Below are 144,179 nucleotides of genomic sequence, written 5' to 3'. Positions count from 1 at the left end.
GGGAGCCCATTGTGGAGGCCAGCCATTCACCTCCGTCTTGACTCTTTGCCAGTGGAATAGAGGGTGGGCTTGAATGGCAGGTTACGGTTCTTTGGAAACAAATTCATAGGAAATGAATGAACGAAGTAATGAATGAAATAGTTGTTGAACCCCGACAATAGCGGGTGGATCGAGGGTGGTGACGCTTTGAGAACGCTGGCTCCAGGGCTTCGGAGGGTGCAAAGCAACTGGAACACTGGAAAATAAGCATCAGGAAAACAATTTCTAAACTGGGGAGTGGGAACACAGCTCCCATTCAAAATCGTCTCCTAAATCTCAGTCTGAGTGGCGTGTGTTTGCGGCAATTGCTCTTTCTGGGGGTGGGGGGTGGGGGGAGGAGGAATAAATGAGGCGGGAGCCCACCCTACACAGCAGGCTGTCTCCCAGCAGCCTGTAGGACAATAAGGAGGAAACTGGTTTTCCGGGAAGCAATTTCTCCATCAGCAGAGTAGTTCTGCATTTGCATAGAGGAGACGTTAGGCAGACTCTGGGAAGGAGTCCATCTGCTACTTGGAGTCCTAATTTGGACTCCATAGTGTTAAAAGGACACGATGAAATGCACTTTTAATATGGGAAGGAGTGTTGATCCAGAGACTGGGGGCCTCCAGGCCAAAGGATCTGTCTGGGAATGGACTCACCCTGAGCCCTTGAGCCGGTTTTTTGGTCTCCTTTTCTCCTGCTAAATATAAAATGAGGTCACACAGTGCACGAGGCAAAGGTTAGGGGCAAATTGAAGATTTAATAATACATATTTATAGTGCCTAGCTCATGACAGGGCTTATGCAGATCCTTATTAAATACTTGTCAACTTGACTTGTTTCTTTGATTTACACCAGAATTTAGAAAGCCAGAGGAGTGGTTAGTTTATATCTTGTCATTTTAACATCTTGTTTATGGGAGGAAAAAACAAAGGAAACCCCAGAAAATAACATCTCCTTTCCACAGAATGCCACCCCCTGAAGGAAAAGGACTTTTAGTTTTACAGATTCCTTTCAGCCTAGCTGCCTAGGTCTGGAAGAGCTCAAGACCCCGAGCTTTATCTGGCTTCCAATGTTATTTCTCTGGTGTGTAGGGGACAGCCACACCCACTCTGGATTAAAGCAGGCACTGTGGAGTCAGATCAGTCCACTGGAGGGCAAGCCGCCTGCAACAATGGCCCCTTCTTTATTCCTCCCACCCACACCCTGTTGACTCAACCTTCAGAGTTGAGAAAACAGCAAACATTTCTGCCTACGGACCTCCGGCAAGTCACTGAGCCTCTTTGGGCTTCAGTTGCCTTCACTGTGAAATGAAGGGGATTGGACTGGATGATCTCTGAGAACCACAGCCATAAATCCCTCTTTTCTGGGGCATCACCAATTCAAATAATCCGTTCGCTGTCCCTGTAAGTACACTTGGGTTTGCCAGACTAAATGTCCTAGTTTTGGGTTCTGAAAATATGGTCCCTGTACTTCTAAGATCCCTTTCAGCACTGACATTCTATGCCACTAGGATTCTAAGTAGGTAATAGCCTTAAGTGACTGTTCTAATTACTCGATATATGACCTTGGGCAATTCGGTTAACCTCTCTGGGATTCAGGCCCTTATCTGCAAAATTAAGGATAATAAAATCTTATCTCCAGGCAGGGATCTGGGCTAGATAGAGATCCCTCCTTGCTAAAGATTTATGATTCGAGGACTGGGGCCCATCTGCTTGGGCAAAGGCATAGCTGGACTCCTAGGCTTTTAAAGGAGGCGTGCAGACCGTTCCCCAAATGGTTGAGCAAAGGGGTCAGTGGTGTCCCCGAGGACAATGTCCCTTCGCAACCTGGCGAAGAACCAGGAGCACCATCCTAGCTGCTTGCTGTGGAGAAAGGAATTCTTCTGGTGAAATATGGGTGGCCTCTTCAGCAGTTTCCTGTGCAAACTTTCTTTTGGGAACAGAGGAAAGCCTCTCAGGAATTCACTCCAAGGTCCTGGGAATGTCGAAGTATTGCCTCTCCTTCCATTATCCAAGAAGATTCTAGAGAGTGAACATCAAGGGAATTCAGGTACTCTAAATCTGGGTCCAGTACCAATCTGGGTGATGCTGGACAAATCCCATAATCTCTCTGGGTCCCGTTTCCTCCTATGAATAATTAGAATATTTGATTCCATGAGCTCCAAGGTCTCCTGTCTGGAGGTTCTATGGACTCAAATGGAGGATTTCAGGCAACAGTAGGGAGATATTTGGGGGCAGAGAAAACTCCCTTTTCCTTCAAGTCGTAAGTAGGCAACCATGTCTCCCATGGACCTGCTAGGCTATCAATAGAGCAGATTTTTTTTTTTTTTTAGTACTTTTATCCATGTCTCCACACATCCTCTCTAACTGCTGGCACTGTGCATGGCATACAGTATAGGCCTCCTGTAATTTCGGTTTCTGTTAAAAAGAAAAATAATAAGGGGACACGTTGTAAATACTCATAGTTGACTCATATTTGGTAAAGAAAAGGCTATCAGTTGCGTGCAGAATACAATTTCTTCTTTTGTGTGTGTGATATATATATATATATATATATATATATATATATATATATATATATATAATTTGTGTGTGTGTGTGTGTGTGTGTGGTACACGGGCCACTCACTGTTGCAGAGCACAGGCTCCGGACACGCAGGCTCGGCGGCCATGGCTCACGGGCCCAGCCGCTCCGCAGCATGTGGGATCTTCCCAGACCGGGGCACGAACCCGTGTCCCCTGCAACGGCAGGCAGACTCTCAACCACTGCGCCACCAGGGAAGCCCTATATATATATATATATTTTTAATTGCAGTATAGTTGACTTACAATGTGATGCCAATCTCTGCTGTACAGCAAAGTGACTCAGTTATACACATAGAGACATTCTCTTTTTAATATTCTTTTCTATTATGGTTTATCACTGGATATTAAATATAGTTCCCTGTGCTATACAGTAGGACCTTGTTGTTTGTCCATCCTGTATATAATAGTTTGCACCTGCTAATCCCAAACTTCCAGTCCTTCCCTGCCTCCACCCCTTGGCAACCACAAGTCTGTTCTCTATGCCTGTGAGTCTGTTTCTGTTTTGTAGATAGGTTCATTTGTGCTGTATTTTAGATTCCACATATAAGTGGTATCATATGGTATTTGTCTTTCTCTTTCTGACTTACTTCACTTAGTATGATAATCTCTAGTTGCAATCATGTTGCTGCAAATGGCATTATTTCATTCTTTTTTATGGCTGAGTAATATTCCATTGTATATATGTACCACATCTTCTGTATCCATTCATCTGTCCATGGACATTTAGGTTGTTTCTATGTCTTGTCTGTTGTGAATAGTGCTGCTATGAACATAAGGGTTCATGTATCTTTTTGAATTATAGTTTTGTCCAGGTATATGCCCAGGAGTGGGATAGCGGGATCATATGGTAGTTCTATTTTTAGTTTTCTGAGGAACCTCCATACTGTTCTCCATAGTGGCTGTACTAACTTACACTCCCACCAACAGTGTAGGAGGGTTCCCCCTTTTCTCCACACCCTCTCCAGCATTTGTTATTTTTAGACTTTTTGATGATGGCCATTCTGACTGGTGAGGTGATACCTCACTGTACTTTTGATTTGTATTTCTCTAATGATTAGTGATGTGGAGCATCTGTTCATGTGCCTACAGGCCATCCAGAGTAGAATTTCGGTTGAAGAACAGGGAGCCAGGCGGCCCTGCCAGGAGGCCGCTGTAGTGACCCCTGCACAAGGCAGTGAGAGCTGAGAGGCCCCCAATTTTCCAGCCTGACCACTGAGGTTGATTCTTTCTTCTCCCTCCCTTCTTCTCCTCACACCTCTTTCAACCTCAGTCCCTGTGGGGTCTCCCTCCTGGTTTGTTCTCAAATCTGTCCACTCGTCTGCATCTTCCCAGCCTCTGCCTGAGTTCAGGACCTCATGAGGGCATCCTGAGGGGTCACCTGCAGCAGCTTCTTGCAGGTTCACTGCAGCCAACCTGCCCCCTTCCTGTCCGCTTAAAAACAGTTACAGAATATTGTGAGCACGGAGAAAAGTTTAAAGAATAGTATAAAAACTGTCAGGAGAGGCAGTAAGGCTCACTTGGGAACTAGTAAGAGAGGATCTCTTTAGAAATAAACAGTTTCGGCTCAAATCCTGGTTTTAGCACTTTCTAGCTGGGTAACGTGAGGCAAGTTCCTTGACTGCTCTCTATACCTTAGTGTCTTCACTTATGAAATGGGGGCGATGAGAGCGGGCACGCATGGGGCTGAGAGAGTGATTCATTCATTTACAGGCTGTGTGTGTTAGCCTTATTCTCTAGCTTTCTCTGATTTTGTCCAACAGCCCAGTCTATTTTCTCCTCTTTCTCCGGAGCGAGCCATCCACAGTACAGATTGAACGCTGTCACACGCCTCCCTAAATCCTCTGATGGCTCCCTGGTGGCCTCAGGACTAAGTCCCAACTCCTCAACAGGGCTTAACTAGAGCCTCCAAGGTTGGACCCAGTTTCATGCATCATATGCAATGGAACGAGGCCCGGGAGAGAGGGCCCTCCAGCTGGGAAGGCTTCCTGAGAAGCAGAGACAGGCAGGTGGATGCAAAGGCAAGCAGCTCGTGGCTGTGAGCGAGCCTTGGTCCGGCAGCTGGATTGCAGAGTTTCCTACCTTGGTTCAAGAACTTCTCTGTATCTGGGTTTTCCCATTTGTCAGGCTTTAAAAGAGGTCGTGGCGGGGGCAGGGTGGGGCAGGAATTGAACGAGCCACTAGAAGTAAAGTAAGAACAGTTCTGTGCACGTAGCACTCAAGAAATGTTCGTTCTTATTTTAGGTAAGAGTAAAGGTAAATTGGTGCAGATTTTTTGGGCTCTCAAAGGCAGATGGAGGAGTTAGGCTGGGCTTGGTCAGATAAGGCGGTGGGGAGTGTACAGGATAGAATTTGGGTTGAAGAACCTGCCCCGGGCTGCCCAGCCAGGAGGCTGCTGCTGGGATCAAGGTATGGGGGTGGGGCGGCCGCGAGACAGATCTCAAGACTGAATGACAGAGCAGATACAGATACAGGGGAAGAGAACTGCTTCTGAAAGTTTCCACAGCAGCATTTTCTAGAACACTAGATCCAGAAAGCACTCCATGACATGAAAAGTACCTGTTCATCTAAATTTGAGAAATGCCACGTATTTCCCTGTTTGAAAAGTCGTGATGTACGCTAACAGGTTAAATCGGTCTAGGAACTCTGCAGTAAACAAATAGTTAAAATTTTGATAAATCCAGTACTTCTGAAATAGTTTGATCACAGGACATCCCTCCCCCTCATCCCCCAGCAATAACACAGATGAACATCTCGAAGAACAGCCTCTGTTGGGCAGGACCCCTTGGAATCCACTGCCCTGGTACATGTGTGAACCGTACAAACACTTCAGAGAGAAAAGGACACACACACACAGCCCAGAATGTTACTGTTTCCCTTCCTCTGTTCGCTGGTGGGCTCAAGCAGTGGGGAGCCCGGGAGGACAGCTTAAAATTAAATGCATATTTCCCTTTCCGTGCCTGGTGTGAAGCTGCCTTTCTCACCCTGCCTCCTACACACTTCCTTCTCCAACAGAGTTTGCTTGCCCTAGAGAGAGCCATCTGGATATTAATGTTACAATATTGACTCTTTCAAGGGTCCTCCTTTTGGCATCCATTCTAGGTCAGCCTCTCTGTGTTAGAAAATCATCTGACTTCTCTAAGTGGTTTCTTTGGGGTAGTATTATTATTACAATTTTTCCTTTTCTCCAGAATCAAGGCTATTCTCCCCGCCCAAGGACTTCTTGGCATTTCCGTGAGACGTTATTATTCTCTTGTGCTTGAAATAGGTGGCATCCTGTTTGCACCGCAAACAGTAAAATGAGATCCCCCCCTCAGGATCACTAAGGAGCCTCGGGGCTACTTCTGCCAAAAGGAATCCCATCTGTCCTGGGCCGGCATCTTGACCCAGGAGACGTGTCTGGACTGGAAAAGGAAATCGTACCAGCAGAGGCAATGCTGACTTTGCAGGTTCATGTTTGAGTTGTGATGTGAGTAGGTGCAGGTGAGAGTGATTCAGGGACGGCCAGAGGCCACGAGATTGTGTTAACCATTGAGATTCAGGAACTGAAAATGGACTGCCTAGGCCAGTTCCACTTCCCTAAGTCTGGGCAAGTCACTCTCATGCATAAAGAAAATCCACCAGGGGATTCTCCTGAAAATCTGGTTGTTAACTCACATGACAGAGCAGTGAGGAACCACCCACGGGACAAGCTCCCGGACCCAGGCTCCCGGCAGGGCTGCTATCCGCAGTTAGAGTTTGGTCCTCATCTGTTTCAGACCTTCAAACGTGGTCTGCTCTTTTCCTTCCTCAGCAGGTTGGTGTCATCAGCACATTTCTGCTTGGTTGGCCATTAAGAAGTGTTCATAAAAGGGAGGAATTTGAGGGTTAAACAGACCTTTGGCTTGGAAACCGTCTGATACACAAAGCTCACCACATTCAGATGCCTCTCTCCTGTCCACACCTCTCCCCTGTGATTCCAACATTCTTGGCCCAATTTTCTGGGCAAACCCGGTTCTTTGGGGTTGGGATTCAGGTACCAAGCCCAGTTCCAGGTGAAAACTGCATCTACTCAGCCACTAAATTCTGAAGCTCTTTTTTCCACCCTCCAATATCCTGATTGGCCTCATCCAGTAGCCTCCAATCCCACACCAGTTCCCCAGCAAGCTTCCCCCTCCAGCTGTGACTAATTCTGGAGCTTGCTCTGCAAGGATTGCCATGGTTTTCTGTTCTTAAGCCTCCTTTTCATGGTTGGCCAGATAAGAAGGCTTTATCCTAGGAGACTGAGAAATAACTGGAGAGACACTTTAAAGGAGGCTTATTTCTGGAATTTAGGTAGGTGGGGATTGGTACTGAAATAACTTTAGTATATAAAAAGTAAGTGGGGGACTTCCCTGGTGGCGCAGTGGTTGGGAATCCGCCTGCCAACACAGGGGATACAGGTTTGAGCCCTGGTCTGGGAAGATCCCACATGCCGTGGAGCAACTAAGCCCTGTGCGCCACAATTACTGAACTGGCGCTCTAGAGCCCGCAAGCCACAACTACTCAGCCCGCGTGCCACAACTACTGAAGCCCACGCACCTAGAGCCCGTGCTCCACAACAAGAGAAGCCACTGCAGTGAGAAGCCCACGCACTGCAACGAAGAGTAGCCCCCGCTCACCGCAACTAGAGAAAGCCCGCTCGCAGCAACGAAGACCCAACGCAGCCAAGAAAAGTTTATATACCTTCAAAAAAAAAAAAAAAAGAAGGTGAGTGGGCTATCTTTCTGTTCTCCAGTGGCATATGAATTACTTGTGGCACTGTTACTTGTTGATATTATTTTCCTACCCGACTGAGACCGTACCATACTCAGCTTTACATCCTCAGAAGCTAGCCCAGTGCTTGACCATAGAAAGTATTCAATGAATGGTTATTGAACACATTTCCCTCTTCAAAAATAATCCCTCAATGTGACTGGTTAACTCTGTGTGATTATCTGCAGCACAGGGCAAGTTTCTGACCTCACAGACTAGCCCGTGCTGAAACCACACAACTCAGATGGGCCTTGAATGCACCGGTCGGGACTCGAACCCAGCCAAAATTCAGATGGGACTTGAACCCACTGTCTTCTAATTGAGATCACACACCTGGGTTCAGGACTTAATGAAGCTCAGGTTCTTTATGTCTCATCTCAGAAAGAATTCAGTGAGAGACAAAGTGATAGGTAAGAAGTGGATTTACTTAGAAACACACTCCACAGACAGCGTGTGGGCCATCTCAGAAGGCGAGAGGCCCCAAGATATGGTGTGGTTAGCTTTTATGGGCTGGGTAATTTCATAGGCTAATGAGTGGGAGGATTATTCCAACTGTTTTGGGGAAGGGGCGGGATTTCCAGGAATTGGGTCACTGACCACTTTTTGGCCTTTTAGGGTTGGCCTCGGAACTGTCACGGTGTTGGTAGGTGTGTCAGTAGCTAATGCATTACAGTGAACATATAATGAGGCTCAAGGTCCACTGGAAGTTGAATCTTCCACCATCTTGGACCTAGTTGGTTCTAACCAGTTTTTGTCACGTGCTATGGCTATGTCATTCTTTTAAAGGTTGCGCCCTGCGCCCTTTCCTCCTGTTTCAATTCCACTAACAGGCACTTATTAAGTTTTTAGGAGATTTTTCTTACATGGAATTGAAATCTGCCTTTCTATTACTTTCAAATATTCTTCCTACTTCGCTCTCTGGGGTCAAAACTGCAAATCGAATACCTCTTCCCGTGTGGTATTTGGTATTCTAAGTCTCTTCTTTTCCATGTTAAACATTTCTAACTCCTTGAATTTTCTCTTACGTGACAAGCTTTCTTAGTGCTCATTGCCTGGGTGGCTCTCTTTGAATATTTGTTCATATTTATGAGCATATGTCTGAGTATTCTCCCCTGAAACCACTCCGCTTATCAATAACCCTTTTAAGGTGAGTGCCAGGAATTTCCCTCCAGGCTTTGGGGCAGGCTCACCTAGACAGAGTAACTGGGTGTAATCTCCTCCTTTGCCTTCTGCTTTCTTTTTCTATGGACTGATGGAGGCACCTGCAGAGCACTTAGAGGCCACCACAATAGAATGCAGATTCTCAGGAATGCAGCCCTGGGGAAATGCAGGACAGGGTGGCTGAGTTTTGATGAGAATAGGATGGAGAACTATCTGGGGAGTTGGAGTTTTGTGGGAGAGGCAAAGCCAAGTTGGGAGTTATCATGGGTGGAGAAATGGGGAAAGGGAAGGGATCCCGAAAAGTCAAAGACGAAATAGGAGCAGGAGTGCCTGGGGAGGTCATTCCAGCCAGGAGGCCAAGAGGAAAGGCCTGGGGTGTGGCGGGGAAGAGAGAGGTGCTGAGATAACCTTCCCCTCGCCCATAGTCCAGTGCTTAAAAAGTCTTCGAAATGGCAGCTTCTGAACTAAATCTGACGCTACAGTTATTGAGTTTAAATGTCAAAGAAAAAAGATTCCATTTTAATTTCATTTTCATAGGCTTCTGCTCTATGAATTTGCATTAAAATGTTTTACATTTGCACTTATACAAAATGTATGATTGAATTCAGAATAAAAAATGATAAATTACAGAGATACATGTTAGATCTATTCTAATGCCAGCCTATTAAGCAAATTCAGTAGTTAAGCAAATTCAGTCTTCAATTCAAATAGGCAGATATTTTCACTAGTAAAAGCTGAAATATAAATAACTGGCTTATATCTATAGTTTTTTTCCTGGTCAGTTGGTAGGATAATTTGCTGTGAATTTGGTCTCTTTTCATCAAGAGAAAGCAGTGAGGCTCTAATTCCCTATCTATCACTATCTCTTCTCCTTTGTCTCGAAAATTTCTTTCTTCAGAAAAACCTCCTTGGGATGGCTTAGCAGAATGAGGCTTCCATAGCTAGATGAGTGTCTTGGCAATCATAGAGTTCAACCATTATTTCGTTGCAGATGAAAGAACCAGAGATTGCTTACTTGCTTGCAGTTACACAGCTAGCTGCTAGCCGACTGTTAGTCACTTAAGAGAGTGTTGTAATGCCTTTTCGTAGACTTCTGGCGTTTGTTTGGGTAATTTGTCTTCTGTACCAGAATTCCCAGTCCTCCATCTCTCCTCCCGAGCTCCAGTGTTGCCTCCCCTTAATTACAACAAGTGTACACACTTGGAATGAACAGAGGCTCTGCCTTTTCTACAAGAAATGTGAAGACCACGCAGAGAGATTTAGGGACTATTTCTAACACATCATCTAAATCAAGTGGGGAATATTGGTGTGGAGGATGCCCGAGAGAAAAATACAAGATGAGTAGGCAGGTTGCAACTGGTTATGCTTTATGTCTAGCTGTTCTCTAGGTGCATCTGCCTGATGTAGACATGGGGATAGGGGAGAGCAGGGAGAGGCTGATGAGACCATTGTGTTTTTAATTTGATTCCCCTGGATGACTGGGAATGAATGGAAACTTTCTGAGTAAACATGTTAATTAACTTCTTTGTGACTCAGTTTCCTCATCTATTAAATGGGGATAATCACAATATCTTTTTCCCTCAGCCGGTAAGTGTGGGAATTGAATGAGTTATGCATAAAGCATATAGACTTCTGCTTGGCACAAAGTAAGTGCTATGTATGTGTCGGCAACAATAGTTATTATTACAGACAAGTATACCATATGGGCAAAGAGGAAAGAACAGATAATTCTGGAAGATTATAGAGGAGATGACTAAGTTGAGCCTTAATATAGTTGCTTGCTGGCAGAGATAGGGCAGGAATAGGTACAGGAGAGGTTAATCCATGCAGACAGAACATCACATGCATGAACAAGGACTCATGAATGAGGATGGGGTGACTGGAAAACTAACAGTCAACTGATTACTTGTAGGTCCTTAAATACATTTCTTTTCTTTCAAAGATGCAATAAAGGGAAAATTACCAACTTACTTGGAGAAAATATATTCTTACTGTGTTTTGTTCTGCTATTGTCCTGAAAACACTGATTGCATGTGTAAATGTGAAGGCAACCCCCATAAGTTGACGAAAGCTGTCTTTATACCTACAAGAGTATATAGAAACATCTATGTCCACACACATGCCAATTTCTATGCATGGAGACAATTGTCCTTTGTGGTTGGTTTGGAAATCATCCTGTTCCTGGTCTTGCAAAGTTCAGACTTGTATTGACTGTTGTGATCACAGACTTTTAGACCACAGAGATGACATAATCCAGTAACCTCATTTTATAGCCAAAAGCCTGAGGCCCAGAGAGTAACTTGCTCAGCGTTACTACATCACCTGGTTAGTGGGAGAGCCAGGATGAGAACTGGGGTATTGTTATTGGTTGGGTTGTGTACCCCCAAATTCATATGTTGAAGTCCTATTCCCCCAGGAGCATAGAATGTGTCTGTGTTTGGAGATAGGATCTTTAAAGAGGTGATCAATTTAAAATGAAGTCATTAGGGTGGGCCCTAATCTAATGTGAGTGGTGTCCTTATTAGAAGGAGATACTGGACACAGACACCTGCAGAGGGAAGGCCATGTGAAGATACAGGGAGAAGATGGCCATCTATAAGCCAAACAGAGAAGTCTCAAGAAATCCACCTGCTGACACCTTGATCTTGGACTTCTAGCCTCCAGAACGATGAGAAAATAAATTTCTGTTGTGTAAGTCACCCAATCTGTGGTGGGTTGTTATGGCAGCCCTGGAAAACTAATACAGATGTCCAAACTGCAGGATTCACACTCTTGTAACTGCCTCTACAGATGAGTAAGATGAGGCCAGGATGCCAGGCAGGATTTCTCTGCAAGTCATCAGCTGCTGAGGGAAGATCGGGGCCTGCACTTGGCACAGGGAGAGGCCTCTGACACTCGGCCCTTCTCCAGCCCTGGAAGACTCTTGGAACGAGTGCCTACACAATGTACAACCACACCCCATGAATCAATTTGTACCCACAAGACTCCGAAGGAGTTTCACCAAGTCAACTCAATGAAAAGCCGACACCAATGGTATTTATTAATTGATAACAACGATGGTGATTTAATTTGTGTACAGTTGATAAATATTACTGGTTTATTTGCATGCCTTTATCTTGACTGTAGTCTTGTCGTTGGCAAGGACTATAATAATGTACTCCTTTATGTATTCTTTGCTGTCAGTAAAAAAATCTTCATTACCTAATAAAAAGAAATTATCAGCAATAATTCAGACGAACAGTGCCCCTGCTTTGGCATCGGCACAAGGTCGTTTAATTGGGGCCTCATGGAAACTCTCTGACTCCCTGTTGACACACTGCCATCTGGTGGAGCAGGGCCTGTGGACCGCCTTTCACAGTCTGATGTGCCTGTGTCTTGACATATGTTTGTTCCCGTTTCCTGCTGACTTTCCTGATAGCTGTCCAAATCCAAGGGCGAGATCCATGCAGGTCTAGGTCTTTGCAAACTACTGCAGGAGGCAACAATTGTCTTTGATTTCCTCCTGCTTTGCCTTTCAATGATGCTAGCGGCCTGGTGTTCCCTGTTTGGGGATGAAAACTTGAATTCCATTCACCAAATTAACATCTCTCTCCCTCCCCCAAATCCCCTTTATTTGCATAGAACTCACAGTTTAGCAACTTCTTCTGAAAATACTCTCTCGTTTGATCCTCAAACAGTTTTTTGGAGTAGGCTGGTCTAGAACATTACCCTCCTTCAACAGAAATTTATTGACTATCGATCATTCTCGATACTGGCATCTAGGGGCACAGAGATGGAAAGACCAGGGCCAACTTAATCCACTGGGTACAGAAGGCCCAGTGCCTGGAGCCCACAATATTTTGAGGGACCTGTGAAAATGTTTTAATTCTTTTAAAATCAGAACCAAGAAAATGAACTTTTAGGTGGAATAAATATCACCTGATTACGATGTATGATCCTTTTAATGTATTATTGAATTCAGTTTGCTAGTATTTTGTTGAGAATTTTTTTTAATTTATTTATTTATTTATTTATTCATTTATTTTTGGCTGCTTTGGGTCTTCGTTGCTGTGCACGGGCCTTCTCTAGTTGCGGCGGGCAGGGGCTACTCTGTTGAGGTGCACGGGTTTCTCATCGCGGTGGCTTCTCTTGTTGCAGAGCACAGGTTCTAGGCACGCAGGCTTCAGTAGTTGTGGCACATGGGCTCTACAGCGCAGCCTCAGTAGTTGTGGCGCACGGGCTTAGTTGCTCCACGGCACGTGGGATCTTCCCAGACCAGGGCTCGAACCCATGTCCCCTGCATTGGCAGGCGGATTCTTAACCACTGTGCCACCAGGGAAGTCCCTGTTGAGAATTTTTGCATTCATATTCATCAGGGATATTGGCTGTAGTTTTCTTGTAGTGTCCTTGTCTGGTTTTGGTATCAGGGTAATACTGCCTTTGTAAAATGAGTTGGAAGTGTTCTCTCCTCTTTTATTCTATGGAAGAGTTTGAGAAGATTGCTACTAATTCTTTTCAAATGTTTGATAGAATTCAACAGTGAAGCCATCTGGTCCTGGTCCTTGTTGGGAAGTTTTTGATTACTGATTCAATCTCCTTACTACTAATTAGTATGTCTAGATTTTCCCTTTTTTCATGATTCAGTCTTGGTAGGTTGTATATTTCTAGGATTTTATCCACTTCTTCTAGATTGTTCAATTTGTTCATAGTAGTCTCTTATGATCATTTCTATTTGTGTGGTATCAGTTGTAATGACTCCTCTTTCATTTCTAAAGTGGCATCGGATAGTCAGCCCTCTGTATCTGCAGATGTAAAACCTGCAAATATGGAGAGCTAACTGTTCTCCAAAGATAACTCATTAATTTAAAAAAATATAATTTTGAACTCATATACTTAAACCTGTTTGAGGGATTCCAAACACTTGCAATTATTTTCATTTTTGAAGCTCAAATTGTATTTTCTTTGACCAGTGAAAGCGTCTTTACTTTGGTTCCTGATTCTTTTTGGCAAGATCCTAGTAGTATTTGATAGCTTCCTTGCTATCTAGAAAGACAAGATGTTCTAGGCTTATCTTATACATTTCCTTCTCTAGACCTGAAAGTCAACTGTTTTTGTCAAGAAGTACTAGCTTCTTTTAGTGGGAAACAGTGTTTCAATTTGAAATCTGATACTGGGTACTATGGTCTGAATTGTGTCTACCCACTTCCCCAAATTCATATGTTGAAGCCCTAGCCCCCAATGTGACTGTATTTGGCAATAGGGCCTTTAGGAGGTAACCAAGGTTAAAAGAGTTCATAAGAGTGGGCCCCTAGTCTGATGACCAGAGAGTTCTACTATGTGAGGACAAAGCAGGAAGGTGGCCATGTACAAGCCAGGAAGGGAAGTGAATCAGCCAGCACCTGGATCTGGGACTTCTAGCTTCCAGAACTGTGAGAAATAATTGTCTGTTGTTTAACCCACCCAGTCAGTGATTTTTTTTTTTATTTTTTATTTTTTTAATGGCAGCCTGAGCAGACTAATACACTAGGGGTGCTTATTGTTCCTGGATTGGTGATTACTTCTAGCTTCTTTAATGGACAAGGCCAAGTAAACTTTATTCCACATTATACAGTTTACAGTCCCAGGATAAAAACACTGAAACTACCAACTAGATTATATAATAGAATGTTTTTGTCACTAAACACTAATTCACTAAAAAGTGATTTAGTTATAAGCACTAAAAGGTTGAAAGCTTTTCCCTATACTTTCCCCAGATAGCTGTACTGTATTTTTATGGAGCATATTGCCATTACACAATGTTCTCTCCCTTTTAATCTTCATTTGGACTTACTTTTACAAGTAAGCATAGGCTTAAGGTTCATCACCAATCTTTTATTTTTCTATGCATCTGGTGCCCAGGATCTTTAGTTTTCCTCCAGCCTTACTGATGTATAATTGACAAGTAAAACTTGTATTTATTTATTTATTTTTAATTTAATTTTTTTTTTTTGGCTGTGCCACACGGCATGCGGGATCTTAGTTTCCCGACCAGGGATTGAACCCGTGCCCCCTGCAGTGGAAGGGCAGAGTCTTAACCACTGGACCACAAAGGAAGTCCCCAAAACTTGTATTTATTTAAAGTGTATAATATGTTAATTTAATATATATGCAATATTTATATCTATATCTATACTGTGAAATGGTTACCACAGTCAAGCTAATCAACACATGAATCACCTCACATGGTCCTCTTCTGTGTGAGTATGTTCTGAGAACACTTAAGATTTTCTTTCAACAGTCCTTGTATCATTCTTTCTCTAATCAATTTAGTTGCCTGAAACAAATTCCCTTAAAGAGTCCTCAAGGAGGGCTCATGAGAACCATACTCCCTGTGTTCTTGGCTTGATAACAGGAATATCACAAAGGTGATGCTGGGCTCTTCCCCTTGGATCATAGCCGGTAGCAGGTGGTGTTAATTTCGTCCATCTCTGGTGAAGTTACTTTGATCACTTTGTTAAACTGCTATGTACCAAGTTTCTCCACTATAAAGTTAGACTTTTCCCTTTTGTATTTATCATTTTGTGATGAGATCTTTTAAAAATATTGAGATATTCCATTATTTATCCAACTTTAATCCACTAGTTTAGGATACATTGAGATTTCTCATTTGAATTATAACTGTGATGGTTCCCTAATGGTGATTTTCTCGTTTCACCATTCCTTTTGTTTTCACCAATTAGCACTTACTATTTATCTTCTCATTTATATATTCATTTATATATTTACATCAGTGCTGGCTCATGGGTTCCTATTTTATTCAATGGAATATAATTTTTTTACCATTTAGTTTGGTTTTCAATTTGCCCCAGATTTGTCTAGCAGAAGCCCCTTCCTGCTGACTTCTGTGCACTTTTTTTTTTTTAATATTTACTTATTGATTTATTTGGCTGCACCGGGTCTTAGTTGCGGCATGTGAACTCTTAGTTCCTGCATGTGAGATCTAGTTCCCTGACCAGGGATTGAACCCAGGCCCGCTGCATTGGGAGCACAGAGTCTTAGCCATTTGACCACCAGGGAAGTCCCATCTGTGCCCTTTTGATATGCCCCCATCAGTATTTTAACTCCCTTATTTTGGTCACAATAGGCTGTTCCAGGCCCATCTTGGACTTTCTATGCCCCACCCCTAGAATTAGCCATTTCTCCTTTAAGTGGAAACAGTATTTGGAAACCAAGGTCTGGGTGTACTAAGTAGGGTCATGGCTACTGGGGTGTTGCTGCTTAAAGTAGTCTTAGTAGACAGAGCTAGAAATTATATGTATATCCACACTGCTATGGGCTGAACTGAGTCCACCCTAAATTCATGTGTTGAACTGAATTCATGTGTTGAACTAACCCCGAGTGTGATGGTATTTGGAGGTGGGGATTTTAGAAGGTAGTTAGGGTTAGATGAGGTCATGCTGGTGGGAACTTTGTGATGAGATTAGTGGCTTTAGGAAGAGGAAGAGAGAGCTATCTCTCTCCCTCCACCAAGTGAGGACACAGTGAGAAGTTGGCCATCTGCAAGCCAGGAAGAGGGATCTCACCAGGAACTGAACTGGCCAGTACCTTGATCTTGGACTTCCAGTCTCCAGAACAGTGAGAAATAAATGTCTATTGTTTAAGCCTATGGTTAGTCTACAGTATTTTGTTATAGCAGCACAAGCAGACTAATGCATGTGCACGCGTGCATGCACACACATGTATATTTGTGTATTCTCTTTATATGGAAACCTGTAAGTTCACACCAACACTGCCAATTCCAGTCCAACAGCAGAGTATTCCTTCTGCCTTTCCCTCTTTTCAAATTTAAGATTTTCTTCTCTGACAATGAAAACTATGACTTCTTCTGTCCTCAGTATTACTTATTTGCTCAATCACCCTCTGCAACCAATCTTTTCAGCCCTCTGGGTCTCTCTTGGCCACCTTCCTCATCTGTCCTCAACCTCCTGCTAAGCTACCTCTCTGCCCAATGTCCCTCTTTGCTTGGGCCTGCCAAATGGCTCTTCTATTGAATTATTGATATTTAAGGAGGAAATAAGCTTGTATTATTTATAAAATGTACTTAAATTTATTTTGAAATAGAAATCCACAGTTCTCTTTTGTGGGTAAGATTATGCCATGTTTTCTTATCTGTAGGAATGTTATTTTGCTCCTTCTTCTTTTTTTCTTTGTAAGAATTTCCACAGGATTTGACTTTGATGCTTTTCTGTTGTTGTTGTTGTTGTTTTTTAATTTACTGATTTTATTTATTTATTTTTGGCTGCGTTGGGTCTTCATTGCTGTGTGTGGGCTTTCTCTAATTGCGGTGAGCAGGGGCTACTCTTCCTTGCAGTGTACAGGCTTCTCATTGCGGTGGCTTCTCTTGTTGCGGAGCACGGGTTCTAGGCACGCGGGCTTCAGTAGTTGTGGCTCGCGGGCTCTAGAGTGCAGGCTCAGTAGTTGCAGCGCAAGGGCTTAGTTGCTCTGCGGCATGTGGTATCTTCCTGGACCAGGGCTTGAACCCGTGTCCCCTGCATTGGCAGGAGGATTCTTAACCATTGTGCCACCAGGGAAGCCCTCTGTTGCTATTTTTTATGTGAAGTTAGTTTTCCTGAATTTTTAGAATAGTTGAGAGTGGCTCTTCTAACTTCACAGGGGTGTTAACAAATATGGTGTCTTTCTTTCTGAGATTTCCTTTCTCTCTTCCTTCCCCCCAACTTTATCTGGGCCTTTTCTTCCTTTGTCTTTATTTTCTGTGTCCTGTGAAATTTTGATTTCACTTTTGGGACTTTCTCCTTAGTTTGGGCCCTGTTCTGGAAGGGAGTCTTGGAGAGTAGTTTTGAGAGTTACAGAGGCTAGGCTCTCCAGACATTTCCATTTTCACCTTGGACTCCTTGCATTCACCTACCATTGGGCTAAATTATTACCCATGCAAATAGTACTACCAGGGGGTTAAAACCGCTCAGTTTCAGGTGCTGTTCTTAAGTTAGACCATCACACTTTTCAGGGAATACCAGTTGCTATTTTGGGGTTCACCTTTTGTCATCTTGTCAGATACCCCATTGCTTCCATCTGCACACAGCCGATGCCCTACCAGTCTGTGCTGTTGGTGGGTTGTCCTCACTGCTTGCATTTTGTAGTTCATGGGGACACCTTGTCATTAGTTTCCCTGTAAGTGTGATCCATTGGTTTGGTTTTTCTGTTATTCTGTCCATTTTTATGGCGGGACTCAGAAAGAGTAAAGTGCTATGCTGTCATTACATAATCTTTCCCGTTTCTGTATCTTTTTCAAACTCTCCTGTTTAGCTTGTGTTAAGAGCCAGATGAATAGTTGAGAATGATTATAGATTAGACAAACTTAGTCAAGTCGTGATGCTAATCAGAGCTGTGTTTCTGGATATATCGTCTTTACTGGAGCAAATCAGCACATGGCTTTTGGCACCTGGTTGGCAACTACTGACCAACACCCCACCCCATCCCATGTGCCCCACCTCCACTCCTATCAGAAAAGATAAGCAGAAGCATTTTGCTCTCTCCTGGGAGGAATAAAGGATTATCTTTACAGTTCTGTCTCAGAGCCTCGCCAAGTCTCTTGCTCTCTGGCACATATAGTATAGAAGGACTTGACCATCCTGATCTCCCACAGAACGTCATGCTGGCCCTTGACATTGATGACATTTTTCTAGTTGCATCTGGAAGGTGGAATTACAAGGCACTCTGGTAAGATGCATGTGTGCTAGAGGGTGGGAGCTCAAAAGTGCTAGCTCTATTAATGAAACTTCTAGGGTCCTGTGGTCTGGGGCATATTGGAACAGCCACTGGTTTTTTGTTTTTTGTTTTTATTGCGGTATAGTTGCTTTACAATGTTGTGTTAGTTTCTGCCGTACAATGAAGTGAATCAACTGTATGTATAATTATATATCCCCTTCCTCTTGGACCTCCCTCCCACCCTCTCCCCCATCCCACCCATCTAGGTCACCACAGAGCACCAAGCTGAGCTCCCTGCGCTATACAGCAGGGTCCCACTAGCTATTTATTTTACACATGGTAGTGTATATGGCCTGATCCTAATCTCCCCTCCACCCCGCCCCCGTATCCACACATCCGTTTTCTACATCTGTGTCTCTATTCCTGCCCTGGGTCTTCTGTATCATTTTTCTAGATTCCACATATATGCATTAATATACGGTATTTGTTTTTCTCTTTCTGACTTACTTCACTCTGTATGACAGACTCTAGGTCCATCCACATCTCTACAAATGACCCAGTTTTGTTCCTTTTTATGGAACAGCCACTGTTAAGTGAGGCACATGCTGCACTTCGCACTGCTCTCCACAAAGGAAGGGCATGCTGTTTGTGGGTCTCTTTGGATTTTGGAGCTTCATATCTGATGTTTGGCCGTGCTGCTCTGACTCAAGCACTGGCTAACCCGTTAGGTCGCCAGTTTTGAGTGAAGCCCAATACAAGAAGCATTGGCAGAGGTCCAGGCTTCATTTCAAACTGTCCCACAAATTTCACTGTAAAATCCAGCAGACCTAAAATTATTGTATCTCTGGCAGACAGAGATGCAACCTCCAGCCAGCTCCCATACGAGACCCCAGGGCAAGGCCATGCCTGTTCCGTGAACAACGATTCTCTATTTGAAAATACAGCCAGCTTGCAGCTGGGCCCTAGTAGAGATGAGATGTCTGACTTATAGGATACCAAGTGAGTATGCAACCTGAACTACTGACCTTGAACTTAGTCTTAACTGCTTGACTAAACTACAACACTCATAATACAACTAAATTCAATTACAGAGCAGCATGACAGTGTAGGATGGAAACAGTATCTATGAGGTCAAGCCTGAACACGCCCAGAAGGCACGAGTGTTTCAAGTTATCTATGGCTGTGCAAGAAACTACCCAAAACTTAGTGGTTCAAGACAAGCACTTATTTATATGTCAATTCTAATCTCCCAGTTTGTCCCACCCTCCTCTTCCCACCCTGTGTCCACATGTCTGTTCTCTACATCTGCGCCTCTATTCCTGCCCTGGAAATAGGTTCATCTGTATATACACTACCATGTGTGAGATAGATGGCTAGTGGGAACCTGCTGTATAGCACAGGGAGCTCAGCTCGGTGCTCTGTGGTGACCTAGATGGGTGGAATGGGGGATGGGGGAGGGAGGGAGGTCCAAGAGGGAGGGGATATAGGTATACATAGAGCAGATTCACTTCATTGTACAGCAGAAACTAACACATTGTAAAGCAATTATACTCCAGTTAAAAACAAAAACCAAAAACCAAGGGCTTGTTATTTCTCATGATTCCGTGGGCTGGGAATTCAGGCAGGACTTGGCTGGGTAGTTCATCGTCTCCATGCTGTGAGGTCATGAACGTGCTCAGGCTGGATCATCCGAAAGGGTTTCCTTCACATGCTGGGCTCCTCGGGGCTCCTTCACACGGCTCCTTCACTCTCTTGCCACGTGGCTGATTTGGGTTTCCTCACAGCTTTGTGGTCTGTCAGGGTAGCTGGACTTCTGACTTGGTATGTGGCTTCCAAGAGATCAAGAGTGGAGCTGCCAGGCCTAGAACTGTCACTTGTGCTATAAGGACTTGTCACAATGAATCAGAAGGCCAACTCACATTCATGGGAGAAAGGAAACTAGAGTTTAGGGCCAGCAAAGAAAATGCGTCCCTTGATCTGCTTCACTATTTCAGGACAGAATAGCAACTCGTGGCACTTCTGACACAGAATTGAGCTCCAGGAGGCCCCGGAGTGGAGAAGAGGGGACCTTGGTAGCCAATGCGGGAATTCCTTAAACGTCTGCATTGAAAACCAATCGAATGGTACCTCCTGAGCACCTCGGGAGCTGGTCTGGGCCCAGGTGATGCTCTGAGCCTGCGGGCGCCTCGCTGAAGCCGGTCTTCGGCGACCGAGTTTTTTCTGCTGATGGGGGAGACGTGGCTCCACAACACAGACGCAGTTCTGGCTTTTGTCCGGGAGGGGGCAGTGCAGGCCACACCGCCGGCCGAGACACCGCGGCTCCCTGACAATCCGCTCGTGACTACGGGCAGGGTCGCTCCAAACAAAGCCAAGGAGGTTCGGCCTTAAACCTCCGTCGGGCGCCGGGCTGAACTGCTAAGAGGTGAAAAACTCAGAGAAAGCCCGCTTGACAGTCTACACTCTACATGATTATCAAATCGTTTTCCTTGCTCATGAGATTTCCGTTAACTTTTAACACGTGATTGAGACTGTCTGTACTTAGAGTAACCAAAGCTGCGGAACACATGAGATGCTTAGGGTTACTATCTGACACCTAGCTTGGGTATCTCCTGACTTTAATATGTTTTCATATCAGCCTTCTTAGTATTCAATATATCTCAGTTTTATCTAGTGCTGAGCATTTTTTAAATGTGGAGGATAAATGAAAAATAGACATTTGTATAACTGTAATCTCTCCCCCTGCTTTTGTCGTTGTTGTTGTTGAAAACTATAACTGAGATCATTGAGGAATCATTGTCCAGTGGGAGGTATGGTGCACTTGGACTCAGAAGACCTGGGGCTGGACTCGGGTCAGCAAAGTCATTAGCTGTGCATGGGGTCCTCAAGTAAACCACTTACCCTGATTCCTCATCTGTGAAACAGAAATGATGAGATATGTCCTTTTTTCATTCGCAGGACTTTGTGAGGCTCCCATGAAGCAAGGTATTTGGAAATTTTCTGTACATGGAAGTGTTCTACACGTGTAAGGTATTATTGAATTACACTTTATATTTTTGAGCTTAAATGTTTTTGAGGAAAAATGATAGATGTTAATTGTAGAACAATTCAAACAATACTCAAAACTACAGAAAGGAATGTAAGTCCCTCAAAATTTCACTATCAAGGAATTATCACTGTTAACATTTGAACATGTCTTCAGACAACTCTGCATGTACATATATACACATGTATGTAAACAATGTTTCAAAAATTGAATTGTATTATACATTCTGTTATTTAAATGCCTCCCCCAACACACTCAACATTGCATAATAGCCAATATTTATTGATCTTTAATAATGCGTCAGGCTTTGTCTGAGCCTTTTAAGTGAATCCTTATTTAATCTCAGAGCAGTGGCATTGAGGGTGTACTTTTTTGTCTGAGTATGTACTTTTATCATAAAGACAGGAAACTGAGGTTCAGAGAAGCGAAATAACAGATTTTCCGATTTCCTGCCATTTTAAGGAATCTTACAACAAACATATTTGCTTCTGCTAACAGCTTTTCCCACTTTTATTGTCTTCAGCATTCTGTTTGTTAGTAGACAAATCAAGAGGGCTGCTTGTTCAAAAATGTCAATTCTCACACCTACAAATCTCTAGGGGAAGAGACTTATGGGTTGAGAATTTTTAAACAAGCTGTCCTTGGAGGTTGTTATATGTACAATCATGTTTGAGAACCACAACCTTGGTTTAAATTCCTAGACTGGGATTGCTGGATCGATTTTGAACTTGAGACATAATGCCAAACGGCCCTCCAGAAATGTCAACCAGTTTCCCTTCCCACAAACTGTGTGTGACTAATTTAGGCTCTTTTGTTTGGACCTCTCTGTATTCCACAATATTACCTTGTACATTGCTTCCTAGTTTGTCGTCAGGACAGTAACCTACTTGTAGGCTATTTAGCGCACGTGTGTGTGCACCCACTAAAGTTTCAACTTGAGGTTGAGAACTTTTCTTCAAATGTGTTAATTATTTTGAGGTTCAGGAGGCTTTCTGCGTATTCTGTTTCATGATACCCTCTTTTTCTCTCTCATCTCTTCAACACCTTGCCTCATGTGCTACTCTCTGTCTGGTCTCTAAGCCATTGTCTTCAGGGCTGTAAAACCTGCTTTTCTAAATTTATACTGGATAAATGAAGGTATAAACTCTGCACAATTAGTACCTCCAGATGGAAAACAAATTCTCGTTCTTTCCACAAGAGGTCAACTACAGTCTACCCTCTGCCCCCTGTTTGATCCCCCTAGTTTATCCTATTCTTAATCTAGAGTCCTTCTGCTGAATTCTCCAAAGTTTTAATCCCACCAACTTCTAGTCTCCCCATGTGAGAACTAAAATCCTTCCCCTTAGCTACGTGAGCATAGTTCCTTTACTGAACTCCAGATTTTGTAAAGCAAGATTCTCCTCGTACTAAAGTTCTAAATAAAACTCTTTTTCTCCTTTTCAAAAACTATCTTCCTCCTACCTAGGAAACTAGATTTCTTTGAATTTCTTTGTCCTCAAAGTAAAGAGCTATTTCCTCTCCTAAAGGAGACAGAAAGACTTTTTTTTTTTTTTTTTTTTTTTACTAATTCATTAACAACTAAACTTTGACAATTAAGATACAGACATCTTACAAGGTATACACAGACAGCAGCCTAAGAGGTCATGTACCCTGGAATATTTAGTAGGAGGGTGAGTCATCTCAGACTTAATATAAAGTTTGTATTAGTCAGTTTATGACAATTATTATTTCTAATTGTCTGTGTCTTAAAAACAACCTTTAAATCTATGCACAGAGAATAGAGTTGTGTAAAATTAGACATAGGTAGGTTATCTGTATTTCATGTTGCCCCCCAAAATATAAAAATGTCTTTTTCTTCTAATACATTTATGCAAGTGGGAGCTTGCATTCTAATACAGCTTTCTGAACCAAATCATTTTATAAACTCTTTTGGATCAGAGGATTTTAAATCCATGAATGAGAACATGAATGTGAAAGGAAAAATGCGTTACTACAAGCAGAATGTTGGGCTGGGGACCTGAAACTTTCTCTTCCCTTCTCTGAGCGTTTGTTTCTCCCTGGGGCTGTCTCTATGTGATCCAGAAAGATAGTGAGCTGAAATTCCAAATATTCTTTGACAATTTCACATGAGACTGAAAAAAATAAAAGGATTGTATGGTTTTGATTTTATAGAGAAGCCTTCTGAGCAACAGCAATTTAAAGAAAAAGCTGTATTCGCCTATATTTGGTCATTCAAATAATGTATCAGATTTCCTGAAAATGAGGACACAGGCGAACAGGAATGCTAGTAAATTCCAGGAGAATAAACACTACTTGGTGATTTCTAGTACTGCTGCTTTTATTTTTCAACATTTAACAAACACCAGTCTGGCTTAGTTCTGGCATGGTCTCAACCTTGAGAATGTAGAATTCAAATGAACACAGAATTGTCTCAGAGACATGGCTACGCCATCTTCATACCCATGACATTTTGGACTGAAGATCTGTCAGAACACCTCCCAAACATTAACTGATAAAAATCAAAACCTCCTTCAGGAACTGATTTCAGAAGAGAAAATTAAAACCTTTTGAGCTATATCCACTTACTGTCTACCCTGAGAAAACAACCCATTGTTCTGCTGTACAAATGACTAATTTGACTAATTTTTTCCCCTGGCTTGGCAGAATCTTTTATTGAACTGATTGAAATGACCAGATGTTTCGGCAGCTTATGTAGACATAATCTAAGAGACTCAATAATTGACTTAAGTAAACGTATCAGGATGTGGACTGGCAATAGAATTTGAGGATTCTGTTCTGTGATGATTTCAAATCCCTTTTTTAAAAGGCAGGCTGCTTGTGTAATTGAAATGCGCAGAGATTGGCACCATCTCAGTCATTTACTTTAGTAATTTATATCCTATTTAGATCTGAGCATCTCTGTAACTTTTGAAAGAAAGAAAGGAAAATCTTCAGTATTAGAGACCAATAAAAATTGTCTGTGAGGCTGTCTGCTCAAAGTGAAATGAAATACTTCTCTGCAGAAAAAATCCCCAGATGAAAAGATTGCAGCAGAATTCATTTGACTCAGATTATCTAGAAAATGATACAATTGCATTTTCCTTAAGTTTTGGAGTGTTTTTTATGAGAATGTTTAATGCCAGAATTCTCCATGTTATTTTTTGATTCTCCATTTTGCTTTGAGCACAATTGCTGTGTTGTAATCTCTAGTGAAGATAAAAATATTCATTATAAAGAACTCACCGAGGTCAACTTTCTCTTAAAAGCCTATCACCAGAAGGAAGATTTCAAATTGTGGTTTATTCCTTAGAAAAGGAAACAGTCTGCACATCTTTCCATGCCTAAAAGCTTGCTAACCTAGGCTGAGCGTGGGACGGAAAGATACAACAAATGTCAAACTTTGGGCTGGACGACTCACTTAGCCTTGGTTTTCTTTTCCCTCCGCTAAGATGAAAGATTCCTCTTGAATTTGTTTAGTAAACAAGGTTTCCGAATGTCTCTTATTTCCCTTTTATTTCCACTGTCCTTTCCTACCCCCTCTTCATTCCTATATTTAAAAAAAAAGTTTATAGAACCTAGGCACAGGCAGGCGTGCACACGCCGCCCCCTACACTTAGACCTAAGTGGGTGATTAGCACCTGTGTCCAAGACTGCATACAAACTTCCTTTTCCTTAGAGCTTGGAGAGTAGAGACCCTTCCATTCTGATTGGCACTCTGCACCCAGTGTTCTTGGTAAACATTGTTCTGTATTAGCATAATAACAATCACACCAGCAGGTTAATCATTCGAGTGTTGTTTTTCCTTCATATGGTCAGAGGCAGACTGGCTCCACAAGTCTTTTCCTGCGCTGGCTGACACAGGAACCTTCTTGTCCTTGATAACAGCCCATGCCAACGACAGACCGACTGCTCATTCTCTTTGCAACCCTGTCTCGCTGGGTTCATTGCTGCTGGCTGGCTCTGTGTTAGGGCAGATTACAGAGAATTCACATGAAACCTAATCGAGGCCTGCGTGATGCGGAGAAGAGAATAAAAATATTTTATGAGATGATTTGGATGAGGTGTCACCCAGTGGGTGCAGGATCATGGTGGTTTTTTTCTGCAGACAGAAGCCATAACAACGATATATGAGCCATTCTCTTGTGAAGTGCTGGTTAGAATGATTGACGCCTGCAGATGTGCTGAGTCTGTGGCTGCAGGTGCCAGATGTTGAGTAGCACTTAGGGACGCTTGGTGGCCAGGGCCATTTCCTTCTGTTAACGATAGTCCCTCACTCTAACGCCAGCTCCTCTCACTCTCTATTTCTTGGTTGATTCTAGGGTCTAAACATTAAACATTAAACCCCAAACACATATGAAACAGCAGTGGCTCCGATGCTTTTTTTAAAAATGCAGTTTTATATTGTGATGTTTTTTTTGTTTTTGTTTTTGTTTTTTAATTTTTGGCTGTGTTGGGTCTTCGTTTCTGTGCGAGGGCTTTCTCCAGTTGTGGCAAGCGGGGGCCACTCTTCATCGCGGTGCGCGGGCCTCTCACTATCGCGGCCTCTCTTGTTGTGGAGCACAGGCTCCAGACGCGCAGGCTCAGTAGTTGTGGCTCACGGGCCTAGTTGCTCCGCGGCATGTGGGATCTTCCCAGACCAGGGCTCAAACCCGTGTCTCCTGCATTAGCAGGCAGACTCTCAACCACTGCGCCACCAGGAAAGCCCTGTGATGGTTTTTGAAAGAGAATTGCTTCCTAGGTTCTGAACATTGAACAAAAACCAACCCCAAACACATGAAACAGCAGTGGCTCTGATGCTTTTTTAAAAAGGCAGTTTTATTTTGTGATGGTTTTTGAAAGCGAATTGATTATTTTATTCAACTCAAGGTGAAGGCAGTGGGAAGATTGGCTTTTCAAGAGTTAGTGCGGTGCACACAATCCTCCATGGAATCCTCCAGTAAACCTGAGTTGGCTATCATCCCCCCCATGTTGTGGTTGAAGACCAGAGGTCAGGGAAATTACTAAGTGATTGGGCTGGGAATGGAACACAGGTTTGCCTGACTCAGAAGTTCTTTCCACTTGCCCCAGGCAGCCAGGGCACTGCTCCATGACATATTAAAAGTGATTCTCCTCTCCTGTGGCAGCTTTCTCATTAGTGAGGGGTATCATGTAAAAAAAAAAAAAAAAAAAAAAGTCAAAACCAGTGATGCTCCAAACATCAATATCCATTTCTACAATATTATGAACAAGGTAGGAGTGATTAAATTTTATTTTCCTGGCTATATCCAATGGGATAATTGAGACACATAGGCAGAAATAAGGCTGTTTCATGTCAGGATAGCACAATTTTAAAAAGGAAATAATCAGCAAAACAAATGGCTTTTTAAAAAAAAATTTTAACAAATGGTTTTAATCTGTATACCAAGCTTCTAAAAAGTTGGAAACTTTTGGATGATTTACTGCATTTTCACTCTTCACATAACTGTTAGGTGCTTTGTAGACACAGCCATCGTCTTTTTTTTTTTTTTTCCTGTAAACTTTTGCTCCAGAAAGATGTTTTGAGAAAGAAAGACCTATTCAGACATTTCCAAGCCCATTTGTCAAGTGGATTACATTTGTGCCCTCTCTTAAAAAGATGCTTTACAGTGTATGAGAGCAGTTTTTGTAAATTAATATCATCATTAAAAATAAGCTGGCTTTCTTCTCCTCTTCCTTCAACTTCTTGTTGTGCAAGTCTGTGGTGCTGGGCTCCGCAGGCAGCAGTTTTGGCATGGCCCTGGGGCCCAGGGGAATATTAACTTACAAGGCTTTCCCTATTTTGCTTTTACATGTCTGAAACCATTTTAAATCTTAGCAACTGAAATACAAGTTATTAAACACACTTTACTGGAGTGTAAGGAGGGCTTCCGCTCCACTCCCCCAACTTGTAGAAGATGATTGCGAATGAGTTCATGTATTTGGAGGACTTGTGCCCCGGCTGCTTCTGACATCTACCTCGACACAAAGCCCAGGATTATAAAAGGATAGTTACACAAAAAATGAAGCTGAGCTGATTTACCTAGGGTTAGATCCTAGATGCAATTTAAATGCCATCCTAGGATTTTTCAATACCATTTTGCTTTATTAAATTTCACGTGTTCTAGTTGAATGGAGACAATGGCTGTCAGCTGAAATGGGAAAGAGTGATTCTTTGGTTTCTAGTTGTCAGAACCTTTTAACTTTGCACAGGTGTCTTTGCTTCCTTCCTTCTGGCTGGGCTCTATCCCCAGGAATCAGGTGCCGGATGGGGGAGGGGAGCTGATCTCCCGAAGCCTCCTGGTGATGTGCATTTTTATCCCCTTCCATGCCTGCCTGAGCAAGCGTGGCTGGGTACAGACAGGTCTGTTCCTCTCCATGTGTGTTCCTCCCGGTAGAGGGGCAGACACTGCCGGGGTACAGTCACAGGAGGCTGGGAAGTGTCTTTGGGTCTCCAGCAGCTGGAAAAGGTTTGAGGCTCTTTGGCAGATGTTTGCTGTTCCAGCCACTTCATTAATGTTGGAAACTAAACCCCTGACTATTCCTGACCAAAGCCCCACTTCATGATTGACAGCTGGGGTGTGCTTCTTCCCACGAAAGCCCTTTACAGTCTGAGATCAGGAGAGAGGGAGTGAAAAGAGAGAGATGAGTGCAAAATGGGAATTGGGCTAGATGCCGTTGCAGAAAAACCAAAAATATAAAGGAAAGAGAGGCTCATTTAAGGAGAAAGACAAATGTAGTGCAACTAGTGAAGATTTGAAGTCCCATCGTGTGCTCGGGTCTTACACACATTATATAATTATCCCAGCTTTCATGCATTAACTTATTCATGACATGTACTGAGAACCTACTATGTGCCAGTGCTATGCTGGTATTGGTGATACAAGACAAATTGTCCAGGGGGTGAAAGAAATATGCAGAAGGCAATAATATAGTAAAGGAACCTCTAAGATAGAGGTAGAAACAGCAAGGACAGCCTTGGGGAGTGTGGGATCTTTCCCAAAGGAGGTGACATTTGAGATGGGCCTTGAATTAGTTTTCCAGGCAGCGAAGGAGGGAGGGGATGGGGTGCCGTGGGCATTCCCACTGAAGGGAAGAGCTGTGTAGTCATGGATTATGAAAGGCTAACCTTGTGAAGTAGGTATTATGATTATCATTTACAAATGAAAAAACTGAGGCTCAGCTTTGATTATAAGTGACAGAAAGCTGAAGGCTCTAGACTCCCAAGATCTGGAATCTCTCTTTCCAATACCTGAGGACTTGTGCTCTCAGACCCCCTATGAGATTTCTTGCCTCTGTGGTAGAAAATAGAAAAGATGGAAAATCCAATAAGCTATTATTTAATTTATTAGTTAGCTATTGAAAGGGCTGCAGATTTCCAATCAAAGGACCAGTTGTGCGAGAGTGTGAGCGAATGTTGTGCCGGTGGTCAAGGGGACGCGGGGAGCAGAGCGGGCTGGAGGGCGCGGCGGGCAGAGGCAAGGCCGGTTGCCGCCGGGCCGGGCGGCTGGGGCTTCGGCGCGGTCTCCGCCCGCGAGCCACCCGCAGCCGTCCGGGTGGCAGCGCCGCGACGCAGGGGCGCAGGGGCACAGGAGCGCGGCTCCAGATCCGGGTCTGAAGAGAGGGAAGGAAGAGAGGAAAGAAAGGAAAAGAGAAAGAGATGGAAGATGCGGAGGAGAGATGGGGGAATTCGATCCAGCAGAGGAGGCCCGAAGTGCTGGGAACAGTGGGGAAGGGGAAATGGACGGAAGCGGAGGAAAGGGGCCAGTGGCGGTGGGAGGAACCGGAAGAGCCGGCGAGGCGAGAGGACGGGACAAGAGGTGGAGGAAAGGAGTGGGCCCGAAGAGCAACGGGGCGCGCGCGTGCCGTGAGGGCCCGACAGCGGGTCCGAAGGGCTAATAACGCTCGGTCCCTCTCCAGGGTCACCGGGTGCGGTGCAGAGGCCCGGGGGTCTCCCCCGCGCCGCGCCCTCCAATCCCACCAAACACGCAGTTTCTCGGCGCTGCCGACAGCTCTGCACTTTCCAGCGGGACATATAACTCCCCACCCAACAATGTCCTCGGTGCGAACGCCGCGACCCTGGGACGGTCCCCCGCTCGTGGCGCAGCGGGTCCTTGCTCCGCCGGCGTCCAGGAGGACCCCTCGGTCGCAGCGCCGAGCGGCGCTGCCCGGGCTGAGCTGGGAGCGTTCTCGGCCCCGCGCGGGGCAGCGGACAGGCCTTGGGACCGGCCACCACAGCCGCGGACGCGCCGGGCCCAGCGCGGCGCCCTCCAGGCTCTGAGGCGAGACGCGCGCCGCCACCGGAACACCTGGCCGCAGCTCTCGCGGGCCCTCAAGCCGCCGCTCCGGGAGGAGAAGAATGAGCATAAGGCGATATCATGAGAATAAACGAAAACCGTTCTAAATGGAGAGGGGGAGGGGAGGGGAGCGAGGGCGCCGGCCAACACCTCGGGAATGAAGTTCCTCAAAGGCGCATTGCGGACCACGTCTAATGCAAGGCTCTGATTCGGTTTATTACTATTTTCTCTCAGTGCCTAATTATTAGTTCTCGAGGCTTTCCCCTTCCCTCTGAAATGAACCACTGGCCCAGGCGCGCGCGTCCACTTGCTTCTGCGGCGACTCGGGCTGCAGGGCGAGCAGCTCTGCAGCGAGCCCGCCGTTACCCGGGGCCGCGAGATGTCACCAGCCCCAAACTCGGTCTCGGAGAAGGCCATCCGCGTCTATAGTTCTCAGTCTCCTTCCCGTGCGTTTCCCTTCCGGCCCCGTGCAAACTAACTCCCAGGCATAATTGCGCGAAACCGGCAGCACCGGCAGTTTCTGCCGAACGCGGACGAGGGGGCAGGACGCGGGCAGCGGGACGGTCCGGGTGCCGAGGCTGGGTGGGGTCCCCTCGCCCCTCGCCCAACAATTCCAACTGAAAACAAAAGTTCGTTCAGATACTGATTGGAACAGACTCGGAAGTTAGGCGCCCAGGAGGTAGAAGACAAACCACCTAATGAACGCGTGTCTTCGCGGCTCCCCCAACCCTGCTCGTCGCCAGGGACCCGGGGGACGAAAGCCGTGGTGCCAGAGTATCCGGCACCAGTAGCCACGACCGGGCTGACTCGCCGCACCCGGCAGTCCCGCTGCCCTGGCCCTTCTGGAGACCAAAAAAAGTTTATAAACAGAGCTCAAAATAAAAAAGGAACACGTGCTTTTGATTACTTTTTTTTTAACAGTTTACTATAGGGATAACGGACAGGGCAAAGATCATTGATGGTTTGGGATCTCCGTGGAACGGTCAAGTTCGCGATCGCGGCGTACACTCCGGGAGTCGGAACGCGTGGGCTGGGGGCCGGCTGCGAGCGTAGGAGACGCTAGGGGCGGGCGCCGTCCTTGGGAAACGGCGCGCGGAAGTCCACGTGGGGAGGCAGGAAGGCACCCGGCTCCTCGGGGTCGCCGGTTGTGGGTCCCGCAGTCTCGGGGGCCTCGGCGAAGTCTCGACTTCTTTCTACTAACAGACCAGGGCGTGCCCGCCCGCCGGGTGCCGGCGATGGCAGCGCGGCTCGGAGCGCGGCATGCCCGGCGCGAGGGTGGCGCGCGGGGCTCCGCGTGGGCAGCGGCCCCCGGAGGCCTAGCCCGTTGGCGGGGGCGGCGCGCGCTCCCCGCACCGCGCGCACACACGGGCGCGCACAGTGCACACACACACCTGGAGCTCGTCCCAGGAGGGGGGCGGGGAGGAGAGCCGGAGCGAGTGTCTTAAAATAGGCTCGCAGACGAGCGCGAGACGCTGAGAGGCTAGAGAAGGCGATTAAGAGCGACGGGCACGAGGCGCGCAGGTCCGAGCCGGGTGGTAAAGGCGGGCTGGGCGGGGTGCGCGCCGAGCGGCCGGCCCTCAGCGCGGCTCCGCACCAGGCCCTGCGGGAAGCGCGCGCTGATTGACAGCTGCACTGTCCCCAAAAGGCTCCGCGAAGATGCTGATCCGCGGGTGGGTCTAGACGCGCAGCCCGCGCGCCCGGTGTCGGCTTCCCTCCGCGCACCTCCCGAGCCCCGCCGCCTCCCGGCCGCCTAGGAGCCGGCCGGAGGCCCCCGCCGGCGCGCCAGCCCCGCGGCCCCGGGCGGCGGGCGCTCGCTCGGGCTCACCATGCACTGCCACGCAGAGCTGAGGCTGAGCTCGCCCGGCCAGCTCAAAGCAGCCAGGAGGCGCTACAAGACTTTCATGATCGACGAGATCCTCTCCAAGGAGACCTGCGACTACTTTGAGAAACTTTCCCTCTACTCCATGTGCCCGTCGCTGGTCGTGCGACCCAAGCCCCTGCATTCCTGTACCGGTAAGACGGCCCTCGGGAGCGCAGTGGGGTGCGGCCGCTTTCGTGACGGGGTCGGGCGCTTGACTACCTCTGTCCTCCCACCCAAGGGCGAGAGGAAGGGGCCCGGGAATTGTGGGCCCCTGCAAGAGCACTAGACTTGTCCGAGGCGAGCGTTGCAGAGGCCTCTGCAACCTGGAAGGGGCCCGGCAAGGTGTCAATGGCAAGGTTAGAAAGGCAGTCAAGGCAGCGCGCCCCCGAGAGCCGCCGCCTCGCAGCGCCTGGGATCTGCTGGCAGGAGAACCTTCCTCCTTCCCAGCGCTGCTGTGGTTTTCAGGAAGAAAGTTCAAACCCTTGACCTGGTTCAGCGCTTAAATCATTGTCTCAGGAAGTGGCGTTGCTTCTCACCTTGAGTTAACTCGTCCAACCTCCTCCTGTCTCCACTGGGAATTTTACAAGTAAGTCAGTATCCTGAGGTTCCCCGCAAAATCCTGAATCCGCTGAACTTTACTTAAAAGGATCTCCCTCTGGGGAAATAGTTCTGGAATGTGTCGCGCTGTGGAGCCAGCTGAGGAGGTCAACCCTGTGAGTTTTAAGTGACTAAAAAACAATGATCACAATAAAAACACTCCTCAAATCTGGTTTGCTTTCTCCACAAGAACAAGACCCGTAGTAAAAATAAAGAACACTTAATAAATATACTTTAAAAGTCTTAGGTTTATATAGAAAATAAATCCAAAGTTATTTCTAAAATACTTGCATTAAGAGAAGCTCCAAGTTTCATAGTGCCCTGGCATTATAAGGATTTAGGCTCTCCAGACGTGGGTATAGCAAAAAAAAAAAAAAAAAAAGTAGCAATTTTTATCAAAAAAGTTATTGACTCTGCTTTCAACTGAAGGTAAAAATTTAATATTTCCAAACCGAAAGACCCTTTGAGGGTATATTTGTTGCATGGGTGGCATGAAATAAATGAATTTAATTATACTTACGTTGAAAAAGTAAAGTGAAGAGATAGTGGTGGTTTTGAAAGATCTTTTTGGAACGTTCAGGCCAAGAGCTGTTAGTACACTGTGCTTGGAATACTGCATTTTCTGTTGACTCCATTGATGGGCTCTCTAGGACAGTCAGTAAATACGTGTGTAAATACATACAGTAAAGTTCTTTTGCAACCACCTTGTTCCTACATGTATTTGGTAATGAGTATTATTCAGTTACTCCTTTGTAAAATAAATTTTGTCTGTAAGGTGGAATTAGGCCTGGTAGCCCAGAACAAGACTTGTAATACTGCATTTTAAAAGCCAAGAAATATACGAAACAAGATACGAAGAAGAAATTTTAAAAACAAGATAGATATGGTTGATGTTTTTACATTTGTATGTCTGCCATGCGTTAAACCTGGGATGAGTTGTCTACATAGATCTTGGAGCGGGGAAGGAGGCTGATTCTCGTTTTGAGCGTAAATAGTCATTTGCCATGAGAACTCAAATCCCTTAAAGGAAAAAGAGAGGATCCATTTTAATCGTAAATCTCTCGCACCCTGAAAAGACATTGCATACCTGGAGGTCCCTAGGACAAAGCAGAACAGCTTCTCCTAAGCACCTCGGCATAGCCTGATGCCTGCAAACTTTTTAGTGACTTCGTGCCATGCATTGACTTGAAGGCAGCTTTTCCTGGCTTTTAGCAGTCACAGAATTGGATCATAGAAGAAATCATGCCAGAAAAAGAATAGTAAATAGCCTCCAAAAACAATGATCCAGTCATCCGTCGAGGCTGAGTAAGTTTTGTGTTGTATTGAACCTTGTGTGGGACATAAATCGGAGGAAAATACAGTGATTCATATGTACTTTTGTGAGTGTTAAAAGTGAATCACACATATTTCACAAACTAAAAGTTTTGCTCAGTCTTGTGCTTTTGAAGTTCTTTGATGGTTTGTGGGAGAGGGTGGTTGTTGGCACTGGTGTTCTTGCCTTATTGTTCCCGTGCTTGATTTCTTTAGGTTGTTCTTTTGAAAATGTGTTGTGATTTTGCTCTAGTTGAGATTTAAAATATAGAAACTGGGATTTGCCAGTGGAATTAAACCCCTAAAAACTGGCTACAATAGTCCATCCTTTCAGATCATAAGCTTTCAGTGGGTTTACGATTACAGTTAAAGCCTTACATGTATTAGATCATGGGAATACCGTTAGCGACTTCTCAGAGGTTTTGCAAATACCATACTTTCAAAGCATTTTTGTTGCTTTTAACAGTTATGTTCAGGATCACACCTCTTAAATTGGATGAACTTAATCTTTTTTTTATTAATTAAAAAAAGCAATAAGTTGCTGGCATTCATAATGAAGCTATATATATATATTTTTTTTTTCTGGATAGAGATAAATATTTAGCACTTTTGGTGGAATCAATGCATAAAATGTTCAAATCAAGTGAAAGGCATAAATTGGAATTAAAGTTACTGAACTATCTCATCCTTTGGTTTGCTGTTTTAAGATTTATATAACTAAGAGAAGTGACCTTTGTCAGTTAAAATAATGAAAACTAAGATAATAAAGTGACCAGCCTGCACAGTAAGTACATGAAATTGTGGTGGAAAAAAAGCTACAGCGTTTAAAAAGCCTCTGCATAATTAAGCAAGCCATGTCGTTCAGATTTAGCAAAATCCTAATGTCAGTTTATGATCCTGATCTCCTCGGGCAGAAGAGCATGTATATTCAGGTAAACTGAGAAATGGAAACATTTCTCATCTGGTAGATAATCACTTGATAGTAATTTATTATTAGACACCCTAACCTTGATGGACTACTCATCTTCAAAAACAATTGTTTATTTGAACAGGCCCTTTCTTATTAAAATATAGTAATTTTAGTTTTAGGAAGCAATCTCCAGATTGATTTAAGTTTCCTAATAGATCTCCTGCATCACATAATAGATATTCAGTCAAGGAATCCTTCTCTTAAAGCCAAACTAAAGGAACATTTGTCATTAAATTGAAAATAAAATTAAAAACCCAAGCCCAAAGAGAGCCTCCATTTGAAAAAAAAAAGTTTGTTATTCAGACTGTTGAGGAGGTATGGAACATGTTTAGAATGAATTTAGTTTATGACATGTTGTTCTTATTTTTAAATCTGGTAATAGTAATCCTCACTCAGAATGGAACTGTATTGCCACTTAGAAGGCAGTGATGATCTCTCATAAACATTAGAATGTTGACAGTGATTGAAGACCAAAAATGACTTGCAGTTTATGATATCGTAAATACTGTTTAACTCTCAGGTGCATTGTTTTATTTTTCTGGTTGTGATTAATGTTTCTTGGTGGAAGAGTCCCTTGAACTGGCTTCTCAGGACAGAATCGATTGCAGAGGTAGCGGCACGGTTCCTTTTGAGGGATCTCTCTTTCAGTTTGATCTTTAGAAATAGGCGGAGTTTCTAAATTTGAGGGGTGTTTGGAAAAAATGAGTAACTTGCTTCACAAAAACAAGGATGTACCAATTTACCCTAAGAGTTTTCATAAGATGATACTGAGAAGCCTAAGTACTGTGCATAATTACTTATAACTTATTATAATTATCGATACTTATAACCTAGAATTACCCTAGGACTTGTACACGCACATTTGGGCGGAGGTGAATATGGGTATTTGTACATTTTACAACCCATGGCCCCTGCATGACTTTTAGTGATTTCACTAAAACCTATAGTTTAATTCTTTTTCTCTCCTCTGGCAGAAGGGTTCTATGGGCTCTCTCCGTGACCTCCAGCGGCCAGTCTTACAGAGCTGACTGGGAGGAATCACAGTGACCACAGACCAACCTTCCCAAGCAGAACATACATTTTTTTTTTTTTTTTGCAAACTGCTAGGGTCACATCAGGGCTTAAACGTAGTTTCAGCCCACACTGTACACCGCCGTCTTTCTTATTAGGGTACTCAGAAATCAGGAAGATTCTTCCAACTCCATTACACACCTGGGATAAAGCTGTGCAGTCACACCCAAGGGAAAGTTAACCAGCCAATTAAAAGGGGCATGTGGGGAAGGGTGTTTATCTTAGGAGTGCGCTTTGAGAACATTTTATTCTTTGGTGGGTCCGAGAGAAACAAGTTCTTTGGGGTGGTGTCTTTGGGCTCATTTTTAGCACAAAGATTGCGTGTCATCCTGGTGAAAAATGAAATGAGGTGTGGGCCTGTGTGATGGGGTCAGGGACTCTGCTGCTACGTCATTGATTCCCCCAATCCTAGCTCAGTGTTTTAGTTGGAGACCAAAACCTGTAGTATCTTGGGAACCTGGATCCTGGGCACTGGAACGTTGATAGAGAAATGTAAACTGGGGGTCTGGAAAATGATCTTTATTAACAGCATTTGTGTTTCTGCCAGAGGCAAATACGCTTTTATTAGCAATCACTCATCACTGCCTCTCCTGTTCCCATTTTAAGGGTAAATAAATTGAGGGAAGCACAGGATAGAGAACTCATCCAAGGTCAGAATATATTTGGAGCTGAGCTCTTTTGGGATCCTCAGCTGTTGTCTCCTTACTCCTTAAATTTTATGACACCTTTGTTAAATAGAGAGACTGAGGGATTCTTTAGGGGTCAGTTTTAATGAGTGAATAGTTTATTAGCAATTTATTCGCTGGTTCTCATTTTTCTAATAGCGAATGGGAAAATGATTAGAAATTTAGCAAGTTAAAAATGCCTTTCCAAATGTCTATAATCTTCAGTATCATTTAATTCAATAATTTGATTCAACAAATATTTACACTTGCTTGTTGATGGCACTGCCATTATTATTTTTTTTAATTTATTTAAATTATTTTTTATTTTTGGCTGCGTTGGGTCTTCGTTGCTGCGCGGGCTTTCTCTAGTTGTGGTGAGCAGAGGCCACTCTTTGTTGCGGTGCACGGGCTTCTCATTGCAGTGGCTTCTCTTGTTGCAGAGCACAGACTCTAGGCACGCGGGCTTCAGTAGTTGTGGCACATGGGCTCAGTAGTTGTGGCTCGCGGGCTCTAGAGCGCAGGCTCAGTAGTTGTGGCACACGGGCTTAGTTGCTCCGTGGCATGTGGGATCTTCCGGACCAGGGCTTAAACTCGTGTCCCCTGCATTGGCAGGCGGATTCTTAACCACTGCGCCACCAGGGAAGTCCACTGGCATTATTTTTAAGTTTTTTCTAAGTCTTGGCTAACAGTTGGGATATTTTAAATCTTTCTCTGAAGCACCTGTAGAGCCACTGCCAAACTCTTTTTTGTGGTCCTCTAGAGTCTATGTGGGCACTTTGGAATTGTGAAACATTATGATAATTTAATCCGTTTGCTTACCGTCTGGAATTTTCTCTTTGAACTCCACTTAAAGGGTATTATCAACACCAAAATTGTCATATTAACCTCCTTAAATACAACTCAACTGAAATTGTATATGCAGTAAATCTTTTATGAAACCAATTTCCTGCAGTGTTGGTTGTACCTCTGGCTTGAAAATAAAATTTGTGATCCCAGCATGGCTGGTATATAGCTGCTGGTTTTAACATACCTCAGGAATCTAAATGAGAAGATTGTTAGGTTTTTACATCCCAGGGATCTATTTGAAAAGCAGTAAGGACGGTAAATTGTTTAGATTGTAAAGAGAGATGAAAACAAAAAAAGGGAAGGAATAGGGAAAAAGAAAAAGGGTGGGTTTCTTGGAAATTCTTGAAGCCACTTGATTCCGCCTGGTATGTAGTTCAGTGTCAGGTGGCTTCTGAAATTCTTCTGTGCCTGCTTGGAGAGTAAATGCCCACCGTTGATTTGACTTAGACACGTGCTGGGGCGCCTTCAGGGAAGAGCCTGGGCGGGGGTGGGGGGTGGGGGTGGGGGGAGTGCCCTGCCCAGCCCAGCATTTAGCATGACTGAATCAGTGTTAACCCAGAAGCATTTTAGGTGCTGTTTGCACTTTGTTTTGAGGTCGGGAGGAAGAGGAACAGAGACGGCAGTTAGGTGGGGCACAGATCTGAGGCTCCCGCCTTAGTACGAAGCCTGGGAACCTCTATGGGGGTTGCGGAGCCTGCGGACCACGCCGGCCACTCTTCCGCCCCCAGTGAAGTCAGTTCGCGTCCCTTGGCTACACCTGCTGATGAACCCTTAGCTGGAACATGGTTAGAGGGCTGCAAGGCTTTGGATGAGATGGACAGGTGGAGGCCTCATTTTGCATTCTCTCTTGGGGAATGCCGTTTTCCATCCCTATCTCGAAGAGGTGGTGTTTTTACTGGGGCATCAGAGATGGACCCCACTGAACTGGATTAGCCGCCTTCTAACCCAGGACTTGCCAAAGCCCACAGGTGCTTGCCAGACTGTTGCGAATCACTTGGCTGCAAGTCTCTTGGGAGCAGCAAAACAGGGAGGAAAAAAGAGAAGGAGAGAGAACATTTGGGTGAAGACTTCCCACATGTGGCGACGGCCCTCCGTCCCGCCTGTCATGACTGCCTCCGGGTCAGCTGCCGTGACGGTGGAAGTGTTGTTCCTCTGTCCACAGCACGGGTGACAGGGTTAGAATTGGCCTTAGAATTTACCAGGAATGGGGTTCAGACCAGGACCATGTACCAATTTAGTGATGTTAACAAAATAAGGAATACTCTGACTCTAGGAGAAGAGGCGGTTTTTCTTCTTCTTCTTCTTCTTTGTTTTTGTTTTTATTTAACCAGAAAACCTTTGCAGATCCTCAGGATTTAATTTATTTTTATTGCAGCTTACTAACAGTTAGAAAAAGAAATGTCTTGTTAAAATGAATGCTCTAAATAAAAACACAGTTAATTTTCCATTACAGTGTCTAATTACTTATCACCACGGCATTTTTATATGGCAGTTTAACTTCTTGGAAGTGGAAACTTGGCACACGTTTAAGGAAGAAAGCAGTACACCCAGATAGATATCGGAAGATGGCTTAATTATATTTGCTCTGGAGTTGACTCTTACCCATGATTACTCTGCAAAAGGTAGGCAGAGGGTCGCTAAGGAAAGTCTCTGGTTTCTTCAGTGCCGGTGGAAATTGAACATGGAGGAAGGTCATTCTGAATGTTAGATGAGGTGCAAGTATGTGTAAAAAGGGACTCCACTAGTCACCGGTTGAAGCTGGTGTCAGGACTGCTTGATCGGCCTGGAGGTCAGCTGTATATGCTCCCTGACTCCACTGGCAGTGTTCATAAAAATGAACATGGCCTTTCTCCAAGGAGAGGCCAGGATGCAACTGAGTAGAAGCCAATCTGGAGGATCTCAGCACGAAACTAAATATCTTAAGGGTCCAAGCAGAGACGCTTATGTGATTCCTTTTTATTGCATCTCTCTAGCTCACCACCATGTCCTTAGGAACATGTGCTTCTGGATATTGGATAAATATTGGAGAAGTATTTTCACAATGTGCCTGCCACCAAAGTGATGTCAATGTACTTTTGGTCATTATTGAAAAACACACTTCTGTATGTGATAAGCAATAGGATGATTGTCCTTTCACTTTTCTTACGCGAGGATCACTTATGACGTGTGGGGACACGGAGAGGTCTTGGGCCTGGTGGCATTGCATGTAGTCATGGCTGTGTTTCCACCCCGGCAATACTGGACAGGTCCCTAATATTGATTTACCTGCCATTCTCCACCGCCCACTTCCCTCTTCCCAGAGGTCTTTTCACACAGGTACTTAACCATTGCTGAAATTCAGGATCATGGTCTCACAGACAAGATCACAGCCACTTGTAGATTGGAGGATGTGTAACTCTGATGTTTCTTTTAAGCACTATCTGAGAGAGTCAGTGGTTGTGCTTTTGTGTACTGTACAGTACTGTGTAGAGTACAGTAGTACAGTATCTTTATTTCAAGCCTAGGATGTCCGGAAGCAAGCATAAAAGCAGCGGTGATGTAGCTGGTACTACTGTACTTTTCAAGGTACTGTACTGTAAGATTAAAAATGTTTTCTTTAATTTTTGGGGTTTTTTTAATGTATTATTTGTGTGAAAAGCATTATAAACCTATTACATACAGTACTCTATAGCCAATTGTGTTAGTTGGGTACCTAGGCTAACTTTGTTGGACTTAACGAACAAATTGGACTTACAAATGTGCTCTCGGAATGGAACTCATTCGTATGTAGGGGACTTACTGTAATAGAAATAGTGACTTGTTTTGAGGCTTAGCACGTTGCAGGCACTGGACCCAGTGCTTTTCATTCAGCTTCCAATCGTTCCCAAGAGATAGTATCTCTGCTTTACTAATGGAAGCTGAGAAGTTAAGTAACTTTCTAAAGTCACTGAATGTATAAAGATCTCTTGCAAAGCAATAAGAAAAAAGGCACGTAGAAAAATTGGCAACTCATAGAAGTGAAGATCTAGGCATCCAGTGAGCACGAAAGGATGTCCCTGGTAATCAGGAAAACACAAATGAAAACAAGGTACCATTTCATACCAGTCAGACAGGTAAACATGAAAGACTCTGATGGTATCGCTCAATGACAAGGATGTGGAACAATAGATGTTCTCATTCCCCGATGGTGGGAGGGTTATTTGGCACAATTGCTTTGGAAGCAGCGTGGCAACACCTCGAAGCAGATACACACATGCCCTCAACCCAGCAGTTCCACCTCTGTTTATGCCCTGAGAAATCGCTGCATGTGTGCAATAGGACGCTGGTCGAGGAATGCTCGTTTCTATGTTGTTTATGATAGTGAAAAACCTCCAACAGTCCAACTGCCCTTCAGAGGAAAAAGGACAGAATTCTGTGTATTATGTTCAAGCAGTGAAATTCTATGCAGTGATGAAAATGAATGACCCAGATCTACTTGTATTAATACAGATAAGATTTAGAAATACAAGGCTGAGGAAAAGAAACCACAAGTTGTAGATTGATACTTACAGGTTGATACCATTTATATAATGCCAGAAAACATGCAGGCCAATACTGTATATTGTTTAGGGAGGCAAGGGCATGGGATTGGGAGGGCTATACACAGATTTTTACTTTCCTGTGTAGTAATTTATTAAGGAAAAGAAAAGGCCTAATGTAAGTACAGCCAAGCATTACGATTGGGCAAAGCTTGGTCATGGGCACAAGATGTTCCTTACATTATTCTTTGTACTTTTCTGTATGTTTGAAATTTTCTATAATATAAACATTGAAAAATGATAGTATGGGAGACCCCACATATCCATAAAACTCTTGATCTTGGGGGACTTTTGATGGTTTTCTTAATAGCTTTCTATCCTGAGACAAGCTGTTAAATACAAGCTTCTTGTATACAGTCTCACAGTGGGGAAAGAACTTTATAATTAGACACACGTGTACAACTCACCCTGAAACAATCACTGCGGCTTCTGAAATTGGCTTTTGGATCTCACTTACCTCCCCTGGCTGGGTGGGGATGTCATTTTTCACCAAGACAACTGCTTTCCCCCAGGTAATGCTTTGGCATGTGAATAAATGGGCTCTGAGCTGGGCACTAGGGCAGGAAGAAACTGCTGCTGAAGTGTGTGTTTGTTTTCTGCAAATATCCATCACTGATCATGCAAGGAAGAGTCAGTAGGTTCTTTCCCCTTCTTCTTCTTTTTTTTTGTTTTTTTTCCTGCGATACACGGGCCTCTCACTGTTGTGGCCTCTCCCGTTGCGGAGCGCAGGCTCTGGATGCGCAGGCTCAGCGGCCATGGCTCACGGGCCCAGCCGCTCCGCGGCATGTGGGATCTTCCCGGACCGGGGCACGAACCCGTGTCCCCTGCATCGGCAGGCGGACTCTCAACCACTGCGCCACCAGGGAAGCCCTCCCCTTCTTAATGATGTTTCAAATCCCAGTAAATTGCCTTTGATTGCATCTTGCTTTGATATGTAACTGCTCAAATGATATACCACCCTTGGCTTTTGACCAGTGGTCATTGCTATTGACAAGTTAACTTAAAAAATTGTCTAGGGACATCTGTGAATACCAAAGAATCAAAAATATATTAAAATGTAGCTTCTTGGCAGGGAAGAATCATGTTGGTATTGGCATGTAAGCTGGCTGAGTTTTCTTTATATTCTGTAACCATGATTTGATTTTAAAACTTTGGTGTGTGGTATCAGGGATTGTTAGGAAGGGATGAAAACTGTTACCATGGTAATCACGCAGAGAGCTGTCTGTTAGGGATGATGAACGGTCGTCCTCTGGTTTGGAGAGGGTAACCTGGACCACATTACTCTCCAGAGACAACTCTGGTGACAGGTGTTTTGTTCAGCCGATCTTAACAGCCAAGGCATTCTTCTTTTCTCTGCTAAACAGTTCCAATGTAGAAATGTTGCTTTAAGATACTGTGACAAAAACCTGGCCCTTTGGGAGCTCTTTTTGTGTCCCTTCAGAGGGAAAATAGTCCTTGGTGTGAATGAAACAGTTTGTACAGTCAGGAGTTTGCCAAAGCATTTCTCCTTCTGGGACCACCCCTCTCTGTCCTAAATCCATATGTAAACAGAGAAGCAAATAGATCAAAGCCCTCGGAGCCCACATCCCACGCCAGCCATCAACAGCCAGGGTCGCTGTGCTGTCTTTGGTGCTTGGCAGTGCAGCCGTGGTCAGCAGGAACTAATGACCGCATCTAGAGGAGGGTTGGCCAAATTGGACATGACTGAAAGGCCGGTGGATCTATCAGCATAGATCTGTCAGTGGACAGACTTTCAGGGCTGCAGGAGCGAGGCCTTCTGCATGTTGCCTTACCTGGATGGATGCACAAGACGGCTGCAGTGAAAGGAACAGATTGAAACTTCATTTGTGCCTTACGCCGTCCCCTTCCTGCGTCTCTCCGGTGAAACCTTATTCCTCGTAAAATGGACTCTCCAGGCTCGAGGCTGTGAAAGGAGTGAATGTTATCAAGGGAGATGTTCTAAAGGGCTGTGTGTGGCTGTCTGAGGAAGATAACATGCAGGTGTTGCCCCTGCTGCCCTGACAGTCCGATCACTGGCAGCAAATCTGACCGCTCCACCGTGGATCTTCTCTTTGGAACGACTTGGGAAAGTACAGGCGAGCATTTGGGATATTTATGGTTAACTTTGAACAAGTTTCACTGAGGTAGAGGGATATATTTTAATAAGGTTCCAACCCAAATCCTTTCTTTTTCATGACTGAACATTTGACTGAAATCATTGGTTGAAACATTTGATTGAAATCACCCCAGAGGAGATTTTTTGGGGAAGATGTTGTTAATTTTGTTATCCCTGGATATTAGGGCAATTCATTATTGCTCTTAGCACGTTAGACAGCTGTGTGTCTTGGAAGCATGCTTTCAATCCTCGGTTTGGAGGATGGCATAAAGCAATGTCCTGTTGGAGGGCTGACTTTTTTTAAACTGGGACATTGAGCATTGAGAGTTAGAACAATTAGCTGCGTAAACAGAATGTGTTTCACTTTTCAGGGAACTGGAAAGGAAAAATAACAACAATTATAAATGGTGAGTGTGAGCCAGATGCTGGGTGCCTGTCTTCACGAAGGAATTTAAACTGCATGGAGACCCTATAGGAAGTAGTTATTCTTATCACTGGTTTTGGGGGGAGGAAAGTGACACTCGGGGAGGTTGAGTAAATGGCAACACGGCCACATGAGGAAGTGGCAGAGTTGAGGTTGGAACTCAGGTCTCTTTCAATATCAAGTTCCATCCTAACAATATACACAATCATATGTCAATTAGAAGTCAAGTCTGCCTCCTTCCACGGAGGCCCCATGCTTTACGTAAAGAAAGGTCCAGTGAGTGTGCCGGCTCCCGAGGGATATATTTTGAACCTGTTAACTCCTTTGTGCATATTTATAATCATTTGACATGTGCCAGTCTGTCTTTCATTTCCTGTGATTATTTGGGTTTCTGAATGATTCCAGACGAATTCTAAGCAGCAGTCCTGTCTTTGGAGGAAGTGGGTGGCTGGGAGATTTGGGGCCTGCTGCCGGCCGGCTGGGCGACCCTGAACTCATCCCGTTGCTCCTGGACATCAGTGTCCGTATCTGTGTAACATTCCCGAGTCTCCTTTGGTCACAGTGCTTCCACGAACTTTGGAAGCTTCTTCGGGAAAAATAAATCTGGCCATTTGTTTGGCATGGCTTAAAACAAAAGAATAAGAGATTAATTTTTTTTTCCCCATAATCTATCCAGTCAGGCTGGTGTGGGTTCTGGGGAATCTGTATTTTTAAAAAGAGATTATAATGAAAAGTCAAGTTTGGGAATCACTGTAGTGTAGATGACGGCTTAAAGATGAGCTTGAGGTAATTTACAGCCATGACTCAAATCTATGAAGGAGTTTAGTGGAGTGGTCTTACTGGATAGGTTTTGAGTCAGATGGTCCTGAGTTGGTTTGTGTTTTATTGTCTGTGTGACCTTAGGCAAGTCATTTAGCCTTTCTGACCCTCAATTTCCCCATCTATAAATGGAAGATAGTAATAACTACCTAATAGGGTTAGTCATGTAGGTTAAATAAAATAGTGTGTATAAAGCACTTAGCATAGTTCCTGGCACATAAGTACTCAATAATTGATAGCTTCTATTACAAATAATTATCTTATAATAATAACCTCATCTTGGTTGGCTGAAGCACAGCCCTTTAGAGAAAGATTACTATTCGTGGTGAATGAAGCTCAAGAAAAATTAAATATCCTTTTAAAACCACTTCACTCTAGGGCATTCTTGTGGGTTATGTCATTACACTGGCTGCCTCCTAGGGCCTCCTCTTGCAGCCTGGGTGGGGTCCGTGAGCTGTTGAAGTTCAAGTCTTCATGAATAGGTATGTTTCATTCCCCCCATCTTTCTGTTTTATAGTGTGAATTCAGAATTTTGTAAATTCATATATGAGTAGCAAAAACTGGTCAAACACTACAGCATCACAGAATGTGCTTTGTGCCTCTATTTTTTTTTTTTTTACAAGAGTTGCTCAGGATTAATTACCCCTAGGAAGTGTTTCATCATGCGGCCATGCCTCTCAAGAACCGTTTTTAGAAAAGTGGCAGAATTTCTCAGCACGTTTAACTTTTTTTTCCTTTGAAGAGTAGAGTTAAGGATAGTCTTTTCTTTTGGAAGAGGCTATGAGTATTTTTTTTTTTTTTTTGCAGTACGCGGGCCTCTCACCGTTGTGGCCTCTCCCGCTGTGGAGCACAGGCTCCGGACGCGCAGGCCCAGCGGCCATGGCTCACGGGCCCAGCCGCTCCGCGGCATGTGGGATCTTCCCGGACCAGGGCACGAACTCGTGTCCCCTGAATCGGCAGGCGGACTCTCAACCACTGCGCCACCAGGGAAGCCTGGCTATGAGTATTTTTATTCTCTTGTGTCAGAGTACTGAGAGAAGAAAAGAAATTCAGTTGAGACCTTCTTTTCCAATTGGTGGTGTGGAAAGAGGTAGCAGGTTGGGAGATAATCCTTGTCCTCGTATAGTACTGGGTCTGTGATTCAGAGGGAGTTCCAAATCAAGCCTCTATATTATAACTTTCAGTTGCTCGGGGGGATTGTTTACAGTTGCATTCTGTGTGGAAGGGACTGAATGCACAAGGTTCTGCATGGATGTTTCCTGGAATTCTGTTTCTTAACTAGTCACTAGCGTCTTAGGAAGCCAAGTGTCTGCTGATTAAATACTTTCATTGATGGATGCCCTCCACAGGGTGAGAAAAATCCTTTTGATGAGGGTGAATGGAATTCTTCCATGGGTTGAAAGAAACCCCGGTGACCAGGGCAGCACCCCCGTCCGACCGTTTATACTGATGATTCCTTCAAGCAACCTCTAGTGAAATCCTCCAGGTTCAGGGGTGGGTGGGGGCCGGCTGGAAGCAGGTGGGCTAAGACACGTGGATGTGTCATCTGGTGCCGTGGGGTGGTATTGATTCGTGGAGAGGATGCCGACGTGGTCCCCTAAGTGCCTCAGAGCCATTGTGGAAATAGGACTGAGCTGGAGATATGGACCTTGGGCAACTTGTTGAGACTGTTCTGTTCAGTCTGTGAATTCAGAGAAGCCAAGTGTTTCTACTCTGCTAGGAGGGGGGTAGGCAGGAGCGGGTGAGGGGTGAGAAGCAATGATGGGGGTGGGGAGAGGAGAGTCGGGGGGAACGAAACGATTATCCTCCTGACACAAGGGTCCTTACGTGCTTGTTCAGCATTTGTTGTCCAGATCTGAAAATGAGAATGGAACGTTTCATTTGGGAAATTGCCCCGTGAGTACGTGCTTCTTCTCAGAGGCATAACTCAGAATTGACAGCCAGCCGATGACTTGGGGTTGGGCCAGGGCCCGCCTAGCCACACAGGTTGGCTCATCATCATATATATTATGATAATATATATTAATGATGCAATAAAGAGTTGCACCATCCCGGCTCACAGAAGATCAGTATTATCCTATTAAGATGCGGTAATTGTGTTTGTGCAGCACAGTGCAGGAGGTGTGTGCACTTGAGGTGAGCAGGCAACAGGGGCGCAGAGTTCAAGGTAGAAGAGCTGTCAGAAAGCCACCCCCAGGGCTCCGCACGGGCTCATTCTGGGCCGGCTCAGTGCCTCAGTTTCTGCCATGGATAAAACAGACCCTCCTCCCCTGTGTGTGGGGAAGAGTGGTTGATTAAGGAGTATTAATGTAATGCCTTGAGGAGATCAAGGTGCGGTGAACAAGCACAGACTCCACATGAGGGAAGCTGTCCAGTGTCAGGGTCATTCCGTATTTTTCTAGACGACTAGACCCCAGGGAGGCCAAACCTGGATGGCCAGCTGTCTTCTTGCTGCCACGAGATAAGGATGGCATTTACATCTGTGCACAGAAGAGATCGGAAGAACAATCTTCTGTGACATGTGAAAATTGTATGAAGTCCAGATATTGGTGTCCACGAAGTTTTACTGGTGACAGCCACTCCCCTTTGTGTACGTATGGAGTCATTTTGACGGAGAGAGTATGGCCCACAGGACCTGAAATATTTACTGTCTGGCCCTTCTCGGGAAAAGTTTACAGACCCTTGAACGAGAGTGTTGGAAACAGGGTTCCTCGGCTGTGAAATGAGGTTGTTACTGATCCACAACATGTGATGTCATTCTCAGCCCCCCTCCTTTGTTGTGTCACAGGTCGGTGTCTCTTGTCATCCGTGATGTGTGGAGGCCTGAAAGTCAATTTGGTGGGGGAATTTTACAAGGACTCTCTGAAATTGAGATCAGGCTCTTAGCTCTACGGAAACATTCCCAAACCTTTCTAGAAATAACACTAGATTTTTCTGCACAGAGAGGGGGGTCAAAAATATTTACAGGAAGGTGGCTGGGATTCCACTGAATTTCGGGGACTTTTCTTTGCAGCTCTAACCCTCCCTGGTTTTCCCAGAGAAAGTCTGAGAATGACAACTGATGAGAGACTGGGAGCATCAGAATTACTGACCTTTTTCCATTTGAGGTTTGGGTGACTTTTATATGCTTCTTCTTTGACTTTAATTTGTTGCCTGGCCCTTGAACATTGTGTAATCACACAGGCCCGTCTGGAAGGGTGTGCGTCACTGGATAAAGCACTTAATTGCTGGGGTGCTTTCTGCGGTGGAAATGCACATCTGTATGTGCCCATCAGAACCGTCAACTCGTGAGGGTCAGTCAGGGCTGCCAGGCCTCTCGGGAAGGACCAAGCATGATTCTCTTGGTACCTCTGTCCCATTCTCACTTTCGTTTAGGCACTTGGGAATGGGTAAGCCTTCAATATTTTCTGTGGCAGCCCCTGAGTCATGAAGCGCTAGTGAAGTGGGAGATTGAAATTAATCTGACTTGGCGATAATTTCCTATTCGTTGTTGGGTTTCTCCAGCCACTAGGCTGAGAATCCTTTAGGTTTAGCCCTTCCCACTGGGATGGAGTGGAGAGGGGTAAGGACAAGAGGAAGGTAGAGTACCTTCAGAGGAAGAAGTGATTGATGTTGCAGGTAAAATTCTACCTCAAAGAGAAGTACGTGTGGGACACGCTACATCTGACTTTCTTACACCAGATCAGAGGTGAAGTCACAAAACGACAGTAATAACGATAATAAACAAAATAAATATAAAAACAAACGTAACAGCAGACACTTACATAATACTTCCTATGTACCAGGCACAGCTCTGAATGCCTTACATGAATTAACTTATTTAATTCCTATCCCAATCATATGAGGTACTATTATTCTTCTCATTTAATAGAGAAGGAAGCAGAAAGAAGTAGGGAGATAGACCTCTTCTTGGGTGGAGAGTACAGAAAAGAAGAGGACAGGCAGTAACATTCTAAGTCATATAGAGACTGACTACATGAAAGGAGAATCTCTGATCTCCATGATGCTAACATGGAAAGACAAAAACCCTGCACAAAAGATACAGGAGGAAAAGCAGAGGAGAAGTCAAACCTTGTCACACGTAGGGAACTGTGTTGCCTCATTTAGAGCTTAGACGCTTGAAGAATTTCTTATTTTCAAAAGCATGGGATTGGGTACAGAGTAGATCTTCAGCAATATTAAAAATACTTTTTCTTATATTACAACTCATTTGACTTTCCTTACCTAGTTCTTTAATTCTAGGCTATACACCTCTAGAGTGATGAGGACATGTTTTTGTTTTTGTTGTTCTCAAGGAGCAGTAAAGTTCTTACACAGCTGGAGCCCTAGGGAATGTCTTGGTGCCTAAATTTGCCAAGTGAGTTAGTGATGGATGAGGTTCACTATTTTATCCACTATGCTTCACTGCCTTAGGTATTGTTCCAGGCTGCATATGATTTAAATAAATTTCACCTGATTGTTAATATTTAAAAAAACTAAATGTTGGGTAGATAAAGGTATTTATAAAATATATGTAGGATAAAAAGAATAACAATACAGAGGGGTTGGGGGAGGGATGGACTGGGAGTTTGGGGTTAACAGATGCAAACTATTATATATAGGATGGATAAACGACAAGGTCCTGCTGTACAGCACAGGGAACTATATTCAATATCCTGTGATAAACCATAATGGAAAAGAATATGAAAAGTATATATACACACATGTATAACTGAATCGGAACTTAACACAACATTGTAAATCAACTATACTTCAATAAAACACAAAGAATAACAATACAGCGAACACCTGTGTACCCACCACTTGGTTTAAGAAAAAGGGCATTTAGTCTGAGTCTGCCTGTGCCCTTCCCTGGCACTGTCCCCAGCCCTTTGCCCATTAGAGGGAACCCACATCTCAGTTCTGTGTGCATACCCTGCTTTTGTTTGGCATTTTACCATATGTTTGTATCTCTTAATCACATGTTGTTTAGCTCTGCTCGTTTTTGAACTTGACATAAATGTTATCATACTGCATGTATTTTTGTGACTTGCTTTTTCATGTAGCATCCAAGATTTGGAATCACATAGATTCCAAGAATCCCCTATGCTGTGTGTAGCTGCAGTTCATTCATATTCATTGCTATATAGGATCCAGTGTATAAATATTACACAATGTATTTACCCACTCCATTGATGGACTTTTGGGTTGCTTCCAGTTCTTAGTATAGATATTGCTGCTTGAACATTCTTGTTAAATTCTTTTTTAAAAACCAGTAGCCAGGAGGACTTACTTAATTAGTTTTTCAATGAAAAAGCATAGTCTTAGAGCTTAATGAAAATTATAATGTCCATTCCTTGTACAGATAAATGTAGTTTTCAGTTGGGGGCACATACTACATATTAAATGGGTTTATTTACTTATTTTAGGATTTTTTTTGATGTGGACCATTTTTAAAGTCTTTATTGAATTTGTTACAATATTGCTTCTGTTTTTTGTTTTGGTTTTTTGGCCGTGAGGAATGTGGGGTCTTGGCTCCCTGACCCGGGATCGGACCCACACCCCCTGCATTGGAAGGCAAAGACTTAACCACTGGACCGCCAGGGAAGTCCCCAGTGGGTTTATTTTTAATTGCCGTTTGGGTTAATTTTTTTCCAGAATTGACAATGATCTGTATTTTATTTTGTAAACAAATCGAAGCATTTATTGTAAAAATCACTGGCAAAAAACTCTGCCCAATTTTACAGTAAAGGCTTTGTAAATATTTTGATAAACAAATTTGAAAATGCTTAGTGTAAATTAGAACGTGAAGTACTTTCTTCTCTAAATTAAACATTAAATAATCTTTTGTCATCCAGAGCAACAAACAAACAATATTGCATTATGTAGCTCAGAGGGTCTTTGCCCACTCCTGTTTATTTGGAGACTAGAAAAGAAATTCTTAACATTTTCCAACTTAAAAAGATAGGCCTGAAAAAGCTTTTGAAATCACTTACAGAGTTGTGCAAAGGCACAGAGATTTAAAGCTGGTAAGGAACTAGAGTCCACTCTGCTTTTTTTGACTGGAAAGAAGACCAAAGCTCAGAGTAATTAAATGACTTAACCACGATCACAGCGAGGCCCGTTAGCCTTTTTTTTTTTTTTTTTTTTTTGCAGTACGCGGGCCTCTCACTGTTGTGGCCTCTCCCGTTGCGGAGCACAGGCTCCGGACGCGCAGGCTCAGCGGCCATGGCTCACGGGCCCAGCCGCTCCGCGGCATGTGGCATCCTCCCGGACCAGGGCACGAACCCGTGTCCCCTGCATCGGCAGGCGGACTCTGAACCACTGCACCACCAGGGAAGCCCCCAGGGAAGCCCCCTTCAGCCTTTTAAATACAACTGCTCTAAAACAGCAATGTGATCTGTAGTTTCACCTCTGAATTAGAAGCCACAAGCTTCTTTTCATAAAAAAAAAATATATATATATATATATATTTTTTTTGCTTCAATGTGTCTTGAATTATTTAGTATCCTTCCAAAAAGAAAACCATTAATACAATCTGTCATGACAATTTGAGGTTTGATTTTTTAAATTGCTTTTCTGCACCGTGTCCACTGCTGACCCTGGAGAGGTTTTCACTTGGTTCCCAGAGCCCGGTTTCTGGCAGTGAACAATATTCCCACTGTCTTGCACCCTGGCCGCTGAAGCTGTTGGAAGACAAACACAGACCTCGAAGGATCCTGGGTCATGTCAACAGGTAATGGCCCAGGTCTGGCTCAGCAGCTGGTCCTGGGGCTTTCCCTCTTAAGGAAGCAGCAGCTTTGCAGGAGCAATCTTTTTATTTTCTATTTATTTTTTATTTTTTTAACATCGTTATTGGAGTATAATTGCTTTACAATGGTGTGTTAGTTTCTGCTTTATAACAAAGTGAATCCGTTATACATATACATATGTTCCCATATCTCCTCCCTCTTGCGTCTCCCTCCCTCCCACCCTCCCTATCCCACCCCTCTAGGTGGTCACAAAGCACCGAGCTGATCTCCCTGTGCTATGCAGCTGCTTCCCACTAGCTATCTATTTTACGTTTCGTAGTGTATATATCAGGCCTCGATTGTGGGCAGTGAGTACCATGCATTTGGGGTGGGGTGTGAGGCTTTTTGTGCTCCTGGAATCACCCGGCCCTCCCATCCCTTCCGCCAGTGCCGCCTCCAGCCCTCGCCTGCTGCCCCATCCTGAAATAGCCATGGCTCAGCATGGAAGAAATGTGCTCCTTTAATCCTAAGGAGCTGGTGAGCCCTGCATTTGCCAAGGGGATGGGTTTTTACTTTCTTCTCCTTTCAGGAGAATTCCTGAAAGCTTAAAATCTGTTTTAAGAACCTGATAGGGGGCTTCCCTGGTGGCGCAGTGGTTGAGAGTCCGCCTGCCGATGCAGGGGACACGGGTTCGTGCCCCGGTTTGGGAGGATCCCACATGCCGCGGAGTGGCTGGGCCCGTGAGCCATGGCCGCTGAGCCTGTGCGTCCGGAGCCTGTGCTCCGCAACAGGAGAGGCCACAGCAGTGAGAGGCCCGCATACCGCAAAAAAAAAAAAAAAAAAAAAAAAAAAAGAACCTGATAGGAACCTGGAGTCCCACCGTGGAGACTGATTTTCCACCTCTGCTCCTCTCTCCGTGACTCTGGAAAGCCGTGGTCCTTTCCTGGGCCTCTCCTTTTCCACTGTGAAGTGGGTATAATAACACCGATACTCCTGGGTTTGCTGTAGGGATTGAATGAACTGAATGATCTGAATCTCCTGAATCTTATATGGACAAAGGATTTCACCTCTGAAGTACATCTAAGAAAAAGAAAAAAAAATCCTACGTGTGTTTCTTTATGTTTCTGCATCCAAGACAGGAACCCATCTGCCAGAGGCCAGAGTGGGAGTGGTGTCCGGCTTCACAGTCTGTCCAGCCCCGTCCCGCCCCAGCCGCCCCCTTCCTATGCCCCAGCAGCACGGGCTCAGTCGGGACAGTATGTTGAGGCTTTGTGTCCGACTGCCCCTCCTGTGGGGCTCTGAGCTTCCATCAGGCAAAGATTGTGCCTTATTCTTTTTTGTGCCTCAAGCATCTAGTATATCAGTGTCATATGGGAGGTGCTAAAAGCAGTGTAGTTTTGCAAGTCACTAAATTGAGAATTGTTGAGAATTTTCTGTGCCTGGTGTTTCTTTACAGAACTTTTTTACTGTAGTTAATAGGTTTCTCTCTCACTCAATCTTCCCTGCTTCCTCCATACCACTGATCTTTCTCCTCTTCTGGGGACCACCCCGATCCTACACCTGCAGTTTTCAAATGTAGCTGCTCCTACCCATATACCCACTTTTTTTTAAAAAAAAGGGATTCCCTGGTGGCGCAGTGGTTAAGAATCCACCTGCCAGTGCAGGGGACATGGGTTCGATCCCTGGTCCGGGAAGATCCCACATGCCATGGAGCAACACCCGGGAAGCCCAAGGATAATTATTTTTATCACCAGTCTTTATATAATGTTGTAGATGAAGTTGTATCAAATGTAATAGAATATTAATGACAACACTGTCTGAAATGCATCTTTAGAAGTTGTGTTTTAAAAATAAACCGGCATAAACTCAACATAATATTTGTGTAGTAGAAGGACAATGCAAACAATTAGGGTGAATTGTGTGTTTTTGAATCATGACTTATTGTTGCTTCATAAATCCATTTTGTTTGTTTTTCCCTTTTCATCATTTTTGCCTTGGAAGGTCGGGATATTATTCATATCTCTTGATGAAGTTAGGGCTTTGTGTTTTACCAGGAATGGAGGTTCATTTGCTGTGCTGAGTTTACTTTTAATTTTGTAATGAGCCCCTAGAGTGACAGGGGTAAGTTGTTTCACTTCTTTTGAACTCTATTCCTTTTGAACAGAGACAGTATACTCGTTAGTCAAGTGCTTGGAGGTCCTTAAATATCAAACAGGAAACTTAGGAGAATGCAAAATATGATTCTGTACATACAGTTGTTTTCCTCTTCCAAGCAGATGTTCAATAAATGTGTCCTGACGTAAATTTGATTGAGAATTTAACAATTCACAGTTCATTGTAAAGCATTGGAATCCTAGTTGCAGCAGGTGAAAACAATATCTCATTGCTGTTCCCATTGGACTTTCAGGTGTGTGAGTATTTTTTTTTTTTTTTTTTTGCTGTACGTGGACCTTTCACTGTTGTGGCCTCTCCCGTTGGGGAGCACAGGCTCTGGACGCGCAGGCTCAGTGGCCATGGCTCATGGGCCCAGCTGCTCTGCGGCATGTGGGATCCTCCCGGACCGGGGCACGAACCCGTGTTCCCTGCATCGGCAGGCAGACTCTCAACCACTGCGCCACCAGGGAAGCCCCAGGACCCCTAATTTTCACTGTAGACTCTCTCAATGATTCACTCTTGACAATGTGACTTCATTTTCCACATTATTAACTTAAAAACTTCATAGGAAGCAAATTGAACCTTAGCTGATATTTAACCTTATTATCAAAAGACTTAACTAGTCCTTGGGCTTCCCTGGTGGCACAGTGGTTGAGAATCCACCTGCCGATGCAGCGGATACGGGTTCATGCCCCGGTCCGGGAAGATCCCACATGCCACGGAGCAGCTGGGCTCGTGAGCCATGGCCGCTGAGCCTGCGCGTCCGGAGGCTGTGTTCCGCAACGGGAGAGGCCACAGCAGTGAGAGGCCCGAGTACTGCAATAAATAAATAAATAAATAAATAAATAAATAAATAAATAAATAAAAGACTTAACTAGTCCTTATTATGGTGACACCAGTCTCCTAAAATAAAATAGCTCTGACCTTATAAGGTTTAAATGTTTCATTGTAATATGACATTTCAGATTCCTGGGAATAATTGCTGTGCTATTTTATTTCAATTGCCATGCATAGCATACCATGGAATGGAGAATTCTTCCATCAAACTTGAACTATCAGGTACTCCTATGGTAATAAATCTTGGAATTAAAAAAAAAAGAATTAGCCAGGGGAATAAGAGTCCCGGGGTGAGTCTGGGGGCATCCTGGGAAGAGGGGGGAAATATGATCAAAGATGAGGTGGCTTGATACAGCATAGTGTGCATCTGGGAACTGCAGGCAGCTGAATAGTAACAGGCTGTGAAGTGCAGAGAGCACGTGCTGAGAGGCGGGGTCAGAAAGGAAGGGGCGCGTGCCATGGGGGTTTCGTTCTGTAGGCTCTGGAGAGTCCCTGCCTGGGTCCAAGCAAGGAAATAACAATTGGATGTGGGTTTGAGGAGAATCACTATGGGGATGACTTTGACAGGGATAAGACTGAAGGCAGGAGAACCAGTTAGGATGCTCTTGACATCATCCAGGGAAAAGATGACAAGCTAGGACAGTGGTGGGATTGGGTCAAGGATGGAGCCTTGGGGAATCCCAGTGTTTAACGGGCAGGAGAAAATTAGGAGCCTAAGCAAAACCCTGGTCAGAGAGAGAAAAGAAAAACTCAGCAAAGAGTGTCAAGAAGAGAATTTCAGAAGGAGTGAGTCTGAGGGATCCAGTTGGTTAAAGGCTGAGAAGTGTCCAGAGCGGTGGTCTGTGACCTGGACGTGCCGGCAGTATCTGGGAGCTGGTTATGAAAGCAAACTCATGACCCACACTTCAGAGACACAGTCTAAATGTGGAGATGGTTGTCGACCACCTGGACAGATCATTTTCATTGCAATGGCTGGGACAGAATCAACACTGCAGACAATTTGGGAGTTGACATAAAATGAGAAAGTGGAGATAATATCGCCTTGCAAGAAACTTGGACAAGATAGGAAAGCAAAATTGTTAGAGATGGATGTAAGTCAAGAAGACACATTTCCTAGCATTGGCCAAGACTTGAGCACCTGTTTTTCAGTTTAAAGGAAAGTAGGAAGATTGAGGTTTATGATAAGGAGGTGGATAAAGAACAAATATGTAGAAGACATAAATATCCTTCCATAGAAGTATATGAATAAATGTAAATTATTGTAGTGTGGGATGGAGTGAAATGGTTGCTGTCCTGGGGTCGTGAGGCTTGGAGTTTAGTTCTGGTTCTGTTTTTCAAGGTTTCTTTGGGAAACCTTGTGTATTCATAATACATTGTGTATTAATAATAGCCCACAGCTTTTTTTTTAACGTCTTTACTGGAGTATAATTGCTTTACAATGGTGTGTTAGTTTCTGCTGTATAACAAAGTGAATCAGCTATACATATACATATATCCCCATATCCCCTCCCTTTTGTGTCTCCCTCCCACCCTCCCTCTCCCACCCATCCAGGTGGTCACAAAGCACCGAGCTGATCTCCCTGTGCTATGCGGCTGCTTCCCACTAGCTATCTATTTTACGTTTGGTAGTGTATATATGTCCATGCCACTCTCTCACGTCGTCCCAGCTTACCCTTCCCCCTCCCCTTGTCCTCAAGTCCATTCTCTACGTCTAGCCCACAGCTTTTTAAGGCACAGACCTGGTTTGAATTCTGAGTCCCTCACCATTAAGTGTGTAAATGTGGGCAAATTATTTAGACACTCTTAATGCTTGTTTCTTCGTTTCTAGAAAAGGCACAGTAATACACACTATGGCAAGTTAACATGGCGATTAAATAATAGAGTGTGTATGAAAACTCTTGGGTGTCCCATACTAGCATAGATGGGATAAGCACTCAACAACCGTTTGAAGGAATGTCTAAGGGAGTTGATGTAAAAATCAGCACATGACCAGGCAGGCTGTTTAATATTGGAATGTTGTGATTTCCCCATCTGTGGAAAAGGGTGAATAGTAGTGCCCTTTCATTTATAGGATTTTATAAAGAGAAAACGGAGCTATTTATGAAACACTTTTATGACATTTAATGTTTCAGAAGTGAAAGGAAACATTTTGCAATACTGAGGATTAACTGGTTGGCTACCTCCTTCTGTAACGGTTTCCTCATAGATCCTTTAAAAGAGAAATCCATTAATCAGCAGTTGCTCATCGAATGTCTAACGTATGTAAGAGAACATTCTAGACACTGAGGGAGATCCAAAACAAACAACAACGAAGACCCACGGGGAGCTTAAAGTCTAACAAAAGACAGGACATTGCAGGAAGGAAGTGATTCTGGCCACGTCGGGAGCTCAACCGGTTCACAGTAAAGAACTTGTTCAGAGGAGGAGGATGGCGTTTGCAAATCACTTCTTTTTGCAATTGCACAATGTTTGGAGAAATTGGCAGCTGCTAAGACCAGTGGGTGTCCTTGGAATAACTGTGTTCCTTGAGCTGCAACGGCCTCCCTGGAAGCTCCATGGCCTCGCGGAGCTCTGAGCCCAGTGGCTTCCTCAGCCTCTTTATGTTTCGTAGTCAGCAATGAGCTGGTTTGGAATGGTGGTCACCGTGGGTCGATTACGTTGAAATTTCTTCCTTTCCACTACTTCTTAGCTACAGAATAGGTGGTGGGAGAAATAGAAGTGGATATGACAGGACAGTGTTGCAAACTTCATGTTTATCATGGTAATTGGGTGATTGCTGCCTTGTCTTCTTGGACATCCTTGAAGGCTGTGTGAATCTGCCTCGCAACTGTTATTCCCAGTTCATCCACGAGGCTGCTGCTGGTTTCTCAAGCTTCAGCCTCGCAGGTGGCAGCCTCCATTCTTGGACCACCATTTCCCAACCTATCCCCCCACCTTTGGTCACAGTGCTCACTCAGCACGAGTATTTCCCAAGCTGGTGGTGACTGGGGATGGCACAGCTCTACCGCCATCTATGAGTCCATCTTATGTTTCCCGTATAAGTGACTGGCATTTCCTTTCGTAGAACTGATATGGAACTGTGGGTGCCCGGATGTGAAAGCAGGAACTTAGCCTCCATCCCTGTTTCTTGCTGAGATCGTTCTTGATTGCTTCCACTGCAAGTGGATTTTGGATCAAATGGAAAGTTGTACTTTTCTGTAGGCAACAAAAGGTCAGTAGGGGTAAGGACAGCATCAGAACAAGGGATGGGATGCTGAACCAGGAACCCATTCTTTTTTTTTTTAATTGAAGTATAGGTGGTTTACAGTGTTGTATTAATTTCTGCCATACAGCAGAGGGACTCAGTTATACACATATATATGTCCTTTTTCATGTTCTTTTCCGTTATGGTTTATCCCAGGCTATTGAATATAGCTCCCTGTGCTATGCAGTAGGACCCTGTTGTTTACCCATCCGATACATACTAGTTGGCATCTGCAGATCCCACCCTCCCACTCCATCCCTCCCCCACCTCCCCTCCACCTCGGCAACCAAATGTCTGCAGGAACCTGTCCTAAATAACGATTTAATCAAAGCTTCCATGAAAGATTATCTAGTGTCCATTTCACCCTGCAATTTCTCTGAAGGAGAACTATTGAGACTCACAGCCATACCCGCTGACACAGCCATTTTTGTTGCAGTTCTGACTGCTCTTGCCATGTCCTGAAGGAAACCCAGATCGGAGGGGTCATCGCAGGAGGCTGTAGGCTCAGTGGGGAACAATGCCCTATTCACAGGTTACAAGGGCAGGCCTGTCTCATGAGCCAACCAAAACGGTGCTGGGAATAGATGTCAGTCTTCTAGTCTTGCTTCAGGTGATTAGAACCAATTAAGAGGGTGACACATAGCAGAGATGGGGAAGGAAAACACAGAGGGTGTCGATTTGTTTCCCTTGGCCCAAGAGAGAAAGCAAGCATTTGCCATCTGCCTGCTTCCCAAGTGCCCCTGTGAACTACTGGATACCTCCAGCTTGTCGGCTGACCTTCCCGAGCTCCTCTCCCCCTTGGTTCATAAAGCAACCGAGGTGCTACCTGCTCCGTGAGTCAACCCGGTGGGAAATGCTTTTCTGTTTGGAGAGCCTAGCTGTTATTGCACGTTTCCTTCCCAGGAGCACGCAGAGCCTGTCCATTTGGTGTGAGCCGTGGAAGGAGGAGGCCAACAGGTGCCCTCAGGAGCTTTCAGTGGGGGAGCCATTCGGAGGGCACCAGGCTTGTTTTGATCTTCGCTCAGATGGGAGGCTTTAGTGGGATCCCCTCTCAGGCTGGGAAGGGGACTCTTTGATCTCCCTTTGCCTAATAGGCAGAACCCTCTTCTCTGTTTCCTCTAAGGACAAAAATAAACAGAGAAGCTGAGTTTGTGAACAGCTGTATAAACAATGCAATTTGGAAGTATGCAAAAAATATGTGGGTTATATATACATTCGTACATATATCCTCTTGATCTGGTCTTGCATCCTTGTGACCACTGCTTGATCTGAGAGAGATTTCCATCGGATACAGTAAAATCCAGTCCCTTAATGCTTCGACGGGTTTAAGGCCTCAGAGCATTTGGGCAGAAGCATTTCTCTCCCCTGGACATGCAGCAGTTCTGAGACATTCCAACTGCAGTCATTTCAAGTATAATAAGACAGCCTTCCTTAATATGCCAAAAGACGTCTACTCACACTCTAGAGGGTAGGTAGCTTGATTGTCCAGTAGAGGTGATAAGTTTCCACTTAGATGATAGAGTCTGCAAGTCTGAAGCCAAAGTCATCTTTTCTGTGCCCCTCCCTCCCAAGGAGGTCCTTCTTTTGACACCTGTCACTTATTTAATGGGATCACCATTTGCCTGCTCCCAGGCACAAAGCTCTGGAGTGCCCTAGATTTGTCTCCTTTGTTCCCAACCTCGGAGCGGTCTCCGAAAATTCTCTCTTTAGTCTGTCTCTTCCTTGACACTAGGAGTTCAGACCATGGACCTGGCCAGGACTAATGAAACAGTTTCCTAACTGATGATATAACTTAACATTTAAACATGATACATGAAATTGTTTGGATAATAATATGATAGGATAGAAAGCTCACACATACCCTTTAGACGCTTGGGAGAATAGAGAAGAAACAATGACTTTCAAAAGATTGCAGAGGTTAAACGTTTAGAAACTGTTTCACAGGGCTTCCCTGGTGGCGCAGTGGTTGAGAGTCTGCCTGCCAATGCAGGGGACACGGGTTCGTGCCCCGGTCCGGGAAGATCCCACATGCCGCGGAGCAGCTGGGCCTGTGAGCCATGGCCGCTGAGCCTGCGCGTCTGGAGCCTGTGCTCCGCAACGGGAGAGGCCACAACAGTGAGAGGCCTGCGTACCGCAAAAAAAAAAAAAACTAAAAACAAACAAACACAAAAAACTGTTTCACAGTCTAACATTGGTCTCTGGTTATTTTCTGTGGCTTTTCCTCCCTGGCCTGTCCTGCAAGTTTTTGTCTTTATACCTGTGTCACAATGCTCCCTCTGCCTAGAATACTTGCATTCATTCCTTCCTTCTGCCCATCAAAATCCTCTCTGTTAATCAGAGTGGCTCACAGCCATGTCCTTCCAGAACACTCCAGGCAGAAGTCTTCACTCCCTTTACTGAATTTCTAGAACTTGTATATTCTTTTTTTTTTTTTTTGCGGTGTCCCCTGCATTAGCAGGCGGACTCTCAACCACTGCGCCACCAGGGAAGCCCTAGAACTTGTATATTCTTTATTCCATGTTTAATTGAATACCTTGCTTTATAAGTTCCTGTGTATATTTCTTACCTGTCTCCTTACTAAGTTATGGATTCCTGGACAAGAGGGGTTTTTATTTTATTTATTGTGTTTCTTTTAATTGAAGTATAGTTGATTTGCAATATTGTGTTAGTTTCAGGTGTGTAGCAAAGTGATTTGGTTATATATGTATATTTTTCAAATTATTTTCCATTATAGGTTACTGTAAGGTATTGAATATAGTTCCCTGTGCTATAGAGTAAGTCCTTATTGCTTATCTGTTTTATGTATAGTGGTGTGTATCTGTTAATCCCATACTCCTAATTTACCCCTCCTCTCCCTCCCTTTCCCCTTTGGTAACTATAAGTTTGTTTTCTATGTGAGTCTGTTTCTGTTTTGTATATAGGTTCATTGGTATTATTTTTTAGATTACACATATAAATGATATCATATAATATTTGTCTTTGCGTGACTTACTTCACTTAATATGATTTCTAGGTCCATGCTTGTTGCTATAAATGGCATTATTTCATTCTTTGTTTGGCTGAGTAATATCGCATTGTATCTATGTACCACATCTTAAACTAGTCGTCTGTTGATGGAAGTTTTTTTCCCTTAAACGTATTTGTTACCTACAGAGCGTAGCATGGTGCCCTGCATAAGGTAGCTCCTAAATAAATACTTTAAAAACAGATGGACGGTACCAACCATGATGACCACACATTCATCTAATATCCCTTGTGTGGGGGGCAGGTAGGGATAAATTGGAAGATTGGGATTGACATATACACACTACTATATATAAAGCAAATAACTAATAAGGATCTGCTGTATAGCACAGGGAACTCTACTCAATACTCTGTAATGGCCTATATGGGAAAAGAATCTAAAAAAGAGTGGATATATGTGTATATATAACTGATTCACTTTGCTGTACACCCGGAACTAACACAACATTGTAAATCAACTGTACTCCAATAAAAACTAATTAAAAATACAATTAAAAAATAATATTATTTTCATGCCCATCATTTTGTGCCCTTGTGCCTGCCCATCATTTCTTTTCCCAACTTTATTGAGATGTGGCTTTTTCCCCTCCAAGAGCTCATAGCCTGATTCAATTAGCAAGTCTTGCTACAACATTGTTTCTAATTACCCTGTTCCCATCACCCTCTCCTGGAGAGTGAAGTCTCCTTTAAAGGATGCTTTCAACACTTGGGCCCAACACTCTGCAGTCGTCTGTGTTTAGCACTTCTATTAAGGAAGCCTTGGCTTGGGGTTGGCTCTCTTTGAAATGTGATCAACTCACATCCTCCCTTTCACCCATCTGCACTCCACAAACAGCTGATAAATCAGATGTTTTCCATGTTATATGTATTTAATTCATTTATTCATTCAGTAAACTTGGAGTATCTACTAAATATTCAGTACTCTACCAGATGCTGTCTCTAAGATACAGTTCTGGACTAAGATGCAGTTTTGAAATTGAGCTCAGTTTAGTAGGAAAGACATAGATAAACAGAAATTACCAGTAGAGTGCGACAGTGCTGTGATAGAAATGTTTGCAAGTTGTTACACAAAGGAGGGGCATTTAACCAACTCTCTTGGAAGGGAAGAGGGTGCGGGGGAGGGCAGAGAAGGACTCCTGGAGGATTTGGTACCTCCGTGAAAGCTTGGAGAAGGACTCCTGGAGGATTTGGTACCTCTGTGAAAGCTTGGAGCCTTAAAAAAAGTTAACCGGGGGCTTCCCTGGTGGCGCACTGGTTGAGAGTCCGCCTGCCGATGCAGGGGACACGGGTTCGTGCCCCGGTCCGGGAAGATCCCACATGCCGCGAAGCGGCTGGGCCCGTGAGCCATGGCCGCTGAGCCTGCGCGTCCGGAGTCTGTGCTCCGCAACGGGAGAGGCCACAACAGTGAGAGGCCCGCCTACCGCAAAAAAAAAAAAAAAAAAAAAAAAAAAAAAAAAAGTTAACCGGGCGAAGAAGGAGAACCAGGCAGACAGAGCAACCTTTGTAAGAGCTGGGGTGTGAGAAGGCCGGGGGTGTTTGGAGGACTGACCAGAACAGGTTCCGTGATGAGTGAGGAAGCTGCAGAGGCTTTGCATGCTGTGCTAGAGAGATTGGATTTTGTCCTGAAAAGCCATTGAACTGTATATTTATATCTGTTGATTTTAGCCCATGCCAAGCTTTACAAATTCTGATGATGTCATGCAATTATTACTTTGTTGTGACATGAGAGGGTTTGATAAGAATACCTTTTCTGTTTCCAGACAAATTGTGGATTAAAATATTGGAAAAGAAATAATAAAACAAGGACGGAGGCCCCTAACGTGAAGGTAGCTGTTGAACAGCGCCGAACACGGGCTGTCAGCGAGCAGCGTGCAGGTCTTGCAGAGCCTGCTGCACCCGCCCGACCTGGCTTTTCCTGTCTCCCCAGAACCCCACTCTGCTTCATGCACAGCCTCTTTGCTGTCCCTGGAATGTGCTAATCAGCTTTTCGCTGCTCTGGTCCTTCGCCTCTGTCATTCCACATCCTGAGACACTCGTTCTTCTCACCCTTCAGATTTCTTCTAAAAGGTCTCCTCTTCAGAGACTGTATCTCAGCCTTCTTACCCCCAAACCTCACCTAGATATTCTCCACCACTCAACCTGAATACTTCTTTCATAGTACTTATTGTAAGTATGATTATATATTCGTTTATTGTATTATTTGTTCATCCATGTGCTGTCTCTCTAGACTGTAAGCTTTCTGAGAGGAGAGACCATGTCTCTTCTGTCTACCACAAGTGCTCAGGAAATATTTAGGTGCAGTTTTTTTTGTTTTTTTTGCGGTACGCAGGCCTCTCACTGTTGTGGCCTCTCCCGTTGCAGAGCACAGGCTCCGGATGCGCAGGCTCAGCGGCCATGGCTCACGGGCCCAGCCGCTCCGTGACATGTGGGATCCTCCCAGACCGGGGCACGAACCCGTGTCCCCTGCATCGGCAGGCGGACTCTCAACCACTGCGCCACCAGGGAAGCCCTAGGTGCTGTTTTTTTTAAATTTATTTTTTGGCCGCGCTGCGCAGCATGTGGGATCTTAGTTCCCCGATCAGGGGTCGAACCCGTGCCTCCTGCAGTGGGAGCGTGGAGTCTTAACCACTGGACCACCAGGTAACGCCCTATTTAGGTGCTATTAAATGTGGAGGTTTCTACATGAACACCCATTAAATATGATTGAACATGAGCCCTAAGATATGGACAATGACCTTTGTTGACCTCAGGCTAAGCAAGGAGGAGTCTAATTATTATCCAGAGTCCAGAGTGATGGCCATATTATAGATAAGGCTGAATTGTAGCAAGATTCTTTCCAAGTACATTCTTGGACAGGCTTGAAATAGGTCTGTGATTCAGAAGATGTCACAGTCTCTCTGGTTGTGCTATGGTGACCCTCCCTGTAGAGCTGAGTCTATAAAGAAAGGCAGAGAGTAGATATAAATGAGAATAATATGGACATGATGGAGTTACGCTCAGTAAGTAGCCCTTTAAATCATTGGGGAGCTGTGCTTATATGGCGATTTTGTAATGGAATCTGGGGGTGATGGGCTATGTGAAATCAGGGGAGGAGTGGAATTGTCATGAGGCTCCTGTGAGGCAAAGTTCAGAGAAAAGAGGTTTATTAACTTAGAGACAGGAAGACTGGGAGGCTTCATTATAGTTTATAAGCATGTCAGTCAGTAAATCAATAAGAATTTGTTGACTTCCGGTTTGTACTTGGTGATAAGTTACTTCTCAACCCTGGCTGTAACAACAGACTCCCCAGGCCTCACTTCAGGTCAATTAAATCAGAACCGCTGGGAGTGGGGCCTGGGAATTAATATTTTTAAAAGCTCCCAAGATCATTTTAATTTGCAACTGGGATTGAGACTCACAGGCGTGGAGTCTCTTTGGAAGATAATGAGATATACAGCAGGACCCCTGTCCTTAATGTGCTTGATTGGATCTTGAAATTTAACAGGAAAAACTTAAGTAATAATACAAGGTACGCCACATAAGTAGTTTGCAACACATGTGGATGAGGTTGGAATAGTGACATATTTTCGTACTTGGGATAGCTAGGGACAATTAATTGAATGCCAAGTATGTATCCAGCCATGGGATAAGTTCTGAAGGAGATACAGATGAGAATAACACACAAGAGACTTCTGTTTCAAATAGAGGAAAACAGAAATAACCAGAAGGCTATTTGCTGCTGCTAAATTATGGTTGGGAATTTAAGATATTGAAGAGGAATTCCCTGGCGGTCCAGTGGTTAGGATTCGGCGCTTTCACTGCTGTGGGCCCGGGTTCAATCCCTGATTGGGGAACTATGATCCTGCAAGGTATGTGGCATGGCCCACCCCCCACCCCCAAAAAAAGATATTGAAGAGGTATCATTAGATACATTTGGAAAAAGTTTCTAGTTGCAGGTGGAACTTGAATTTTGCCTTAGAGAACTGCAAATAATTAATTTAATTTTACAATTTAAAGGGCAAACAATGAGGACATACTTCTTCCCAGGAACCATGTTAAGCACTTCATGGGAACTCTCACATTCAATCTCACAGTATAGTTCTGAGCTATGTGTTATTATTATCTCTCTTGTGCAGGTGGCAAAACCAAGGCTTATCAAGGTTAAAGACATTTGTCAGAGGCCACACAGGGTACTAAGTGGTGGAGTTAAACTCAAAACCAGGGCTGTATGGCCCTTGGGCTGGGCTTATAACCGCCATCTATAGGACCAGTGTGAGCAGAGAAGGGAGGCCAGGGTAGGCAAAGTATATTTCTCGCACATTGAGTAAGTAGCATGTGAGGTTGAGTAGACCTTTGATTGGAAAGGTGAGTTGGGGCCCAGTTCAATTTATCAGGGGTTTTGATTGCCATTACATGGAATTTAACTTTATATCTGGATACTGGGGAGTCTGTGAAGGTTTTTGAGGCAGGAAGTGCCACGATAAAAAGCAATTTTTTAGGAAAACCTTAAAACCTGAAGATACGGAGACCAGTTAAAAAGATCTCTCAGCAGATGAATGGATCAAAAAGATGCAGTACATATACACAATGGAATACTACTCAGCCATGAAAAAGAATGAAATAATGCCATTTGTAGCAACATGGTTGGACCTAAAGATTATCATACTAAATGAAGTAAGTCAGAAAGAGAAATTCAAATACCATATGATATCACTTATATGTAGAATCTAAAATATACAAATGAACTTATTTACAAAACAGAAACAGACTCACAGACATAGAAGAACAGGCTGTGGTTGCCCAGGAGGAGGGGGCAGGGGAGGGTTGGGCAGGGGAGAGTTGGATTGGGAATTTGGGATTAGCAGATGCAAACTGTTATATATAGAATGGATAAACAACAAGGTCCTACCGTATAGCACAGGGAACTATGTTCAATATCCTGCGATAAACCATAATGGAAAAGAATATGAAAAAGAATATACATATATATAGGTGTATATAGATATGTAACTGGATCACTTTTCTATATAGCAGAAATTAATACAACATTGTAAATCAACTATACTTTAATAAAATAAATTAAAAAAGAAAAAAAAAGATGTCTCAGTGCTCAAGGCATGAAGGCCTAAGGGCCTGAACAAGGTCAGTGACAGAGGGTTGGGGAAGGATGGGAAAGGTGTAGGACACTTTGGAAAAGAATGACCGTTCTTCATATCCAAAGATAGCAGGGCATGTGGGATTGGACAATAAATACCTCGGGGGTTATTTTGGTTTGATTTGAGTTTGAATTTCCTTATATTTCACTAAGGTAGAGAGGTTTTGGAGTTGAGAATGTGTATCCTTCTTTTAAGAAAAAGGCAAATGATCGGCTTCCCTGGTGGCGCAGTGGTTGAGAGTCCGCCTGCCATTGCAGGGGACGCGGGTTTGTGCCCCGGTCCGGGAGGATCGCACATGCCGCGGAGCGGCTGGGCCCGTGAGCCATGGCCCCTGAGCCTGTGCGTCCGGAGCCTGTGCTCTGCAACGGGAGAGGCCACAACGGTGAGAGGTCCGCGTACCGCAAAAAAAAGAAAAAGGCAAATGACAAATTTTCTGAAATTATTTGACTTTTATCTAAATTAGCTCTAGGCTTGTAAGCGTTGTATGACCTTTGATTCAGTTCATTTCTGGATATATTTAAGTTAGGCCCTGTGACTAAGCTACTTTATATGGCTTATCTTAAAGCTTCTGAGATAAAGGAATTACGTAAATTCAATATTTCATTCTGTTGTAGGACCGGTAATGTTTCTCAGGGAGCGAATAAGCCTTAGTTCTCATTTCCCCTGTTTTCTTTTCTTTAGTATTAATTACAGCTCCTAGGTTGGGTACAGATCTTTCTTTAATAACCCAAGACTTTACTGAATGAACTCTTCTCCATGTCTTGGATGGGAAACGTCTCCAGTTCCTTTCTTAGACTTCCATAATGCTCTGTTGATACGCGTATCTTCAAGTCCTGTGTTTGCATTGCATGGGGTGACAGCAGGGGGACGCAGGGGACAGATCAGAGCCTGCTTGGAGCTCTCTGCAATTGCTGTCCTGTGCTAGCTTAAGAAAGACTCTGTGCCTGATTACAAGGATCCTGGGTGTGTGAAAACACGACCTCAGCTAGGTGTGAGAAATTCAAACGTATTATTACTAATGATTTTCCTAAGGGCTAAAGTGTTCGGGCCAAGAATAATTAGAGTGAGCAACAGAGCTGTCAACAAGTCTCCCGAATAATGAGATAGCAATTAATGAATGGGCTCACTGTTCTCTTTGGCTCTAAGGCATCAAGCCTTTCATTTTAAGTCATGATGACAATATTGCTCATTTATACCTTTATTTAATAGTTATTTTTACCTCTATTGCATAGTTGTTTTACTTTTCATTTCTTTTACTTTTAATTTAATATCAAGTCTTTTGTTTTAATTAAAAACTTCGATGAGTCCATCCCCCACACCCACCCCATTATAAACATTACAAGCAAGAATGATTTTGATGCTTTGTGACTTTCTCAGGTCCTTTCCTGTGATAGGCCCCATAATTAGGGTCCTAATAGGCGTTTTGATGGTGTTGAAGATGATGATGAGTTATCAGTGTGCTAGATCACCCAATAAGACAGACCCTTTGATGTTTCTGTGACTTCATGTTGTCGGGCCGGCCGGCCAGTTGTTCTCCTCGGAGCCCTTTTCCCCTTTGAGATCCAGAAGCATCAGGAAACACCTTTCACCTTACTTTTTTAGCCAGACCTCCAGGATGTCATGGGAAGTGCCCCACAGAACTATTCCAGGCAGCAAGCTTCCCTTTCTCCAGCTGTCCAGAGATTTCAGATGAGCAATGTTTGTTGCTCTGCTGAGCCCATTTCTCACAACTTGTATATTAAGTGCATCTCCCATCACCTTCGGTCTCTCTCCCTTCTCCTCAAGAAAGACCAGATGCTTGCAAACCATTTCCCAGATCACACAGCACTGAGTCCTGGAATCTTCTGGCTCCTTTTCGTAACTAAATTGTTCAAAGAGTTGTAAACTAAGGAGGACTGTGTCCTTCATTGCACAAGATACGTTTGGACAAGGCATTTATCAAGACTTGTTTTAATAAACTCTTCTCCCCTCACCCCAACTTTTCTTTGTTCTCCTCCTCCTGCAGGAAAGAGGCCAACAGGCCATTTTAGGTCTTCTCTGAAGCCTTAGCTGACCCTAGATGGTTTTGAAGTAAAAGTGTGGCTGCAGACCCACTAATTTCCCTGAATCGCCCAAGGATGCTGTTTCTGGTGACTCTTTCCTCCAGGGTCTGACCTCCCCTGGGCTCTTCTCTCCCTTCTTAGGCTGAGTCCACACCCAGTTTCCAGTTTCAGAGATGTGGGTTTTTTGCACATCTCCTGTCTCTTGTTGCATCTTTGTCTGTGGGAAGGATTGGAGTAGTTGTGCTGGCTGACCTCCACGTGGATACTCCATTTGGTCTGCAGGTGGGTTCAGAGCCTGGGCTGGCACAGGGGGTAAGGCTGGAGGTGCTTTTTAAATCCTCACGTGTGACTCTGAGCTGGGCCTCGTGTCTCTCAGTGCTTGGGAGTCATGCCGTGTCTGGGTCCTACATTGTTTACCAGCCTTGACAGGAGGTGACACTGGTGTGGGGACAGTCGGGTGTGGCTAGGGGTGGAGGTAGGAAAGCTGGTTAAGAAAGAGCAGCAGGGCTTCCCTGGTGGCGCAGTGGTTGGGAGTCCGCCTGCCGATGCAGGGGACGCAGGTTCGTGCTCAGGTCCGGGAGGACCCCACATGCCGCGGAGCAGCTGGGCCCGTGAGCCATGGCCACTGAGCCTGCGCGTCCAGAGCCTGTGCTCTGCAACGGGAGAGGCCACAACAGTGAGAGGCCCGCGTACCGCAAAAAAAAGAAAGAGCAACAAACGTTAGTGTGTGGACAGTAGAAAGAACAGCGCTGGGGATGGAGAAGTTTGTCGGGACAGGCCCTTCCTACACGAACATTCTCAGAAATTCCTCAGGAGAAACGAGCTGCCTCAGGGTTTCTGAAGGATTCTCTTTGGCTATAATGCCCAGAGATTTTTGAAACTAAGGATCCTATAGATCCTTGCTAGTTAAAAATAAGAAGAAATGTAGTGCCCATCAGCTGTACTTGGAGTTGGCGTGTTGGGGCTAATTATTTCCCCTTTGAACTCTGACTGGCCACGTGCCCTAATCAGTAAATGAGCAGGTTAACAAGTGTCGCCACTTGTTTGTATTTAATTGCTACCTTAGAAAAGTGACAGCTCGAACCTGACGCTAATACTTTCGCTATAGACTTCAAAATATAAAAGACCAACTGTGGTTCTTCCTCTCCTCTGTGAATGGATGCTTGCCTTGAGATATTGGTGGGATGTAGACTGGCTGCTGTGTGAGGCTATTTTTGGAGGCTTTTGCAGTGTCCTAGGAGAACACCCATCCAATGTCTTGATTTGTACTTTGAACAACATTACCACACTCCTGCCTTCTGCTGGTCCTCTGCTGAGCAGTGGGATAATGATGTGGACGCAGCGGACCAGAGACGGACCCCCCTGTGCTCTGACTCACTCTCAGCTCTGCTTCCTGGACGGGGAAGATGCTCCCCTGGGGCAGCCCTCACCTCAGCTGTCAGATGCGTGATGAGAGAGGGAAGGCAGGATCTGGCCTCAAAAAAGAACCTAGGGGTGCTGGGTAAATGGCCTTCGGGGTTGGGCCCAAAGAGAGCTCATGCCTGCAGGATAAAATGTGTGTTAAGCTCTTCTCATTGGGGCCTAGAAGTTGCTTTTGTCAAAAATCCTCTTTTCTGTGCTGAATCTGAACAGCAGAGATGAATACTTTCCGATTGTTGGAGGGCTGTGGACCTACTGCAGAGTCGCACTGAGTCTGCGCTGGTAGTTAGTTATGCTTTGTGTGGGTTCTGTAGTGTTGACAGCAGGAAGGGAGATGTTCTGGGAAGGACTGTGCCTTCCCAGGGGTCCTGGCCAGATGATACTATTAGCCTACATGTGTATTGCCCTTTTCAGTTTATAATAGTATGTATGTAAAGTAAAATATATCAATTATTACATTGACATTTGTATAATTCTCCATTTTCTGATTAAATTTCAAAATCTTGTTCTAATGTTCATCTTATTAAATAGGCAGAAAAGATCCTAATTTTAAAAAATATACATCCTTATTTATTTACTTATTGTATTGAAGTATAGTGGATTTACAACGTTGTGTTAATTTCTGCTGTACAGCAAAGTGATTCAGGTATACATATATACCTATTCTTTTTGATATTCTTTTCCATTACGGTTTATCTCAGGATATTGAATTACATACGCTTATTTTAAAAATCTGTGCTTTTGTAAATTTACTTCAGTTTAAAAAATATCTGTGCTTTGAAGTAATCTTGGTAAAATTCTGCGCTGCTATTTATTGACCTTATTTTTTTTTCTGTTAATAGAATGACAGTTTCTGAACTGATAATCCTGAGGTCAGAATTTAGTGAGGAGAGGGAGTATTTATTTGTGTTTGTACAACTTTTCCACAGCATTTGTTAACTTTCTACCAGCTGGGGAAGTAAATTTGACTAACTGGGAGAAGCAGTATTGATATATATCTCTAGGAATAGTTGCAAGTTCTATAAAAATGCCTCTCTACTTCTCACATGGTCAGTGGGGAAATGGCTCATGGAAAATGAGAAAATACCTGGGCATCTGGCTACAAATTCAAGTTCTCTGCCCATGTGTGTGGCTTGGCTGAGTTCTTTGGTCTTAGTAATAGGCCCATTATTTCTGTGTTAGATGGATTTCAGAATGTCATACTCATACTTTGTTTCAACCCAAGCTGTTCCCCAGGAAACACAACTGTTTGTCCTCTTTTTCTTGCTGGACTAAAACCATGGTGCCATCTTTCTTCCAGGCAAAGCAGAGCCTCTCCAAATAGGACCTCCTACATCTTTTAGGAATCTGTGAGCTTCACTGGTTTTTCTGTACGTGGGAGTGTACACAACTTTTTTTGGTGTCTATATTTCTGTAGATTTAAATTTTCTACATTGAAACATGTTGCCTTCTGTTGGGAAAAATTACTGTGATTTAAGAAGAAACAAAAATTCTATATCCTTTGCCTGTCTTTTCTGGGGAGGGGGAATAGGGTGCTGAGTCATGAAAATTATGAGGTCTTACTATTTTTATGCCATGTGAGCCAACACCAGTACCTAAGTCACAAGCACACCCTGAAAGAGGCAGAGGGTTTGAATGGTGCATGAATGTACATCAACTGTATGGAACACTAGAATGTCAGAAAGGAAAGTCCCTGGGAAGGTGTATTTTAGGATTTTGAAAGGTAGCATGATATAATTATGAGCATGGCCATGAAGCAAACAGATTTCTGTTCCGATTCCAGATATGTGCCCTCGTCATTGGATAATTTTTTGTGAGGAGTGAAAGAGATATGGTGTGTGCAAAGTCTAGCCCATGGTGGTGCACAATAAGCTTTCCTTCCTTTGTCCCTTCCGTTAGTCCATCGCCTTGAGATTATGGGTGGAATTTAAGGGACATGAGATTGACTTAGCAGCTTGTTGAGCCTCTCTTCTTTTGGAGAGATTGACCCTTTCTCAGACCCTTACCGTAGGGTGAGTTATTATTTTTTCATGAACAAATCAATGCCAATGTTGTGGGCCATTGAGCTGTAATATAGTCAGAGGTCTACCCTTACTTCCTCCTTCCCTCTTAAACATCTACTAGTCCAATTTAGGAAAAATTTCCAAGCAGAAGTCTTTCAGACTGGCTGGTAAAATATCAGATTATTAGCTGTTAATCTCTAACATGCTCAAGCTTCCTAAAAAATGGACCACATGATTACAGCCATCATGGAAAACAAGTATGGAAGTTCCTAAAAAAATTAAAAATAGAATTATCATATGATCAGACAGTCCCTCTTCTGAGTATCTATCCAAAGGAAATAAAATCACTGTCTTGAAGAGAAAAATGCACCCTTTTGTTCAGTGCAACATTATTCATGACAGGCAAGACATGGAAACAACCTAAGTGTTTGTTGACAGATAAATAGAAAAAGAAATGTGAAATACATAAATAACTATTCTGCATGCAGTGGAATATTATTCAGCCTTGAAAAAGAAGGAAATCCTATAAACAGGACAAAAAGACAACCCTCAGAATGGGAGAAAATATTTGCAAATGAATCAACGGACAAAGGATTAATCTCCAAAGTATACGAACAGCTCATGCAGCTCAATATCAAAAAAAACAAACAACCCAATCCAAAAATGGGCAGGAGACCTAAATAGACATTCCTCCAAAGAAGACATACAGATGGCCAAGAGGCACATGAAAAGATGCTCAACATCACTAATTATCAGAGGAATGCAAATCAAAACTACAATGAGGTATCACCACACACTGATCAGAATGGCCATCGTCAAAAAATCTACAAACAATAAATGCTGGAGAGGGTGTGGAGAAAAGGGAACCCTCTTGCACCGTTGGTGGGAATGTAAATTGATACAGCCACTAGGGAGAACAGTATGGAGGTTCCTTAAAAAACTAACAATAGAACTGCCATACGACCCAGCAATCCCACTACTGGGCATATACCCTGAGAAAACCATAATTCAAAAAGAGTCATGTACCAAAATGTTCATTGTAGCTCTATTTACAATAGCCAGGACATGGAAGCAACCTAGGTGTCCATCGACAGATGAATGGATAAAGAAGATGTGGCACATATGTACAATGGGATGTTACTCAGCCATGTAAAGGAATGAAATAGGGTCACTTGTAGAGACGTGGATGGGCCTAGAGACTGTCATACAGAGTGAAGTAAGTCAGAAAGAGAAAAACAAATATCATATTAACGCCTAGATGTGGAATCTAGAAAAATGATACAGCTGAACCTGTTTGCAAGGCAGAAATAGAGACACAGACGTAGAGAACAAATGTATGGACACCAAGGGGGGGAAAGGGGGAGTGGAATGAATTGGGAGATTGGGATTGACATGTATACACTAATATGTATGAAATAGACAACTAATGAGAACCTGCTGTGTAGCACAGGGAACTCCACTATGCTGTACAGTAGAAACTAACACAACATTGTAAAACAACTACACCCCAATAAAAACAGTAAAGAAAAGGAAGGAAATCCTGCTGTTGTAACAGCACGGATGGACCTGGAGGACACCACGCGAAGTGAAATAAGTTAGGCCAAGACAAAGACTGCATGACCTCCTGTTATAGGTGCAGTCTAAAATCGTAGGACTCATGGAAACAGAAGAGTGGTTGTGGGGAGCTGATCGTGGGGGTAAATGGGGAGGTGTTGGTCCAAGGGTACAAACTTTCAGTTATAAGATGAAAATGTTCTGGAGACCTAATGTGCAGCATGCTGAATCCAGTCCACAGTACTGTATTGTATACTTGAAATTCCTTACGAGAGTAGGTTTTAAGGGTTCTTATCACACACACAGAAAGTAACTAGGTGAGGTGATGGATGTGTTAATTAGCTGGATTGCAGTCATCATTGCATAGTATATGTATATATATATGCATCCAATCGCACGTTGTATACCTTCATTATATACAGTTTTTATTTATCAATCAGACCTCAGTAAAGCTGGAAAGAAAAGGAGAGAAAGTGCAAAAGCCCCCAAACTTCCAAGGTTAATATTTACCATGTCTTCTCAGATGATTTAAATCATAGTGCTTTTCACACTGGGTTGCAGACTGAAAGAGTTAACCATTAAAATAAATAGACCACCAGAATGAGGAAAAATAAGTATCTGAGGCCAAACAGTACTCAGCATTTTGGTGGCTCTTGCCTAGAAAGGCAGTACAGTGACGTGAACAGCACATTTGTCCTTTCCTCTGGGTTTTTTTTTTTTTTAACATCTTTATTGGAGTATAATTGCTTTACAGTGGTGTGTTCGTTTCTGCTGTATAACAAAGTGAATCGCTCTGCTGCTAGTTCAGACATCGACCTTCTGTGTGACTTTAACACCTTATCCCAGCAAAGGCTGGGTTAGAAAAAAATAACCTCTGTTTTGTTATTCAATGTGTCATTTGCTGTACATCACATAGCCTCAAAGTCTTAATTGTGCATAATGAGACTTATGCAAAGATAGTCTTTTGCCTTTGTCATTACGATCTGGATCACCTAAGAGGATATCAGATGAGTAATTAGTTCATCACTCTGCTCCCTTGTGAACTGACAAGATTTCGTAGTACTGAGGAGGTTTAGGTGCAGGCAGGCATTAATACTCTTTCTCTTAGCTCACTCGTTAAATTCAGCTAATACTTGTTTAGCTGATACCATTTGCAAAGTATGGGAAGTACCTGTGGGAAACTGAAGTATAAGACAAAGACTTTACAATCGAGTTGAGAAATGTAAGGTGTCTGAGTGTGATATTGCTGATAAAGTCATTGCATCTTGGTACCAAAAGGGACCTTAAAACCCAGTCAACTCCCCCCATCTACTGATGAGGGAAATTCAGAGAAAGAGAGACCTCATTGTGGACTGAAGCTAAAGCAAGCTGAATGGCATTGTTGAGGGCAGAGTTGGATCTTAAATAGACAGGACGTGGCTCAGTGCAGGGGGCATCTTGCTGCAGGGAACAACTGTCTTTGGTCCTGGTTGGCCAGTTGGGTGCCATGGTCCACATGCTTCACATTCACTGTGTTGCAGAATCTTATCACTATTATTCCTACTACTACTCCTTATGACCTACAAGAGCAAGACTCAAACAAATAAAGATTGACGTCTGTTGTATAATTTTCCCGTTACTGTTTGGGGGTACACTCGTTGCCATTCAATCTTAACACCTTGAGTAAAAGAGAAAGGAGAGGAATTCTTTCATTCTCTCCAACAGGAGCCTTCCCCCAGATCCAGTGCTCCATCCTCCTATCTTCAGTAAGTAGATTCCTCCAGAGTTTGAGTCCATTTTGCAACATAGTTCTGTGTCCCTGGGCTGAGTTATCTGCATAAGTTTTAAGGGCACACTTTTATCAGAATATAACGGGGGGACTTCCCTGGTGGCACAGTGGTTGAGAATCCGCCTGCCAATGCAGGGGACATGGGTTCGAGCCCTGGTCCGGGAAGATCCCACATGCCACGGAGCAACTAAATCCATGCGCCACAACTACTGAGCCTGCACTCTAGAGCCTGCAAGCCACAGCTACTGAGCCCGTGTGCCACAACTACTGAAGCCTGCGTGCCTAGAGCCCGTGCTCCACAACAAGAGAAGCCACTGCAATGAGAAGCCCGCGCACCACAACGAAGAGTAGCCCCCACTCGCCACAACTAGAGAAAGCCCGCGTGCAGCAACAAAGACCCAATGAAGCCAAAATTAAATAACTAAATAATTTTTTTAAAAAAGAAAATAGTAGGGTACCAGGAAGAAGAGATTTAACCATCGAAATCACATGACTGTCTGCAGGACATGGAGGCATCCTGATGGAAACTGCCTGCATTATGCTGGTCATCACAGCAGAGAGAGATATTCTGGTCATTGACAGTACTTGGGGGCCTTACCAGACACTGGTTTGTTTGAGAGGCCTCCAGTTTACTGTTCTGCCTTCACGTTCCAGCAGAGAATTTTCCCACTTGTCCACACTCAGCAGAGCCAATTTCGACATCAGAAGTTCTGTAGATATTCTTCAGTAAGGCCCAAATGCCTTTTCATCCTGTGTTTTTTGTTTTGCTTAAAAAAATTTCTTTTCGGGACTTCCCTGGTGGCGCAGTGGTTAAGAATCCGCCTGCCAATGCAGGGGACATGGGTTCGAGCCCTGGTCTGGGAAGATCCCACATGCCGCGGAACAACTAAGCCCGTGTGCCACAGCTACTGAGCCTGCACTCTAGAGCCCACGAACCACAGCTACTGAGCCCATGTGCCACAACTACTGAAGCCCGCACGCCTAGAGCCCATGCTCCGCAACAAGAGAAGCCACCACAGTGAGAAGCCCATGCACTGTAACAAGGAGTAGGCCCCGCTTGCCATGACTAGAGAAAGCCCATGCGCAGCAACGAAGACCCAGTGCAACCAAAATAGGTAGATAGATAAATAAATAAATTTATAAAAAACAAATTTCTTTTCACAGTTAGTATCTGGCAGATTTGTAGACTTTTACCTGTTTCTTTTTATTCTCTGATTAGAATCTCAGCTAACGTCATCCTTCAGTTTAAATGACACTCTTTCAGGTGGATCCTCACCACCTGTACTTGGTTAAATCCTCTTGCTGAAGTACTTCTTCCTTAACTGCCTGCTGTCTATCAGCTGGGCTGGGCAAGGACCTGGTCTGCCTTGTGTACTCTTTTATCCCCAGTTCCTGGCGTAGTATCTACACTAGGTGTTCCATAATTTGTTAAACTTAATTGAATTTTACTCTCTTTTATCCCACTTTGTTTCTAATTCTTTGCAAGCAAAAGCAAGCTATAGAGAATATATTTAAGCCAGGATTAGGATGCATAGAGAGACAAGGGAAATTAAATTGAATTTAGAAAATTACATTTTGGCATGAGATGTTCTGAGTTTGGTGGTTGCTTCTCCTCCTGGGTAATCAAGAGCTTGCCTGGGACCCACAGGGCCACTTGCAGAAAGTAATCTCCTGTGGCTTTTCCTCGAAACCGCCCAGGACCCTGGCACAACACACATTTTCGCAGCCTGCCTTGTGGAGATTCCTATACCATGAAGATAGGTCTGGAAGTATCAGAGAAGGGGGGAAATTTTCAAAACTTACGTCAAGAGATTTCCTAGTGAGTAACTTTGTTGGAAGTGTATCCTTCTTGAAATTCTCTGGCCATTTTCATTGACCCTGTGTGCTTACTTCTGCTGCTTGCTTCTTAGGCTACAATGTCTGCCTGGTTTATTGGTCTTATTTCCTTTTCCAGTTCCATTGATGAAGATGTACCCCAAGACCCAGTCTTTCATCCTCTGTTGGTCTAAAGTTTTTCTTCTTGGGAGACAAATTCTACTTTCAACCCTTCAACTCTTGTTCTTTGTAAAATCCACAGACCCATCTCAGAGTCCTTTGGGGAACCCTAGTTTGTGACCATCCAGGCTTGCCAGGAATCATCACTTCAGTGTCTGATTTTACTGCAAACTAAATAAGCCTCTGCGAGCCTTATCTTTTCTACCCAAACATTGTCACTGGGCAGAGGAAGAGGTGCTCTGATCCCAGCACTTACCGCTGAAGTCTTTTTTTTTTTTAAACATCTTTATTGGAGTATACTTGCTTTACAATGGTATGTTAGTTTCTGCTTTATAACAGAGTGAATCAGTTATGCATACACATATGTTCCCATATCTCTTCCCTCTTGCATCTCCCTCCCTCACACCCTCCCTATCCCACCCCTCTAGGTGGTCACAAAGCACCGAGCTGATCTCCCTGTGCTATGCGGCTGCTTCCCACTAGCTATTTTACGTTTGGTAGTGTATATATGTCCATGCCACTCTCTCACTTCATCCCAGCTTACACTGCTGGAGTCTTGAGTCCTCTGGCACCTTCTATGTGTCTGCCCTCCTCTCCCATCACAACCTAGTGTTTCTCCAGGTCCTGTGGGTTCTTGCTTTCCCCGAAGAACCCCGGCTCCTCTTTTCACAACCAGGCACTGTACGCTCTGGAATGCAGCAATCCATCCTGAATTCCTGTAGGTCTTCTGCCACTCAGCATTTGCCACACAAAAACTTCTTTGTTTTCTTATTTACCTTTTATTGTAATGTCTCATGTCTCCAGTGCGATAACTAGCTTCTGAGGACAGAGATGAGGAACCGCTTCTCTTCCCGTCTCTAGCAGTTAGCACAGAGCTGAGTAGCTACTTGGTAGAGTTCACAGATGATGGTGACAGTGAACTAGAAGATTTCTCCTGGTCAGCTTTGCATAGCCTCTGTCCCTGTGACAATAGGACCTTAACTAGAAATTATGAAGGATAAGGGCCGAGACAAAGGGATGGTTTACGTTAGCACAGGAGACAGGAGTATGATTTCTTAGTGAATAGAAACATCTCTAAAATTTGGAAAGTTAGTGCTTTTTGACTGCTGGAAAAAATTACTGCCTTTTTGGGTATAGTTCTTCATTGTTTAAAACTTTTTTAATACTCATTATCCAATGTGATCCTTCAACAAGCTTGGGAGAAGTATTATTAGTGGCATTTTTTAGAAGAGAAAGCAGAGGTTTGGAAGTATGGTTTAACCAAGGCCATGGAGCCCAAAGGTGTCAAAGGTGTCAGAATCACATCTCCAGCCCCAGTCTTCTGATTCCAGGTAAAATCAGTTCAAGTCAGGCATGGAGTTTTTACTAGGAAGATGCACTTTTAAATTCTGTCCTAAAGAAGTTTGCAGTCTAGTGAGAAATAAATGGGTAAACACATTAACTCTTGCTCCAAGGTTTGAATTAAGTAAGGGTTAATAAGGACACAAACAAAAAGCTGGGGGTGCATGAAGGTGGGAGTGATTAATTCGGTCTCTGTACTAAACAACAGCTGTTCTGGAAGCTTTCTGTCCATGAGTGGTTATGAGGTATGGCTGAAAGCAGGTGTGGGTGTATGGAGACAACAGAATGGCCAGGAGGAGAAAGACAATGCCATTTCCAGTGTGTTCTTTGGCGGAGGGAGATGTGGAGTGGTGATGGCTAGAGGGTGGATGGTGACGTTTGGGTGGTAGGGCATTTCAGGCAGCATGGGAAGGACCGTAAACCTATCTGCCAGGCTGGCTTAATTGATTTCACATAGCTCCCAGTGCAGCCCAGCGTTTTTGTGGGTGTCTATAATTTTGAGGACATTGCAGGTTGAATGTGGTAAGACCGAGCTTGTCTCTTTGCAAAATCAAGACTCTGAAAAGATGGCGTGATGCAGTCAAGCCTACTGTCATTGCTCTGGTCTCCTCTTTATTTCCCAAATCTTCATTTTTCCAAATCTTCAGAAATGCTTTCATCCCTTTATTCATCAACCTTTGTGAACCTTCTTCAGTTTTTAATTTAACTAGATGCTTATTCCAGAGTCTACATTATGGCAGTCGCGTGTGGATTTTGGAATAAGTTTATTTCACATGTTTCTAATTCATTTACATTTAACTCATCAACATGCCCACCCGCTCTTTTTTAATGAGGTAATTTATGGCTAAAATGTTTTGTCAGCCTTTGAGTTGGCCTCTTAAAACATTTTCTCTTTTCTTTAGTCATACAAAGCCATAACCTGTAAAGGGGGCACGTATTCCATTAACTCTTACTGGGCTAGAAACTTAGTGTATCACAAAGTTAAAAGGCTACTCAGCCTCGTTATATTTCCTCCCTTCCTTGACATTCTTACAGATTATGCATATAGACAAACAAGCACTGAACTTTCATGTCTGGTTGCTGCTTACCCTCAGCTCAGCCTTTCCTTAGTCCACCTTCAGCATACGACCAGGCAAGTCAATTTTAACCACCCCATCTCTGTTTTCTCTGCAGTGTTTAGAAATTGACTTTGGGTACAGTCCTGTGTCCCACTAACTTCATCCTTCTTTGCCTACGACTAATCTTGGGAAGGGCTGTGAATTGTTTATACAGGTCTGCAAAACCACAGTAGTGATTTCTGGAGTCTTGATGATTTTAAAAATGGAGGATGTCTGGCCTGGTTAGCCCTCCCACCGATATCCTTTAGCTCCCTTGTTGCTGTCAGGGCATTTGAAGACCCTCCTTTGGCAAAGAGAAGCTAGCAGGTTCTAGTGCTGCTTCATCTTGCTTTGCATACGAATGCACAGAGGGTAAGATGCATATGCATAGTTCACATAGTAGGTTCACAAGTAGGTCTGCTTTCTTGATAAGAAAATCCGCCTGTTTTCTTTTGGCTCATTCACAGAGCATCAAACCACTAAAGTGAAAAGTGGAAAGGAAAGGGAACTAACAGTAGTGAAATGCCCACCAGGCACTTCACATACCTTAATGCATTTAATCTTCCCAGTAAGATACAAGGGGGAACTATTATTAGCCCTACTTTACAGAAGAGGAAATTGAAACTAAGGAAGTTTTGATAACCTGCCCAAGTTCACTCCACAAGTCAGTGAGGTCCTGTTCTTTCCACTGCCCCAAATTACCAGCCAATCTGCAGGGATGTGAGCCAATGGGAATAATTCGGTGTGGATGGTTTTATGATTTTTCCCAGGAAACTCAGCCAGAGCTACCCAGTTGTTCCACTGAGTCTTTCTTTCCGGTTAACCATCAGGAATACCATCTCTACCTGTGGCTTTGTGTGTGTTGCTTGTCCCTTGGAAGCTTTCTGCGGGTATACAGGTCACACGTTCCCGGGACATGAATCAGTCAAGCAGGCAGCTTAGAGATCCTTATCCCCTCAGACATTTGGACCTCACTTGTGTCAACCGGAATAGTGGGCGTGGAGAGCCATTTTGGGGACCGGCATGTTGGAGCAATGGAAGAGGAGCCCCCAGGAGGGGTGTGGAAGCCAACACTGTGCTTTGGGGACTCTGCTCTGGGGTTCACGTCCAGCTGTAACTGGGGGGACTGGCCTCCGCGGGGAAGGAGGACTTATGTTGGGGAGATGTGCCTGGAATCTGCCACCCTGGACTGTGCCCGTGCTTGGCCCAAGTGCGTTCGTATGCGTGATCTACACTCAGTTTGCAGAATCCACGTGACGGAAAATTCTGTTTAGCCTCCCAAATGGTCTGCATCTCCACGGGCTCCCTGGGATGTCCCTGGGCATCAGCCTACCACGAATGTGCTCAGGTTTTCTAATCCAAAAACAGATTCTCAAAACGGCCAAACATTTGGCAGGCAGCTATTTCTAGGTATACGATACACACAGTTATGTGATATCCATCCCACAGCCAAACATTGGTTAGGGGGGTGGGTTGAAGGAAAGCAGCTATTAGAAAATGCATTCACTGTGGTCATGTTTACACTCCTTTTGTCAACTAAAAATGTTTAAACAAAGTCTTTGGTTTATGACAGTCATGACTCCCTCTCAGTAGCAGATAATGTGCTTGAATTTCACAAGTGTATGTAAATGATCCAGGGTGGCAGGACAGCTGTCTTTAGTCAACATTTTCACATAGTGATAATTCTCAGGAAAAGAAAAAGACATACTTAATACATAGTGTTATACATTATTTGCCTTCTCAGTAACCCAAGTCCCCCACCCCACAATGTATGAGCTAATTTATAATTTCCCCCCTATTTTTAAAATCTAAATTTGATTTTTAGCCAAAATATAAATAGATGGCTGGATTATCTCACAGTGCTTTTGTGAGAATATCAGATGGGGGTGTGTAAGTGCTTTGTGAAATGAAAACTCTGGGCCGATCCTATTTTGTTGGAAATCGGGTCATATGTTAAAACAAGGAAAGACATAGAGCAGCTGGCGAGAATATGTTTGGTCTCACTTTTGTGGTCCCATTGGTTTGCCTCTCAGGATACGCAGTGCTTTGCTGCACACACATTACCCACCCTGTGTCCTGGTCCAGCCACTCTTGTTCCTTCTTTAGGGACACATGTCAAATACTAAAACCTCAACACAGTGCTTCACTGCAATTGTATTTATTTACTACAATGATGGTCCTCCTGAATCCTCCAAATATTTATCAGCCTCACAGTGGCCTTGTGGGTGCGTCTCCAACATCAGAAGGTGCTCTCTGCCACTGGGGAGAGGTGCAATTTTGTCACTGAATCTGCATCAGAACATTGGGTCAAGATTCCTGAAACTGCAGACTTTGGTGATTAGAATGTTGCCTTAAATCACTACCATTCTTCTGAAGTTTTTTGTTTTGTTTTTGTTTTTTAATGAAGGTTTTCATTGGGTTTAAGCTTTATGGAACCAAATGGCATAAATCTCCAAAAGCCATTTTTAATTACCAGCAATTTCTTTCAACCTACCAGAGAACAGGATCATCAAAAGAATCATCTTTCCTTATAGTAATCTATAAGGTCAATGGAAGTCTAATAAATTTTCAGTGGGATTTGCCTTTTAAGAGACTAACAAGTTGATTCTAAAATTCAACTGGAAAAATTAATTAATGACACTAGCCGAGAAAATTTTGTAGAAAAAATAAAAAGGGGAAATTTGTTCTGCCAGATAATAAAACTCCCTAAACCCTACAGTAATAAAAGTGGAATGGTCCTATCCTAGGACATACATTAGTTCAGTAGAATAGAGTCCAGAAACAGACACATGCATTCATGATGTAACCCGGCTATTTCTAGGGCCCCATATGGCCCAGTATCTATAGAATTATACTCAAAGACAACAGAAATCTGATTACAGAAGCCTTGAACAGGAAGATCTTTAGTTTTACTTAAAGGAATATATTCAAGGGTTTTACCCAGTACACCCCTAAAATGTTTTTCAGAAATCCTCTCAAAGTAGCCTTCACTCTCCCCAGAGTTGCAGACTCATGGTGGCCTCAAAAAAATCTGCCCCCCTCTCCGATCCACCTGATTTCCTAACTCTTCCCTTCCCGACCTCTCCTCATTCCACACACCCACTGCCCTCACATAGAGGCACCTCACCTATTTATAACCATCCTGACAGAGGGCAGCCCTTGGGAAGGGTGGTTCTTGTCCCAGTTTGGCTGCTTTTCTAGAAAGCAGGAGATTCTCAGACTTCTGGTGACTAAAATTCCCCAGTAGACTCTCAGAATTCTGATAAACAAAAATTCTCAACTTCATTTCTTTGGGAACTTAATGTATCTTAAGGCTGGCATTTTAAGTCATGGGCTAGTTCATAAAGGGTTTGGGGGTTGTTGGCTATCCATTTAGAAAAAATAAAGTGACATGTTTATATTTTACAAAATAAACACTTTGTAACTATGTGTTTCAGTAGATTAGAATACATTATTACTAGATTTGGAACATATATATGTCTGTATATACACAGGAACAATTATGGAAGTTTACCTCTAAGATTTGGGGTTGAAAACTGGGAGGGGAGACTTCTGTTTTATACATTTCTGAATTGTTTTAAAATTCTTTTATAAGAAATTGTGCTACTTTGTAATGAAAACAAAATAGCAGTATAAGAAGTTTTTAGATACTTTTTAAAATATATTATAACTTTATTCTTTTTTTTTTTTTCTTTTTTTTTGGCTGTACACGGGCCGCTCACTGTTGTGGCCTCTCCCGTTGCGGAGCACAGGCTCCAGACGCGCAGGCTCAGCAGCCATGGCTCACGGGCCTAGCTGCTCCGCGGCATGTGGGATCTTCCCAGACCGGGGCATGAACCCGTGTCCCCTGCATCGGCAGGCGGACTCTCAACCACTGCGCCACCAGGGAAGCCTCATAACTATATTCTTTTTTTAATTAATTAATTTATTTATTTATTATTTTTGGCTGCATTGCGTCTTCGTTGCCGTGCGCGGGCTTTCTCTAGTTGTGGTGAGCAGGGGCTACTCTTTGTTGTGGTGCACAGGTTTCTCATTACGGTGGCTTCTCTTGTTGCAGAGCATGGGCTCTAGGTGCATGGGCTTCATTAGTTGTCCACGCAGGCTCAGTAGCTGTGGTTTGCACGCTCTAGAGCGCAGGCTCAGTAGTTGTGGTACATGGGCTTACCTGCTCCGCGGCATGTGGGATCTTCCTGGACCAGGGCTTGAACCTGTGTCCCCTGCATTGACTGGTAGATTCCCAACCACTGCACCACCAGGGAAGACCTAGGTTCTTTTTTGGAGAAGTAGCATTTCATAATGTGTAAAGATCCAAAACTACTGTCCCGGGTATCCTGATTTTCTCATTATAAAATATCACTTTTTTTAAATTAAAAGAATCCACGACAAAAACCCTCAAGTGTTAGCCTTGGCTGGAGAGTCAATGGAAGTCGTGATTTATTGTTTAACAGCTTTGTGGTTTCTACTGGGCCTTATTAGACATGTAGTCAAAGAACAAGAGAAGTTATCTCTTTTAATAACTATGACTGGGGTCCAAAACAGAAGCATGGAAATGAGTAAGAAGAGAAATGCCAACCCAGAGGAGAGAGAGCTTGCACGTAGCACCTGGGTGCTTCTGTGACCTTGGTTGGTTTTAACCCAGGACGAGTGTGAGTGATGTTTGGCTCTGATGCTCACCTTGCCCTTGTAGTGAGTTGTCAGGTCTGGGCTGAGTCCCAGAGGGCAGCCACAGAATCTTCTCTGTTTTCATCAGATATCAAGATGGGCTTGGGATGATGTGCTTTTGTGACATTGGTATATTAGAGTTGAAAAATTCTTCGAAGTTACCTACTTTTACTCACTTGTACAAATGACAAAACTGAGGCCCAGAGGGATAAAATGATTTCCATAGGTAATGATGGTGACATTTTAAACCCAATACTATGGAACAATGAAAAGGAAGAGCTTTTTCACTTGAACTTTAAAGTATAAGCAAACAAAGGATGTTGCAGCCATCAGCCATCAGCCACTATCTATCTCCATCCGGATGGTGAGCCTTGAGGGAACTCAGGGTGGAGACAAACGGGCTGCCCGCTGCCAAGCCCTCGGCCACTGCAGCCGCCCCCAACGGTGCCCCATGAGGGGACTCAGGATGGGAAGGAAGAGGACACTGGCCCCAGAGAGCTGAGGTGCACATCAAAGGAATGATTTCAGTGAGCCCAGACTCTTTCTTCCCGTACATAGAAAAGCACTAAATTCATTGACTTGAGATGTCTGGTTTTCTTTTTCTCTTTTCATTTTTATTGGAGTATAGTTGCTTTACAATGTTGTGTTAGTTTCTGCTGTACAGCAAAGTGAATCAGCTATATGTATTAATATATCCCCTCTTTTTTGGATTTCCTTCCCATTTAGGTCACCACTGAGCATTGAGTAGAGTTCCCTGTGCTGTACAGTAGGTTCTCATTAGTTCTCTATTTTATACAAAGTAGTGTATATATGTCAATCCCAATCTCCCAATTCATCCCACCGCACCCCTCCTCCCCTCGGTATCCATACGTTTGTTCTCTACATCTGTGTCTCTATTTCTACTTTGTAAATAAGTTCATCTCTACCATTTTTCTAGATTCCATGTATAAGTGATATTATACAATATTTGTTTTTCTCTTTCTGACTTATTTCACGCTGTATGACACTGTCTAGGTCTATCCATGGTTCTGTTTAATTAACAGAATTAATCTTTTGATGTTCTGACCACCTGGTCTTTGTTGCAAAAACTCCTGTATATCCCAGTGCCCCCTCACTTCTTCAGAGCAGTCCCCCAGAGCTATCTGAGAGGCTGCCTCCCTGGCTTGAAGTCCTCAGAAAGTCCAAAAATATAAAACATAATTCTCAACTTTTAGGTTGTGCAATTTTTTTCAGTCGACAAAAGACAGAACAGATTCTTGGACAGAAAAGTTCTCTTGCCTTGAAATTCCTAAAGCAGAAGATGCACAAAACTAGGGTGGAGGCCACCACACCCCCTACCCCTGCACACCCGTGACAGACATTGCTAATCAACCTCAGCTCGAATTCCTCAGCCAGGCTATGACCCAGCCTGAGAATCCTCCTTAACACAGTGCCAGAGGCAGCCAGTGTAATGGATCTGAATTTTCATGTGAATTAAAATCTTTTTGGCCCCCTCTTCTAAATGATGCATCCGTGTGATTCATGAGGTGGTACCAGCCCTGGACTTCAAGCTAGAACCTGGTTTGCCTCCTGCGTCTGCTTGTTCCTAGCTCTGTGACACCATCAAGTCCCTCATGCTTTCTGGGGCTGTTTTCTTGTCTCTGAAATGAGGGAGTTGAATTAAATAACCCTTAAGCATCTTTCCAGTTCTGAAAAATGTTGCGATTCAAGGTATGTAGACTTCTCAGGAAGAATTTGTAGTTACAACCATGTATTTTTATAAAGACCGGAGGTGCTTCTCAGGTGCATTGTATATTACAGATCTGTTTCGCTTCCTTAAGTACGTGTTTCTAGCTTTATCTGAGTACTTCTTTCCATCCGCTCAGTGCCATTGACCCGTATCTCTGAAACCAGAATTTAGGGGTTCAAATGGGAGAGATGGGGAAAGATTCACTTCACACCAGACCAGGCTGAGCAAATCTGCGTGTGCCCTGCCCACCCAGCCTTCCCCCATTTATACCTCCTTGTGAACAGGAGGCCCTGCCAGACAGATGGGTCTCGGCCTGGGGTCCTCTGAGGGCCCCTGGCCCCCTTCCCCCACTGCTCCTGTGCGACCTGCCTCCCTGCTTGTCTTCCAGGCCCCGCTTCCCTCCGGGCATATCCTCTCCTCTCGGTGATAACCCGACAGCCCACAGTCATCCCCCACCTGGTCCCCACCGCCCCGGGAATCGCCCAGGCTCTGTCCCGTCACCCGGCCGCCGAGGCCACCTCTGCCGAGGCTGCGGGCGAGAACCACGGCAGCAGCGAGTCGGAGACGGAGCAGCCCACGCCCCGGCAGAAGAAGCCCCGCCGGAGCCGCACCATCTTCACCGAGCTGCAGCTCATGGGCCTGGAGAGGAAGTTCCAGAAGCAGAAGTACTTGTCCACCCCAGACAGGTGAGGACACGGGGAGGGGACTGTCTACCGGGAAGGCCCTTGAGAAGGGGGACTCCTTTGTGGTTCTCGGCGTGGGACAGAGAGCCACAGGACTGTTCTAGAGCGTGTGCAGGACAGTATGGCAGGAATCTGTCCATCCCTCGGCTCATGCAGTCTCAGCCTGGGTTTAACAGAAGCCAGCCCACGTGAATTCATCTCAGTCCGGGCCCCTGCCTGCTGCTGAATTTATACTGCTCACTATATCCCTGTATATTAACTTCTCCAGTACAACCAGCAAAGTAAAGCTTAGCCAGTGCTTACCCAGGCTGTCAGTTGGGAAACAGGTTTGGTGTTTAAAGCCACTTGCACTTAGGGTCAGACGCAGTGGGACTGGACCCACAACTGGGGTCCGTGATCTCCTCAGGCTCCTCCCCAGCCTCCAGCCCCCAACTGGCTCAGTGGGTCGGCCCGGCTCCTGCCTGGACGCGCTGGATTGACGGGACTGTGGAGCTGTCAGATGTCTTGCTGGGTTTGACAGATAGCAAGTCAGAAGCATTTGGCTGAGACCTAAGAGGACCTGGATGAGGGCCCCTTCTTTAAACCCTTTTGAGATCCCAATGAGGGCAGCTGTGACCCCTGCTTTACTCATAGGCGTCAATACCTCCCTGCTTTCTTTAATTTAGCATCTTATCAAAAAAGTCACTGCGAGAGTGTGTGTTTTACCTTGTCCTTCATACTCACTCTGGAATGGCTGAGCTAATGTGTGATCCTATTTATTGGGAGGATTTTGCAGGGACTTTTTCACTTCTTTTGCTCCCTGCCTTGTCCATATCAGGTTTGACCCTACTCCTATTAAAGAGGAGGGAAGGAAACTCAGATGCATCTCTTAAGCTGTTTTATTAGCTGTTTGACCAAAATTTAAGTGAGGGGGGGGGAAGGGTAAGTTTCTGGAGCCAGAGTGAGTCAGGGGCGCATTTTTCCCAAGTGAGCTCACCTCGTTTGCTAATGCGATGGCAGAGCAGACTGGAAGGGAACTTGTTTACCGATTCAGTTAGTTGAGCACCCACCGGCTGTGTGCCAGGCACTGTGGCAGGGATTATGGGTCCAGAAAGTAGCAGACAAGAGACCTGCTCTAGAGGAGGTCACAGGGAAGGACGAGGCTGCGTCAATGACATCACGACGCCGGGTGCGGGTGCCGGCGCGTTCCCGCGGGCTGCAGGAGCAGAGAGGTGTTGCTGAGTATGTTGGCGGGGGCTGAGAGGCCTTCTCGGAGGAGGCAACCTCTTCAGAAGAGCTTTCATCCCCGGAGGGAGAGAGCCCTCCACAGAGGGAGCGACACATAAAGGGCACAGACGGGCTCGCCGGGGCGTGCTGAGGGCCCTGCAGGTGGTCGGGCGTCTCCAGCTTCAGGTGTGGAGGGGGGCGCAGTGGGAGATGAGGCTGCAGAGGTGGGAAGGACCCTGTACGTCTGGCCAAAGATTAGGGACTTTGTCGTGTAGGCCGTGCGTCAGCAGCCATGTGGAGCTGGAAGCGACGTGGCCAGATTTACTTTTCAAATCCTCACATTGGTGGCACCACAGGCGACTGTTAGGGAAGAGACAGAGCAGGGAAAGCAGGTAGACAGAATCCAGGGAGGGTCACTGAAGACCTGAATTAAGGTGGGAACAGAGAGGAGAGACTAGATTGGAGAACAGTTCTGAAGCTGGAACAGACAGATGTTGGCGTGAGGAAGAGAGCTGAGAATTCTGTGGTTCCTGGATGGGCCACCAGGTAAGGCGGACAAGCATAATCTGAAGCTGGAAGACTGAGGACAGAGTGGGTTTGGAGGGGACTGTGTTCTGTTTCGGACGTGAGCAGTTTGGGGCACCTTCGGGCAGACGGTGGAGACAGGTCTGTGAACTGGGGATTAATAAATGGGATCTCTAGGTATCGAATGGCTCCTCTGGTGCCCCCAGCGTGTAATGGAGAGCCTCATGTACTTGTCACCCAGGAAGGGTGGGCACCCCGATGTATGAATCAGCGTGCTCGGGTGACGTTTTAGGCCTATTTTGGAAGTCAGCAAATCTTTTTCACAGAAACGCTTGTTCTAAATAAACCTCCTGGGGCTTCCTGATACCTGCCCAGGCACCTCTCAGGTGAGCTACGCGGGCTTCATCCACTTGCTGGGGGAGGAGAACCCTCTGGTGGGCGTGGAGGCTGCAGCCCGAGCCGCCCTGCCAGCTGTTCCTCACCTCATACGTGACCGGGGCCATGAGCACGCCCTCCTCCCACAGTGCACTCCCTCTTTCCCCTTTGTTTGTTTCTCCAGTTTCCTGGGTGACCCCTTCTAAGCAAATATGCAGGGTAGTGAGAATTTGTAAGGGTGGCAGGTAATGAGAGAAGGCTGATGACAGTGAAGCGTGTTTCTGGAGCCAGAGTGAGTCAGGGGCGCATTTTTCCCAAGTGAGCTCACCTCGTTGGCTAATGCGGTGGCAGAGCTGTGAACTTGAACCTTCCCGTTCACTAATGCACCTGATGGCCTCAGGTGAACCGGCCGGGAAGGCACAGGGGGAGCCTGGGGAGACCCTGTCTGGGGGTGGGGGAGACCTGGGAGACCTGTGGGATGGCCCCCTGGGCTCTTGGTGCTTTAATGAACAGCTACTTGGGAAGCAAGGCTTCGTCAGTGGGGAGAGTAAGGGCCGCTGGCACTGCAGATTTACTAGCTTCAGTCTGTTCATCACTTTCAATAAAACTCTCACCTTCCAGTAGCCCTTTTACTGGGACAAGCAGATTTGTGTGAATGCTGACTGAAGCCAGGAGCTGAAGTTCCTGGAAGGGACACAGTTTTTATTATCGGAGATTGAAATTGGGCTCTCTGGTCACAGCAGGGGGGCTGGGCCGCTGCACCTGGAACCTTCACTCCTGTACCCACTGGTCTCCCTGATGGTGAGATGTTGCTCGTTACTCCTCAGCTTAGAGAAAGTTGCAGCTGAGGACTCGCACCCGAGATTCCCCACAGCCCAGGCTGGCGGCTGTGCAGGCTGCTGTGAGATGGTGGACGTTACATCCACAGCTCAACCCTCAGATACCCCGGGGCCTCCCGAAGTGGTGGTCCCTGCTCAAGCTGTGTCAGGGGTGCTGCGTGACAGGTCCACGCTGCTCCAGGGACCAGGGTTGGGACCTTGGAGGGGGGGCAGCTCGTGTGGGCTCCTTCCAGCCAGAGGTGGGCCTTCCAGTGGGTGCTCAGGTGGACCTGGGGTTGTCTTTAGTAAACACAGGTCAGCACTTCCAACAGTCTCAGGGACTGAGGTGGACAGCCTCAGCCTGGTTCCCTTTCCCGTTTCATATGCTCCACTCGGGTTGTCTGCGGCTCCTTGGGGTGCAGCGTCCCCGAAGGCCTGAGCGAGAGCCTCCCTCCGACAGACCTATCTTGTACGAAAGGCCGATGAGTGGAGGGAGCCCCTGTACAGGGGGAGGCACACAGACGTCAGCAGGCTTGAACCCTACCTCCACTTCTTTCTCTAGGACCACCTAGCAGGGGTCAGCATAGTTTTTCCGTGCAGGGCCAGAGAGTAGGTACTTTAGGCTTTGTGGGCCATGCAATCCGTGTCACAACTGCTCAGCTCTGAGGTTGTAGCACGAAAGCAGCCACAGACAACATGTAAACGAATGAATGTGTCTGTGTTCCAATAAAACTTTATTTACAAAAAACAGGTGGTGGACAGGACTCGCCGTGGTCGCTGAGAGATTCTAGCCTCTCTGAGCCTCAGATCTCTCACCTGTAAGACGGGAATAATCATACCTACTTCACAGCAGGAAGGAATAGACATGAAAAGAACAAACGAAAGGAATAAAGACGCAGATGTAGAGAATGGACTTGAAGACGCGGGGAGGGGGAAGGGTAAGCTGGGACGAAGTGAGAGAGTGGCATGAACATACATACACTACCAAACGTAAAATAGATAGCCAGTGGGAAGCAGCCGCATAGCACAGGGAGATCAGCTCGGCGCTTTGTGTCCACCTAGAGGGGTGGGATAGGGAGGGTGGGAGGGAGACGCAAGAGGGAGGAGATGTGGGGATATATGTATATGTATAGCTGATTCACTTTGTTATAAAGCAGAAACTAACACACCATTGTAAAGCAATTATACTCCATAAAGATGTAAAAAAAAAAAATAAACGAGATGGTACATGTCAGGGGCTCTGCACACAGCCTGGGACGTGGTGGTGCTCTGGAAACAGGTGCCGTGTTGTTAGAATTAGCTCCAACTGCATACTTCCCCGGGAACGGCTTTGACATTCAGGGCTTTGCAGGAGGCTACCAGCAGGACCACGCTCAGCCGTGAAATGGGAAGCAGAAGGCGCTACGGGTGTAATGTTTATTTTGGAAGCTGGCATCATAACAGTTGAGGGCGGCGATGGTGGATGAGTCAATCCATCGAAAGGTATTTGTGAGCCCTTGTTCTGGATTCAGAGTGCGGTCGGCACTTTCGCGACTGTAAAAGCAGCAGTTGAGTTAGGAAGTCAACTCTTGCAGTTCAGTTAGGGAGGCAGAAATAATCATGTGAAGCAATCAGAGGCCAGCGAGAACTCAGAGCCACCTGGGTGATGGGGAACCTGGGTAGAGGAGGCAGCCTGCTTGGTGGGAGGGGCAGCAGGCAGGCTCACCTCCAGGAGGCGGGGCTTGAGCCGGGTCTGAGCGATGAGCAGGATTCTGGTAAGGAAAGTACGGCTTTACCTTTTCTCCCCAGTTTGGATTTTGGAGCACGGCCTTCCTTTTGTACGGGATCAGAGTAAAGAGCCTATCGGGTCAGGAAGAGGACTTTGCAGTGAAGGCTCAGAAATTCTTTTCAATTCCAATGTAGACAGACAGTCCTTGGGCTTGGGCATCTGTTTCTTAGCTTCCCAGAGTTTCCTCCATAGGATTCTTGGAAGGAAAGCAAAGCTCTTTGGGGAGGAATTGGTTTAATGGGGAGGTCCACGCGTTGGCAGCAGTGCCTAGAGGTAGCCAACAGGACCCCACCTTTGCTGCCTTTCCCCTCTTCTTCATCCTTCCTCTGTCTCTCGTGCCTTGTAGGTTGGACTTGGCCCAGTCTCTGGGACTCACTCAACTGCAGGTGAAGACTTGGTACCAGAACCGCAGGATGAAATGGAAGAAAATGGTAAGAAAGAGAGTGGGTCTTACCATGGGCCCATCATGACACGAAAAATTCTTCTTACAGGTCTGGTAAGAAAGCAGGAAGGACCATTTGGTGGTCTGAGCTCCAGAGGTTGGAAGGCCTTTTAAGATGCTGGCTAGGAGGGAGGCTGTTTGAATTAATAGGATAAGCCATTCTTTCTGACCTGGATTTCCTGACCAGAAGGGTATTCTTTTTCAGTTTCATTAGAAATAAAATAAAAAGAAAGCCCCCAAGCTTCTCAGTTGCGGGTTTTAACCCCACCTGCTAGACTTTTCAAAGAACTTCCTTCCCCCTCCCACCAATAGCTAAGAATAGAAGCCAGTCCTCTTTGTTTAGAGGATATACAGGGCACATCTGCTCTTGTAGCTGTGTGTCCCCCTAATGCAGTGATTCTCAGCTCTAGTGGGCGGGGTCAGAGTAACCTGGGTGGCAGGTACAAATGCAGAACTCGAGGACCCTCCCAGGATTCTGCTTCCCTGTCCTGTTCCCAGGACAGGGGGTGTTAACCAGCACCCAGGTTCCTCTGATACACATGGTATAGTGACTCTGCTTTCCCTAATACTGCTCTTGTGCTTAGCTGATGAGCTGTACCATGTTTGGTTTTTAAATGAACTTATTAGTATAAACATCTCTACATTTTGAGGAACTCTATTTCATAATGGTTTACCACCCCTCCTTTTTTGAAAAAGCACAGTTAAATCCAAAGTAGTTGGGTTTCACTTCCAGTTTTGTAAACCCCAAGGGTCAAGGTCAAAACCCAGAGAAAAGAGGAGGGTTGGGATGAGAGTGGGAAGAAGCCTTGCTCCGATCCTTCAGAGACCATATGCACCGTGGCCTCTGACCCAGGCCTCTGCACATCCTCACTGGATCCCACTGGCCCCCTCTCCTCTCAGGAGCTCAGGCCTGCCTGCATGACGTTCTAATTTGCTAAGCCATCTGCTCACAAGCCATGTTTCCTGGTGTCTCAAGGGCTGGAATATGAATTTTTTTCACAATTACCAAATAACTAAGGTCTCCCTACCACCTAGTTTTCAGAAAAAAGAAAAAAAGTTAATCAGTATTTTTTGATAATAGGTAATAGATTTTGAGTTTTCTCAATTTTGTTTCTGTCCAATATTTTTTTTCTGAAAACTTTAGTTCTTGCTATTGCCTGCTAACAAAGAGAAAGACCTACCCCCGAGGTGGAAGGATTTTCAGATGGAGGCGGCCTGGCCCATGAATGCTCTCCCAGTGAGGCGGCAATGCCAGACACATGTACAGACACACATATATTGCATGCACCAACAGATACGTATTCAGTGTCTCTTGTGAACCACGCCTCGTCCTAGGCACTGTAGGAGGTCATGGAACAAAATAGAGCCCTGTCTTTATGGAATTTATGATCCAGTTGAAGAAGCAAGGTCCAGGAAGCAGCAAAGGAGCACACTGTAATTAAGTGCTGGTTGTTTATTTATAGATTTAGAACCCCATAAGAGTCCTGTGGAGAGGTATTGGGACAGGTTGCAGGGAGAAGGTGAAATTGAAGGATAAATAAGGTTCAATTAAATATATTGTTGCTCCCCAACTTCTAGAATGCTAAGACACCCATGAAACCTTTTGGGGGACTGATCTCTAAGGGAACCAGATTTGGGAGCTGGAAACACTGGGCCATGTTCCCAGGCGTGCCCCTCCCTGGCTGGTTTTGGGCAAGTCTCTTCACTGCTTTCTGTGCAAGTTCCATCACCCACCTCCTTCCCTGTCCATCGTTATCATCGAAATCAACGTCTCCTGAGTGGCAGAGGCATTGTTTAAGTTGGTTATCAGCGATCTTTTCATGCGTCAGACAGTGAACAAACTGACAGCCTGCCATCTGTGCCAGCGTCGCCCAGTGCCCGTGGGGGACACGTGTGCCTCTGCCTCTGACGTCACCTGTTTTCCACCAGCCACCGCGCTGCTGGCGCAGCCATGGGCCGGGTGTCGATGGTTATCAATGTCGTATGAAGCAAAATGGAAGAAACTTCGCACATTTAACCTCAGAGAGCATTCCACAGCCCAACCGGATTCAGGCCCCTCTGGGAAACAAGACTCCATTTCATTTCATCTCATGAGCACTTACTTTCACCAGGCAATGGAGATGCGACCATAAGACACCAACCCATCCATTAAAAAGTAAAATTCAAAGAAGGTACTCAGTCACGTGGGGGAGACAGACCTGTAAGCTGCTCATTATTCAGTGTGATCAGGGCGACAGTGGAAGCATTGACAAGGTTCACAGCCAGTAGAGAAGGGAGGGCTTCCCAGAAGAGGTGCCATCTAAATGGGGTTTAGCGGATGAATAGACATGTGCCAGGTGAAAGTGGGAAGGGTGTCACAGGAGTACATGGGGCGCAGGAAGGACCTCAGAACGGCTGGAGTGAAGATGAGTGCGAAGTGGCTTGGGTGTGGGTCACATCCTTACTCCTCCAGGACAGCAGGGCATTGTTGGGATCCTGATTGCTTCATAGTTTCTCCTGGTAAAACTCAAGGCTGTCTCTGCAGGGACCGGGGAAGAAAAGGATAATTGAGTAAGAAAGATGTCTCAAGGCAAGAAACCTCATCGGAACTGGAAAAAGATTAGCACTTGCTTCTCAGAGTTATTTGCACTCTGCCAAGGACAGCGCTGCCAGAACCAAGATAGCATCTCTGACTAGTTTTTACCAGTCAACGTGTGACCTGTAGCAGGTTAGGAAAATGTGATCTTGCACATTCGGTGGGATGCTCACCCTCCATCCTGTTTCTGCTTGGCTTTGGTTTCAGTAGGGTCCACGGGGCTCTGCAGCGGACCGGCAGTACCTCATCATTCAGTGGTATTTTTCAGCTCCAAAGTACAGTTCTGTTCTGTGAGAGGGTCCAGATGGGCGGCACCTTCCTTTCCTAGTCACGGAACCGGGTGGGCCACATACCACGTGCATCGTCATCTTTCTCACCGAAAGTCTCCAGCTAGCCAACAGCTCCGGGAAGCTGCTACCAGTTGCTACCCATGTCATCGTGGGCAGGTGACTTAACCTCTGCGTGCCTGTCTCTTCATCATTAAATGCCTAACGTCCACCTTATAGGGATGCGGATGAGGTAACTGAGCCAATCCCTGTAGGACTCGGAACAGTGCCTACCCCACAGGATACAGCCAAGAAATGTTAGCTGTTATTGTTGTTGTTCTTGTTTTTTTAGAATTATTTACCTATCCACAGAATTCATGTCTCCAGAAAATGTAAACTTTTGGAGGCCAGGAGAGATAACCCGAAAATGAATTCTGTAGGCTGCCGGGACTCTGGTTAAGACAGTCCTGGGCGTTTGTGCGTCCTCATTCCCCGCCCGCCAGCCTTTCCCTGTCAGCGCCTTAGCATTCAGGCTTGAATTGAGTGGAACATCCCATCTACAGGCAGAAAATCTGCTAAACAGTGTGCTGGGGAGAGATCCCTACTGGAGACTGCGAACTTCTCAGCTTTGGGGAAATATTGTCGGTTACATGGCTCTTAACGTTCCATAGAGCTGCAGATAAAGATAGAGAAAAAGGGGCAAAAAAAAGCACTGGGTTAATAAGTCCATGGCCTAGGATCTGCTGGGAGATTGGGTAAGTGCAGATAAATATTTGAGTCAGAAATATCAGCTGCAGGGACTTCCCTGGTGGCCCAGTGATAAAGAATCCGCCTTACAATGCAGGGCACATGGGTTTGATCCCTGGTCAGGGAACTAAGATTCCCACATGCCGCAGGGCAACTAAGCCCTCGCACCACAACTACTGAGCTCATGCGCCTCAGCTCGAGTCCACTTGCTGCAAACTACAGAGCCCACGTGCCCTGGAGCCTGTGCACCACAACTAGAGAAGAGAAAACCTGCACGCCATGACTAGAGAGAAGCCCGCGCACCACAATGAACAATCCCGCATGCCTCAATGAAGATGCCACGTGCTGCAACTAAGACCCAATGCAGCCAAAAAGTAAATAATAAATATCAGCTTCACATCGTACATATTCCTTACACATTACATACATGCAATGAAATACTGATAAGTGTGTTAGGTTCAGGGGACGTCCGTGGCGGTCCAGTGGTTAGGACTCCGTGAGTCCACTGCAGGGGGCATGGGTTCAATCCCTGGTCGGGGAACTAATATCCCACATGTCGTGTGGCACAGCCAAAAAAATTTTTTTAAAAAGTGTTAGATTCAAATGATCAGGGTTTTGTGTTCATATCCCAGCTCTGCCTTAGGTTGCTTTTCCACCATGACAAACCACTCTGTCTGCTCAGTTTCCTGCCTGAAAAATGGGAGAGGTGGAAGGTTCCTCTCTGACATCCAGGCTCTCCAATCAACGTGCCTGTCCCCCAGCCACCTGTGCCCATCCGGAAGGACAGAGAGGCCTGGTCCTGACATCCTCAGCAGGAGGACATGGAAGAATCTAGTTTTAGAGTTTGAAGGCGGCTGCCAGCGGGCCTGGCTAATAAAAGTAGATGGTGTGCTAGGTGTTTTTCCCAGGGGTGTGTGACCTCACCAGCAAGGGGTTGCCTGGCCTCTCTGGACCAAGGGGACTAAATGGGCTCTGGGGATGCCTGGGGAGGAGGGGTCCTGGGAGAAGGGCCGCAGGGTGCACGCGAGTGTGTAGCTGCTGGTGTGGGGTGGTTGTGAGATCACTGTGTGTCGCAGGTATGCTTGGAGGCAGGGGCCAGAGGTCAAGTGTGGAAAGCAGCCAAGAGGGTAGTTATCTCCTACTTATTGCTTGTGCTGGAATGTTCTATTCCATTTAGAAAATGGTCTGATGGTTTTGATTTTTTTTCCTGCTGTAGGAAAACAGCCAGGTGGGGTCTAGCCAAGCTGTGTAAGTGGTGTTCTCTAATTGCTGGGCTGGACTTTCTTTTTTTTTTTTTTTTTTTTTTTGCGGTACTACGTGGGCCTCTCACTGTGGTGGCCTCTCCCGCTGCAGAGCACAGGCTCCGGACGTGCAGGCTCAGCGGCCATGGCTCACGGGGCCTAGCCGCTCCGTGGCATGTGGGATCTTCCCGGACCGGGGCACGAACCCGTGTCCCCTGCAACGGCAGGCGGACTCTCAACCACTGCGCCACCAGGGAAGCCCTGGGCTGGACTTTCTTTTGCCAATTAGGCAGCTTCCTTAGACCTGCCCTTTTATAACTTGATTACTACACGGAGCAACTCAGTTGTGTATAACCTCCTTCATACCCAGTGGGGCTGCTTTCAACATGTCAACTTCATCTCGGCACATCTGGGCGCTTTCAACAGCCTGTGCTCAGACTGAAATCAAAATCAGATACTGACTTACATGAAAAGGAATGTAGGGACGTCTTCTGCCCAGAGATTGATTCTGTCAGCATCTATAGCTTGTTAGAGGTCCCCTTCACATCTCTGTGTTAGCTGTTTGGGTTGAAAGTACAGTGGCTGAGCAGATGCCCAGCTAAAAGGAGGCTTTTATTGAGAACTTACGATTTTCCTCACACCATATACAAAAGTTAACTCAAAATGAATCATAAACCTAAGTGTAAACAATAAACTATAAAACTCTTAGAAGAAAATGTTTACTCTTTGAGTAAATGTTTATGACCTTGGGTTAGGCAAAACCTTCTTAGACATGACACCAAAAGCACAAGCAACAATAACAACAACAAAATTGTACTTCATCAAAATTAAAAACTTTTGTGCTGTAAAGGACATCATCAAGAAAGTGAAAAAGGAACACAGAACGGAAGAACATCTTTGCAAATCTTCTATCTGATAAGGGACTTACATCCAAAGTATATAGAGAACACATAACTCAGTAATAAAAAAAGACAACCACATTTTTAAATGGGCAAAGGATTTGAATAGATGTATCTCCAAGGAGGATATACAACTGGCGCATAAGCACATGAAAGAAATGCTCACCTTCATTAGTTGTCAGTGATGTACAAATTTAAAACGCAGTACAACGTCACACCCAGTAGGATGGCTAGAATCAAAAAGACATAAAAACAAGTGTTGGCGAGGATGAGGAGAACTGGAACCCTCATATACTGCTGATTGGAATGGAATAGGGGGCAGCTGCTTTGGAAAACAGCCTGGAAATTCCTCCAAAGGTTAAACACGGAGTTACCATTTGACCCAGCAATTCCACTTCTGGTCATATACTCAAAAGAAGTGAAAGCGGGAATGGAAACAGGTATCTGTACACCCGCGTTCACAGCAGCATTACTCACAGTATTCAAAAGGTAGAAGCAATCCAAGTGGCCATCAACTGATGAATGGATAAGCAGATTGTGGTATATCCATACAATGGATATTATTTGGCCAAAAAAAGGAATGAAATGCTGACACATGCCACAACATGGATGAACCTTGGAAACATAAGTCAAAGAAGCCAGTCACACAGGACGACACGTTGTATGTTTCCCTTCATATGAAATGTCCAGGACAGGCAAATCTGTAAAAACAGAAAGCAGATGCATGGTTGCCTAGGGTTGGGGGGCAGGGGAGAAATGGGGAGTGGCTGCTAACGGGTATGGGCTTTCTTTCTGGGGGTGATGAAAATGTTCTAAAATTGGATTCTGATGAGAGCTGCGCAATTCTGTGACTATACAAAAAATCACTAAGTTGTGCACTAGAAATGAATAAAATGTGTGGTATGTGAATTATATCTCAATAAAGCTTTTTTTTAAAAAAGAACTTATGGTTTATCAAGTTACTATATTCATTCTTACAATTCAGCACCCGGAGTTCTTCTGCTGCTCTTAGAGGGAAGAGATATAGTCAGTAAATATTTAACAACTGCATAGAAAGTTAGTTAGTTAGAAGTTAGATGCTTGGAGCACAAAGCAAGGAATAGATGCAGGATTTACCTTCAAAGAGCTTCTGTTCAAATGAGGAAGCTAAGATTACAAAAGGTGTGTAAGTAGCGAAAATACATCCCAGTCCTGATTATCTGTGCTAATCCAGGTCCTCCTGAAGCCCTTCCCACGAGTTGCCCAGGTCAATAGCTACACCAGCCAGAGTTCAGAGCCAGCGGAAGAAGGAGTGCCAGTTATAACCCAAAGTAATAAAAATATTTTAAAAATTATCCCTGCCTACCTCATGGAACTCTTATGTAAGTCACGAACAAGTCATTTGCAATCAGTAAAGGCCATTGGGTTCTCATTATTTTGCTTACTTCATATCTTTCTTCAATTCTATGGAAAGGCCTGTTGAGAAAGGTTAGTTCATTCGATGACAGTCATTGAACGCCTGCCGTGTGCAGGGACTGGGTGGGAGAGACAGGCAAGTAAACATGCAGTGATAGGCGTATCTGAAAAGTGCTCTGATAGGGTGCTCATAGGGCATTTAACTTAGATTTGGGAGGTCCGGTCAGGCTCCCAGGACACGCACTGTCTCAGTGGAGTCACCCAGGCAAGGAGGGTGGGAGGCAGATTCTGGAACACTCAGGAACACTTCTGGCCCTTACCCTACATTACCTGTTGGTTCCCCTCACCATCGCCCTGTGCAGGAAAGTATGCTTATCCCCATTTTACAGATTAGGAGACTGAGGCTCAGAGTCTTAAAAGGACTCTCCCAGAGAGAAAGTGGATAAGGAGCACAGTTAGAATTTAATCTAGTTATTCCACTTTCAAAGCTAGAACACTCTCTTCTGTGCGCTGCCTCTTTGAACACTACAAAACCATGTTTCATGACGTCTTTTTTTTCTGATTTCAGAAATACTTATACATGATCATTGTTGAAAAAGTAGAAAGTACAGAAAAAAACAGAATGAAAAAATTTTAAATTATCCATGATCCTGAGACTACAAACAGGGTGGTGTGTAGTTGTCTAGCCACCAACTTAAATTATGCTGGTTTAGAACCCGTTTTTCACAAAAATTTATTAATAATATTTCCCATGTTGTTATACATTGTCCTATATAATGACTGTAATGGTTTTCAAGTGTTCTCTCTTTGCCATATACTATAATTATGTATTCAATCATATGGTGGAAGCCTTAGAGTATGGTTTTTTGTTGTTAGAACCGATTTTTGCTATTATAACCAATTTTTTGAACGTTTTTGCGCCTCAATCATTGTCCCAATCTTTGATGACTTCCTTAGGCTAAATTGTTAGAAATGGAACTTCTGTGTCAAAGGGTATGAACATTTTCAGACTTTTGATTTGCAGTCTCAGATTGTCTTTTGAGAAAGCTGTACCAATTACACTTTTATACTGGCATATGCGTGTTTATTTTCCTGTTTGCTACAAATATTGTCTTTTCCTTATAACTTGTCAACTTGTTATCACATTCATATTTTAACTTTCACTTCCTTCCCCGTCATTGAAGTTGGATTTTTTTCATGTGCTTATGATCATTGTATTTAATACCAATAGAAGTGATATTGACTAAAAGTGCATTGAGTCTTTCATGGATGAAGCTGTCTTTGTAGACTGCAGGTGACCCGTGGAGAATACCTTTTGCCATAACTTGCGACTTCACTGCTGGGAAGGAATGGTTTAGAGGCCTTGGGAGTGGGAAAGTGGAGGGAAGGAGTTATTTCTTACCTTTGATGACCGTTTTTCTCCCACGTAGGTTCTTAAAGGTGGACAGGAAGCGCCCACAAAACCCAAAGGTCGTCCCAAGAAGAACTCCATCCCCACATCAGAAGAGATTGAAGCTGAAGAGAAGTTGAACAGCCAGGCCCAGAGCAAGGAGCGCTGGGAGGCCTCCCAGGGCCAGGAGGGGCTCTGTGACACGCAGGAACCAAAAGTGCACGGTGTCCCCGTAGAGGTGGCTGAGCCCCTAGGCCAGCCCCAGGAGTTGCCAGTGGCTTCTTCAGAACCCCTGCCATCAAAAAGCTAAAATAAAACTCTTGGGGGGAGCGGGAAGGGGGAGACTGGGAAGAAGGGGAAGAGAGAACGCAGGGAGAGGAAAGCTTCCGGTAGCCGGTAACTTGGGGGGAGAAGACCACCGCCGGCTCCCTCCCTCCCTCCTGCCCACAGGTCTCACCTCGAGACTTTGAGGAAGACTTGCTGGCTTCGGCCTGCTCTTCCTGAAAGGCTGCTTTAGCCACGGATGCCCTTGACTAAGGGACACAGTGCCTTGGAAGTGCCGACCCCAGCTGGGGTGATGCCATGGGGCTGTCCGGGTCCAAGCCCCCCGGTGTGGTAGAGGATGCTCCAGCCAGCCTCTGGACAGCCAGCCGTCAAAGCAGAGCGGGATGGAGGAGTGGGCAGCATGCCCAGGTTCCTTGCTGACTCAGCACTTATTTCTACAGTTTTGAAAGAGAATTGAATGTTTTTGGTTGTTTTTTTTTTGGCGGGGGGGGGTTGGTGAGGGTGGGCAAATAAGAGTTGGGGGGAAGGGAGTTCTGAGTTAATAGAATAAAGTTTGTTTGAAGACACGTGTGCCTTAGTATCCATTGGAAGGTGGTCAGGTGACCCAAGAACTGATAAACCTTGTTTTTCTTGCTTCATTAAGTTTCCATCCCTGAAGCTGCAATGCAGATATGTTAAGATAACTTTTATTTTTTAATTAAAAATAAATCTTTCAAAAAAGGATTGGGTGTATTCTTTCTTCTGGGGAGTATATTTAGCCCTTCTTTTTTTCTTAATCTATTTTTTAATTGAAGTATAGTTGATTTACACTGTTGTGGTAATTTCTGCTGTATAGCAAAGTAACTCAGTTATACATATGTATACATTGTTTTTCATATTCTTTTCCATTATGGTTTATCACAGGATATTGAATCAGATGAATGGATAAAGAAGATGTGGTATCTATATACAATGGAGTACTACTTAGCCCTTCTTGAATATGTCCTATGGAAAGAGAGACCCAGAGATGGCCTGGCTCCCTGGGCTTTAATTTCCCCAGAAGGAACCTGTAAGATTAGGCCAGGCCCACTGGTGTCCAAGTGCAGAGCAAATGGAAACAGCACGAGAGAAACGGGAGCAGGGCCTCTGCCCCCCTCACCTCCCACCGTCTCCTGCCCAGGGGGCTCTGCTGTAGCCACTTTACATGGTGAGCTTCCAGCTTTAAAAAAGTGTTTTACTTTTTCAAAGAGACAATAAATTCATAGGTTTCAAAAGTCAAGCTATATGAAAAGAAGTCTTGCTTCCCTCCTGCCCTCTCCACCCAATGCCCCCATCCCCTACAGGGAACCATTTTTTCTGGTTCTTGTGTATCTTTCTATAGTAAGTAGCCATTTGAATGATGGGCTCTACAACTTTTAACAAAACTGAGAACTACTTGGCTAGATGTGCTCTGTGGTTTTAAACTTAAAATCATGTCCTACTTTTAATAAGACCAGGAAAGAAGTGGGTTCCAGGCTTCCGAAAGAGAGAACTCCGACTCTGCTTCTTGCCCAACTATCCTGCAGACGGGCCTGAGGCGTGATCTCACGGGGGCTGTCTGTGTCACCGTTCCCCTGACATGTTCACGTGTGATGTCCTATGGGGCAGAGTGCCCCTTTTATGGACCCCCGATTATTATTTATTAATTATTAAATAATCAATAATAATTAATTAATGATTTATTCAATAATTATTTATAATTATTATTTATTGATGATTAATTATTATTAATTATTGATGATTAATTATTAACTCAGTAACTCCCGATTGTGGGCTGGGGAAATATAAACTGACTTTAATAATTAATTAATAATAATTAATATTTAATTAATTATTGATAATTAATTATTAACTCGGTAACTCCCGATTGTGGGCTGGGGAAATATAAACTGACTTTAATAATTGCCTCAACTAGGAAGTAAAGCCTGTCACTAGTTCTGTAAAACAAATCATATCCTTCTTTTAAAAAAGTTAAACAGGAATGAGCTGCTTGTTTTTAGTAATCTGGTTTCCTGCTTCCCTCCACTTACATGGACAGTGACTTCAATTTCTTTTCTTTTTGACATGTTTTTATATCTTTTATTAGTGCTAAAAATTTCAAGTACTGTGGTGACTATTCAGGGTGGCTTTTAAATTTAAATACCAAAATCTCATAAGCCTGAGAGCTTATAACATACAACTCCTTTGGACAGGAATGGATTCAAGCCTAGGGACTACAATTTCGACTTTGCTAAGGCAGCACCTTCCTTCCCCTGGCTGTTGAGATTAACAAAGAGAAAGCAGTCTCTTTCTTACTCTCTGAATACACCAAGGAGGTAAGGGTCTGGCGTCCGAGAACCAGTCTGTGTAGCCCGCTCCTGCAGTCGGCAGGGCTTCTTGCTCCATGCCTGCAGAAAGCTCCCTCACCTGTGGCCCACCCCACACACGGCTTTATGATCTGCCCACCAGGTGGTGTCACCGTGGCCAAAGCAAGCAGGTGAGTCTGTGCCAGCTTATTCTCCCTCCTGAGGAACTGTTCCGTCCTGCTCTCCCACCCCAGAAAGGCTGTCATTTGGACACCGTTTTCTTAGGCTGGTTTTTGCTCTCTGGGTCTGGACTCTCACACTGCCCTTCTCTTAGGTGTCTGACGGTGACTGCCATTGCACAGGTAGAGATGTGCATACACACACTCGGTTTTCCCCAGCCTGGTTCTGGGCCCTGTTTCTGACTTCCAGCCCTGAGTTCCTGGCCTGTCATCTTTGGTATTGTTTCTTGGCCCTAAGGGTTCAAGGGATGAGTGGGGAGTTGAAGAGCCTGGATTATCTTTCCTCCTGTTTTGGAAGCCCCGAGCCCAAGGTCACCTCCGCTGACGAGCCCTGGGCTTATCCTCCAGCCCCAGCTCGGCAGAGCGCAGCCCCGTGGATCAAAGATGGGTCTGAGCAAGGCCTTTCCGGCGCAGGTGGGCACTGATGTGGGGCCACACCCTGCTCCTTCTCCACACCCATCCTTCCCTTTTCCCTCCAGTTTCCGAGCCCTGTGACCGGCACCCAGAAACCAGCTCCACAGTTTCCTACGGGGGACCATTTCCTCTCTTTTTCACCTTCTTTCTCGGAGGCCTCTGGACGTCTGTTCCCCTACAGTCATACCTTTGAGGACCGTGCTGAACAAAAGCATTCTCTCCCTCCTCCGGCATCCAGGATGGTGACCCCTGAGGGTTCAGGGTCTTATTTTAGAGTCCGGTCACCTGCTGCCTTTTGTTTTCCAGAGGAAGGGAGAGGGCCGAGGCAAACTGACCCCCGAGGGAAGCTGACCACGCGGCATCCCGGCCTCCCTGTGAGGATGCGGCAGGCTCTTACAAGCTCTTTTAAGCCGATGTTGCCCCTAAGGCTGCAAAATGGGCTGCTGCTTCCAGTTTTACAGGAAGCCCCATTCATCAGAGCGAGGCTCAGCGTCTAACCCTGGGTCGTGTAGCTGGTCGGGGGCCATGCTGAAAACCAAGCCAGGGGGCCTGAGTCCCTGTAGAGGGTTTTCTCGGTTAGCGTGCCCTCTCTCCCCCGCTGGAAAGCGCCTGTGCCTTTTCAGGGGGTGGAAAAACGTCCACAGCAACAGACTCCCTGAACTTAGCTTCGTCCTAAAGCAGGGGTTTGGAGGAGGCCTCCCTGCCTCTGCTCCACCGCCTGGGTTCCTGGGGCAGGTCCCAGCCTCCCAGAGTGCCCAGGGGTGCTTGCCAAGCACTGCGCTCCAGTTCTGGGTCACGGCGCCCCCGTGATTGGCCTCCACGCCCCTTCTCCACAGTCTACAAAGGTCTGCTGAGACAACACTCACCCAGCTTGACTCAGACGATCGCCCCCAGTGGGTCTCATGCTGTGAGCTTCTGGCCCTCAAACGGGACCGGACAGATCTATCAGAAACCAGCCTTAACTGGGCTGGTTTCAGGTTTGTCTCAGAGACTGGTCGGTTCTAGAACTGTCTTGGAGAGGGGGGCCTGGAGACCTCAGTGACCTCCCCTCAGAGTTGTTTACAGATTCCCCTGCTCTTCTCACCACCCTTCAACTTCGTTCCATCCAGCCTTGCCCCATGCCCTGGGCCGCGCCTGGGCTGGAGCTGGACTGCAGGGCACGAAGCTCTTTCCTCAAGAAGCTGTGCTGTGTCAGCCTGGTTGCGTGTTGTTGACTCAGCAGAAAATGAGCTGGGACTTCGCAGGACCGGGTTAAAGACTGTCCCAGTGGCTTCCCCAGCAGCCCTGGTCAGCCTCTAGGCATTTGCCTGATCCACTGGCAATTTTCTGTAGGTGCTGCCTAAACCCTACCCCCATCCTATTTGAAGAGCAGGAAGTACTGGGGTTAGAAAGCTGAAATGTGCTTTGCGCGCGCACACAAACACACACACACGGAGCACACCGGCTTCTCAGGATTTCTATGCACTGAATTACCCGTTTGCCTAGAGCACCGGGGGCTGCTGCTCTGTGAGGCTGTGCCCCAGCTGCTCTGTGCCCAGGAGACAATGCCCTCTCCCTGCCCGCCCCGCTTCTGCTCCCTTACCCTCCTCAGCATGAGTTTGAAGCCACCTCTCCCTGTCCCTTCAATAACCTCACCTCTACGCCAGTCTAACCTGTTCGTTCCTCTCTCGCTGCTTCCTCTAAATGCATCGTTTGTCATCATCACTGTGGTCCTGCCATACTTCCAAAGAGCACACGGATTTGTTTTGTTTCCCTGTTAGAATGTAAATTCCTCGAGGCTGTTTTTCAGAGTTTCTTTTTCTGCACGGAGACTCCCAAGGCACTTGGAGGATCTAGATGCTCCTGGTGTCCTGCCGACACCGTTCCTGGCCCAGAGCTTCTGAGTTCTCAGCAGGAGGGGAGGTCCAGCTCTTGCCCATGAAGCAGCTCTCCCGGTCACTGACCCCTGTTAGGGCCTTGCTCGCTGGCTGCAGGGCTGGGGGGGTGCCAGCATTTTTCAGAGACAAGAGAGAAGGCAGAGCAAAACACCTCTGTCGTCTGCAGAAACAGTCCCATCTGCCAAGGGAAGCAGTGTCAGGCCGCTTCCCCAGGGACAGAGGGTGGAGGGGGTGATGGGGAGCCCCAACTTGGTGGCCCACAAGGCCAAGGGTCAGTTCACCCACATCTTGTTAACTCTTTGGGGGAGAAGGTGTTGATGGGGCTCTGAAGAAGATGCCCTCGGAAGATTCCCCTTCAAGGAGATCGCAGACGGGGTTGCAGCCAGCAGCCTGCGAAAAAGACGCATACAGAGGTGTTTGTCTAAAAGAGAATTAACATCCTATTTAGGGAATTCTGTGGTGGTTCAGCGGTTAGGACTCTGCGCTTTCACTGCTGATGGTGCAGGCTCAATCCCTGGTCGGGGAACGAAGATCTCACAAGCCACGCAAATAAAAGTAAAGCCATGTGGCCAAAAATAAATAAATGTTTTATACAACATATTTTACTTTTTTTACATTATTTTTTATACAGCAGGTTCTTATTAGTTATCTATTTTATACATATTAGTGTATACATGTCAATTCCAATCTCCCAATTCATCCCACCACCACCCCCGCTTTCCCCCCTTTGTGTCCATATTTTTGTTCTCCACATCTGTGTCTCTATTTCTGCCTTGCAAACTGGTTCATCTGTACCATTTTTCTAGATTCCACATATATGCATTAATATATGATTTGTTTTTCTCTTTCTGACTTATTTCACTCTGTATGAGTCTCTAGGTCCATCCACATCTCTACAAATGACCCCATTTCATTCCTTTTTATGGCTGAGTAATATTCCATTGTATATATGTACCACATCGTCTTTATCCGTTCATCTGTCGATGGGCATTTAGGTTGCTTCCATGAACTAGCTATTGTAAATAGTGCTGCAATGAACACTGGGGTGCATGTGTCTTTTTGAATTATGGTTTTCTCTGGGTATATGCCAGTAGTGGGATTGCTGGGTCATATGGCAGTTCTATTAATTCTATTACATTCCCACCAACAGTGCAAGGGGGTTCCCTTTTCTCCACACCCTCTCCAGCATTTGTTTGTAGATTTTCTGATAATGACCATTCTAATCGGTGTGAGGTGATAACTCATTGTAGTTTTGATTTGCATTTCTCTAATAATTAGTGATGTTGAGCATCTTTTCATGTGCCTCTTAGCCATCTGTATGTCTTCTTTGGAGAAATGTCTATTTAGGTCTTCTGCCCATTTTTTGATTGGGTTGTTTTTTTTTTTTTTAATATTGAGCTGCATGAACTGTTTATATATTTTGCAGATTAATCCTTTGTCCGTTAATTCGTTTGCAAATATTTTCCCCCATTCTGAGGGTTGTCTTTTCATCTTGTTTATAGTTTCCTTTGCTGTGCAAAAGCTTTTAAGTTTCATTAGGTCCCATTTGTTTATTTTTGTTTTTATTTCCATTAATCTAGGAGGTAGGTCAACAAAGATCTTGCTGTGATTTATGTCAAAGACTGTTCTTCCTATGTTTTCCTCTAAGAGTTTTATAGTGTCTGGTCATACCTTTAGGTCTTTAATCCATTTTGAGTTTATTTTTGTGTATGGTGCTAGGGAGTGCTCTAATTTCATTCTGTTACATGTAGCTGTCCAGTTTTCCCAGCACCACTTACTGAAGAGACTGTCTTTTCTCCATTGTATACCCTTGCCTCCTCTGTCATAGATTAGATGACCATAGGTGTGTGGGTTTATCTCTGGGCTTTCTATCCTGTTCCATCGATCTATATTTCTGTTTCTGTGCCAGTACCATATTGTCTTGATTCCTGTAGCTTTGTAGTATAGTCTATGTCAGGGAGTCTGATTCCTCCAGCTCTTTTTTTTCCCCTCAAGATTGCTTTGGCTATTCGGGGTCTTTTGTGTCTCCATACAAATTTTAAGATTTCTTCTAGTTCCGTAAAAAATGCCATTGGTAATTTGATAGGGATTGCATTGAATCTGTAGATTGCTTTGGGTAGTAGAGTCATTGTCAAAACATTAATTCTTCCAATCCAAGAGCATGGTATATCTCTCCATATGTTTGTGTCATTTTTGATTTCTTTCATCAGTGTCTTATAGTTTTCTGAGTACAGGTCTTTAACCTCCTTAGGTAGGTTTATTCCTAGGTATTTTATTCTTTTTGTTGCAATGGTGGATGGGATTGTTTCCTGGATTTCTCTTTCTGATCTTTCATTGTTACTGTATAGGAATGCAAGAGATTTCTGTGCATTAATTTTGTATCCTGCAACTTTACCAAATTCATTGATTAGCTCTAGTAGTTTTCTGGTGGCATCTTTAGGACTCTCTATGTATAGTATCATGTCATCCACAAACAGTGACAGTTTTACTTCTTCTTTTCCAATTTGTATTCCTTTTATTTCTTTTTCTTCTCTGATTTCCATGGCTAGGACTTCCAAAACTATGTTGAATAATAGTGGCAAGAGTACACATCCTTGTCTTGTTCCTGATCTTAGAGGAAATTCTTTCTGTTTTTCACCATTGAGAATGATGTTTGCCGTGGGTTTGTCATATATGGCCTTTATTATGTTGAGGTAGGTTCCCTCCGTGCCCACTTTCTGGAAGAGTTTTTACCAAAAAATGGGTGTTGAATTTTGTCAGAAATTTTTTCTGCATCTATTGAGATGATCATATGGTTTTATTCTTCAATTTGTTAATATGGTGCATCACATTGATTGATTTGCATATATTGAAGAATCCCTGCATCCCTGGGATAAACCCCACTCGATCCTGGTGTATGATCCTTTTAATGTGTTTTTGGATTCCGTTTGCTAGTATTTTGTTGAGGATTTTTGCATCTATATTCATCAGTGGTATTGGTCTGTAATTTTCTTTTTTTGTAGTATCTTTGTCTGGTTTTGGTATCAGGGTGATGGTGGCCTCGTAGAATGAGTTTGGGAGTGTTCCTTCCTCTGCAATCTTTTGGAAGAGTTTGAGAAGGATGGGTGTTAGCTCTTCTCTAAATGCTTGATAGAATTCACCTGTGAAGCCATCTGGTCCTGGACTTTTGTTTGTTGGAAGATTTTTCTTTTCTTTTCTTTTTTTTTGCGGTACACGGGCCTCTCACTGTTGTGGCCTCTCCCGTTGCGGAGCACAGGCTCCGGACACGCAGGGTCAGCGGCCATGGCTCACAGGCCCAGCTGCTCCACGGCATGTGGGATCTTCCCAGACCGGGGCATGAACCCATGTCCCCTGCATCGGCAGGCAGACTCTCAACCACTGCGCCACCAGGGAAGCCCCGATTTCCTCTTTTATAGCTATGTATTGAGGTGCTCCTATGTTGGGTACATATATATTTATAATTGTTATATCTTCTTCTTGGATTGATCCCTTGATCATTATGTAGTGTCCTTCCTTGTCTCTTGTAACATTCTTTATTTTAAAGTCTATTTTATCTGATATGAGTATTGCTACTCCAGCTTTCTTTTGATTTCCGTTTGCATGGAATATCTTTTTCCATCCACTCACTTTCAGTCTGTATGTGTCCCTAGGTCTGAAGTGGGTCTCTTGTAGACAGCATATATATGGGTCTTGTTTTTGTATTCATTCAGCGAGCCTATGTCTTTTTTTGGAGGATTTAATCCATTCACATTAAGGTAATTATCAGTATGTATGTTCCTATTACCACTTTCTTAATTGTTTTGGGTTTGTTTTTGTAGGTTCTTTTCTTCTCTTGTGTTTCCCACTTAGAGATGTTCCTTTTCATTTGTTGTAGAGCTGGTTTGGTGGTGCTGAATTCTCTTAGCTTTTGCTTGTGTGTAAAGCTTTTGATTTCTCCATCGAATCTGAATGAGATCCTTGCCTGGTAGAGTAATCTTGGTTGTACGTTCTTCCCTTTCATCACTTTAAATATGTCATGCCACCCCTTTCTGGCCTGTAGAGTTTCTGCTGAGAAATCAGCTGTTAATTTTACAGGATTTCCCTCATATGTTATTTGTCATTTTTCTCTTGTTGCTTTTAATAATCTTTCTTTGCCTTTAATTTTTGTCAGTTTGATTACTATGTGTCTTGGCATGTTTCTCCTTGGGTTTATCCTGCCTGGGACTCTATTCACTTCCTGGACATGGGTGGCTAATTCCTTTCCCATGTTAGGGAAGTTTTTGACTATAATCTCTTCAAATATTTTCTCAGGTCCTTTCTCTCTCTCTTGTCCTTCTGGGACCCCAATAATGCAAATGTTGGTGTGTTTAACGTTGTCCCAGAGGTCTCTTAGGCTGTCTTCATTTCTTTTCATTCTTTTTTCTTTATCTGTTCTGTGGCAGTGAATTCCACCATTCTGTCTTCCAGGTCACTTATCCATTCTTCTGCCTCAGTTATTCTGCTATTGATTCCTTCTAGAGTATTTTTCATTTTACTTATTGTATTGTTCATCTCTGTTTGTTTGTTCTTTAATTCTTCTAGGTGTTTGTTCTTTAATTCTTCTAAGTCTTTGTTAAACATTTTTTGCATCTTCTCAAACTTTGCCTCCATTCTTTTTCGAGGTCCTGGATCATCTTCACTATCATTATTCTGAATTCTTTTTCTGGAAGGTTGCTGATGTCCACTTCATTTAGTTGTTTTTCTGGGGTTTTATCTTTTCCTTCATCCGGTACATAGTCCTCTGCCTTTTCATTTTGTTTATCTTTCTGTGAATGTGGTTTTCATCCTGCAGGCTGCAGGATTATAGTTCTTCTTGCTTCTGCTGTCTGCCCTCTGGTGGATGAGGCTATCTAAGAGGCTTGTGCAAGCTTCCTGATGGGAGGGACTGGTGGTGGGTACAGCTGGATGTTGCTCTGCTGAGCAGAGCTCAGTAAAACTTTAATCCGCTTGTCTGCTGATGGGTGGGGCTGAGTTCACTCCCTGTTGGTTGTTTGGCCTGAGGCGACCCAGCACTGGAGCCTGCAAGCTCTTTGGTGGGGCTAATGGCTGACTCCAGGAGGGCTCACGCCAAGGAGTACTTCCCAGCACCTCTGCTGCCAGTGTCCCTGTCCCCGCAGTGAGTCACAGCCCCCCCTCCCCATCCCTGCAGGAGACCCCCAACACTAGCAGGTTGATCTGGTTCAGTCTCCTATGAGGTCACTGCTCCTTCCCCTGGGTCCTGATGCTCACACCACTTTGTGTGTGCCCTCCAAGAGGGGAGTCTCTGTTTCCCCCAGACCTGTCAAAGTCCTGCAGTCAAATCCCGCTAGGCTTCAAAGTCTGATTCTCTCTTTATTCTTCCTCCAATTGCCAGACCCCCAGGCTGGAAAGCCTGACGTGGGGCTCAGAACCTTCACTCCAGTGGATGCGCTTCTGTGGTATAACTGTTCTCCAGTTTGTGACTCAACTACCCAGTGGTTATGGGATTTGATTTTATTGTGACTGCGCCCCTCCTACCCTCTCATTGTGGCTTCTCCTTTGTCTTTGGATGTGGGGTATCTTTTTTGGTGAGTTCCAGTGTCTTCTTGTCGATAATTGTTCAGCAGTTAGTTGTGACATAAATATTTTATACATAGTAAAAAATAATGTGAAATGTGAAATAAACAACTTAATTAAATTAAATCCTATTTAGTCCAAAACCATATTTGTAGCTGGTGGTGGGGGGGTGAGAGGTGGCTTGACCTGGTGCACGAGGTGCTGTGCAGAGATGGCTGCAGGGGGCTGAGTTGGTCCTGGAGGGTGGGGCAGGGCGGGGGGCCGGGGGCAAGGGCTGGAGGTGACAGCTGCACCCGGGCTCAGCTCCGAGCGTGGAGCCTCCTTCTCAAGCCTCGGGGTGGGCAGCAGCCTGACACGCCCTTTCGACTAGTGGGCGGGGTGTCAGGGGGAGGCTGGGGGAGACGGCAGCCCCTTGAGAGAGGCTCCAGCAGCCAGGTGGGAAGCCAGGGGCATCCTCTGCCCTCAGAAAGCCGGGTGCCTGGGCTTCTAGGGCCACCACCAGCGTCAGCAGGTACTTGCTCAGTGTCTCCCCTGTGCCTGCCAAGGGCAGGGGAGGCAGGAGGGGGCCAAGGAATATGTCTCTGCCCTCAAATAAGCTAACATCTTGCCGGAGACACTTATACTTCAGTGAGTTTCAGAGCGACAGCAGGGGTTCCAGGTAGATTTCTGTGGTGTTTGCCCCTGCCCCTACCCTGTGAGCTGGTGTTCTTTCTGGGCAAGGATGGTGATTCATGGAAGATGCATCCGCACGATGTCCTCACCAGGCTGGGCCACTAAGAGAGGGTTAAGCTGGCCCCTTGTGCACCTGGGAGGGTGATTAGCACTGGAACAACAGGTGTTTCGTAAGTCACCTGAATTATGCCTCTAATCCCAGACTGTCACCCAAATCCTGGGAGGAGGGTGGTTTGGGGCGGCAGAAAGGTCCTGGTAACAACAGCTGTAATCCGGGTGCGGATCCCGAAAAGGATGGGGTTCGGCACCAGCATGTTTCAGCCTCCCGGCCTCCTTCTGCACTTGCCTCTCCAGTGCGCAGTGGATGCGCGGCCCTCCCCACCTCCTCCCTCCGTCCAGCCATCTGTGCCCGTCCAGCCGTGTGGGCCTGTCCGTGTGTGCCCGACCAGCCGTGTGTGCCCGTCCAGCCGTGTGTGCCTGTCCATCTGTGTGTGCCTGTCTGTGCCCATCCAGCAGTGTGTGCCCATCTTTCTGTGTGTGCCTGTCCATCTGTGTGTGCCCGCCCAGCCGTGTGTGCCCGTCCAGCCGTGTGTGCCTGTCCAGCTGTGTGTGCCCATCCAGCCGTATGTGCCTGTCCAGCCATGTGTGCCCGTCCATCTGTGTGTGCCTATCCATCTGTGTGTGACTGCCCAGCCGTCTGTGCCTGTCCGTGTGTGCCCGTCCATCTGTGTGTGCCTGCCCAGCCGTGTGTGCACGTCCATCTGTGTGTGCCTGTCCATCTGTGTGTGCCCATCCAGCCATGTGTACCTGTCCAGCCATGTGTGCACGTCCATCTGTGTGTGCCCGTCCATCTGTGTGTGCCTGCCCAGCCGTGTGTGCCCGTCCATCTGTGTGTGCCTGCCCAGCCATGTGTGCACATCCATCTGTGTGTGCCCATCCAGCCGTGTGTGACTGTCCAGCCGTGTGTGCCTGTCCATCTCTGTGTGCCCGTCCATCGGTGTATGCCTGTCCAGCCATGTGCACCATCCGTCCCTTGCTGCTCTGGGCCCGCGGTGGCCAGGAGGGTGCAGGGCAGACGCTGCCTGCTGCAAGGGCTGGTAAATCACTGTGACAGGCTCTTTTCATACCTGACCTCCTTTCCTTCCCAAACCCTCTTCCCTCTGTTTACTTTGGTTGCAGATTTATTAGACACACAGTTAAGTGCCCATTTAGCTCTGCAAACTGTCATCACCCCTGCTCTATGAATAAGATCATTCACTGACAGAACCCTTTAAACAGTTTTAACAAGAAGGTGGGGACGGACTGGGGGAGGAGAGGACGAGGAAGTAGGGCCTCGGGTCAGTGAACGACCCGAAACCCAAGGGCGGCCTCTCCTGCAGCTCAAGAATGCAGCCAGGGCCCGGGAGCTGCCTCACGCTCACCCTGTCCATCAAGACGGGTGTCATCTGGCCGGCAGGACTGCGGGGTCTGGCGTTCACTCCTTTGTCTTGGCTGAGTGCACCTGCCCCAAGTGGTTCCAAGAACCCCAAGGCCTGTCGGGCGAGTCCTTGCCCCTCGGGGATCCTCGGTCGACGTGCCGGTGCTACCAGGGCTCCCCTCCTCCGGGTGACATCCCTTCCCAAGCACCCAGCTCCCTGAACACACAGGTAGGTCTGCCGAGAGTAGCAGACCCTGGTCCCAGTCTCTCTATGCACTCTGACCAGACGCCGGGCCCCGCAGTGAGGACCACTTACATCATCACATCTAACACCTCAGCAGCCCATGAAGCTGGCACTATTAGCATCTATGCTCAGAGATAGGGAAGCTGGGCCAACGTGGTGAGGTCTCCCTAACACAGCTGTGGGTCCTTGTCCCCCCCAAACTGGGCCTGTGCTTGCTGCTAAGAGGGCTGAGGCAACTGAGCCTGATCTGAGGTGGGCAGACCCCCGTGTCCTCAGCCTCCCCTGCTGGTGCCCTTGCCCCACCTCCCACAGCTGTCACTGGGGTACCCGTCATAGCATATGCCTTTGCAGCACGGGGTGCAGAGAACAGAGCTCAGTCTGCCCCTTGAGTGTGAATGATCAAGCCCTCCATCTACCCACCTGTTCTGGAAAAAAGCCAGTCCTCCTCCCACCTCTTCTATTGTGTTTCCAGAAGCTTGGGAATAGTCGGGATTTTGGGGTCTGTTGTCATTAGCAGTGACCTTGGAAATGGGTTCTAGCATTTGGAGGAAGCTCGGTGGGAGGGGTCACATCTGAAGCACAGTGACAGCACAGGTCCTCGCTATGGAGTGGCAAGCAGTGCTAGGGGCCTTCTACCCGAAGTGGGAGTGGTACAGAGAAGCTGGGAGACCCTCGGTAGGAGTGCCTGTAGTGCTAAGCTCCGGACGTGGGCGCTGCTCTTTCTTGGCAGTCTTGGGTGAACTCTGAGGTCTGGGCCAGTCTTGGAGCTCCGGTTCTGGACCCAGATCATCATGCTCCGGCCCTCAGAGGTCCCAGAGCTAGTCTTCCTTTTCCTGTTCCTCCCTATCCTTCTCCTCTTGGCTTCTCCTTCAGCCATTTATTCCTTTTTATTTGCAGTATGTGTTCGATGCAAGTAAATTCCATAATTTGAGAAAGTCACTCTGAATCAAAGCATAGTTACAGAGATACAAGGACAATTGAAGCAGATGTTCAACATGCAGGAAGGAGTATTCGTGCACACACACAAAAGCCTGAGATGTGCTGGAGCTGGGTGTTTTGTATTGCTTTCTAAGGATGGCAAATATTTGCTTTCATTATCAAAGCTATGTGCCTGTCTGGACCTTGGAACACCAGTGTATCGTCATGGCAATCAAAGAATTCAATGAGTGCGTATTTCTTTAAAATGCTTCTTCACACAGAGGCAGCTGTACAAGACTTACTTTCCAGAATCAAGCCTTTTTTTTTTTTTTTTGCGGTACGCAGGCCTCTCACTGTTGTGGCCTCTCCTGTTGTGGAGCACAGGCTCCAGACATGCAGGTTCAGCGGCTTTGGCTCACGGGCCCAGCTGCTCCGCTGCATGTGGGATCTTCCCGGACTGGGGCACGAACTCGTGTCCCCTGCATCGGCAGGCGGACTCTCAACCACTGCGCCACCAGGGAAGCCCTCAAACCGGTTTTAGACCCAGTGTCAGGTTCTAACTGTTTAAAACACTTGTTGACACAGAGTTTGCTTCAAAGCTAGCTTTATTTATACAGGTGAAAAAAAGTATTCACAAAAATAGCATAAGAGAATTTATATGCGCTCAATTCAGATGAGTTTCCAATGTTCAATTTACCTCATTTCTTACTTCTTTCAAGATTTACAAAAAGTGCTCCGTGGATCTTTTATATTTTTACATATTATTTTACATATGCTGAAACAAAAAGCACTAATTTAAAGTTATTTGGGGTGACATTCTCATAGCTGGCATATCCCTTAAGTCTTTTTATATCTATAGGTTTCCCTTCCATCTCTTTCTTCAAACTTGCAATTTATTTGTAAATTGGATGTTTTGTTTCCATGAATGTTAAAGTGACTGACATCCATATGAATTCATGATGTATTTTATCTTAAAAAAAAAAAAGTGTTTCCTAGCTCTGCCTTCGGAAGTGACCAAGAAACAGTGGTTAACCCAGTGGCAATGGAAACTCCAGGCACCTCGATGATGGTCTCTATATTTTATTTCCCACTGAAAGGAATCAGGACTCCTTGGAAACGGCTCATTCCAGGTCTGAGGCAGGAACTACATAAGTCCATCTTGGAATGTCTGCTTGTTCCAGAAGGCAGTGAAACTATTAAACACCACTAGGTCATGTGACAAGGAAGTAAGGGACACAGGAGCTAACTTAAAGAGGCTTCCACTGACCGAAAGTGGGACAAGCAAGTGTTGGTAAGAATAGAAATTAAATGGGTTGAAGCACATCAAATGTGTATGAATCCACGTCTTCAGAATTTTAAAACTAAAACTAATTCATCACCTTTGGAGGGATGCTAGGAAGGCAACTCATGATTTTGAAAATTAGTAAATAAAGGGAAAACATCAAGCATTTACCCTTTATGAACTGTATCTTCAGGTAACTAAATAATTGATGAGGGGAGTTTTTTCTTTATGGAAGATAGTAAGTGAACAAGGAATGATTGATTTAGAACGGCACCATTCAAAATAAGCAAATCTCGGTGAAGATCACCAACGTATGCTAGTATCATAGAAAGAGACACAACCAGACACCACATATGTCCTGATAAAAGTACACACCACTACTTGTGAAGGAGTCTTGCAAAAAAAGAGAAAAATGAAGAAACAAAAGCAAAAACAAACCAACCAACTTGAACCTGATTAGGTTTCTACATCAAAATATCAATTCACAGAAAATAGAGGAAGAGAGCATGTTAAATGATGCTCCAGTGATGGCAATCAGCAAAATCCAGACAATCCAGACAATCTTCCCAACAGTACATCCACATAGACTTTCTTAAGTTACCACTCCAAGGCCCTCAGTGTCCAACTCAACAATCACACCATGAACTTTGTTACCATCCAAAGCTTATCTACCTTGAACGTGACTAGATCCAGCGTTTACTCTCTGCTCTCTGATCACCGCTTTCAACTCCTCCCATTCATTTTTTTTTTTTGCTGTACGCGGGCCTCTCACTGCTGCGGCCTCTCCCGCTGTGGAGCACAGGCTCCGGACGCGCAGGCCCAGCGGCCACGGCTCACGGGCCCAGCCGCTCCACGGCATGCGGGATCCCCCCGGACCGGGGCACGAACCTGCGTCCCCTGCATCGGCAGGCGGACTCCCAACCACTGTGCCACCAGGGAAGCCCCAACTCCTCCCATTCTTAATTCAACTACAGTAAGCCCCCTATATATGAACCTTCAAGTTGCGAACTTTCAAAGATGCGAATGTGTGTTCGCATGTCCAATCACGTAAGTTAGTTCATGTGTCTGGCGCACCTTATCACATGCATGCATCCTCTACAAGTGGTTGTGCTTTTGTGCACTTTACTGTGCAGTACTGTGTAGAGTACAGTAGTACAGTATCTTTATTTCAAGCTAGATCTGAAAGAGGACAACTTCATTGAACTCCTTGCTGTGTAACATGAGGAGCTTACTAATGAAGACCTGATGGAACTGGAGGCCCAGAGAAAGGATGAAGAGAGACAAGAGGAAGAAGAAGTAACTGAAGAACTGAAGAGATTCACGATGCAGGAAATGGCATCTCTCCCCAGACTCTCTTTTCTCCCTCCTGTGACCGAAGGGGTGTCCCTACCTGTATATAAAACTGCTGTGACCTGTGTTTTAGATGCCCCACCTCCAACTTTTAGAAAAATTTACCATATAGATCAGACCTTCTCATTCCCTCTTCTTTAAACTCTGCATCTATCACATAAGTATTATTTTAATAACTTTATTGAGGTATAACTGACATGCAATAAACATCACCTATTTAAACTATATAATTTGACAAGTGTTGACATATGTATATACATGTAAAACCATCACCACAGTCAAGACAGTGAATACATCCAACCCTGCAAAAGGTCTCCTCACCTCCTTTCTAATCCTCTCCTCCAGTCCCTTCCCCCCACCCCCAGCTCTCTTCCCCAGGGAACCACAATCTGTCTTCGATCACTGTAGATTAGTTTGTGTTCTCTAAAGATTTATATAGCTGGTATCATACAAGACGTACTGTATAGCTGATTCACTTTGTTATAAGCAGAAACTAACACATCACTCTAAAGCAATTATACTCCAATAAAGATGTTAAAAAATAAAAAAAGATGTACTCTGCTTTTGCCTGTCTTCCACTTGTGTAATTGTTTTGAGGTTCATCCATGTTGAGCATAAATTTTTTTTTTTATTGCTGAGAAGTATTCCAAACATAGGAGAAAATCTAGATAACCTGGGTTTGATGATGACTTTTTAGATACACCACCAATGACATGATCTATGAAAGAAATAATTGATAAGCTGGACTTCATTAAGATTTAAAACTTCTGCTCTACAAAAGACGTGGCCAAGAAAATGAGAATACAAGTCACAGGCTGTAAGAAAATATTTGCAAAACGCATACCTGATAAGGAATTGCTATCCAACTTATACAACAAACTCTTAAAACTCAGTAATAAGGAAACAAGCAACATGATTAAAAACAGGCCACGTACTATAAAAGAGGAGTAGGTCATTTTCAAAGCTTGCCTCTAGATACCTGAGCATCAGAGTAGACTGGGTGAAGCAAGAGCTTTAGAAACTCATAACCAGATACCCGGAAAGCAGAACTGCTTTACTCTGCCTAGATACCAGTTTATGAGGCCCTCCCAGAGCTTTGGGGTGTGTCTTTTTACCCGGTTTGTTCAAAACCAAAAGAAAAGGGACGAGAAAATAAGGACTTTCAAAGGCACAGAAGTGAACACAGTTGCAGGACGAGAAATGCAGCATTTCCAATTCTAAATTCTACATCTTCTATGATTTTACTGGGATAGCCATTTCACTATTTTTCCTTCCTAGTGAATTCTTTTCAAATTATACCATGATACTTTCAAGCTTACGGCAGGAACTGAAATTGAGATTAAGTCAAAGAGAAAAGTTGAAAGGAAAAAATGTATTAAAATAGTAGATTCAGATTTTGACCTTTCTTTTCGGGGGAGGAGGGGAACGCTCTGTGCAGCCTGCAAGATTCTTAGTTTCCCGACCAGGGATTGAACCTGGGCCACGGCAGTGAGTGCCGAGTCCTACCCACTGGACTGCCAGGGAATTCCTCCATTTGACCTTTTTAAGAAGAAATGGGGACTTCCGGGTAAGATGGCGGAAGAGTAAGACGCGAAGATCACCTTCCTCCCCACGGATACACCAGAAATACAGCTACACGTGGAACAACTCCTACAGAACACCTACTGAACGCTGGCAGAAGACCCCAGACCTCCCAAAAGGCAAGAAACTCCCCACATACCTGGGTAGGGCAAAGCGCAGAGATTCCCGCACAGAGGATCGGTGCCGAGCGGCACTCACCAGCCCGAGAGGCTTGTCTGCTCACCCACCGGGGCGGGCGGCGCTGGAAGCTGAGGCTCGGGCTTCGGTCAGAGCGCAGGGAAAGGACTGGGGCTGGCGGCGAGAACTCAGCCTGAAGGGGGCTAATGTGCCACAGCTAGCCGGCAGGGAGTCCGGGAAAACTCTGGAGCTGCCGAAGAGGCAAGAGACTTTTTCTTCCCTCTTGGTTTCCTGGTGCGCGAGGAGAGGGATTAAGAGCGCTGCTTAAAGGGGCTCCGCAGACGGGCGCAAGTCGCGGCTGAAAGCGCGGAGCCCAGTGACGGGCATGGGACGCTGGGGCTGCTGCTGCCGCCGCCAAGAAGCCTGTGTGCGAGCGCAGGTCACTGTCCACACCGCCCTTCCGGGAGCCTGTGCAGCCCGCCACTGCCGGGGTCCCGGGATCCAGGGGCGGCTTCCCTGGGAGAACGCACGGCGCGCCTCGGGCTGGTGCAATGTCACGCCGGCCTCTGCCGCTGCAGGCTCACCCCGCACTCCGTGCCTCTCCCTCCCGCCCGGCCTGAGTGAGCCAGAGTCCCCGAAGAGGCTGCTCCTTTAACCCTGTCCTGTCTGAGCGAAGAACAGACGCCCTCCGGTGACCTACACGCAGAGGCAGGGCCAAATCCAAAGCTGAGACCCAGGAGCTGTGAGAACAAAGAAGAGAAAGGGAAACCTCTCCCAGCAGCCTCAGAAGCAGCAGATTAAAGCTCCACGATCAACTTGATGTACCCTGCATCTGTGGAATACATGAATAGACAACAAATCATCCCAAATTGAGGAGCCAGGAGTCAGTGCTGTGCCTCTGAGGTGGGAGAGCCAACTTCAGGACACTGGTCCACAAGAGACCTCCCAGCTCCACATAATATCAAACGGCAAAAATCTTCCAGAGATCTCCATCTCAACACCAGCACCCAGCTTCACTCAACGACCAGCAAGCTACAGTGCTGGACACCCTATGCCAAACAACTAGCAAGACAGGAACACAACGCCACCCATTAGCAGAGAGGTGGCCTAAAATCATAAAAAGTCCGCAGACACCCCAAAACACACCACCAGACATGGACCTGCCCACCAGAAAGACAAGATCCAGCCTCATCCACCAGAACACAGGCACTAGTCCCCTCCACCAGGAAGCTTACACAACCCACTAAAGCAAGCTTAGCCACTGGGGACAGACACCAAAAACAACAGGAACTACGAACCTGCAGCCTGCAAAAAGGAGACCCCAAACACAGTAACATAAGCAAAATGAGAAGACAGAAAAACACACAGCAGGAGAAGGAGCAAGATAAAAACCCACCAGACCTAACAAATGAAGAGGTAATAGGCAGTCTACCTGAAAAAGAATTCAGAATAATGATGGTAAAGATGATCCAAGATTCTATTTCCCAGATCCAAAATCTTGGAAATAGAATAGACAAAATGCAAGGAACAGTTAACAAGGACGTAGAAGAACTAAAGATGGATCAAGCATCGATTAAAAACACAATAAACGAAATAAAAAATACTCTAGATGGGATCAATAGCAGAATAACTGAGGCAGAAGAATGGATAAGTGAGGTGGAAGATAAAATAGTGGAAATAACTGCTGCAGAGCAAAATAAAGAAAAAAGAATGAAAAGAACAGAGGACAGTCTCAGAGATCTCTGGGACAACATTAAACGCACCAACATTCGAATTATAGGGGTTCCAGAAGAAGAAGAGAAAAAGAAAGGGACTGAGAAAATATTTGAAGAGATTATAGTTGAAAACTTCCCTAATATGGGAAAGGAAATAGTTAATCAAGTCCAGGAGGCACAAAGAGTCCCATACAGAATAAATCCAAGGAGAAATACGCCAAGACACATATTAATCAAACTGTCAAAAATTAAACACAAAGAAATCATATTAAAAGCAGCAAGGCAAAAACAACAAATAACACACAAGGGAATCCCCATCAGGATAACAGCTGATCTCTCAGCAGAAACTCTACAAGCCAGAAGGGAGTGGCAGGACATAATTAAAGTGATGAAGGAGACAAACCTACAACCAAGATTACTCTACCCAGCAAGGATCTCATTCAGATTTGATGGAGAAATTAAAACATTTACAGACAAGCAAAAGCTGAGAGAGTTCAGCACCACCAAACCAGCTTTACAACAAATGCTAAAGGAACTTCTCTAGGCAAGAAACACAACAGAAGGAATATACCTACAATAACGAACCCAAAACAATTAAGAAAATGGGAATAGGAACATACATATCGATAATTACCTTAAATGTAAATGGACTAAATGCTCCCACCAAAAGACACAGATTGGCTGAATGGATACAAAAACAAGACCCATATATATGCTGTCTACAAGAGACCCACTTCAGACCTAGAGACACATACAGACTGAAAGTAAGGGGATGGAAAAAGATATTCCATGCAAATGGAAACCAAAAGAAAGCTGGAGTAGCAATTCTCATATCAGACAAAATAGACTTTAAAATAAAGACTACTAGAAGAGACAAAGAAGGACACTACATAATGATCAAGGGATCGATCCAAGAAGAAGATATAACAATTGTAAATATTTATGCACCAAACATAGGAGCACCTCAATACATAAGGCAAATACTAACAGCCATAAAAGGAGAAATCGACAGTAACACAATCATAGTAGGGGACTTTAACACCCCACTTTCACCAATGGACAGATCATCCAAAATGAAAATAAATAAGGAAACACAAGCTTTAAATGATACATTAAACAAGATGGACTTAATTGATATTTATAGGACATTCCATCCAAAAACAACAGAATACACATTTTTCTCAAGTGCTCATGGAACATTCTCCAGGATAGATCATATCTTGGGTCACAAATCAAGCCTTGGTAAATTTAAGAAAATTGAAATTGTATCAAGTATCTTTTCCGACCACAATGCTATGAGACTAGATATCAATGACAGGAAAAGAGCTGTAAAAAATACAAACACATGAAGGCTAAACAATACGCTACTTAATAACAAAGTGATCACTGAAGAAATCAAAGAGGAAATTAAAAAATACCTAGAAACAAATGACAATGAAGACATGACGACCCAAAACCTATGGGATGCAGTAAAAGCTGTTCTAAGAGGGAAATTTATAGCAATACAATCCCACCTTAAGAAACAGGAAACATCTCGAATAAACAACCTAACCTTGCACCTAATGCAACTAGAGAAAGAAGAACAAAAACATCCCAAAGTTAGCAGAAGGTAAGAAATCATAAAGATCAGATCAGAAATAAATGAAAAAGAAATGAAGGAAACGATAGCAAAGATCAATAAAACTAAAAGCTGGTTCTTTGAGAAGATAAACAAAATTGATAAACCATTAGCCAGACTCATCAAGAAAAAAAGGGAGAAGACTCAAATCAATAGAATTAGAAATGAAAAAGGAGAAGTAGCAACTGACACTGCAGAAATACAAAAGATCATGAGAGATTACTACAAGCAACTCTATGCCAATAAAATGGACAACCTGGAAGAAATGGACAAATTCTTAGAAATGCACAACCTGCCAAGACTGAATCAGGAAGAAATAGAAAATATGAACAGACCAATCACAAGCACTGAAATTGAAACTGTGATAAGAAATCTTCCAACAAACAAAAGCCCAGGACCAGATGGCTTCACAGGCAAATTCTATCAAGCATTTAGAGAAGAGCTAACACCTATCCTTCTCAAACTCTTCCAAAATATAGCAGAGGGAGGAACACTCCCAAACTCATTCTACGAGGCCACCATCACCTTGATACCAAAACCGGACAAGGATGTCACAAAGAAAGAAAACTACAGGCCAATATCACTGATGAACATAGATGCAAAAATCCTCAACAAAATACTAGCAAACAGAATCCAACAGCACATTAAAAGGATCATACACCATGATCAAGTGGGGTTTACTCCAGGAATGCAAGGATTCTTCAATATATGCAAATCAATCAACGTGATACACCATATTAACAAATTGAAGGAGAAAAACCATATGATCATCTCAATAGATGCAGAGAAAGCTTTTGACAAAATTCAACACCCATTTATGATAAAAACCCTGCAGAACGTAGGCATAGAGGGAACTTTCCTCAACATAATAAAGGCCATATATGACAAACCCACAGCCAGCATCGCCCTCAATGGTGAAAAACTGAAACCATTTCCACTAAGATCAGGAACAAGACAATGTTGCCCACTCTCACCATTCTTATTCAACATAGTTTTGGAAGTTTTAGCCACAGCAATCAGAGAAGAAAAGGAAATAAAAGGAATCCAAATCGGAAAAGAAGAAGTAAAGCTGTCACTGTTTGCAGATGACATGATACTATACATAGAGAATCCTAAAGATGCTACCAGAAAACTACTAGAGCTAATCAATGAATTTGGTAAAGTTGCAGGATACAAAATTAATGCACAGAAATCTCTGGCATTCCTATATACTAATGATGAAAAATCTGAAAGTGAAATCAAGGAAACACTCCCATTTACCATTGCAACAAAAAGAATAAAATATCTAGGAATAAACCTACCTAAGGAGACAAAAGACCTGTATGCAGAAAATTATAGGACAATGATGAAAGAAATTGAAGATAATACAAATAGATGGAGAGATGTACCATGTTCTTGGATTGGAAGAATCAACATTGTGAAAATGACTCTACTACCCAAAGCAATCTACAGATTCAATGCAATCCCTATCAAACTACCACTGGCATTTTTCACAGAACTAGAACAAAAAATTTCACAATTTGTATGGAAACACAAAAGACCCCGAATAGCCAAAGCAATCTTGAGAACGAAAAACGGAGTTGGAGGAATCAGGCTCCCTGACTTCAGATTATACTACAAAGCTACAGTAATCAAGACAGTATGGTACTGGCACAAAAACAGAAATATAGATCAATGGAACAGGATAGAAAGCCCAGAGATAAACCCACGGACATATGGTCACCTTATCTTTGATAAAGGAGGCAGGAATGTACAGTGGAGAAAGGACAGTCTCTTCAATAAGTGGTGCTGGGAAAACTGGATAGGGATATGTAAAAGTATGAGATTAGATCACTCCCTAACACCATACACAAAAATAAACTCAAAATGGATTAAAGACCTAAATGTAAGGCCAGACACTATCAAACTCTTAGAGGAAAACATAGGCAGAACACTCTATGACATAAATCACAGCAAGATCCTTTTGGACCCACCTCCTAGAGAAATGGAAATAAAGACAAAAATAAACACATGGGACCTAATGAAACTTAAAAGCTTTTGCACAGCAAAGGAAACCATAAACAAGACCAAAAGACAACCCTCAGAATGGGAGAAAATATTTGCAAATGAATCAACGGACAAAGGATTAATCTCCAAAATTTATAAGCAGCTAATGCAGCTCAATAACAACAAAAAAAAAAACAACCCAATCCAAAAATGGGCAGAAGACCTAAATAGACATTTCTCCACAGAAGATATACAGACTGCCAACAAACACATGAAAGGATGCTCAACATCTTTACTCATTAGAGAAATGCAAATCAAAACTACAATGAGATATCATCTCACACCAGTCAGAATGGCCATCATCAAAAAATCTGGAAACAATAAATGCTGGAGAGGGTGTGGAAAAAAGGGAACACTCTTGCACTGCTGGTGGGAATGTGAATTGGTACAGCCACTATGGAGAACGGTATGGAGGTTCCTTAAAAAACTACAAATAGAACTACCATATGACCCAGCAATCCCACTACTGGGCATATACCCTGTGAAAACCATAATTCAAAAAGAGACATGTACCAAAATGTTCATAGCAGCCCTATTTACAATAGCCCGGAGATGGAAACAACCTAAGTGTCCATCATCGGATGAATGGATAAAAAAGATGTGGCACATATATACAATGGAATATTACTCAGCCATAAAAAGAAATGAAATTGAGCTATTTGTAATGAGGTGGATGGACCTAGAGCCTGTCATACAGAGTGAAGTAACTCAGAAAGAGAAAGACAAATACTGTATGCTGACACATATATATGGAATTTAAGAAAAAAAAATGTCATGAAGAACATAGGGGTAAGCCAGGAATAAAGACACAGACCTACTAGAGAATGGACTTGAGGATATGGGGAGGGGGAAGGGTAAGCTGTGACAAAGTGAAAGAGCGGCATGGACATATATACACTACCAAACGTAAGGTAGATAGCTAGCGGGAAGCAGCCGCATAGCACAGGGAGATCAGCTCGGTGCTTTGTGACCGCCTGGAGGGGTGGGATAGGGAGGGTGGGAGGGAGACGCAAAAGGGAGGGGATATGGGAACATATGTATATGTATAAGTGATTAAATTTGTTATAAAGCAAAAAAAAAATATTTGTGGAATCAACTGAAACTTATAACTCACAAAAAAAAAAAAGAAAAAAAAGAAGAATTGACTTGGGGAATACTGACAAACCTTGAAGTTATAACATTCAATCTAATGAAACCTAGACTTGGGGCTGAGGTGCGCTCATTATCCATGCAAAGTCGGAAATAAACCTTTGTCGGCATGAACAGTGTGAAAACCTAAATGCATGCTGAAAGTTAATAAAAAAATAAAATAAAATAGTAGATTCAAATCACTATGAAGCCAATGGGAGAGCAGCAGAAAGCCGGAAGGTTCCATATGCAGAGAACAGGAAGACAGGGAATCCCTTTGGCCTGGAGATGATCTGCACACCTTAGAAATGCAACCTGCTTGGACAAAGCCTTCCTCTCCCATGACTATTCTTGAGAAGCTCCAGGTCTATTCACTAAATAAGGCCCTCCAGATTTCTCTGAACTTAAGGCACTGGTTTGTCTGTCTCTCTAGCTAGGCTGTAAGCTTTGCCTATCAGAAATCATGTCTGCCTTGCTCACTCTGTGTGTCCCAAACAAAAGTTCAATAGATACATGTTGAATGACTGAAGGAAGGAAGGAATGACTTCTTGCTGCCCTGCAACTTTTGGGATGCTCCTGGGTCACCAAGGGGCAAGTTAAAGCACATGTCACAGTCGGGTACCCACACCTATAGATTAAAATCTTTGGAGGGGGAAGCCTGGACATCTGTTTACAGACAGCAAGCTAAGAATGGCTTTATTTTTTTTCAAGGGGTTGAGAAGAAGAAAGAGGAAGAGGAGAAGGAGGAGGGGTGGGGGATCTTTGGCATACCTAGCTGTATAACCTGAACACTCTGGGCACTCTTTCTTCACCTGAAAAGTGGGATAATGATAGTAAATACTTCAGTGATTGTTATGAAGATTTGTAAAGTGCTTAGAAAAGTGCCTAATGCAAAGTAAGTGCTGGGAGTTTGGGACTGACATGTACACACTGCTATATTTAAAATAGCTAACCAACAAGGACCTACTGTATAGCACAGGGAACTCTGCTCAATACTCTGTAATAACCTGATTGGGAAAAGAATTTGAAAAAGAACAGATACATGTATATGTAGAACTGAATCACTTTGCTGTACACCTGAAACTAACACAACATTGTTAATCAACTCTACTCCAATATAAAACAATTTTTTAAAAAAAACTCAATAAAAGGAGCAATATATTTTTCTTGAAATATGCAATGTCCAAAAATATGACAAAAAATTCTGTGATGAACCGTAATGGAAAAGACTGTGGAAAAAGAATATATATGTATAACTGAGTCACTTTGCTGTACAGCAGAAATTAATACAACATTGTAAATCAACTATACTTCAATAAAATTCTTTTAAAAATTAAAAAACAAAACAAAAAAACCCAAAGTAAGTGCTACATAAATGCTTGATATGTGGGACATGAACAACAGTGAGACCCTGTAATGATTAATTTTATGTGTCAACTTAGCTAAGCTACAGTGCCCAGCTGTTTGGTCAAAAACCAGTTTAGATGCTGCTGTGAAGATAGATATGATTAACATTTACAATCATTGGAAAACTGTATGAAGTCTCCTCAAAAAAATAAAAATAGAACTACCATAGGACCCAGCAATTCCGCTTCTGGGTATTTATCTGAAGAAACCAAAACACTAATTCAGAAAAAGATATCTGCACCCCCATATTCATTGCAGTGTTATTTACACTAACCAAGATATGGAAGCCACCGAAGTGTCCATTGATGGATGGATGAATAAAGAAAATGTGGTATACATATTATATATACACAATGAAATATTATTCAGCCATAAAAAAGAATGAAATCTTGCCATCTGTGACAACATGGATGGAACTTGAGGGCATTGTGCTAAGTGAAATAAGTCAGACAGAAAAAGAAATATCATATGCCCTCACTTATATCTGGAATCTAAAAAAAAAAAAAACCCACACATACACAAACCCCCCCAAAAAACAAAAAAACTGAACTCAAGGATACAAAGAACAGATTGATGGTTGCCAGAGGTGGGAGGGTGGGAGTGGGCAAAATGGGTGAATGTGGCCAAAAGATACAAATGCCCAGTTATAAAATAAATAAGTCCTGGGGATGTAAGGTACAGCATGGCGACTACAGTTAATAATACTGTATTGCATATTTCAAAGTTTCTAAAAGAGTAGATCAAAAAAGTTCTCACCACAACAAAAAAAACTTTGTGACTATATATGGTGATGGATGTTAATAAGACTTACTTGAGTGATCATTTTGCAATATACACAAATATCAAATCATTATGCTGTATACCTGAAGCCACTACAATATTATATGTCAACTCTATCTGAATTAAAAAATTTAAAAATAGGCAAACTAAAAAAAAAATTTACCATCAGCAGCGGACTTTGAGTAAAGCAGATTATCCTCCATAATATGGGTGGGCTTCATCCAATCAGTTGGAGGCCGTAAGTCAAAACACTGAGTCCCCCCAAAAGGAAGAAATTCTGCCTCGGGGTTTCCTTCAGCCCGAGTCTGCCTCGAAGATTTAGGACTTGCCAATCCACAACTGCATGAGCCAGATCATATCTCTATCTTTATTTCTATCATCTCTATCTATAGATTATCTATATCTCCCATTGGTTCTGTTTCTCTGGAGATTCTTGAGTAACACTGACCCCAAGTCCCGTGTACAGCTCCTAATTCATAGGCTGCAAGGGAAGAGCTTGCTTCCCTGCCCTGCATTGTCTCTTTTTTTTGTTTGCTTTGTCTCTTTCATGTTGGAGACTTTCCTCACCCATAATCCTTGCCTAACTATATACATGATGCAAGAGGTAGTTGAAGGAAACTGCAGGTAGAGTTATCAACTGGTGGGCTTTATTTATTGTAGGCATGGACCTGGCCTCTTTTGGGGGGAAACTACGTTTGTAAGCTGTTTGGAATGAAGGAATTTATCAAAGAAATAAATGTGCTAACATTTCCAAGAATTTAAGTACGTTTATTTCTAGATGAAGAAAGTCTACTGGGACTTCCTTGGTGGTGTAGTGGTTAAGAATCCACCTGCCAATGCAGGGGACACGGGTTCGATCCCTGGTCCAGGGAGATCCCACATGCCGCGGATCAACTAAGCCCATATGCCACAACTACTGAGCCCATGTGCTGCAACTACTGAAGCCCGTGCACCTAGAGCCCATGCCCTGCAACAAAGAGTAGCCCCGACTCACCGCAACTAGAGAAAGCCCACGCACAGCAACTGAAGACCTAATGCAGCCAAAAATAAATAAATTAATTAAGAAAAAAAAATCTACCGTGTGCTTAGCACCTGAATGAAAAAAGACCCACATCAAGGCAACTGTCATGAAAGTTTGGAACACCAAGAATTGGGAAAAGATGCTTGTGTATGTCTCCTGGAGCATGTTTGCCAGTATCTTAAGAACAGACACCTAGACCTTCTAGTGTCTGCTAGGCTGCACATCACCAACGAAATCACTCTCCTAGGTGTACCAAGTGACAGCAGTGAATGGGAGTGTTATCAGACTTAATGTTTTGCAATCTAATTGGTATGAAATGGTATTTAATTATCATTTTAATTTGCATTTTTCTATTTATTAGTGAGGCGGGGCATATTTTCACATATTTATTGTTCAGATATATTTCTCTGTGAATTGTTTGTAAATCTCCTCCATTTTTCTTTCTAATTTGAGTAGTTGTTTACATTATACATTATAGATATTAATCCTTTTAAAATTATAATGTGTTGCAAAAATAGTTTCCCATTTTGTAGCTTTTCTTTCCACTGTGTTTTTAATATTTTCTATAGTTTCTCCTATAAGGTTCGAATGTTTCTTTTTAAACCATTAATACCTCTGGATTATGCCTTTTTTGTGCATCATGTAGGGTAGGGACACAGTTTTCCTCCCATATGGTTAGGCATCATTCCTTAACTAGCCATCTTCCATTGGCTTGCAATGACACCAAGCTTATATGCGTATATACTTAGATCTGTGTTTCTCTGTTCTCCCCATTTGTCTTTTGTCTATCCATGTTACAATACCATGCTCATTTAATTACTTTACTTTCTAGTGAGTTTATTTGGTAAGATAAGATTAATTTTTCTCCACAGTCTCTTCATCTACACAATTGTTTTGGATATTTTTAAATATTAAATTTAGAATTAGATGACCAAATCATGTGGAAAGAAAACCCTACTGGTAATTTTATTTTTTGCATTGAATTTGTACATTAATTTGGAAGACATATAGTCTATTTAAAGTTGTTTTTAAGTTCTTTGAAGTTCTTTACGTTTCTTTTAATAATTTTTAAAATAATCGTCTCCACAAATGTCTTATGCATCATTGTTAGAATTATTCCTAGGTACGTTATAGTTTTTGTTGATGTTACAAATGTTATTTCTTTTCAAAATTATATTTTCCATTCGATAATTTTTGGCCTATAAGAACATTGATGATTTTTATATATTGATTTTATACACAACTTTACTAAAATTCTTTCATTAGTACTAATATTGGGATTGTAGACATTCTCAAGTATTCTCAGTAGACAATTATATCCTCTGGAAACATTGGCAGTTTTGTTTTAGCCTTTCCAATCTCCCTACTTTCCTCCTACTGTATGAGTTCTTTATATACTTTGTATATTCATCCCTTACCAGATAGATGACTTGCAAATATTTTCTCCCATTCAGTAGGTTGCCTTTTCATTTTGTTGGTGGTTTCTTTTGTAGTGCAGCAGCTTTTTAGTGTGATGTAGTTTCATTTCTTTATGCTTCTTTTTGTTGCCTTTACTATTGGTATCAGATCTAAAAGGTTATCACCAAGACCAATGTCAAGAATGGCTAAGCCTTTTTAAAAACTGATTGGCCTATTGTTTTTTGGGTTTTTTTAATTCTTAATTTTTATTTATTTATTTTTGGTTGCATTGGGTCTTTGTTGCTGCGTGCGGGCTTTCTCTAGTTGTGGTGAGCAGGGGCTACTCTTTGTTGTGGTGTGCGGGTTTCTCATTGTGGTGGCTTCTCTTGTTGCGGAGCACGGGCTCTAGGTGCATGGGCTTCAGTAGTTGTGGCACGTGAGCTCAGTAGTTGTGGCTCGTGGGCTCAAGAGCGCAGGCTCAGTAGTTGTGACACACGGGCTTAGTTGCTCTGCAGCATGTGGGATCATCCCAGAGCAGGGCTCGAACCCATGTCCCCTGCATTGGCAGGCAGATTCTTAACCACTGCGCCACCAGGGAAGTCCCTGGCCTATTGTTTTCACAGCATTCTCCTATATTTAAAAAGAAATTTTATTTTATTTGTATTTATTTTCACTTTTAAAATTCCTGTTATTCCTTATTGTATTTAAACATTTTTTCAAGTTTTGCTCTTTCCTTTATTATACTGTCTTCTTTTCCCTCTCTGTATGCCTATGTGTGTGTGTTTAGTCTTTTGCATTATTTCTAACTCTTTGTCTATTTATTTTATTAATGTTTAGAATGTCTTTCAGTATAATACATACATGTTAGGCTATGAATTTTCCTGTCATTACTGCTTTAACAGCATCTTATAAGTTCCTATCTTGTTTTTCTTATGATTTAGTTTTAATTATTTTATAATTTCAATCTTTGTTTTTTCTTTGACATGTGACGTACTCAGGAGTATGTTTTAAATACTAAAAAATACTTTTACTATGGTCAGAGAATATAGTTTGTGATATCAATTCTTTTGATATTTGTTAAGATTTGCTCTGCAGTATAGGAGTAGTCAGTTTTTAGAAATATTGTATGTGTAATTAATATGAAAGTATTTGTCTAATATAGATTTTCCAGTAAGTGTTAATTTCATTTTTTGTGTCCTTATGATTCTGGTGTGTTCTTATAAAGAATATATATTCATATATATAAATAATTTTTTAAAACATTATTCAGTGATTTTTCTTTAACATCAATAGTTCTTAGGTCCTCAAACTAATTTAAGAAGTTTCCCAGGGGAGAATATGATTTCTTATTTGATGCTAGAACTTCAGGTTGAAATTATTCAACAAAACACAATTAGAGTTATGTGAGAATATGTTGAATTTTTCATACGATAGAACAAAGCTGGTTATTTTTGTGGGCTTCTAATTCTAAAGATGTGGTCTGTGATTGTGCCCTAAGTTGGTTTTAAATTTTGAGCATAAATATTTAAATATGAGAGTTTCTATAATTATATTTTAGATACTATTCATTTTGATATTTATTTTTTAAATAGGCTTAATGTTATTGCATGTGAAATAGAAATTGTTGTTCCATGTAGTATAGAAGTGTTTTGGAGGGTAGTTAGGAAGTAGATGTGGTGTTCTGGTCTGTCATTAATATCAACTAACTCAATAAGTTGGACCATTAATGTTTAAGAACAGTTTTTTAAGTAGTAGAAGTATAGAATTAGTTTTGATTACATTTCTTTAGCTATTCATTAACTACAACATAGGCCTCAGAATTTGCTACTGTGAGTCTGATTACCAAATGTGGATATTTTCTCCATGTTTTCTGGGTCCTGACATCAATGACCCTCAGACCCAACAATTTTCTCATTCCCAGGGCATTGCTCTGGTTCTGGCCCCTATTCTCTCTCACTTGGACTGTTTTAATCACCTTTCTAGTGGTTATCTTGCTTCCAATATCTCTCCTTTTTCAAGCCAGCATGTAGCCTGGCATCTGACTTCTTTTTCTTTTTTGAGAAATGAATTGTATGAACCAATGATGAAAGTGTGTTCTTAACTATTATTATTAACCAAGGATCGTGCAAAAAATAAAATGTAATGTTTATGTAAATTATAAAACATGATAAATATTCATGAATTCCCGACCTAGCCTAAGTAGATTACAGCTACTGATGTAGCCTCCAAGCTGAGCCTCAGGGACCTCATTCCAGGGGCTCTGTCATCTTTTAATGTCTCTCTGACTCCTCTGCATCCAGCGGCAAATGAGGGGCAGAGAACACAGTGGAAGTTCCAGCCTACAAATGGGATACGTTCCTGTACCTGGAGCAGCCAGAACTTAGTCACATGCTGTATCTAATAGAAGGGGACCCAGGAAATACAGTCTAGCTGTGTTCCCAGGGAGAAGAGGAAATAGGTTTGCTGACATTTAGCCAGTCTTTGCCAAAACAAGGATGATTTTCACGATGACTATACCTATCTGAAAAGGAGAGCACACTGTCACTGGAGGTTCTTGGGGTCCATCTGATGGAGCAGAGGTGGTTACATATTGGTAGCCTCAGAGAAAACTAAAGGTCAACGAATAGCCATAGCCAGAAAAGATAATTAACGTGTTCTCAAATAGTGGCTCCATTTGCCCTTCTATTCTTAAGGCCAATTAGCTGTTTATGTAAGGCTTGCACTGTGATTAGAGGTGATGACAAATGTTTGGTGAACCTGGATAGATTAGTGAATTTCAGGCATACTTGAGGAAATGTGAGTATACGTTTGTGTATTATTACCTATAATCAGGCCAAAATATTTACTTAAGTGAATAATTGCCTCTGGTGATGAAATTATAAACTAAAGTACAATGCACACACTTACTAATTACTAGTGTTTGTTGAATCCTTAGCCATGGCATTAACAACACACTCTGACTCATAGCTACCTTAACACAGCAGTCTTTATACTAACCCTTAATTACAAAACATCAGGGGGGTCTCACAAAAAGATGATCTCTCACCACCCCAAAGATTCAAGGGGCTGCTCTTCCCTATGGGGTGGGGGGAGCTTTAAAGTTATAGTCCTTACCCTGAACTCTCTTTTAGCAAACTTCCTTTGTCATGTGAAAACTTAGTCATTATACCACTTGGTCATTAGGAGCACAGAAATACTGCAAAAGGGGCAAGTTCATACATGGAATGGAAGTAGTTTCTACCATTTTTATAATGTTTTATACTATACATATTATCATATATAATAATATCCATATACATTATAAATATGTAGGTATTATAAAGCATATTCATTCTTTCTGTCTTTCAACAGACATTTATTGAATTTTTAGTTGTAACAGACAGTGCATTAGGCACTGGGGATTAACATGAGTAAGATATAATTCTTTCCTCAAGGAGCTCTTAGTCTAGTAGAGAGATACAAACATGTTACAAAATGTGTTAGAAATCTCTACAAAGTACAATAGAGCACAAAGTGTTAATGATTATTTCCAAGTAGGGGATCAGGAGGCTGAGAACAGAGAAGTTTCATAGAAAGGGTCATGGTTGAACTGACTCACTCATCTAATTCTGACAACATCCCTGGGAGGCGGATATTATTTCCATCGTTTGGATAAGGAAACAGACTCAGTGAAGTCATGTGACCTGTCCAAGCAGAGCTGGGCGTTGAATCCAGGCCCACAGCACTTTATGCTCTACTATACTTATACAAAGTATACACAGGTGCTAAATTATAGATACACAGCAGAGTTACAGAGCCCAATTTTAGTGCTCAGTTGATATCTGCCTTTAGTTCCCTTCTCACTGGGTTATTTAAGTTCTTTTGGGGGACGAGCCTAGTTAAGTTGTCTCTTGAGGACACAAGGCTCTTTGGGCTGGTGATGCTCATCCAGGCCGCCTCCTCACCCTCACATCACCCCTTCCTCTCACCTCCTAGGTTCCCATTCAGCTGTGAAAGACTCAGCTGTGAAGTCCTGCCCTGTGGTCCTGGCCTGGTAGAGCCACCTTCTGCTCCGACCTTCCCTGTCACTGAAACAGACATGAACTGTTCTTTAGTCAGTGACTCTTACCCAATGCCCCACCTTTCTCAGGCTGTAGGCCCCTCAGGCAGGGACCGTCTTGCAGTGTCCCCCACCTCCCAACAGGACCTGGGCCAGGGCTAAGCCCACACTCAGGGCTCCACCAAGCAGTGCTGATGGGGTCATAGTTTTAACCAGGAGACATAAATGGCAATGTGCTTTTCTCCTGATGTTTTATAATATCCTTATTGAGCAAAATATATGGCACCTGCATTGAGTCCCTTGATTTTGTGTGTGTGTGTGTGTGTGTGTGTGTGTACGTACATGCATATGTAAACCTTGTTGGTTTTCTGTGAATTCCAAAAGTCTTGGATCTGTAGCCCTAGTGAGTGGGTCCTGAGTCTGCGGGACTTAAGAATCATTTAGGACAATAAAAAATAGATTCCTGGACCTTGTCCCAGAACTAAGAAACTAGAAAATGAGAGCCCAGGGAAGCTGTGTTAAAAAAAAAAGGATGCAGGTTATTCTGATAGTGGGTGGCATTTAAATTATGCCTCGAACAATTGGGAGAGTTTGGACAGATGATGTTGGAGGGAGGTATTGGCAGGAAGAGGCCTTCAGAGCAAACGTGTGAGCAAAGGTGGAGAAATGGAGAGCAAGCTTTTTGAGTGGCTGGTGGAGCACACGGATTAGATGGCCCATGAAAGGGAGCAGAGGGCATGCTGGCCGAAAGGTAGGTGGTGGTCAAACTGTGACAAACTGAGCCTTTACCAAGAATGGTAGAACCTCCAAGGGAGAAGAGGGCAAGAAAAGGAAAATTACTGAAATCCTTATAAGCAACAATCACTGTCTTTGGGCAGAATAAAGTAACGTTCTGTGTACTACTTCAAATGGATACTGTTTGGATTAACAAAACATAACTTAATATATATGAAAGATTTCCTGAATTATAAGTAGCATTTGGTTATTTTTAGCAGATCATACAGTACAATTTCCATAATGTGGGAGGCTATGTATTCTTTTAACCAAAAGATTAAGAAGGGCCTATGGACTCAGGGGGAGCCCCTGGAGATTTGTTCACCTGTTTGGGTGGTATCATTCTTTTATGAATTGTTTTGTTGAAATATATTTTACATATAAATATGTGTGCAACATGTTAACTTGATACATTTTTACATTGTAATATGATTGCCACTGTAGCAATAATTAGTACCTCTATTGTGTTACATCATTATCCTTTTTTTTGATGGTTGGAATAATTAAGTTCTAGTCTCTTAGCAAGTTTGATGATTATAATACAATATTGTTGTCTATGTTAACTATACTGTGCATTAGATGTGCAGGACTTATTTAGTACTTGTTGCAAATTTGTACCCTTAAACAGCATCTGTCCTTTCCCCTCACCCTCCATCTCCTGGTAACAACCATTTGACTCTCTGTTTTACAACTCTGGCTTTTTTAGATTCCACATATAAGTGATATCATACAGTACTTGTCTTTCTCTGTCTAACTTATCTCACTTAGCATAATGTGTTCAAGGTCCATCTATGTTGTTGCAAATTGCAGGATGTCCTTCTTTCTCAGACTGAGTAGTATTCTGTTTTATACACACACACACACACACACACACACACACACACTTCCATATCATCTCTATCCAACATCTGTTGATGAGCACTTAGGTTGTTTCCATATCTTAGCAACTATAAATAATGCTGCTATGAACATGGGGTTGCAGACATGTCTTTGAATGGCCAAAGCAACATCGAGGAAAAAGAACAAAACTGGAGGCATCATACTTCTTGATTTCAAACTATACTACAAAGCTACAGTAATAAAAACATTAAGGTACTGGCATAAAAATAGACACAGAGACCAATGGGACAGAATACAGAGCCCAGAGTTAAACTTCGGCATCTACGGTCAGCTAATATTCAACAAGGGAACCAAGAACACCCAGTGGGGAAAGGATAGTCTCTTCAATGAATGATGTTGGGAAAACTGGATAGCCACATGCAGAATGCTGAAACTGGACCCCTATCTTACACCACTCACAAAAGTAACTCAGAATAGATCAAAGACTTAAACATAAGACCTGATACCATAAAACTCCTGGAAGAAAACATAGGGAAGAAGCTCCTTGGCACTGGTCTTGGCAATGATTTTTTGGATATGACACCAAAAGCACAAACAAGAAAAGCAAAAAACAACAAATGGGACATCAAACTTAAAAGCTTCTGCATAGCAGAAACAATTAACAATATGAAAAGGCAGTCCTGGGGGGTTTTGAGCAGAAGAGTGATGGACGCTCAGGGTGAACTAAGGAAGGAAAGTGTTGAAGGTGGAGACACCAGTGAGGAGGCCACTCAAATAGCTCCAGGATGAGGTAATGAGGACCCGCAGGAGGTGAACAGCAGTGGGTTCGATGTCAGCACCATATTTTGTGGTCTGGCTATGAGTCAGCTGCTCCCTGCTCTTCTTCATCACATGTCTGTCCTTTACAGACCTGTCCAAGCCCCCATGTCTGCTCCGAGCCATATGCCCCCGAGGCAGGGGGTGTGCCTCATGCTTCTCTTTATGCAGAGTCCTGGCAGACCACCTGGTAATAAGGTATTTGATATATCTTGCTAATGATGATCTTCCCACACAACCCTTCTGGCTTGAAAAGATCCTCCTGAACCCAGACATCTATTTCTCTGGATCAAATTATAGTCCTGAATGAATGATGGTAGGAGAAAATGGGCCAAAGAACAGCCTACTAATGACTCAGAGAGATCAGATTTAAAGAAGCGGCAATCCTTTAATCCCAGGTGATACTGCTTCCGCTGCAAACCCTGGAGTCCCCATCACCATACAGAAGAGGCCTGGCTGTAGTCCCCAGCTACCTAATACCCAGAAGGGGCAGGGAACATTAGCTGTTCCAGAAGTGGGCACGACGGACTGGCTACTGGGGGTCAGGTGGGGCTGGACACTGTAATTTAAGCCATAGCCTGCCTCTATCTATTCTGGGAGCAATTGGTGTGATCAAGATGCAGAGAATCCTAATCCTAGTTTGGCATAGAGGCAGCCAGATATTCGCCAAGGCTCCTCTACCCAGAAATTCTGCTTTATAAATAGAGGAACCAGTATGCAAGACTGCGGCGACAAAGGGTCACTGAGGCATGCTGCATGGTGACAGCACGATGGAATTTCCAGGAGGAGGGACATTCTTGACAACACATCTAGCCTTCCTGTCGCAGGCAAGATTGCATTGTGGGCTAATTTGGCTTCTTTATATCACCTGCATTTCCATTTTACTGGAGGAAAGTAGCATTTGGATATAAAATCTTTTTTTTTATTTGAATTTATTTATTTTATTTATTTTTGTCTGCATTCAGTCTTCATTGCTGCGCGTGGGCTTTCTCTAGTTGGCAAGCGGGGGCTACTCTTCATTGCGGTGTGTGGGCTTCTTACTGCGGTGGCTTCTCTTGTTGCGGAGCACAGGCTCTAGGCACATGGGCTTCAGCAGTTGTGGCATGTGGGCTCAGTAGTTGTGGCTCGCGGGCTCTAGAGCGCAGGCTCAGTAGTTGTGGCGCATGGGCTTAGTTGCTCTGCAGCATGCGGGATCTTCCCGGACCACGGCTCAAACCCATGTACCCCGCAATGGCAGGCATTCTTAACCACTGCGCCACCAGGGAAGCCCTGGATACAAAATCTTAAATTGAGGTCTTTACTGATCCCCAAAGCTCAGAGACCTCCAGGCAACTGAAATTGTGTGTCTGTGTCTATTAACTCATAAGTGTGCACTATGGTAATGGTCGTTACAAATGGATATATAATATTAATTATCACATAGTATAGTGGTCATCCTACAACTTTCAATTCCTCCTTAGATTCTGGTAACTTACTATTTTAGGAATCCTCTCTTCCCAAGGTAGAAGCCAGAAAATTCACAACTGCATACCTCACCCAACTACTGTATAGTCATACGATTGATGTTCTGGCAATCAGACACATCCTCATGAGATCTGTATTCAGAAGTAACAAATACGAGGAGACAGCCACACATGAGCAACCATTCTTCAAGAAGGTGCAGTAGCAGAAGATACCAGATCTTTTGCAGTGGCAGTGCTGGTTTCTGGCTGTAAACTGCTATGAGAACAACTGGTTGGACATTGTTTTGTGTCTGGTTCTCTTGGCCTCCAGAAGATTAGATGAGTTACCTAAAATTCTTAAACCATATTTTTAGCTTAAAGTGCCAGAACAGCTTCTGCTGTTGGCATCTAAAAGACCCTGACAGATGCACTGATTGGTACTTGGAATGGTTACCAACAACAGACTGTCAAGGAAATGGGAGCGTGATGGTTGGTTATGTGAAGTGGTTGGATCTGAAGGCAAGGCAATGATTATTGAGTTAGCTTTAGAGGATGGGATTCTGGTAGTCCATGATGGACAGTGATGAAACAATTACTTAAATTATCACCTGGCCTGCCTACTCAAGGCTTTGGTGGCCTACATGATGGAGGGCTTGGGGAATGCAAGTACCATGGGCTGAGCTTGCTGCTTCTGACTCTGTTGGACATTTTAAAGAAAGAAAATGTTAAGTCAGAAGTTAGAATTTTTAGCTCCTGAAACTATCCTACAATTACATGGCTTTTATGCTATCTCTTGAAGCCACGAGGCTGGTGTAGCTGAAAATCAAACTCACACTGGGATGCTGAATTATGAAATAGGTTGAATTAACAGTTCTAAGAGGATTCTTATGTGGAAATTAGGACATCGACTGAGAAAGAGTGAGACATGGAGAAGTGGTACGGGACATTTGAGAATATCTCAATTCCCAAAATTTCAGCAGGAGAGGCCTTTTCTCCCTTCTTCCTTGAGACTGTTCCTGCCTTGATTAAATACCTGTAATGACCTTGGTCAAGGATATTGCCTTAGAGGTAACATTTTGTCCTCATGTACTATGCTAACCACCCCTTACTGCCTTTAGATTTGTAACTAAAGTCAGATCCCAGGATATGCCAGGGATTACAAAGTCAATCTGGAGAAGTGAAATCTTACATGACAAAAATAATAAGATTTTGCTAATTTATATGGTTAAAAACTGGGAAATACACATAAAAATGGATAATAAGGGGCTGGATGAAGATGGGAGTAGAAGTGAATTTTAGATTGGGCCAAATTCACTAATATGGGTTCACTTAGTGGACATTTTGGGTTGAATTTGCTAGCTGAAATAGTTGGGAGTAATTTGAATGGTTCATTTGGTTGGTTAAAATTTCATCTCAGCAGGGATCTACATCAAATGGAAGTTGAGATGCTAGACATTGTTAAGGGAAATGTAGAGAGAAAGAAATCCCAAGACTTCAGGAAGGAAAGGAATGTTGGAGTGGATTTATCATATCTGACCCACTCACAGACCCTAACCTATATCCTTGAAGGAGCCCAGAACACACTCCATATCTGCAAAGGTGTCTGAGAAAGGTTGTTTTTTTGTTTTTTTTGTTTTTGTTTTTTTAGCTTTCCAGCCTCTGTTGTACAAGAAGGAGGTGAAATGTATAGCCACCATAATAAGTAGCATGATTTATCAGGGCTAAAGGGGTAACTAGAATGATGGTTAGCAGTGACTAACTGATCATAGGTTCTCAAGGGCTGAAATAAGCGGTCAGTCCATTCATCTTCTATTTGATCTCCTGAAGAGAAAACAAGTCCTAGGTCTGATGAAAAGAGGTGTGTCTTTAGCAATTACAACAGAGTGCCAGGGGACCTTACCAAATTCCCAGTTCTCACAGCTTGAAACACAAGCAATTCTACATCCCCAAGGGCATCACAGAGATTTGTGTCACTTTAAAGACTTTAAAAAATGTAGGTGTATGTCTTTCTCTTTTTGACTTACTTCACTCTGTATGACAGACTCTAGGTCTATCCACCTCATTACAAATAGCTCAATTTCGTTTCTTTTTATGGCTGAGTAATGTTCCATTGTATATATGTGCCACATCTTCTTTATCCATTCATCCGATGATGGACACTTAGGTTGTTTCCATCTCTGGGCTATTGTGAATAGAGCTGCAATGAACATTTTGGTACATGTCTCTTTCTGAATTATGGTTTTCTCAGGGTATATGCCTAGTAGTGGGATTGCTGGGTCATATGGTAGTTCTATTTGTAGTTTTTTAAGGAACCTCCATACTGTTCTCCATAGTGACAAATACCGTATGCTAACACATATATATGGAATTTAAGAAAAAAAATGTCACGAAGAACCTAGGGGTTAAACAGGAATAAAGACACAGACCTACTTGAGAATGGACTTGAGGATATGGGGAGGGGGAAGGGTGGGCTGTGACAAGGCGAAAGAGAGGCATGGACATATATACACTACCAAACGTAAGGTAGATAGATAGTGGGAAGCAGCCGCAGAGCACAGGGAGATCGACTCAGTGCTTTGTGACCGCCTGGAGGGGTGGGGTGGGGAGGGTGGGAAGGAGGGGGACGCAGGAGGGAGGGGATGTGGGAACAGATGTGTATGTGTGACTGATTCGCTTTGTTGTAAAGCAGAAACTAATAAAAAAATGTAGGTGTAGTGATTCCTATTATGTCCCCACTTAACTCAACTGTTTGCTTTGTTTAGAGGAGAGATTGTTTTAGCAGCCAGCACTTTAAAACGTTCTTCCACTATTTTGCTAATTTCCTTTATTTTAAGCCCTACTATTCTAAGGAAGAAGCCAACTGAGGTGCCTGGAGGAATGTGATCTAGATTCTATCAACCGATCCACTCTGCTGGGACTTGAATTCAGAAGTGAGTCACATGAGGAGGTGGCTACAATGTGGGGGAAGGCTTATCTGAAATGCATGCTTGGGGAAGGGAGCTGATTCTTCACAGGTCACAGTGATAGCCTTTGTGGCGTTTGGTTCCAGGCATTACGGGTGCCAAGCAGCATCTGGCCCAGATTCTGTCTTTCTGGCTCTCCTGGAAATGTGGTGAGCTCCCTAATACCCTTTAACAACTCCACACATTCCTGTTCTGTATCAGCTGGCCAGGGTGGATCCTGTTGTCTGCAAACACAAACCCTGACTGATACAACGAACCCTCGGGTATACATTTTAAACAGGCCTCTCAGTGGAACCAGCTTTATGGCTTCCACAGTAAGGAAGAGAAAAAAGGAAAAGAAAGAAAGAAGGTGGGGGGAGGGAGAAAGAGAGAGAGAGATGGAAAGAAAGAAAGGAAAGAAAGAAAGGGAGGGAAGGAAGGAAAGAAGGGAAGATCCTCAGAAAACAAATGCACTGTAGGGGTTGGCAATACGGAGCTTTTCATTGCCTGGAAAAGAATCACATTCCTCCAGTATGTTCTGGATTCAGCAGATACTTCACACAGATTTTTAGGCCATCTCCATAAATTGGGCTTCCAGTGACAACAGACATTCACTGAGGCTCTGCAAGGTCATCCATCATCAGAGAGAGATTCTGGATATAATTCTTTTGTCAGATATACATGTCTCGCAAAACATTTTTTCCTAGCCTGTGCCTTGCTTATTCATTTTCTAAATGTATCTCTTGTGGAGTAGAAGTTTGTAATTTTGATGAAGTCTAGCTTATCAAATATTTCCTTTACGGTTATTGCTTTCTGAGTCTCGTTGAAGAAATCTTTACCTGTCTTTTGGTAACAAAGATATTCTCTTAAGTTTTCTTCTACAAGTGTTATAGTTTTAACTCTTTATATTTAAGTCTATGATCCATTTTGAATTAATCATTATGTATGACATGTAGGGTTTAATTATTTTCCATGTAGATACACAGTTGTTCCAGCATTATTTATTGAAAAGACTTTTCTTTCCTGTTGGGTTGGTTTCAGCACCTTTTTGAAAATCAAATTACCATATAAATGTGGGTCTATATCAGGGCTCTCTATATTGTTTTATTGATCTATTTGTTTATCATTATGACTGTAGCCCACAGTCCGGATTATTATAGCTCTATAATAAGCTTTAAGTCAGAAAGTTTGTCTTTCAACTTTGTTCCTCTTTTTAAATTTTGTTTTTTCAAGTTAACATGTAGTAAAAGCAACTTATTTGAAAGGTACAATTCTATTAATTTTAACACCCATATAAGTTTATGTAACCATCACCACACTCAGAATACAGGACAGCTGCACCCATTCCCTCCTCCTCCACTATCTGTTCTTTGTCATTATAGCTTTGTCTTTTCAAAAATGTCATATACATGGAATCATACAGTATATAAACTTTTGAGACTGGCTTCTTTCACTCAGTAAAATACCTTTGAGATTCAACCAAACTGTTGCATGCATCAATATCATTCCTTTTGTTTGTTGGGTATTATTGTATCTTACGGCTCTACTGCAGTTTATCCATTCACTCACTGAAGAACATTTGGATTGTCTCCATTTTGTTGGCAATTATAAGTAGAGCTGCAATAAACATTCATGTGTGGGTTTTGGTGTAAACACATTTCCATTCTCCTAAGTGTTACTCTTTGCTGGAGTCAGTGTGAGGTGGTACCAATGGATTTGTGTGTGTGGGGGGGTTTGACCGGAGTATAGAGCTTATGGGCTAAAGTTTCTGTCTTGACAGGCTACCCCTTTCCTGGTCTGTTGGCCTGAGAGAATAGGCTTCTGCTGAGGCTTTTTTTTTTTTAATCTGTATCTTTTGGCAACTCCAGGTTGCTGGCTTCTTTAGCTCCAAGTCTGGAACATATGAGGCAAAACAAAACAATCGGGAGCCCATTCCTCCGTTCCCAAGGTTCCCACCGGTTTGTCTTCTCTTCTCTACCTTATAATTAGAGTCTTCTTGTGATTGTCTTAACATACTGTCCAGGGGTTTTAGTTGGACTGAGCAGGAGTAATAGGGAAAAGTACACCTACTTCATCTTCTCAGAGCAGAAGCCTACACTTGCTTTTGTATTTTGTTGTTATCACATGGTATAAGGAAATGCCTGATTCACATAGATAGGTATAATAGATGAAAAAGGTAAAAAGTTCTAACAGCATAACTTTCAATCTCAAGATGTTTTATGTGCTTAATTGATTTTTCCTCCCTCAAATTAATTTTTTAAAAAAACTTAAAGCAACCGGGTAGGTATTTGATTTATCCTAGAATACGAACCACGTTTAGATAAGTGAGAACAATGTTTTCTGCTCTTGTTGCTTTCTCTGACACTCTGGATTCTTTTTCTAGGTCTCTCTCTCAACACATCCCCATCCTAAGCTGCATCTTCTTCTCGAACAAGGTAGTTTTATATATTTCAGAAGCAATATCAACAATAACTTTTGAAACATTTGTTTGGGTTTAATCTTCATCAGAAATCCATATAATCAAATTGCAAATTTATTTATGCATTTCAGTATTTCAGTAATTTGATTACTATATGTTGTTTGATCTAATCCCTTAGTAACTGAGGTTCACAAAGACTTTTTAATATGCATTATATTCAATATATATTTACTTGATAAAAGTGATATACTTTGCCTTGCATTTATAAAGATGATACCAGGGATGGTGAATATGATTTAGCACATCTATTAGGGACTTGCTATATGCCAGGCATTGAGGATACAAACACATGTTGAAAGGGCGTGAGTTCAAGAGAGGCAGAGTTGTCTCTATTTGCAGATAAAATGACATTATATGACGAAAACCCTGAGGACTCTACCAAAACAACTGTTGGAACTGATAAATTCAGTAAAGTTGCAGAATAAATGTCAATATACAAAAACCAGTTGCATTTCTATATGCTAACAATGAACTATCAGAAAGAGGAGGTAAGGAAACAATCTCACTCACAATTGCATCAGAAAGATTAAAATAACTAGGAATAACTTTAACCCAGGAAATGAAAGACCTGTACAAGGAAAACTATAGCACACTGAAGAAAGAAAATGAAGACACAAATCAATGGAAAGATATCCCATGTTTATGGGTAGGAAGAATTAATATGGTTAAAATGTCCGTACTGGGACTTCCCTGGGGGCGCGGGGGTTAAGAATCTACCTGCCAATGCAGGGGACATGGGTTCAATCCTTGGTCTGGGAAGATCCCACATGCCGTGGAGCGACTAAGCGCATGTGCCGCAACTACTGAGCCTGCACTCTAGAGCCCATGAGCCACAATTACTGAAGCCTGTGTGCCTAGAGCCCATGCTCTGCAACAAGAGAAGCCACCGCAACGAGAAGCCCGTGCACCGCAACGAAGAGTAGTCCCCGCTCACTGCAACTAGAGGAAGCCCGTGTGCAGCAACGAAGACCCAATGCAGCCAAAAATAAACAAATAAACAAAAATTAAAAAAAAAAAGAATCTTTACCGCAGGGCAACTAAGCCCATGCGCCACAACTACTGAGCCCGTGGGCCACAACTACTGAAGCCCAGGTGCCTAGAGCCCGTGCTCTGCAACAAGAGAAGCCACCGCAATGAGAGGCCCGCACACCGCAACGAAGAGTAGCCCCCACTCGCTGCAACTAAAGGAAGCCCGCATGCGGCAACGAAGACCCAACGCAGCCAAAAATAAATTTAAAAAAAAAGAATCTTTAAAGAAAACAAGTCCATAATACCCAAAGAAATCTACAGATTCAATGAAATCCCTATGAAAACAATGGTATCTTTCCCCAGAAATAAAACAAACAATCCTAAAATTCATATGGAACCACAAAAGATCCCCCAAATAGCCAAAGCAATCTTGAGAAAGAAGAACAAAGCTGGAGGCTTCACAATTCCTGATTGCAGATGCATAGATCAATGGAACAGAATACAGAGCTCAGAAATAAACCCATGAATATATATGGATACATGGTCAATTAATTTATGAAAAAGTAGCCTAGAATATACAATGGGGAAAGGATAGTCTCTTCAATAAATGGTGTTGGGAAAACTGGACAACCACATACAAAAGAATAAAACTGGACCCCTGTCTTACACTATACACAAAAATAAACTCAAAATGGATTAAAAACTTTAATGTAAGACCTGAAACCATAAGATGCCTAGAAGAAAACATAGGGGGTAAGTTCCTACACTTCAGTCTTGGCAAAGATTTTTTTAAAATTTGACACCAAAAGCAAAGACAACAACAACAAAAAGCAAACATAAACAAGTGGGACTGTATCCAACTAAAAATCTTCCACTGAGCAAAGGAAACCATGAACAAAATGAAAAAGACAGCCGACAGAATGAAAATATTTGCAAATTATATATCTGATAAGTGATTAATATCCAAAATACACAAAGAATTCAAACAACTCAATAGCAAAAAACAAACAATCTGTTAAAATGTGGGTAGAGAATCTGAATAGACATTTTCCCAATGAACGCATACAAATAGTCAACAGGTACATGAAAAGGTGCTCAGCATCACTAATCATCAGGGAAGTGCAAATCAAAACCACAATGAGGTATCACCTCACACCTGTTGGAATGGCTGTCATCAAAAAGACAAGAGAAAAGTGTTGGTGAGGATGTGGAGAAAAGGCAACCCTGTCTATGCCACCTGATTTCAGAGTTCATGCTCTGACCTGCTCCTCTGTGCAGCCTCTTCTACCCCAGCTGCCCCTCTCTGTTACCCCTGATGGTGAGAGCTCATGAGTGACGGTGAACACAACATAGGGGTGTAAGCATCCTTTCCTGTTGCCTTTCCTGGGGCTGGCTGTCTTGTACTCTAACCTGAATGTCACCATGTCAGAGGTCCTTGACAGAGCCTGCTTGGAAAAGCAGAGTGTGATATGGTCTAGAGCAGTGAGGGTCTCCATTCAAATACTCCAAAATATCCCAAGCTTCCAGAAAGACAGAATCCATGGTGTCTGAGTGACTTCAGGCCATGAGGGAGCCCTAGGCACTGCAAGGCCTGCACGTGGACTTGACCTCTCCCTGGGGCATCTGAAACTAAGGTAATTGATTCCAGAGTATTGGGTGGACCAGAGAGCTTGGTGTGT

General features: G+C 44.0%; 1 protein-coding gene across 1 annotated transcript; it reads left to right on the top strand.

Annotated features, from left to right (window-relative positions):
• Window positions 1-31,068: 31,068 nt before the first annotated feature.
• On the top strand, window positions 31,069-99,460 carry BARX2 (BARX homeobox 2). The gene is made up of 4 exons (XM_081239294.1): window positions 31,069-31,566; window positions 84,893-85,190; window positions 90,226-90,310; window positions 98,875-99,460. Exons 1-4 carry the CDS (start codon window positions 31,380-31,382, stop codon window positions 99,142-99,144), a joined length of 840 nt encoding a protein of 279 aa, XP_081095420.1. The 5' UTR covers window positions 31,069-31,379; the 3' UTR covers window positions 99,145-99,460.
• The last annotated feature ends 44,719 nt before the right edge of the window (window positions 99,461-144,179 follow it).

Source organism: Mesoplodon bidens, assembly GCF_964165515.1.
Source record: "Mesoplodon bidens genome assembly, chromosome: 7".
NCBI lineage: Eukaryota > Metazoa > Chordata > Mammalia > Artiodactyla > Ziphiidae > Mesoplodon > Mesoplodon bidens.
This window is presented reverse-complemented; position numbering and strand designations above follow the sequence as displayed.

Excerpts from the sequence above, each read along its gene's own strand:
- BARX2 (XM_081239294.1), top strand. The coding sequence starts at position 31,380 with ATGCACTGCCACGCAGAGCTGAGGCTGAGCTCGCCCGGCCAGCTCAAA. Across the intron at positions 31,567-84,892 it reads GCCCCTGCATTCCTGTACCG|GCCCCGCTTCCCTCCGGGCA; the intron begins GTAAGACGGCCC and ends CTTGTCTTCCAG. Across the intron at positions 85,191-90,225 it reads TACTTGTCCACCCCAGACAG|GTTGGACTTGGCCCAGTCTC; the intron begins GTGAGGACACGG and ends CGTGCCTTGTAG.